The 118802-nt window shown below is 43.3% G+C and overlaps 3 protein-coding genes, 1 non-coding gene and 1 pseudogene across 4 annotated transcripts; 1 reads left to right on the top strand and 4 right to left on the bottom strand.

The window, feature by feature from the left end:
* Positions 1-8294: 8294 nt before the first annotated feature.
* Positions 8295-14160, bottom strand: LOC121551850 (protein mono-ADP-ribosyltransferase PARP12-like). The gene is made up of 11 exons (XM_041864548.1): positions 14089-14160; positions 12144-12279; positions 11835-11885; positions 11611-11737; positions 11028-11193; positions 10788-10908; positions 10468-10564; positions 10128-10212; positions 9825-9955; positions 9365-9516; positions 8295-9213 (listed from the first exon to the last, which is right to left on the bottom strand). Exons 1-11 carry the CDS (start codon positions 14158-14160, stop codon positions 8741-8743), a joined length of 1611 nt encoding a protein of 536 aa, XP_041720482.1. The 3' UTR covers positions 8295-8740.
* An 11511-nt stretch (positions 14161-25671) lies between these two features.
* Positions 25672-40412, top strand: LOC121551849 (medium-chain acyl-CoA ligase ACSF2, mitochondrial). Its single transcript, XM_041864547.2, has 16 exons — positions 25672-25849; positions 28832-29030; positions 29573-29701; positions 29799-29852; positions 32809-32927; positions 33614-33776; positions 34066-34161; positions 34685-34833; positions 36039-36130; positions 37777-37853; positions 37942-38049; positions 38244-38395; positions 38907-39048; positions 39603-39713; positions 39964-40032; positions 40139-40412. Exons 1-16 carry the CDS (start codon positions 25686-25688, stop codon positions 40187-40189), a joined length of 1875 nt encoding a protein of 624 aa, XP_041720481.2. The 5' UTR covers positions 25672-25685; the 3' UTR covers positions 40190-40412.
* Positions 40413-45357: 4945 nt separating this feature from the next.
* Positions 45358-45433, bottom strand: trnaa-agc. The gene has a single exon. It is a non-coding gene; the product is annotated as a tRNA-Ala (tRNA).
* A 332-nt stretch (positions 45434-45765) lies between these two features.
* On the bottom strand, positions 45766-101387 carry LOC121551848 (medium-chain acyl-CoA ligase ACSF2, mitochondrial-like; the record flags this gene model as incomplete). Its single annotated transcript, XM_045210711.1, has 9 exons — positions 45766-45816; positions 45918-45986; positions 46119-46229; positions 46648-46789; positions 53207-53329; positions 59737-59885; positions 60229-60324; positions 97857-98033; positions 101154-101387. Coding segments are annotated over 9 exons (1152 nt in total), but the record flags the coding sequence as incomplete, so codon positions are not given.
* Positions 101388-109294: 7907 nt separating this feature from the next.
* LOC121551037 overlaps positions 109295-118802 on the bottom strand; it is an 11562-nt pseudogene continuing 2054 nt past the window's right edge.

Here is a 118802-nt window from a genome sequence, read left to right as displayed (position 1 = left end):
AGCTGATGTCCTCTTCATTAATCAATAATGCAGTTAGGTCCGCTTCACCACATAGACTGCAATGTCCTAATGGCACCCTATTCACTATATAGTGCAGTACTTTTGACCAGGGACCATGGGGCTCTAGTCAAAAGTAGTGCACTACATAGGGAAAAGGGTGCCATTTGGGACCCAGACTGCAAAGTCCTTACTTCTTTATATAAGCCTTGGATGGATGGCCAGTGATGTTCAGGGAAAGACTTGCTTTCTGTATTTAATAATAATAATAATAATAATAATAATATGCCATTTAGCAGACGCTTTTATCCAAAGTGACTTACAGTCATGTGTGCATACATTTTTACGTATGGGTGGTCCCGGGGATCGAACCCACTACCCTGGCGTTACAAGCGCCATGCTCTACCAGCTGAGCTATATTTACATGTGGTTGGTACCATGTTATATTACATGCATCCCCTTCCCCTATTCTGATGCATAACTAGAATCAGACAACTGTTGCTTATAGAAACAAAGAAGTCAACCCTGAGCACAGCAGTGCGTCAGACAAAAGCGTTACTTATTCACATTGATATATAAACTGTACTGTGGTCGAGTCTTATCCAGCTAACATCCTGTCTACCATAACCTGCAGAACAGAATATCCAGCAACAGTAACCCAGCAGTCCAAGCATCTAACTGCCTTAGATGCTGACTCTGGGTCAGTTTTTCATTTACCCCACTAATGGTTAAGGTTAGGATTGGGGAGGGGAAGCTGAACTTAGATCTGTACCTAGGGGAAACCTCACCCTGGAGCTATCTAACAGTGGGTCACGCTCATCCCTTTTTCTAGACTAGATACTAGCCTGGTTAAACCAGACTGAATGCTGTGTTCACCATGAGGGGAGCGCTCAGTCTAGTTTTAACCAGGCTATAAATGCTCATTTTTTGACTGATTATATAAATTGCTATTGGTGCACTAATTGTGACCATTTTGTCACGTTGGCTCCTGACCTGTCAATGAAACGTTTGTAATAGTGTGTGAACCTCCTCATCTCAGAATGACATGCCTCTTCCTGGTTCTGTTGTTGATATTCACTGTTTTGATTTATTTTACATCCCCATTCTGTCTGTCTGTGTCTGCCTGTCTTCATCTGGGGTTAATAGTGCTCCCTCCTATCACAGCCTTAAATGAAAAGCCTTAAGGCCAGTTTCCCAGACACAGATTAAAGCTGCAATATGTAGCTTTTTGGGTGATTTGACCAAATTCACATAGAAATGTTATAGATCTGTTATTTCCATTGAAAGTCTAAGAAGGTTATTTTTCTATGCTTCCCGTTTTTATAGTTTTGTTTTTGGGTCTTTTACTACTGGTTTTGTTCACCAGCTTCAAACACCTGAAAATACAATAGTTTGGGTTATGGAAAATATATTTCACAGCGGTTTAGATGCTACAATGATTCTCTACACTATACTTGCTTGTTTTGTCATATAAACTGAAATTAGGCTAACTATTTTTTAATTTTAGCAACCAGGAAATGGCGGAGCGATTTCTGCATAGTGCATCTTAAGCCTAGTCCTGGACTAAAAAAACACTTTCAATGGAGATTCTCCATTGAGAATGATTTTGAATCCAGGAATAGGCCTAATCTGTGTCCGGGAAACTGGCCCTAAAACTATCCCACCTCTTCCAGATTCTAGAACTATCATTTGGAGCACTTGCTTACTCCCATTGTCTATGATGTCACCCACCTTTACCACATCATGAGCTCTATATAGACCTGTTGCTATGTCCCCATGTATACAGGTTTTGTAACTAAGCATTGTAACTTTGCCTAACAACACATTTGTACATAGCAACGTTTGGCATTATTAGTTGTATTTATTTCAGATTTCTTTATGGCATGTGTTTAAAATGAAGAACCTGAGTTGTACTATTGTACATCAGTCCAAGATCATATATCATGATGATGTTCAATCGGATGATGATGTTCAATCGGTTGTCCAATCTATTCGATTAAATAAAATCAAAATAAAGATATTGAAAAATAAGTATTGAAATATCAACTTTATTTGTGTTGCACATCTCATGATGCAGCTTAAGTCTTATGAAAAAGTTAAAACCTAAAGCTATTGGTGTAACGGGAATGTTTTTCTGACTTCTTGGTTAAGATACAGTAACATTGAGCAGTTCATTCATAGAGGACAGAAAGGCCCATATTATTGGATTTAGCCTCACTGTTATTGGCTACAGACACACTTGCTGTCTGACCCAGACCATTGGGCTGCTCTCTTTCCAGATGGACACACCCCCAACACACATACTGTACAGATCAGCTAAACACAGTGGGACAATTGTCAAAAAAATATATAAATTGAAATACTGTCGAATACTGTCGGCACAGTTATCAAATAAAACTTTATTGTCTCGCTCTCTCTCAGGTTGCTGTAGGCTCCTCTTGCTGTCATGTTGAAATTTGTACTCTGGTGAAATTATGTAAAACATTTTTACAAGCAGAGGAGCGACGCAGTTAAAAGATTGAGACATAACCGAAGAGGGGAAGCAAGAGGGATAACCGGGCCAAACATCTGTCTTCTCCAGCAGGTGGCGTTGTTACGTTTCTTTCTCTCACCAAGCGATGAGATTTTGTATGGAGGTAAATGAGACTGTCGAATTTGGTCAACATAAAATGGAATGGTTTATTTGCTACGTGAGATTTATTTGATCGATTTCAACCTCTAAATGCCCTGCTATGAAAGGCCATGTGACATTTACTCCTGATGTACTGACCTGTTGCAACCTCTACAACCACTGTGATTATTATTTGACCCTGCTGGTCATCTATGAACGTTTGAACATCTTGGAGAAAAATCTGGCCTTAATGGCCATGTACTGTTATAATCTCCACCCGGCACAGCCAGAAGGGGACTGGCCACCCCTCAGAGCCTGGTTCCTCTCTAGGTTTCTTCCTAGGTTCCTGCCTTTCTAGGGAGTTTTTCCTAGCCACCGTGCTTCTACATCTGCATTGCTTGCTGTTTGGGGTTTTAGGCTGGGTTTCTGTATAGCACTTTGTGACATCTGCTGATGTAAAAAGGGCTTTATAAATCAAATTAGATTTATTGATTGATCAACACCATTGAGAACCTGATGTCAAATATGCTGGGATACCACACAGTCAGCTTGCTTGAGCCATGGAGAACCTGAAGAGTATCTCTTCAGAAAATCTCTCCAGGCATGCTCACCTGCACCATAAGATGCCGCTTGTTTGGGAACTATTATTGTTAGCTTGCATTGCATTTGATGTGACACTGTACAGTTCCAATGTATTTGTGTATTGATGTTCCTCCTCCCTTCCTGTGCAGTGCCTGATATAGTGGCAGACACTCAGTTAATGATGGAGCAAGCCGAGCTGCTGGAGGGTCACCACATGGGCAGCAAGAACACACACAACATGATCCTCATTTCAAACTACTTTGGCAAGGTGCAGGGCCTGTAGGACGACCTAGCCAAGCAGCTGTGGATAGTGCTGCAGTGCGCCATCGGCAAGGCTGGACGCCACAGTGAGCATGCGATCGAGTGCACCCAGTCGGTGACACGCAAGTCTGGCAAGATGTGGCTGGTGACGCTGGTGCAGTGCTTCCACTCCCCTCAATTAATACTTGCAAAAGTAAGCCTGTACTGCCCTCTCTGTGACTCATGTAGCATCAGTGATGTCTGGGCACCCGTCCAATCATAGCTACCTTTCTATCATCATAGGTTGGAAAGTAAATATGGTCGCTGTCGTAAGTGCCAGCTCAGAAATATCTTGTTTGTTCTGCCTGCATTGGAACCCACTGATAAATGATAGATATTATCTCAGATTTTCTGTGATTGGGTGTGTTTCTGTATTGCTTCTGTCCGTCTCCTTCCCCCAACTTGCGCTGGAACCAGGGACACTCTGAACACATTCAGAACAATTACCCACTAAGCATCGTTATCTAATGCTCCACAAAAGTGCTGGCCCTTTCAGAGCTAGGGAAACAACTACTTCTAGGTTTCAGAGCGGCTGACATCACCTATTGAACGCATGTGTCTGAGCTTGAAACTGTTTGTGAGAGTATGGGTGTTTGTGTGTAAAATTTGGATTCAGGGATTGTTGTTTGTCTGTGTGCATTGCTGTATGTGTGAATGTCCACGGTACACTACAGCACATATGTGGTTCTCTCATGTGTGTATATATATACCACTGAGATCATGTGTTCCAGTGTGGAGGTGATGGGTCACCCAGAGCTATTATTATTATAGTTATTAAAGACATGTCTTTGGCGACCACTAAGTATTACTTTTTTTACCTCCCGCTTTGGGCTGGATGTGTCAATGGGTAGTTCATACATGCAGAATTACTGTCTTACCTCAATTATCCACGAAATCCCTAGTTTGAAAGCGACTGTTTTTCTGGAAGCTGTGCTGCACCATTTTCCCCCACGTGGGGCCAGCCCCCTAGCAATTGGAGATCTAGCCAATGAGCTTTAGCCCCTCACCATTTGAGTGACAGCTAGCAAGATGCACACACAGCGGAGCGAGGGTGAGAGCAATGATGTGGTGCACATATCTGCGCATACGTGAAGTAGTACTACATTTTCGGGGACCACTTTTGGCTTGTGGGTGCTACTTTCAGAATTACTGGGTAAAAAGTATACAAACGTACAGGAGAATCTACAGGAGAATCTCTTTAAAGACAAACCAGGTTGAGTTGTGCAGATAGACCAGTTTACACTTTCTCACCCTTCCGCACTCCAACATTACAGACTGGCTGTGTGAGGCTTTGCAGACGGATAAGGACGGGCAGAAAGATACGGAGCCAGAGGCTGATCAAGATGGGTACATCTAGACCACCGTCCCAGCCATAGTCTTATAGGTATCATAGCGATACAGTATCCTGTCGCATCAGGTTGAATTTCTTTAAAGCTGCAATATGTAACTTTTTGGGAGACCTGACCAAATTCACATAGAAATGTGAGTTATAGATGTGTCATTCCCGTTGAAAACAAGTCTAAGAACCGGTAGATCTGTTCTATGTGCGCTATTTCTATGCTTCCCGTTTTAAACTTTCGGTTTTGCGTCTTTTACTTTCGGTTTTGTACACAAGCTTCAAACAGCTGAAAATTCAACCTTTTTGGTTATGGAAAATACATTTCACAGCAGTTTACATTTACATTTTAGTCATTTAGCAGATGCTCTTATCCAGAGCGACTTACAGTTAGTGAGTGCATACATTATTTTTTATTTTTTTCATACTGGCCCACCGTGGGAAACGAACCCACAACCCTGGCGTTGCAAACGCCATGCTCTACCAACTGAGCTACATCCCTGCTGGCCATTCCCTCCCCTACCCTGGACGACGCTTGGCCAATTGTGCGCCGCCCCAATGGTGGTACAATGATTCTCTACACTATACTTGCTTGTTTTGTCACATAAACTGAAATTAGGCTAACTATTTAGAATTTTAGCAACCAGGAAATGGTGTAGATTTCAGCATAGTGTACCTTTAAACAACAAAATGCAAAACTAAAGGATGTTCACACGGCAGGCCTTAATGCTCAAATCAGTTTTGTTTTTCAAATCCGTTTTGGAATATTGACTGTCCAAACAGCATGTTACAAGTGACCAAATCGGATTTATCTGTGTTCAGACAGCAGTCATTAGTTGATGTGGCCAATCTAGTTGTCATAGTAACAACGGGTGTGTGTGTGTGTGTAGTGGTGTAGCCTGATTGGTGGTGGTGCGCATGCTTCCTATCACTCAGAAGTTATATCAGACTGAGCACTTCTCACCATTTATATTTACGGAGAGCAATTTCCGTTTTACAACAGGTAGTGTCCATTTATTTACAGTAATTGTGTGTTGATTAATTATTGCTTTCTTCCGTGGAAAAACAGAATATGTATAAAAATGGCACATATACCGAAAGCAAAATCAAGCAGAGATTTACGACTATTTAACCATGTTAATCATTACTGAAACATGCAAACTTCAAACATTTAACCAGTTAAAGATAATGAATACATGATAATGAACTACATAAAAATATTTTATTAAAACCAATTCATACAAAAGTAAAAAGTGGCAAACAAAGTGAGTGTGTGTATATGTGTGTTACAGCATCATGGACAGAGAAGTGTGAGTGGACACTGGGAATGTGTCACCTCTGACCCTGACCCAGTCCACTCAAATCAGGACTCCAGTATCACAAGGACTATCACTTTGTACTAGGTCTTATTATGCCATAGTTACCAGTAAACTTCTAAACTCCCAATGGAAACAATACATTAATATCATAACCACTGTTAGCTCCGGTATCAAAACGTAACGTCACTACTTTACGTCCCCCAGGGCATTGTGGAGCTGAATGACGCTCGTAGGTACCCTGTCTAACGGAGTGGATGGCAGCCTGGAGAGTGGGGCTAGACAATAATTGTAAATGGTTTAGACAGGGCTTTACTTTAATCAAATTGCAGTACAGATTCACAGAATGCAGCCAATGTAAAAGCTAAATAAATTATGTTCTACCTTCAGTCGTGCTTCTACTAAAATACAAGATCTAACTGGGTGATCAATAAATCATTGGATTTATGTCAGTTGCTAGGTCTTAGCAGGTGAATGATTCATTTTCTAATGATTATGCTAGCTAGCTATGGCTCCATCGACACATACAGTATTTTAAAACAGCATTGAGTGTCATTATTTGCCTGCAAAATTCCATGTCAGGACTATAAAGTAGTTGACAGCGACAGTTAACACAAATTGGACTTCCGTTATGAAAAGGTTGTCCACATAGTGCTAGATAGCTGTGTAGGCAACAATTTTAAATCAGCATGGAGGCAACCTTTCGCAGCAGGAGAATATATGGGACGTATTTAAGCAATAAGGCACGAGGGGTGTGGTATATGGCCAATATACCACGGCTAAGGGCTGTTCCGCACGACCCAATGCAGAGTGCCTGGATACAGCCCTTAGCCGTGGTATATTGGCCATATACCACAAACCCCAGAGGTGCCTTACTGCTATTATAAACTGGTTACCAACGTAATTGGAACAGTAAAAATAATTGTTTTGTCATACCAGTGGTATACAGTCTGATATGCCACGGCTTTCAGCCAATCAGCATTCAGGGCTTGAACCATCCAGTTTATAATATGGAATAAGATATAGAACTATTGATGGGGGCTTCCTTCAGTGGTACAGTATGATACCCACATAGTTGGTTGGTTGGATGGCACCCCCTAGTGACAAACCTTAGCAAGTTGTAATTTCTTCAATGAAGAATGAGGATGAAGTTCCCTGGGGTTGAGATCTTCATGGCAGGGGCGTCATTTCAGCTAAACCTAGGATATGGCAAAGTTGGGGGGTGGGGGTTGAAGCTCATTTAGTATGGCAAAGTTGGAGGTGTGTGTGTGTGTTGGGGGGGGGGGGTTGAAGCTCATTTACTGCATTTCTACACAATTCAAAAACTCTTAAATGCATTTTGGAGAACAACAAAAACAACCTAAATGTACTCCAGCCATTCTCACCTTGGCTGCAGTAGCTTCATTCACCTCAGTCGATAGGGGACTTAACATTCTACAAATATGTCATACAGCAATTAGCTACTACGCACTAGCTCAGCACAGTCGAGTGAAACAGCAGTAACTTAGCCATCTTCCAGATCTGCACTGTTTTGAGAGAAAGGTCCAGCACTCTAATACCGCTAAACTGCATTTGCCTTTTAATTGGGATAGGAATGATTTTAGTTGCCAATTTTAAATAGTTGGTTTTGGTCCAAAATGTTGGGCCCAGACCCAAACGAGGACAATCAGACCCTGATCCGAACGGACCTGGTCATTAAAAAAACTAACAGACCAGACCCGAATGGATACGAGGACAAGTTAGATTTTTGGACCCAGTAACTTGTTTTTACCAATGATGTATATAAACCCTAGATTGCAGATTATATGTATTGGCCAATGAGAGGCTTTGAAGCAACCGTCTGCCATATTGGTACTCCTCAGAAGGAGCAGTCCTCATAAATGGGTTGGTTGTTTAGCAACAAAACCAACCTGTGCGCAACTATGGGGCAAAACAGACAGGGTTAGCTTAGATTGTTGACATGTTAACTCTATTATGTCTCCAAATGTTTATTGAAAACATAAATACATTTGCACAATGAGCACTTGTTGTCTCTCAAATACATCGTTACAGTTGTGGGTTAGCTAGCTAGTGAATTTTAGCCATATTAGCATTGACATGAAATCAGTCAAAACAAGACATGGTATCAAGCACAAGATAAAACTAGCTGAAACGAGCCACCTACAATTCCCCACATGGCAGCTTCTTGTCATTGTTTCCAGCTATCTGACTGTTCAGAATCATAACAAAGCACGGCTTCCGGCCACATCAATGCGGGCACATTATTTATGTGATGTCTGCCAACCCATCATTACAATTGTTCATCACTTGGTTTAATTTCATTATTGGTGCATAACTTTACATTTACATTCTGGTGTGTACATAGATTGTAATTTACCATTATATAAAGTCAAGTCAATAGCACTACAAAAATGCTTGCATTGTAGAAAACGGATAATAGCACATCTAGTAATCATAGTAAGGTGCATGCCAAGATTAGCTATAATTTGTCAAACACATTTAACAGAGTGCTAAATCAATTTCTCAAATTCACAAAAGCCTAAGTTTTTGCCTCAGTTTAATATCAAAGGGTTCACAGTTCACAGCTCACAGTCAGCCTCAAGTAATGACACAGGAGTTCTCAGGTTTAGGTGCAGGTGTTGGTGCTGGTCTGTGTGTTGGTGCAGGTCTAGGCGCTGAGGCAGCCGCTGGGCTGTATGTTGGTGCTGGTCTAGGCGCTGGGGCAGCCGCTGGGCTGTATGCTGGTGCTGGTATAGGTGCAGGTGCAGGTGCAGCTGGACGGTAGTATGGCTGGTAGGCTTGCGACCATGCGTCATCCTCACCATAATGGATGAGGTACTCTGGGTACACCTGGTGCTTCTCAAACACCACAAAGATGGAGGGGTTGCTGACGTCATCCACACAGCTGTCGTAGAAGATGGTGTCCCCTCCGTCCTTCGAGGGGGGCCGGAGGTAGCTGGAGTGCCCTTTGGTGTAATCACCCGCCAACACACGACAGACAAACATGGACTTCGTATTTGATTGGCCAGTGTAGCTGTTGGAGTATTTGGCATCCCTGGCAAAGTAACTCCCTGAAATTGGACGTTAGGGTGATGAGATGAGGATAAAGGGGTAAGCAGTAATCATTAATCACAGGAAAATATATGATATAAATTATATATCATCTCGCTTTATGTCAATAATTTGAAAAAAATGTAATAGCACAAGCACGAGACAGCTCACCTTTCCCATAGGCTGTTCCGTTTAGTCCACAGATCCGCCAGTCAAAGTTGTTAAGGCAGATGGCATCGAGGTATTTGGAGTCTGTGCCATGGAAAAGCTGTTTCTCCGTCACATTCCTCCCTCTGTTGTTCTTCTTCATGAGATCCCTTTGCCTTGCAATCAAAATAATACCAATTAATCCCTTTGCCTTGCAATCAGAATAATACAAATAAATCCCTTTGCCTTGCAATCAGTGTATGTCCTCTAGAAGCACTGTAGACAGCATGCAGAATGTATTGGAAATCAATTCTTTGTATTTCTTTTTAACATGATATTTGTGACAGAAAGTTAGTTGAGAGAGAGAATGCTTGTAAAATGTGCAATTATTGTGCGAGCAGTCAGGAAGTGAGCATCTATTCTAGACCAATCAATAGCTCAGGTGATAGTCAGTTGAAAGTTTATGTAGTCTTAGGGAACGTACCACTGAAAGACTTCCCAGAGTGCTTTGTTCTGAATCCTCTCGATTTGGCGGATGCTGAAGCCTCTCATGGTGTTCTGAAAAAGCCCTTGAATCTCCTTAAACTCCACTGACGAGCACGGAAGGTCGACTCTCTGATAGGTACATGATGGGCGACAGAGGAATACAGTCATAATACACCCTTAGCCTACCATATAGGGACAGATTGGAGCAGTTATTTGCCCAGGAACAAAACAAACAGCCATCTCCATTGGTCTAAAATAGCAGGTTCCATGCATCTGGTATGTACTGTATATAATATAATACCTTGCATCCTGTTTCAGGAGTTTGTGCCTTGTCCCAGTGTCCTGGTAAAGCTCTGAAATTTGAGTGATTGCTCGGAGCCCTTTTGCTGAAATGTAGAAGAAGAATACATATTAAAGACAATGAGTTGTAATTGTACAGGTCCTACCAGACAATTGTTCCTAATGGCACATGCAAAGATTGGACATTTGGTAGTCTAGCAGTTTAAACATGATTTACATTCAGCGTTTCCTCTTCTATCGACTACTTTCAAGTTAAGAGAACACACAAGGAGCCTAGTGGTGAAGGAGAGTCATTTAAAGAGCAAATTGATCCATACAAAACGTTCACAACTTTATCTTACCTGGTTTTGATAGTTTGTGCATCAGCTGAAGAGACAAACACAGGCCGTCTTCTCACAACCTTCTTGGTGCTGTACTGCTTGTTTGTTTGAATCATGTCTGAAAAGGAGCAGAGCTGTCGTAACAACAGACAGTTCACTTCACATGCAGATGTCATTTTTTTACTGTAGTGACTCCATCCAGAACTATCTCAATTTGTCACTAGATATGCAGTAGTAGCTGTAAGAATCACTGCATATCATTTCGTAATATACTATGTTTGGTGTATATGGTTTTAATGCTGCAGTTGGTTTATCTTGGAAATCACGTCGTCTGTGCTCACCTGGGAAACTGAGTTCATAGGTCTGTGACCCCGCGGTGAACTCCGTCACAGCCTTGTTGTCTTCCTGGAACCTCTTCTCCAGGTCTTCACTGGTGATGGTGGCTGCCCTGTGTCCACCGCTCTGTAGGGCAAAACAGAAAACATGGGGGTTATGCATTATTTGCATAATTTTGATTTAAAGAGGGACTGAACTCTGTCCTATTCAACCATCACTATTCAACACTGCTCGTCGTCACTCACTGCTGATGCGTACTGGATCCAGTTTCCAAACTCGTCCTCCCAGAACCAGGCCCACTCTGTGGTGAGGATGAAGGTAGGCTGGAGCACAGAGGAGACGGTGGAGAGACGTCGGGCTTTGTTCAGACCGCAGGTCATCGTATCGAAACACACAGGCTGGACTCCCCGACTAGACAAGATAAAGGACAGCGAACCATCAGCAATCACAACAGGGGAAGCTGTATATCATACTAACTAGAAGCATATTTATGAAATAAGGCCCGAGGGGGTGTGGTATATTGCCAATATACCACGGCTAAGGGCTGTTCTTATGCACGACGCAACACAGAGTGCCTAGACACAGCCCTTAGCCGTGGTATATTGACAATACAAAACGTAATTAGAGCAGTAAAAATAACTGTTTTGTCATACCCGTGGTATACAGTCTGATATACCACGTCTTTCAGCCAATCAGCATTCAGGGCTCGAACCACCCAGTTTATAAATTGCATTAACTCATTGTACTAGCAACATTTGCCCACCATTGACCAAGTGCCCTACGTGTTACTGTCCATTCAAGTTCATTCTTCTTAAACATAGAGCACACCTGTATGTCTTTGCTGGGTCGCAATAGTCCTTCTCAATCACCTCGTTGTCTTGTAGAGCTGTCCAGTTTAGTCCCTCCCTCATCTCCCATTGGTAGGGCATGGTAGAGTGGGCTTTAAAGCACTTATCTGAAATATGAGTAAAGTTAGGTGTTGAAGTCTTATGTTTATTAAGCTATAAGCATTGATTATTCATAAAATTATGCCATGCAAAATGCTGTTTTACCACCGTGTATGCAACTCCCCTTGATGAAGTACATACATATTTCAGTTTTATCTGAAAAAGAGAACAGAACATTTCATTTATCATGCCAATAAAAACAATTATACATTTTGATAGCTTGTGACTGGGAACTTGTTCATCATTCATCGGATCTTAATACCAGTTAATAACCATGTAAATACACTAACTGAGCACATGAAATTATAGGTTATTTTAAACAAGAAATCCACAATCAAACTAGGTGTTGATTCTTGTCATCAATGATGGGCTATGACTGCATGACCACCATGCTAAGAGCAGTATTGCCATTACCTTGACCAGGTCTGTTGGACCTCTGGCTTGTGTTAAGGGCAGCGGTAGCAGCAGGAGTAGCAGCATCATGCTCAGTCTCTTCTTCACAAACCTGCTCAGTCTCCTCTTTCACATGCTCAGTCTCCTCTTCACAAACCTGGTGGGAGAGAATATTATTATAATATTAGGCCTACTATTTTGTATTATTATATCAATAGTTACATTAATGTCTGCAGAAACAAGAAAATGTCAAATTGTGCATGATGGGAAAACCAAATGTGATCTATGTTGTCGATATTCAGTCAGTGGATCCGCATTAAAATCTTAAATATCAAAGTATGTCAAAAAGCTCTCATTCATTATAGCTTGTAGCGGAAGTTATGCCCAAACACCCACGCTGCTCATTTCGCCATGTCCGACATATTTTCAAAAAATAATTACTAATATAAATAAATTAGCTACAGCAGGGAAATTGTATGCGTAATGTTCATAAACCATTCCCGAAAATTGTGAGAATAATTTGTCTTTGATAAAGGTTTATAATTGAAAAAACGAAAGTAGCCTGTGCGTGCTTGCTGTTTTGAGGCAACAAGAACTGGAAATAATATTTTCCAAAAATGGTCATAATTATTCAGAACGTTCAAATTGGATAGATTCAACATGAAAATGAAGCTTAAAATGTCTTCTTTCATTTGACTGATTCCATGACTAATACAATCCAAGATGTTGACATTCCGCGAACTTAAATGCATGGTGATGACTTTAGCTAGCCTGGTGGAACTTCCGAAGCACCACAACGCATTGCATGGGTCATTTCTCAGTGAATTAAATTGTTAAAATTCGGCTACACGACATGCATGTCAGCTCTCAAAACAACCATGCTATGAAACTTCAATAAACCATCTGAATAAATACACAACCTTATTACAGAGTTATTAGAACATGCGCCTATGAGCAACTTGCAACATTCTTACACAAAAACGCACACACATGTTGATTTGGATTAGAGAAATCAAATCGTATTATACAAGGCACACTTATTAGAGTGAGGGAAGTGTTGATAAAACAAGTTTACTGGAGAACTGAGACCAAGTAGAGACTTTGGACAGGGTGGATATGGTATAATAAAGGCAGTTTATTCAGAGGTAAAGATATCTGGAATCGCGTGCACGGACCCGTTCGTCAATCTCGTAGGGAGATATCTGAGAGAGCCCCGAAACATTGTGTGCAGACATTTTATACAGTAAATGATGTAGGTTGAATCTAGTAGTTCTGATCTTCTGATTGGTCCTGATGAGTTGGGCGAGGTCCCCTCCACTGTTGCATTGGCTCTGAGTCGGGTTCTCTGTCTTCAAATGTTCAGCCTAAGAGAAAGGGATTTTTGTGTGTGTGTGTGTGTGTGTGTTTAACAGTGATGATGTGTGTGTGTGTGTGTGTGTGTGTGTGTGTGTGTTATCAGTGATGATGTGTGTGTGTGTGTGTGTGTTTATCAGTGATGATGTGTGTGTGTGTGTGTGTGTGTGTGTGTGTGGGTGTGTGTGTGTGTGTGTCCTCAGAGCAAGAACTCGTGAGTTGGAAGAACTGAGAGACCTATGGCGTGGGTGTTGTCCTTAGCCACCTGCTGACAAGGCTGACAAGATAGGACTCTTTTGTCCATTGTATTGAATACAAAGGCCCAACACAAAATGGGTCATGCACAAGATTTTAGTCAGACCAAGCTATAACATTATATATTTACTACGACAGAAGTAAATGACTTCAAACAATATACCTGACCAATGCACACATGCCTTCAAGCAGCAATATACCTGATCAATGCACATGTAGGCTAAAAACGCTCACAAACCTCGTGCATCCATGCTGCAAACATTCGCCTCATTTGTGGCTGAATGTCCTTCTGGACACATTTAAAATACGAACATGGCGGTATAAACCTGTCTTCAAGGGTTAGCAGACTTTGCAATACTCTGTCGTCATAGAGAATGTTGGGGTCAATTTGGGCTCTCACGACTTTGTCCTCGAAGCAAAGAAGTTCCATGGTTCGGTTCTTTCCTTTGCAGAAAAAAATTATAACGTCAAAACAGTAGTGGGGACAGTGTAAAACTGCTGGAGAAGTAGGCTATTCGGGAGGAAGCATGGGTGAGACTGCAGGGTTTATTCCAGCGTAGTCCTGCCTCTCGATAGCCTCTGTTTCCTCTCAGCCCTGACCTTTAGGCTACTTTCTTCTTATTGAAGTCTGAATAAACGCAGGGTAGGCTATAGGCTATGACGCAAGCATATCTCATTCTGCACAACAATTGGCTAGGCTATAGTGATAGATTGTACAACAAGCTTTTGCTCTATCTCTTGCTGTGTTGCTAGAAGCAGGAACCGGATGAATGCCACCTCACTCGTTTAACTTGTCCCTCTCCCCACCCCAACTCCGGCCTCACACATGCGCTGATGCAGTGAAATCGAAAATATAGAAATGTCAGACATGAACCTAATCGATCACACTAGCATTGTGAGGTTTCTGTATCTCTTACATCTTTGTTTGTCATCTTTAACCAGGCTACTGCTTCTACTACGGCTAACGAATTTCAAATAACCGTGTTATTATAAGATTATAACTAGGCTATTCTTAATTGGCACTTAATTGGTTAATTATCAAGAGCTTGGAATCTAGCAAACTAAACCGCAAGCTTTTCTTTAGTTCAACTATCTTAGTTCAACTATCTCAATGTTTACAGAACAATCACCTATACTGTTGTTGAAAGAGGAACTACAAATCATTGAGCTGAAAAAGCAACATCTTGCTGGGATGATAACACAGATTTCCTCTTTCACAATCATTACCAAAAATAACTGAATGAAATATGGAGTTTCATTGAGAGAAACAAACTGCTGCAGCATCTGCTGAGTTGTTATGAGAACTGAATGCGCAGAAAGAGAGGGCGAATTGTCTCCATGGGAATGTCAAGGTTAGTCAGATTAGTTTTACTTCAAAGGGGACAGGCTGAAAGCATTCAGTTTGCATTCCACTTTCAGGTCAGACAGATATGCAATTAATATAGGCCTATGGGGGAACAAGTCGACGACCTCAGTTATAGTGTGCAGGGCAGGAGTCTCAGCTGGAGACCATATGGGACCATGGCTGCCATGCTCATACCAGGCAGCCATAATCCAAACCTTGGGGGAAATGGAGGTGTCAGACAGATAAACCTCCCTTTGCTCAATGCTGCTGTGTGTGCATGTGTCTAATGATAACACGTGTCAGCCACTATCACACACTCCAAGTCGCACAGAGGTAACAGAGACTGGGCCGAGCCCTGGGAAAAAGTGGGGGAGCGTGAAATCACCTTGATCCAAAGATTCCTGCTGCATACCAGCCCACTGAACCCATTAGAGCAGGGGCTCCGAGACATACAGGCCCCCAGATCAGAGCAGATCACAGGATGACACCAGGGTCAGAGAAAGAGAGGCACAGACACACACTCACACACACACACACACACACACACACACACACTTGGGGGAGAGAAAGATAGTGGGGAAAATAAAGATATTCACTAATCCCTGAAATTGGCCTGAAGGTCAACATCATTATATTATGAAAAATGTATGCACTCACTAACTGTAAGTCACTCTGTATAAGAGCGTCTGCTAAATGACTAAAATGTAAATGTATGAACGTTGTGTGATCGAGCGAGTAATGCAAGCGAGACCATCAGGTAAATAAATACCGCAATGACGTGCCAGTTAACTGCCAAACCTGATTATAGCGTGCCCACATAGCCAGGGCCCAGAGTTTTTCCTGACTGTTTGACCCATCAGGGAAAACTCAGGGCCCCACGATGGCACATGAAGAGGCACAAAGTCTATTTTGGTTTATTTGCAGCAGAGACGAGCATTCCAGGCTGGAATGCCTGTGTGTCAACAGTCAGTGGTGAGAACCTCTCTCAGAGCTGCAGAGTTGTACTGGGAGCCAATGCAGTGAGAATCTCTCTCAGAGCTGCAGAGTGGGACTGGGAGCCAATGCGGTGAAAACCTCTCTCAGAGCTGCAGAGTGGTACTGGGAGCCAATGCGGTGAAAACCTCTCTCAGAGCTGCAGAGTGGTACTGGGAGCCAATGCGGTGAGAACCAATCTCAGAGCTGCAGGGTGGTACTGGGAGATTTCATATGTTCCACTAATATCATGTCAGTGCTCTTATAATTGCAATGGACATGACAAGCACAGCTTCAAGGTTTGTGTGTGGTAATGGGGTTAACACACTCAGTAGAGTTATGTATGTGCAGGGTAGAAGGCATTTTACATAAGAGACTCCCATCACTCCTATGGTTCTTCTTCAGAGCAAAGTGAACCTATGAAGAAGCCAGTGAATGCGAGAGTCAAGGGGAAGGAAAAGCTGACCTGGCACAGAATAAAAATCATACAGAGCAAAAGGCATGTGGGTTGGCCCGACTGCAGCCCAAGTAATTCCTTTCAATTTGAGTCCTGTTGAAGTCTGAGGGAAGATAATAAAATATTTACATAGAAAACATAGGCAGACACACAGACGTAGTCTATGCAGACATGCATAAACAGTTAATTTTCCGTCAGACGAGCTAGAGAGAAAGCAATGGAAAAAACTATACATTCAGAACAGGAAAAAGAGGGGTGTTTCCCACATTGTACATTTAGAGATTCTCAGTGAAACTGAAAGCCCTTATTCAAAACCCAATGCCAACATTTGAGAAGACAATGTTGAGACAGTAAGCACTTCCGGGTCTAGTCATTGGTCTTGAACACAGACCTGAGTCAGTGCCTCTATCCCCTCTTCTCTCAGCCCTTCCTATATACAACTCTCCCTCTATCTCTCTCTCTGACGTCCATCAGCTTGTGTCTCTCACTCGTAACCAGCATCTCTGCGAGAACATTGGCCTACTCTGTTCCTTCCATACACTCAGGAGTGAGGGAGCAAGAGAAGGAGGGGAGGATTGGAGGGAGGGAAGGAAGGGGGGAGCGCCTAGCACAAAGGGGGAGCTTGGATTAAGTCACGAGCGGCTAGCGAAATAGGTTGGATTTTTACTGGGTGAGATCACATCCTCTCCTCTGAACAGAGAACAAAACTCATCCTCTGACGTCTGGAGGAGCGCACTCTGATGAGCCTGAGACGGTGTCTGTGTCTCTGTATGTCAACCTGTACGTACAGCGTGCAGTATGTGTACATGAGTGTGATGTGTGTGTAGGCTATGAGAGAGTGATGTAGTTCCTGTGAACGCATACTCGATAGAGGGAGTCTGCGTTATGTAACTAACCAGGCCGAGGCTGAGGGGGCCCCCCGTGCTGCTCTGTCTGTCAGCTCTACAGTCAGTTCACAGGAGGTTGGTGGCACCCTAATTGGGGAGGACGGGCTTGTGGTAATGACTGGAGCAGAATTAGTGGAACGGTATCAACTACATCAAACATATAGTTTCCATGTGTTTGATGCCATTCCATTTGCTCCATTCCAGCCATTATTATGAGCTGTCCTCCCCTCAGCAGCCTCCACTGAGTCAGTTCCCCTTCCTCTCCTCTCCTCACATCACAGACATCTCAAGGCGTTGAAGAAGGGAAGTGGTTTGAATGGGAGCCAATAGGCAGTGGGCAGCCTGTCACAAGTGGACCTGGTCTGTGCAGTCAAAGATCAGGGGAAGGAAGAACGCAAACAAAAAATATTCTGGTGAGGGAGCTCCTGTCAGCAGTGTTGGCTGGTGCTTTCTGAATGGGGAGGATGCTGTATTTGGTTGTGTTGGGCTGAGGGGGTGTGTCCTTGTGACCACCAGCTTCCTCTTTAAAGGCCGATTCATCAGAAACAGGATGTCCAACAGGAAGAAAGGCCCAGGGGGCAGATAGACCAACAGAGCAGCTGGCCATAAATACAGTATACTTGTCCCAAACAAAAGTTCTGTCCAGACTGATGATTGCAGTTGTTCTGTAGCCTGTTGAAAACATGGTGTGTTAATCAGTGGCGAGCCGTTTCCAGTAAAACATTTTTGGAGTCGTTTATTTTAAGGCGCTGGCCCCACTGGTCTGCAAATAACATTGCTTTCTTCGTCTCTGTGACTTCCCTCCGTCTTTGCAACATTTCCTCCCCAGCACACTTACATTTCCCTCCAGAGAGAAAGGAGGAAATGGGGCCCTAGCTCGCACGGCTGAAGAAAGTGCTTTGAAAACTGCTATAGCAAGGTGATCCGACTCCTTATAAATCGCTAGCAGGGAAGGGTAGACTCCTGAGTCTGGTCTGGAGGCTGCCCCGGCCCTGTTCCTTTCCTGTGTGTGATGCATGCTAACCATGGGCCTCTTATTCCTATACCAGGCACAAAGAGACCTCTGTGAGAGGATAGCCATCTCAACTCACGTCTTAATTCACCTTATTGGTCTCATTGCTTGATTAGATTGAGGGAGAACGCAGGATGAGAGAGCTCCCCTGTCGCCAGACTCAGCCATTCAACAGGACGATGGAAGTCATCCTGCAGCCCAAAGTGGGACTTGGATTTCATCCCGATAAAAGGGTTGTGCAAGGCAGACCAGGGTTCAATTAATTTGAATAATTTCAAATACTTTATCTGTGCTTGATTGAGCTTGCCTGGCTTACTGGACCAATAGAAAAGTCCCCGAAAGTGCAAACCCCGCCCACCTGGCACTCCAGCCAAGCTAAAGCAAACACTCAACGAATTTGAAAGATATCATATAGTATTTGAACACAGGTCTGGAGCAAGCACAGAGCGTTATCCTCAAACACAGCGATGGCTGGGGACACTGCTGGGCTTCGAGCAATTCAAGGGGAAAAAGCAATCCATGTCTGTGAGGTACAGTAAGTCTTTCTGACTGATTTCCCAACAGATTTCTCTCAAAGTGAAAAGCCATTCTAGGAATCTTGGCTGGGTCAAGTACAATCTTGCAGCACAGGCTTGGTCAGCCCACTCAGGGACCATAGGGTGGGGGTGGTAGGGCCTATCGCCCAGAGATGGCAGTGGCTACAACGGTCCCAACCGCTCACCACAAACCGGTCCAGCTGCACAGACCGCTGATTAACAAAGCAAACAAACAAACACTCTCACATTACGATGGTAATAAAACATTCCAACAAGATTGCATAATCTTATATTCCAAATAGCCTACAGAAGATCGAAGACAAGCACCAGGCATACCAGCCTTATCCCCTTATCTGCAGGAAATGCCATTGTATGAATTAGAGTGGTGAGGTTGGTGTGACCGGGAGTGACCATTCCCCCTGCTCTCCCCCATTGCCCCGGGACTCGGCCTGGCTTTGATCCTGTGATTTCTCTCCTGGCCTGGAGGACCAGGGAGGCAGAGGAGGCTGACCTGACCAGGGTGAGCCCAGTATTGCGGTGGTCTCCCTGGGATCAGAGCGTGGTACCATCAGGCTGGTATGTCAGTGCTCTGTACCCACCAGGGCGTTACTTCGGACCAAGCCAAGGAATTTCACATACTGCCAACTGCACACTGAAATCATCTCATCTCAAAACTTAATTGGAGAAATATGAGACTCAAACATGAATGGTATGTGTGTTGATTGCTCCATAATGTGGTGTTGTGATAAAGTCAGTCTATGTCTTTATTATTATTCTTCCCTGTTCCTCCTCCTCCAAATTACACTGAAAATATGTTTCATTGTTCTCCCATAATTCCCTGCCTGTCCCTTCAGAATTATGGTCACTGTTTTCTCATGTATTTTTTCCCATGACACATTACTTTGGGCACAGCCCTTTTTTAGCTGGGAGCCTAAATTCAGTTCGACAGGCTGGATCTTTATTTAGCAAGAAGGCAATAAGCACTTTCTTTCTCCACAGTGAAAACCAGTTGAAATACAAATCTTGAGATGAAGAACCTAATAGGACCAGAAACTGGTGTTGTCATATACAAGGCTAGAGGCACCCAATAAATGGGAGGTGTATCAGAGCAGGCTGATGATGATGATGGCATTACGAAGGGACCAATCAGAGAGCAGCATAGAGCTCGAGTTGATTATCGCTTTTATACCATGGCTATAATTTAACACATTTGCCGCTAGAAATATGTCAATTTTCAGGTAGAAATGTGTTCAACATCCACTGAAGTAGCTAGCAAGTTTACTAGATAGCTACAGTCGTTTCCTTGGTAACCAAACAAACAGACTTGCTAGTTTAGCTAACCAAACCATCAGTCCTAGCTTGCTATTATGAAAATCGAATTCAACAATGCCAATAATGTTTTCAATTCGACTTTTGCTTTCAAAAGCAGCACAAACATAAAACATGTAAGAATGAACTATAGCCATGGAATTCTACCATGCTGATACCTTGCTTTCTAGGAAAATAATGCACGCTGTAGAATGCCCTTCAAGCCAATCAGAAATGAGTATAAGACAACGTGTAAAATGTTAAATTGGTCCCTCATTATTACATCATCATAACTCTACTCTCTGATTAGTCCATCATAAGGACATTGTCATAACCCTGCTCTCTGATTGGTCCTTTCGTAATGACAATGTTCTTATGATAGACTAATAAGAGAGCAGGGTTATGATGTCATTATGAAGGGACCAATCAGAGAGAAGTGTTATGATGATATCATAATGTCATAATAAAGGCCAGGGCCAATCAGAGCCCAGGGTTATGACGATGTCATTATAAAGGGACCACTCAGAGAGTATCAGGTATATTATACACACAACATGTCACATACACAATTTTGAGAAGCAAGTGATATACAGTGCATGCGGAAAGTATTCAGACCCTTGACTTTCTCCACATTTTGTTACGTTACAGCCTCATACTAAAATTGATTAAATTGTTTTTTTCCCTCATCAATCTACACACAATACCCCATAATTACAAAGTTTGTAGAAATATTTGCTATTTTATTATAAATAAAAACTTAAATATCACATTTACATAAGAATTCAGACCCTTTACTCAGTACTTTGTTGATGCACCTTTGGCAGTGATTACAGCCTCAATTCTTCTTGGGTATGACGCTACAAGCTTGGCACACCTGTATTTGTGGAGTTTCTCCCATTCCTCTCTGCAGATCCTCTCAAGCTCTGTCAGGTTGGATGGGGAGCGTTGCTGCACAGCTATTTTAAGGTCTCTCCAGAGATGTTCGATCGGGTTCAAGTCCGGGCTCTGGCTGAGCCACTCAAGGACATTCAGAGACTTGTCCCAAAGCCACTCCTGCATTGTCTTGGCTGTGTGCTTAGGGTCGTTGTCCTATTGGAAGGTGAACCTACGCCCCAGTCTGAGGTCCTGAGCGCTCCGGAGCAGGTTTTCATCAAGGATCTCTCTGTACTTTGCTCCGTTCATCTTTGCCTCAATCCTGACTAGTCTCCCAGTCCCTGCCGCTGAAAAACATCCCCACAGCATGATGGTGCCACCACCATGCTTCACCATAGGGATGGTGCTAGGTTTCCTCCAGACGTGACACTTGGCAATCAGGCCAATGAGTTCAAGCTTGGTTTCATCAGACCAGAGAATCTTGTTTCTCATGGTCTGAGAGTCTTTAGGTGCCTTTTGGCAAACTCCAAGCGGGCTGTCGTGTGCCTTTTACTGAGGAGTGGCATCCGCCTGGCCACTCTACCATAAAGGCCTGATTGGTGGTGTGCTGTAGAGATGGTTGTCCTTCTGGAATGTTCTCCCATCTCAACAGAGGAACTCTAGAGCTCTGTCAGAGTGACCATCGGGTTCTTGGTCACCTCCCTGACCTAGGCCCTTCTCCCCCGATTGCTCAGTTTGGCCGGGCGGCCAGCTCTAGGAAGAGTCTTGGAGGCCACTGTGTTCTTGGGAACCTTCAATAATGCAGAATTGTTTTTGGTACCCTTCCCCAGATCTGTGCCTCGGAGCTCTACGGACAATTTCTTCGACCTCTGTGGGACCTTTTATAGAGAGGTGTGTGCCTTTCCAAATCATGTCTAATCAATTGAATTCACCACAGGTGGACTCAGCTCAAGTTGTAGAAACATCTCAAGGATGATCAATGGAAACAGGATGCACCTGATCTCAATTTCGAGTCTCATAGCAAAGGGTCTGAATACTTATGTAAATAAGGTATTTCTGTTTTTAATTTTTAATAAATTAGCAAACCTTTCTAAAAACCTGTTTTCGCTTTGTCATTATGGGGTATTGTGTGTAGATTGCTGAGGACATTTCTTTATTTAATCCATTTTAGAATAAGGCTGTAGCCTAACAAAATGTGGAAAAAGTCAAGGGGTCTGAATACTTTCCGAAGGCACTGTACAATCAGACTAAAACATTCCCACAAGGACTGTTCAGTTTGCTCCATTGGGCATTTTAATACCAGATACCCCTCTGAAGAGACATATCCCTCCCTCCTCCCTGAGGTCAAAGAAGAAGTCATCGATTCTTCCCACTGAAACTCTGGGAAGAAGAATAGAGGCCCAGAGTCTTTTTCCCCTTAAACGTTATTATTCCAACGTCAAGCCCCACACTGGCCGGTCCACTTATGTGAGAGGAGAGAGCGAGGTTCACAGTGCTGCCGAGGCTTCGCTGAGATGCTCCAGGCTGATCCTGGGCCATCATTTCCCAGGACCAAGGCCACATCCCTGGGGATCTCTCGTCCAGTTTTGGCCAGGGGCGGTGTGTTCAATAGGGCGATATGGGCGACGCACTGCCAAACGGGAAAAGGAAGGGATTTTTTTTCTAATCAATTATATCACGGCAACAGTAGTTATCAGTGTTGTAATCTAGACGTCTGATCTGCCACAGTGCCACTAAATGTCCAATCAGGCTAAAGTCGTGCTTCAAATGCCCCCCTTTTTGGGGCGATTTCAGTCAGGTTGAAAATCGCCCAGAAGTCTGTCATAGACTCCCATGTAAAATCTATTTTTTTCAAATATCAGAGCTTTCAATACAATCTCTATGGGTTTCTGAGGGCTTGCACTTACAGCGCTTTTCGTCATACGTAACATAACCATGAACGTAACTAAGAAAAGAGCGGGTAGCAGCGTCAATCAATTCACTATTACTGTCAAAATGGCTAGGCTTCAGTGCAACTCGATTGTGTCTTTGAAAGAAGTTCCTTTTTGTCGGCGAACAAATGAAGATAAATTGCAACGAAACAATTAGGACCTCCCAGACCAAATTTAATAATTCAACAGGTTTCTACTAAAGGGGGAAGTCCTACACCCGAGGATTTTCCAAAAATTGGTACGAACGAAAAACCTGGCTAGCAGGCTGCGATGTAGCTAATGCAGTCTTCTGCTACCCCCTGCTTACTCTTTCACCCTGAAGGCGCGCACGGCAGACAGCACCGCTTGGACAGCGACTGGTGTGTAACGGACATGCACCATCTTTCAGGAAAGATTAAGAAACATGAGCTGTCAAAGACCCACATGGATAGCTGTTTGAGATTGTCTGCTTTGGGGAGAGTGAACATTCCCACTCAACTGGATGAGGGATACAGGCTAGCTGTCCGCCGCCAGCAACGATGAGGTTAGTGTTGATAATCACAAGTTTACTGGAGAACTGAAACTGACAAGGCTGACAAGATAGGACCCTTTTGTCCATTGTTATTGGATAGGAACATAACTTATAACCAGCTCCTGACCTAAATAGATCTTAGCACAACATTTTACTCAACATATCATATTCCATATTCACTATAACAAATATATTTACTACGACATTAGCAAGAACCGCCACATCCTCAGCCGCCTAATCCAGTGTGTGAAGTTTTGCGGAGTGTTTGAGTTAACTGCGAGGCAAAGATGAAACTGAGGGCTCCACCAACCCTGGTAAGCCAACACTTTTGAGATCAGTCAATAAATGCTTCTGGTATTGACTTATATGCTGCCCCTGTCTTCATGTTGTTGCTGGACATATCTTTTTTAAAATGTGTGTAGGTCACCTAAATCATCAGAAAAATTGCCCCCCCTGAGAATTTTTTCAGGATCCGCCACTGCTCCATACAGAAGAATCGAGCTAGCTAACTTTAAAAAAAGCTTGTAAAATAACTTTGCATAATCGATTTCGGTAGATAGCATCAGACTACAACGTTAGAGTTGTAGCAAACTCTTAATAACAGTGATTTGGACAATAGCTTCCAAAAACGTATTACAAAGAAGAAAAAAGCTTGCTCCCTAGCCAGAAAATAAAGACATTTTAATTTACCCGCCGCCATGACAGCTGGGCTTCGTTGTTGGACATGCGCAATCAGGACATGCCCAAGTAGATTGCGCATGGCGTGTTTCGCAACAAGTTGTACCAGGAAAGCAAGTGAGCCGACACTCGCAAAACACTGTCAAGCCAACTGTTCTTCAGTTTCCTCCTGAATTGGGTTGCGCCAATACACAACACTTTACGATATCGACTGTTTTCTGGTAGGGAAATTTACTGGGCGTATGTTATACCTGAAAAGATCGGAGAAAATATTTCTGAAGTTAGTGCACATTCTTTTGTCATTTACTGTAAGGATATGTTCAGAAAAGTTACAATGGTTTATCATGCAGAGATTATAGGGTGCAGACCGGTATTATTCCAATATCTAGATTTCCAAGAGTGATTGATTTATTGAGGCCTATATTCAGGTCGGTCAGACGATCAATCCTTTGTTTCGGTTTTTTAATCCTTCGTGATGGGACATGATGATGTACCCTAACAGAGATTTGATGTAACATAATCTATTTGAGAGCGTTAATCGAATAATAATATAAACCAGTGCAAGTACTGTATATTAACTCTTAATGTTACAGTAAGATGTCGAGCCAACGGTCAGGCCTGCAGCCAGATGGCTAAAATAACAAACACTCAATTATGATTACCTGATGAGTATTCCCCAGTGACACCTTAATTTTGACTAGTGAAAAGTATTTGTTTGTTGTCTATTCTGCAGTCTAACAGAGTTTTCAAACCAGCATGGAAGTTCTGTGTAACGACCTAGCTATAGCCTACCCACTACCAAGCCAAAATAAGAAAAAGTGCGAGTAATCTCTCTTGTAATTACATGTTATTCTGAAGTAAATGTGTTACACTGAGTATGCGATTGAGCCGCAAAATGATGTTCGATAGATGTGAAGAACAGAACAACTTTAGAACAACTTTAGAAATCCGACTTCTTATTAATGTGCTTGCTGAAAGCACTTACGTTATCAAAAGTTATCCAACTTTAGAATATGCAGACAGACCTTCATGTTCCTGTTTGATACTATTCATACTTTTGTACTGCAACAATGTTAGCATAAAATCCAATGCACTTCAATTGCCATCGATTTATAATGGTAAGAAATCAAAAATTATTGATGGGTCATTTCACTAATAGTGCCTTTCCTTTGATATTTTACATAGAAATTGTGCACCAATATTGAATAAAAAAAACAACTGTTATTTAAAAAAAAAGTGCCTCTTTTAATAGAGACAACATGGAAAAATTCAACAAATCTGATTTATAATATGAATAAAGACTTTCTAAAGTGCCAAAAATCTGCATTTTTTACATGTCCCTTCTCATGTTTTTCTGACTTCTAGGAAGATTTTAAGCCAACATTTTTAACAAGGGTCTAAATTGATTCAGAACATAATAAATATTTTCAGAGCTGACTGAGACCATGTCAGCGGTGCGGATCAGCTCCTCGCTACTGAGGTCCAGGGCTCCTCACCTCGGACAGCTCAGTGTGTTCTCTAGAAGGGCTTTGTTACAACCTCTACAGGTGGTCTCCTCTCTACAGAAGACATGGACACCTGGGAACCCAACCAGGCTCTGGTGCTGTCGGTAGGTTTACTCTCTTGTCATTGTCATACATAAACAGACTAGTTCGATTATTTCTCTGTCCTACCTTTGCAAGTTTCTAAAGACTACCTCTGACCTTTGACATAGATTGTAGATTACATTTAGTCATTCAGACCTATGGAGCACACCACTAGTTGAGGTCAATTCCATTTCAATTTAGTCAATTATAGTTGCAATGATCGCTATGATCTGTCAACTGTAGAGTATGGTCTTGATGGCCTGTATGTGACTTGACTAGTATTCAGACTGAGGGTAATGTCTTTCAATGCCTGCTGAGCCCTGCTCAAGTCACTGCATACTATAGAAACAATGCTTGTGAGATTTCCTTTTCAGAAACATGTTTTTAAAATATGTTTTTACTTGGATTGTCCAACTCAGTTTCTGCTTTGTCTTGGCTGTAAGGAACGGGGCTCAGCGTGGTTGTTTTTCACATAACCATTATCTCTGGTTTCCCCTCTGAAAGACGTCCCGTGACCTGTGACCTGATAGGAGAATAGGGAGTGAGTGAGGGGAAACATATTTGTGCCGTTTCCCAACGGCTCCCAAGAGAACAGTGAAGAGGAGTCCACTATGAAACCACAGTCAGAGAACACTACAATAGGTTGGGTCTAAGATGAAGGGGGATTTCAATCAGAACCTTCCTGTGTTTCAAAAGAGACCGCTGTCATTGATAAAGAACACCGTCACAGTCAACTCTACTGTCTGTAAACCAAACCCATCCCTCTGTTTCTACTCCCTCTCTCTGTACCAATCCATCCCTCTGTTTCTACTCCCTCTCTCTGTACCAACCCATCCCTCTGTGTATCTCTCTCTGAAAAAAGTATTTGATCCCTTGCTGATTTTGTACGTTTGCCCACTGACAAAGAAATGATCAGTCTATAATTTTAATGGAATGTTTATTTGAACAGTGAGAGACAGAATAACAACAAAAAAATCCAGAAAAACGCATGTCAAAAATGTTATAAATTGATTTGCATTTTAATGAGGGAAATAAGTATTTGACCCCCTCTCAATCAGAAAGATTTATGGCTCCCAGGTGTCTTTTATACGGGTAACGAGCTAAGATTAGGAGCACACTCTTAAAGGGAGTGCTCTAATCTCATCTTGTTACCTGTATAAAAGACACCTGTCCACAGAAGCAATCAATCAATCAGATTCCAAACTCTCCACCATGGCCAAGACCAAAGAGCTCTCCAAGGATGTCAGGGACAAGATTGTACAAGGCTGGAATGGGCTACAAGACCATCGCCAAGCAGCTTGGTGAGAAGGTGACAACAGTTGGTGCGATTATTCGCAAATGGAAGAAACACAAAAGAACTGTCAATGTCCCTCGGCCTGGGGCTCCATGCAAGTTCTCACCTCGTGGAGTTGCAATGATCATGAGAACGGTGAGGAATCAGCCCAGAACTACAAGGGAGGATCTTGTCATTGATCTCAAGGCAGCTGGGACCATAGTCACCAAGAAAACAATTGGTAACACACTACGCCGTGAAGGACTGAAATCCTGCAGTGCCTGCAAGGTCCCCCTGCTCAAGAAAGCACATATACAGGCCCGTCTGAAGTTTGCCAATGAACATCTGAATGATTCAGAGGAGAACTGGGTGAAAGTGTTGTGGTCAGATGAGACCAAAATCGAGCTCTTTGGCATCAACTCAACTCGCCGTGTTTGGAGGAGGAGGAATGCTGCCTATGACCCCAAGAACACCATCCCCACCGTCAAACATGGAGGTGGAAACATTATGCTTTGGGGGTGTTTTTCTGCTAAGGGGACAGGACAACTTCACCGCATCAAAGGGATGATGGACGGGGCCATGTACTGTCAAATCTTGGGTGAGAACCTCCTTCCCTCAGCCAGGGCATTGAAAATGGGTCGTGGATGGGTATTCCAGCATGACAATGACCCAAAACACACAGCCAAGGCAACAAAGGAGTGGCTCAAGAAGAAGCACATTAAGGTCCTGGAGTGGCCTAGCCAGTCTCCAGACCTTAATCCCATAGAAAATCTGTGGAGGGAGCTGAAGGTTCGAGTTGCCAAATGTCAGCCTCGAAACCTTATTGACTTGGAGAAGATCTGCAAAGAGGAGTGGGACAAAATCCCTCCTGAGATGTGTGCAAACCTGGTGGCCAACTACAAGAAATGTCTGACCTCTGTAATTGCCAACAAGGGTTTTGCCACCAAGTACTAAGTCATGTTTTGCAGAGGGGTCAAATACTTATTTCCCTCATTAAAATGCAAATCAATTTATAACATTTTTGACATGCGTTTTTCTGGATTTTGTTGTTGTTATTCTGTCTCTCACTGTTCAAATAAACCTACCATTAAAATTATAGACTGATCATGTCTTTGTCAGTGGGCAAACGTACAAAATCAGCAGGGGATCAAATACTTATTTCCCTCACTGTACATATGTAAAATACTTGAGCTGATTCTAATTGATTTGGTGTTTGATTCTATGTCTCCCGAGTGGCGCAGTGGTCTAAGGCACTGCATCGCAGTGCTAGCTGTGCCACTAGAGATCCTGGTGTTGATTGTCGTAGCCGGCCGCAACCGGGAGACCAATGGGGCGGCACACAATTGGCCCAGTGTCGTCTAGGGTAGGGGAGGGAATGGCCGGTAGGGAGGTAGCTCAGTTGGTAGAGCATGGCGTTTGCAACGCCAGGGTTGTGGGTTTGATTCCCATGGGGTGCCAGTATAAAAAAATAAAATAATAATAATGTATGCACTAACTGTAAGTCGCTCTGGATAAGAGCGTCTGCTAAATGACGTAAATGTACTGTAGTTGCTCTGTATATTGTTTATCTCTGTCCCTCAACAGATTCCTCCATGTGGACAGTCCCCCCCTGGTCCCGGGGCAGAGCTTCAGCTACGTCCATGGGACCTCCTCAGTGACCCTGCTGGGCCTTTATAACGTCTTCATCATAATGTCTTATAAAGGCTTATAATAAGTCATATCTCTCCCTCAGCAGGTCGCTCCATGTGGACAGTCCCCCCCTGGTCCCGGGGCAGAGCTGCAGCTACGTCCATGGGGCGTCCTCAGTGTCCCTGCTGGGCCAGACGGTTGGTCAGAGTCTGCAGGCTGCAGCTGACCGCTGGCCCCACAGAGAGGCCCTGGTGTTCCTGCAGGATGGAGTCCGTAAGACCTTCTCCCAGTTTCAGGAGGACGTAGGTCTTTCATCCACCCTCTCTTCTAATCTGTTGCATCATATCTAGAGGCCATTACTGTTAGGCCATTACCTCTTGTTCCCACTCAAAGCACACACAGTAGGCCTATCTGTCAGTGCATTTGTTTGGTGTTTTACCAAGTAGTAAAACCTGACATTGTGGAATTACGTAGCAAGTATTATGTGTCAGTATATTTTTAGGAAACTATTGATTATCACTGGTGAAACGTCTAAGTCAGTATATTGTTGGGAAACTATTGATTACCACTGGTTAAACATCTAAGCAGATGTACAGTAACAGGGAGGAAACCGGGTGAATCTGTCCTGAGGCCTGCCAACTAGGTCATCCATGCTGCTGCAACACCCTGAGGCCTGCTAACTAGGTCATCCATGATGAAACAACGCAAACATAAACAGCTTTGTAACAATGTATTACATTACATTTATACACATACTCATAAACACAAACTACAGAATGCCTTTGCATATAGGGATATCATCCTATATATTACTACCTGGGTCATGGTCTCCCTCCTCCCCCAGGTTGACCAGGCCGCTGCAGGTCTCCTGGCCCTGGGTCTGAAGAGAGGGGACAGACTAGGAGTCTGGGGGCCCAACACATACCACTGGATCCTGTTTCAGTTCGCCACAGCCAAGGCTGGCATCATACTGGTGAAGATGATCTATTAAATTAGATTCTAAAATGAATATGTATTATCTGTTAGGATCTATTGTTCCTAATATTAAAGCATTGTTATTCTCTCTACAGGTGTCAATAAACCCAGCCTATCAGCTGAAGGAGCTGGAGTACACCCTGAGGAAGGTATGTTCAAATCAAATTGTATTTGTCACATACACGTGTTTAGCAGATGTTATTGCGGGTGTAGCGAAATGCTTGTGCTTCTAGCTCCGACAGTGCAGTAATATCTAACAAGTAATATCTAACAATTTCACAACATATACCCAATACACACAAAACTAGTAAGGAATGGAATTTAAGAAAATATACATAAATGGACAAGCAATGACCGAGCGGCATGGACTAAGATACAGTAGAATATTATAGAATAGAATGCAGTATATACATATGAGATGAGTAGTGCAAGATATCTAAACATTATTAAAGTGACTGTAAACATTATTAAAGTGACTAGTGTTCCATTTCTTAAAGTGGCCAGTGATTTCAATAGGCAGCAGCAGCCTCTAATGTGCTAGTGATGGCTATTTAACATTCTGATGGCCTTGAGATAGAAGCTGTTTTTCATTCTCTCGGTCCCAGCTTTGATGCACCTGTACTGACCTCGCCTTCTAGATGATAGTGGGGTGAACAGGCAGTGGCTCAGGTGGTTGATGTCCTTTATGATCTTTTTGGCCTTCCTGTGACATCGGGTGCTGTATGTGTCTTGGAGGGCGGGTAGTTTGCCCACGATAATGCGTTCGGCAGACCACACCACCCTCTGGAGAACCCTGCGGTTGTGGGCGGTGCAGTTGCCATACCAGGTGGTGATACAGCCCGACAGGATGCTCTCAACTGTGCATCTGTAAAAGTTTGTGAGGGTTTTAGGTGCCAAGCCAAATTTCTTCAGCCTCCTGAGGTTGAAGAGGCTCTGTTGTGCCTTCTTCACAACACTGTCTGCGTGGGTGGACCATTTCAGTTTGTCGGTGATGTGTACGCCAAGGAACTTTAAGGTTTCCACCTTCTCCACTGCGATCCCGTCGATGTGGATAGGGGGGTGCACCCTCTACTGTTTCCTGAAGTCCACGATCATCTCCTTTGTTTTGTTGACGTTGAGTGAGAGGTTATTTTCCTGGCACCACACTCCCAGAGCCCTCACCTCCTCCCTGTAGGCGGTCTCGTCATTGTTTGGGAATCAAGCCTACTACTGTTGTGTCGTCTGCAAACTTGATGATTGAGTTGGAGGCATGCTTGGCCACGCAGTCATGTGTGAACAGGGAGTACAGGAGGGGGCTGAACACGCACCCTTGTGGGGCCCCAGTGTTGAGGATCAGCGAAGTGGAGATGTTGTTTCCTACCTTCACCACCTGGGGGCGGCCCGTCAGGAAGTCCAGGACCCAGTTGCACAGGGCGGGGTTCAGACCCAGGGCCCCGAGCTTAATGATGAGCTTGGAGGGTACTATGGTGTTGAATGCTGAGCTATAGTCAATGAACAGCATTCTTACATGGGTATTCCTTTTGTCCAGATGGGATAGGGCAGTGTGCAGTGTGATGGCGATTGCATCGTCTGTGGATCTATTGGGGCGGTAAGCAAATTGAAGTGGGTCTGGGGTGACAGGTAAGGTAGAGGTGATATGATCCTTGACTAGTCTCTCAAAGCACTTCATTATGACAGAGGTGAGCGCTACAGGGCGAAAGTGATTTAGTTCAGTTACCTTTGCTTTCTTGGGTACAGGAACAATGGTGGCCATCTTGAAGCATGTGGGAACAGCAGACTGAGAAAGGGAGAGAGTGAATATGTCCATAAACACACCAGCCAGCTGGTCTGCGCATGCTATGAGGACGCAGCTATGGATGCCGTCTGGGCCGGCAGCCTTGCGGGGGTTAACATGCTTAAATGTCTTACTCACGTCGGCCACGGAGAAGGAGAGGCCACAGTCCTTGGTAGTGGGCCTCGTCAGTGGCACTGTGTTATCCTCAAAGCGGGCGAAGAAGGTGTTTAGCTTGTCTGGAAGCGAGACGTCGGTGTCGGCGACGTGGCTGGTTTTCTTTTTGTAGTCCGTGATTGTCTGTAGACCCTGCCACATACGTCTCGTGTCTGAGCCGTTGAATTGCGACTCCACTTTGTCTCTATACTGATGTTTTGCCAGTTTAATTGCCTTGCGGAGTGAGTAGCTACACTGTTTGTATTCTGCCATATTCCCAGTCACCTTGCCATGGTTGAATGCGGTGGTTCGCGCTTTCAGATTGGCGCGAATGCTTCAATCTATCCACAGTTTCTGGTTAGTGTAGGTTTTAATAGTCACAGTGGGCACAACATCACCTATACACTTCCTGATAAACTCAGTCACCGTTTCAGTGTATTCGTCTAAATTATTTTCGGAAGCTACCCAGAACATATCCCAGTCCGCGTGATCAGAACAATCTTGAAGTATGGATTCCGATTGGTCAGACCAGCGTTGAATAGTCTTTAGCACGGGTATTTCCTGTTTGAGTTCTGCCTATAGGAAGGGAGGAGCAAAATTGAGTTGTGGTCAGATTTGCCTGAAAGGAGGGCGGGGGAGGGCCTTATAACCATCCCGGAAGTTTGAATAGCAATGGTCAAGGATTTTGGCAGCACGAGTACAGCAGTCGATATGTTGATAGAACTTCGGCAGCCTAGTACTCAAATTTGCTTTGTTAAAATCCCCGGCTACAATAAATGCAGCCTCAGGATATGTGGTTTCCAGTTTGTTCTTATCCAGTACCGTGTTGTTTTACATTTTCAGATTTGAATTTCAATACACTTCCTGGATTGACCGAATGAATAACTGAACAGATCCCGACCCTGGTGCTGTCTGTGTCCTTCCCAGTTTAAGACCAAGAGGTTCTGTTCTGTCTGTCTCTGTAGGTGCAGTGTAAAGCCGTGGTGTGTCTCACCCAGTTTAAGACCCAGAGGTTCTGTTCTGTCTGTCTCTGTAGGTGCAGTGTAAAGCCGTGGTGTGTCCCACCCAGTTTAAGACCCAGAGGTTCTGTTCTGTCTGTCTCTGTAGGTGCAGTGTAAAGCCGTGGTGTGTCCCACCCAGTTTAAGACCCAGAGGTTCTGTTCTGTCTGTCTCTGTAGGTGCAGTGTAAAGCCGTGGTGTGTCCCACCCAGTTTAAGACCCAGAGGTTCTGTGACATGCTGAGACAGATCTGCCCAGAGATGGACACAGCAGAGTCAGGGGTCTTTAGGAGCTCCAGGTCTGTTAATATTGTACTATTGCACCATGAGTGAATCAACAGACCGGTATGTTAATGTTGTACTACTGCACCATGAGTGAATCAACAGACATATTGTATTACTGCACCATGAAGTAAACAAGTAACTAGCAGGATACTAATAATCATAGATACAGAACCCTGAACGTATATGTGGTCTGTGGCTAACATACTTATAGCCATAGTAGAGATCCTATTAAATTACTGGAAGGGGTATGTCATGAACCCTCAAAGTTCCAGAATGGTATGATAATGGCAGCCATTTTGGTCAGGGATAAATCCAAGCCAGTCTAATTGGAATGAATGGCAGTAGAGGCATAGGGGATGCACTTCCTGCTTTTACTGATGCAGGGACATAAAAATAAGTCATGTGATACTGTATATCACAAATGGTGTAATAGAATTATTGGCTCATGTAAAACACAGTAAAAGGGATACACTGGAATTATACTGAATTGACTCTGAATAAGAAATGTTACCACTGGTGGATGTCTATGTACCTGTAACTGTAAATGGAACCAACCTCATTGCCTGTGTATGGTGATGATGACAGACAGCAGACAGACAGGGACAGTAGAGGCCCTAATGAAGGTTGTTCCTGTAATATTACTGTAATGTAACTGTCATTGTGTTCCTGTAATGTTAGCCTAATGTGTTCCTCCTGCCAGGCTACCAGACCTGTGTATGGTGATAGTGTCAGACAGCAGACAGACAGGGACTGTACATGTAGAGGACGTGATGCAGGCTGGAAGCAGACAGCACCACCAGGAGCTGCAGGACCTGCAGACCAAACTGTCCTTCGACGATCCCATCAACATACAGTTCACGTCCGTAGGTATCCTGTTGAAAAGAAGAAGAATATTGTCAATTTATTTGCAGAGAATGGAAATGTGTCTTTTGTCTTTGAACCCAAAACTCAGAGAGACACACGCACACACACACCAAGAGGTTGGTTGCAGTGCAACGCCCCTGGAGCAGTAATACTGCAAACATTGTTTCAACCATCTACATAGACACAGACCACAGACTGGAATTACCCTAAATACCTACACACAGAAACCATCAACGGGTATTCATTGTTTCTTCCTGGTCTCACTGATGTCTGTATGTTTGTCCCTAGGGAACAACAGGAAGTCCTAAAGGTGCCACCCTTTCCCACCACAACATCGTCAACAACGCCTATTTTGTGGGTCTACGTCTGGGATATAACTGGAGGGTCAGTGGAGACATAATAATATTATTCTCTCTGGCTCTCTCTGTCTCTCTCTGTCTCTATCTTTCTCTCTCTGGCTCTCTCTGTCTCTATCTCTCTCTCTCTGGCTCTCTCTGTCTCTGTCTTTCTCTCTCTGTCTCTCTCTGTCTCTATCTTTCTCTCTCTGGCTCTCTCTGTCTCTATCTCTCTCTCTCTGGCTCTCTCTGTCTCTGTCTCTCTGTCTCTCTCTCTCTGGCTTCTCTCTCTCTCTCTCTCTCTGTCTCTCTCTCTCTCTCTCTCTGTGTGTGTCTCTCTCTCTCTCTCTCTCTGTCTTTATCTCTCTCTCTGTGTCTCTGTCTTTCTCTCTCTCTCTCTCTCTCTCTCTCTCTCTCTCTCTCTCTCTCTCTCTCTCTCTCTCTCTCTCTCTCTCTCTCTCTCTCTCTCTCTCTCTCTCTCTCTCTCTCTCTCTTTTTCTCTCTCTCTCTCTCACTCTCACTCTTTCTCTCTGTTCCTTGTTTAACTTCTGCTCTGTCTGCTCCCCCCCCAGCCTATAAGAGCATGTGTTCCTGTACCTCTGTACCACTGCATAGGCTCAGTGATAGGAGGGATGTGTATGGCACTGCATGGCATCACCCTGATCTTCCCCTCTGCTGGGTACGACAGCCGTGCCAACCTGGAGGCCATTCAGAATGAAAGGTAGGTCTTATACCCTGAGACCAGCCTAGAGGCTATTCAGAATGAAAAGTAGGTCTTATACCCTGAGACCAGCCTAGAGGCTATTTAGAATGAAAGGTAGGTCTTATACCCTGAGACCAGCCTAGAGGCTATTTAGAATGAAAGGTAGGTCTTATACCCTGAGACCAGCCTAGAGGCTATTTAGAATGAAAGGTAGGTCTTATACCCTGAGACCAGCCTAGAGGCTATTTAGAATGAAAGGTAGGTCTTATACCCTGAGACCAGCCTAGAAGCTATTAGAATGAAAGGTAGGTCTTATACCCTGAGACCAGCCTAGAGGCTATTTAGAATGAAAGGTAGGTCTTATACCCTGAGACCAGCCTAGAGGCTATTTAGAATGAAAGGTAGGTCTTATACCCTGAGACCAGCCTAGAGGCTATTTAGAATGAAAGGTAGGTCTTATACCCTGAGACCAGCCTAGAGGCTATTTAGAATGAAAGGTAGGTCTTATACCCTGAGACCAGCCTCGAGGCTATTTAGAATGAAAGGTAGGTCTTATACCCTGAGACCAGCCTTGAGGCTATTTAGAATGAAAGGTAGGTCTTATACCCTGAGACCAGCCTAGAGGCTATTTAGAATGAAAGGTAGGTCTTATACCCTAAGGCCCAACCCTTAGGTCAGTGGTTCCCAAACTGTGGGGGGCGCGAGTGGTCAGCAGCTTTCAACTTACTCCTGAAAGTTGTAATAATAGAATGCACAAGGTGACATTTCTAAATTGGGTAATGCATCATCAGTTATCCTCTTATCATGACAGTCATTCGTTTCCATCCAATTGGCCGTAGATTTTCATGCAAATATTCACAAATCTGCATAAAGAAATTATGCGTATTTTCCCACCAGTGGTGTGCCTCCCACTATCGGTAGAGTTGAAAATGCGATGGAAAGGCATTGAACTATAGATTTAGATTTGGAACATGACAAAGTAAATGTTGTGTGCACTATGTCATCACACACTGATGACATAGTCATCAATGCTGGAAGGGGGGCAAGAGTGAAACAGTTTATGAACCCCTTCCTTAGGTGACGTACACATCCTGGAGACTTACAATAGAGATACTTCATGTCAGTCTGTTGTAATAAGAAGAATTGAAATAGCTGCCACTGAGCACATTGAGAATGAACCTCTATAGTACACTAAATACCTCATTCTATGTTCTCTGTTTCAGGTGCAATTTCCTCTACGGCACTCCTACCATGTACATTGACATGCTTGGACAGCCTGACCTTCACAAGTACGACCTGTCATCAGTTGAATCTGGTGAGAGATTTGAAAGTTTATGTTTGTGTAGAATGTTGTTAGTTGGCTGGCTGGAAATGAACTTCATTGCTCTGGTAAAGTTAAAGCTTAAAGCAGTTGCTACATCCATTTTTGGACTTATAAATTAATGATATGAAGCCATTGATTCTTGAAGAATATAACTTATAAATGCCTCTTGAGCTTAGTTCAACTGTTGTACCCCATCAGAACCCAAATACAAGCTTGTTTTACTACAATGTTTGTAAACAATGTACATGTAAACACTGAAAAAGTTAGTGGCACCAGGGGAAAATGTTAGTCTGGAGGCCTGTTTTAACCATGTTTTGAGGCTATAATGTATAGCCTTTTGAGGGGCTCCAGACTAACATTTTCAGTTGGTGGCACCAGTCCATGATTTGGTTGCACCAACATTTTGTCACGCAATAGAACAATTTTATAATCATCTTATAAAGTCATTCAGTGCTTTACGGTGTTGGTATGATTAAAGAAACATATTTTTTTCATCAAACATGTCCAAGCAGAAATGCATGATTCAAGTAATTTTGATCTGCAACCTAAACCAGTGATTGTCATGAAATTTGGGATAACAAGACTCGTCCCCCTTGGGCGAGGCTTAACGAAGGGTCAATTCTTGGGCGAGGCTTAACGAAGGGTCAATTAGCTTATTGTTGATATATAGTTTTCTACTGTCAAAATAGGGCTCTGGAATGTTCCTATTTGTTTTGCTCAATAGAGATCCATTGTCCTACATGTTTGTGTGCACTAGCCAATAGGCTAATTCATTTGGGGCTAATTCACCACCTGACAAAATGAAAACTCAAAACACATTAGCTAGATCGCTAACTGTAAATATTGCTGATGGTTAGCCGCGTAATTGATTAATCGCAGTAAATTGAATGCCCTAAAACATTCCAGTGGTAGTCTACTAGGACTCAGCGCCAACGTGCACCTCGCGCGCTCTGCATCTCAAAGACATATCAGAAACGTTGTTTTTTTAAACAGTGCCTATCGCTCAATATTGAGAATTTAGAAATAGTTTTCATACCCCCAGAAAGCTGAGACCCTTCCCGTCTTCAACTAACAACAGCATGTTTTAAAAACTGTGTTTTTCCCGCAATTTTTCTCTCCCTCTAAATAGAGCGCACAGTTGGAAGGAGAGAGAGTGGCTGGCTCATCACAGCAGTTGTTCCTGGCAAAACAGGCACTGTCATTGGCGGGCATTTTCATGGCAGGAATCAATGCACTTTACTTTAGGTGTACTGCTTGACCAAATCATGGTTTTAGATGCCCCAAAGAATAAGACATTTTGAGTGAGCTGACCAGCTAGAATTTGCAGCTGGCACTGATGCAACCGTTTTAGTTTTTTTACTTGCACAGCCAAATCAAAGGGTTGCAAAAGCCCTGTTAAAACAATCATTTTGATATAATGGATTGTCATCCTTGCATCCAGAGCTCTTTCTATGAATTTGAGAGTGTTTACATGTCTCCGCCCCCATCCCTCAGCTTTTTACCAAAACAGTGGCGGGGTGTCCATTATGTTATTTTTCAACTGCAGATTGCCCCTTTAATAGTAGTATAAAGTATTAGTATAGTAGTAAAGAAATAGTATTTGTTCCCAGGAAGGATGATGGTGATTTCTGTTCCAGGGTTTACGGGTGGGTCTCTTTGTCCTCCTGAAGTCATGAGGAAGCTAAAAACTGATATGAATGTCAAGGATATGATAGTAAGTTCTTCCCATCTCTTTCTCTGTGTGTGTGTACAATATACTTTATAATCTGTATGGGGTAACACTGTTCCCTTGTTAACATCAGATAGGCTATGGGACCACAGAGAACAGCCCTGCGGCGTTCCTTGGTTTCCCGCGAGACAACGAGGAACTGAAGACAGAGACAGTAGGATGTATCCTGAACCACACTGAGGTATCAACCCTTTAACTGACACCAGACATGTACCTAATGTGTGTGTGTGAGAACAAGGGAGAGAGAGAGAGACAGAGAGAGAGAGAGTAATGTGTCTAATGTCAGGGACCTAATTTATCAACATATGAATAACGTTTATATTTATTATTATTTCAAACATAAATGAAACCCTACCTGTGTCTTCTCCTGGCCAGGCGAAGGTGGTGGATGTGTCCTCTGGAGAGCTGGTTCCTCTGGGGGAGACAGGAGAGCTGCTGATCAGAGCTTACTCTGTCATGCTGGAGTACTGGGACGACCCAGACAAGACCAGGGAGGCGATCACCAAGGACCGCTGGTACAGGACCGGGTAAGAGATGAGAGATTCAGGGACCTAGAGAGAGACCCAGACAGAGACACCTGACAGGGAACCCCAGACAGAGACCCAGACAGAGACACCTGACAGGGAACCCCAGACAGAGACCCAGACAGAGACACCTGACAGGGAACCCCAGACAGAGACCCAGACAGAGACACTTGACAGGGAACCCCCAGACAGAGAACTGACAGAGAGACAGACAGAGACACCTGACAGGGAACCCCAGACAGAGACCCAGACAGAGACACCTGACAGGGAACCCCAGACAGAGACCCAGACAGAGACACCTGACAGGGAACCCCAGACAGAGACCCAGACAGAGACACCTGACAGGGAACCCCAGACAGAGACCCAGACAGAGACACCTGACAGGGAACCCCAGACAGAGACCCCGGACAGAGACACCTGACAGGGAACCCCAGACAGAGACCCAGACCCCGGACAGAGATGGCCACAAGATAAAAAGTGAGACCGAACGTCAACTGTGAATGTCTCTCCACAGTGATATAGCCAGTCTGGACAGGTTTGGGTACTGCCGTATAGTGGGACGTATAAAGGACATGATCATACGTGGAGGAGAGAACATCTACCCTGCTGAGATAGAGCAGTTCCTTCACACCCATCCCAAAGTACAGGAGGCCCAGGTGAGAACCACACCCATCTCAAAGTACATGAGGCCCAGGACTCAGCACCACTAGAGGGCAGCAGAGAATAGGACAACACCACAGTAACACCATACAACCAAGTTACACAAATCTATCTAGGAAATGTTAGTACCAAACCCATATTGCCAGAACCTTTCATTTCCTGTCTTCATTTCTCAATACTCCTATCACCATATGATAGCCAACAGTAGGTATGATTGGAACAGTTTTCTGATTGTAGTATATCCAAATCCATACACAAAAAAACAAAACTGTATGCACGCATGACTGTAAGTCGCTTTGGATAAAAGCGTCTGCTAAATGGCATATGTGGTCCTCTGTAGCTCAGCTGGTAGAGCACGGCGCTTGTAACGCCAAGGTAGTGGGTTCGATCCCCGGGACCACCCATACACAAAAAAATAAATGTATGCACGCATGACTGTATGTCGCTTTGGATAAAAGCGTCTGCTAAATGGCACATTATTATTATTATTATTATTATATCCAAGTGTTTATTTTCTCTCCCTGTCCCGTCCACCTCTCTTTCTGCCCAGGTGATAGGTGTGAGAGATGAGAGGATGGGGGAACAGGTGTGTGCCTGTATCAGACTGAAGGAGGGGCAGGACTGTAGCAGAGAGGAGATCAGAGACTTCTGCAAGGGACAGGTGACATAGAAAGAAACAGATCACCTGGGGATTGAACACGGATCTCCTGCAAGCCAGAAGATGGTTATCCCACTGAGTTGAAGTTGTTTTAACTAGATGGTTATCCCACTGAGTTGAAGTTGTTTTAACTAGATGGTTATCCCACTGAGTTTAAGTCATTTTAACTAGTCTTTAGGTCAGTCCATCATTGCCAAGCATCGGCAATATGTCTTATGTGAACGAGAAGAGTAACTGTTTATACTTTTTCCAGATTTCTCACTTCAAGATCCCACACTATGTTGTGTTTGTGGACAGCTATCCACTGACTGCCTCTGGAAAGGTAGGATGGCTTTATGACAGCATAAAAAATCAGGTTATCCAGGTTATTGATATTAACACCAGCACAGACTACTGTGGTGATCACCTCTGTGCTTTTCCTTTCCTAGATCCAGAAGATCAAACTGAGGGAGGAGATGGAGAAGAAGATGGGCCTGTGATGGACAGAGGGACCTAGACAGACTGTGGCCTGTGATGGACAGAGGGACCTAGATAGACTGTGTTGGTGTCCAACTGGAGAGAGATTGGTTGCAAAGGGTCTGTGTCTGTTACAGCAATAGATTTTGTATTTCAATAAAACTAAGACCAAAAAATAACATCTAAGCTCTTTTATGTTACGGTTCATGAGTGATGTGCAACACAAATAAACTATTTCAGTACTTATTTTTCAATATCTTTATTTCATTTTATTTAATCGACCAGATTGGACAACCAATTGAACATCATCATGATATATGATCTTGGACTGATGTACAATAGTAAAAAAAAAAAATATTAATTTAAACACATGCCATAAAGAAATCTGAAATAAATAAAACTAAACGTTGCTATGTACAAATGTGTTGTTAGGCAAAGTTACAATGCTTAGTTACAAACCTGTATACATGGGGACATAGCAACAGGTCTATATAGAGCTCATGATGTGGTAAAGGTGGGTGACATCATAGACGATGGGAGTGAGAAAGATCTCCAAATGATAGTTCTAGAAGCTGGAAGAGGTGGGATAGTTTTAGGGCCAGTTTCCCGGACTCAGATTAAGCCTAGGTCAAGCAGTGAATGTCAGGATTCCGTGGCTTTCTCCGTCAGAACAACATCACAGATGGTTTATTATCCATGTCTTAGTTCAAAACAGAACGTTGAAAAATACAGGCAGTTTTTAAGATCCAGGCTAGCCTCTTTAACCTGATTCAGCTAAACATGGCTGAGACTGAAAAGTATAGTCATCAATTGATTATTTTGAATCATGTGTGTTGGGGAAGGGCTGGACTAAAAGCAATAAGCAGAAAACATTACACAAAGTGGTTCTATAGAAGAAACATAGTCGGCCATTTTACATAGGCCTTCATGAAAACATAGATTATATGAACTCAAACCTTAAAAACACAGTCTGCCATTTTACTTAGGCCTTCATGAAAACAGATTATATTTACATTTACATTTTAGTCATTTAGTAGACACTCTTATCCAGAGCGATTTACAGTTAGTGAGTGCATACATTTTTCATACTGGCCCCCCGTGGGAATTATATTGTCATCCTTAAGGAAGACACACAGTCTGCCATTTTACATAGAACTTAATGAAAACAGATTATATTAACTTAAACCTTAAGGAAGACACAGTCTGCCATTTTACATAGGCCTTAATGAAAACAGATTATATTAATTTAAACCTTAAGGAAGACACACAGTCTGCTATTTACATAGGCCTTAATGAAAACATAGATTGTATTAACTCAAACCTTAAAGACACAGTCTGCCATTTTACATAGAACTTAATGAAAACATAGATTATATTAACTCAAACCTTAAAGAAGACACACAGTCTGCCATTTTACATAGAACTTAATGAAAACATAGATTATATTAACTCAAACCTTAAAGAAGACACACAGTCTGCCATTTTACATAGAACTTAATGAAAACAAAGATTATATTAACTCAAACCTTAAAGAAGACACACAGTCTGCCATTTTACATAGAACTTAATGAAAACAGATTATATTAACTTAAACCTTAAGGAAGACACAGTCTGCCATTTTACATAGGCCTTAATGAAAACAGATTATATTAATTTAAACCTTAAGGAAGACACACAGTCTGCTATTTACATAGGCCTTAATGAAAACATAGATTGTATTAACTCAAACCTTAAAGACACAGTCTGCCATTTTACATAGAACTTAATGAAAACATAGATTATATTAACTCAAACCTTAAAGAAGACAGTCTGCCATTTTACATAGGCCTTAATGAAAACAGATTATTATTAACTTAAACCTTAAGGAAGACACACAGTCTGCCATTTTACATAGGCCTTAATGAAAACATAGATTATATTAACTCAAACCTTAAAGAAGACACACAGTCTGCCATTTTACATAGAACTTAATGAAAACATAGATTATATTAACTCAAACCTTAAAGAAGACACATAGTCGGCCATTTTACATAGGCCTTAATGAAAACATAGATTGTATTAACTCAAACCTTAAAGAAGACAGTCTGCCATTTTACATAGGCCTTAATGAAAACATAGATTATATGAACTCAAACCTTAAAGACACAGTCTGCCATTTTACTTAGGCCTTAATGAAAACCTAGATTATATTAAGTAATCCTTAAAGAAGAAACAGTCTGCCATTTTACATAGGCCTTATTGAAAACATAGATTATATTAAATCATCCTTAAAGTTCCTTTCCTGAGGATGGCTCACCCCTCACAGTTCTGGGGGATTTCAACCTCCCTACGTCTACATTTGACTCATTTCTCTCTGCCTCCTTCTTTCCACTCCTCTCCTCTTTTGACCTCACCCTCTCACCGTCCCCCCCTACTCACAAGGCAGGCAATACGCTTGACCTCATCTTTACTAGATGCTGTTCTTCTACTAATCTCACTGCAACTCCCCTCCAAGTCTCCGACCACTACTTTGTATCCTTTTCTCTCTCCCTCTCCTCCAACACTACTCACTCTGCCCCTACACAGATGGTAATGCGCCGTCGCAACCTTCACTCTCTCTCTCCCGCTACTCTCTCCTCTTCCATCCTATCATCTCTTCCCTCTGCTCAATCCTTCTCCCTCCAATCTCCTGATTCTGTCTCCTCAACCCTCCTCTCCTCCCTTTCTGCATCCTTTGACTCTCTATGTCCCCTATCCTCCCGGCCGGCTCGGTCCTCCCCTCCAGCTCCGTGGCTTGATGACTCATTGCGAGCTCACAGAACAGAGCTCCGGGCAGCTGAGCAGAAATGGAAGAAAACTAGACTCCCTGCAGACCTGGCATCTTTTCACTCCCTCCTCTCTACATTTTCTTCATCTGTTTCTGCTGCTAAGGCCACTTTCTACCACTCTAAATTCCAAGCATCCGCCTCTAACCCTAGGAAGCTCTTTGCCACATTCTCCTCCCTGCTGAATCCCCCCCCTCCCTCTCTGTGGATGACTTCGTCAACCATTTTGAAAAGAAGGTTGACGACATCCGATCCTCGTTTGTTAAGTCAAATGACACTGCTGGTCCTGCTCACACTGCCCTACCCTATGCTTTGACTTCTTTCTCCCCTCTCTCTCCAGATAAAATCTTGCGACTTGTGACGGCAGGCCGCCCAACAACCTGCCCGCTTGACCCTATCCCCTCCTCTCTTCTCCAGACCATCTCCGGTGACCTTCTCCCTTACCTCACCTCGCTGATCAACTCATCCTTGACCGCTGGCTATGTCCCTTCCGTCTTCAAGAGAGCGAGAGTTGCACCCCTTCTCAAAAAAACCAACACTCGATCCCTCTGATGTCAACAACTACAGACCAGTATCCCTTCTTTCTTTTCTCTCCAAAACTATTGAGCGTGCCGTCTTTAGCCAACTCTCTTGCTATCTCTCTCAGAATGACCTTCTTGATCCAAACCAGTCAGGTTTCAAGACTGGTCATTCAACTGAGACTGCTCTTCTCTGTGTCACAGAGGCTCTCCGCACTGCTAAAGCTAACTCTCTATCCTCTGCTCTTGTCCTTCTAGACCTGTCTGCTGCCTTTGATACTGTGAACCATCAGATCCTCCTCTCCACCCTCTCCGAACTGGGCATCTCCGGCGCGGCTCACTCTTGGATTGCGTTCTACCTGACCGGTCGCTCCTACCAAGTGACGTGGCGAGAAGCTGTCTCCGCACCACGTGCTCTCACCACTGGTGTCCCCCAGGGCTCAGTTCTAGGCCCTCTCCTATTCTCGCTATACACCAAGTCACTTGGCTCTGTCATATCCTCACATGGCCTCTCCTATCATTGCTACGCTGACGACACACAACTAATCTTCTCCTTTCCCCCTTCTGATAACCAGGTGGCGAATCGCATCTCTGCATGTCTGGCAGACATATCAGTATGGATGACGGATCACCACCTCAAGCTGAACCTCGGCAAGACGGAGCTGCTCTTCCTCCCGGGGGAAGGACTGCCCGTTCCATGATCTCGCCATCACGGTTGACAACTCCGTTGTGTCCTCCTCCCAGAGTGCGAAGAGCCTTGGCGTGACCCTGGACAACACCCTGTCGTTCTCCGCTAACATCAAAGCGGTGACCCGATCCTGTAGGTTCATGCTCTACAACATTCGGAGAGTACGACCCTGCCTTACACAGGAAGCGGCACAGGTCCTAATCCAGGCACTTGTCATCTCCCGTCTGGATTACTGCAACTCGCTGTTGGCTGGGCTCCCTGCCTGTGCCATTAAACCCCTACAACTCATCCAGAATGCCGCAGCCCGTCTGGTGTTCAACCTTCCCAAGTTCTCTCACGTCACCCCGCTCCTCCGCACACTCCACTGGCTTCCAGTTGAAGCTCGCATCTGCTACAAGTCCATGGTGCTTGCCTACGGAGCTGTGAGGGGAACGGCACCTCCGTACCTTCAGGCTCTGATCAGTCCCTACACCCAAACGAGGGCACTGCGTTCATCCACCTCTGGCCTGCTGGCTCCCCTACCTCTGCGGAAGCATAGTTCCCGCTCAGCCCAGTCAAAACTGTTTGCAGCTCTGGCACCCCAATGGTGGAACAAGCTCCCTCACGACGCCAGGACAGCGGAGTCACTCACCACCTTCCGGAGACATTTGAAACCCCACCTCTTTAAGGAATACCTGGGATAGGATAAAGTAATCCTTCTACCTCCACCCCCAAAAAAAAAAAAAAAAAAATGTAAAGTGGTTATCCCACTGGCTATAAGGTGAATGCACCTATTTGTAAGTCGCTCTGGATAAGAGCGTCTGCTAAATGACGTAAATGTAAATGTAAAGAAGACACATAGTCGGCCATTTTACATAGGCCTTAAGGAAAACATAGATTATATGAACTCAATCATGATTGGCTTGATTTAGTTAACAATGTTAGATGTGGACAGTTCAGGGATATTTCATTAAGAAAGGACCACACTGTATAAAGACAAGTTGTTATTAATGGATTACATACAGTACATTGGACATACAAGTAAGTACACCAACATGACCTTTCCATTCATAACATGTGTAGTGTAAATTGCCACAGTAGATTATCTGTGTTACATTTTAGTCATTTAGCAGACACTCTTATACAGAGTGACTTACAGTTAGTTAGTGAGTGCGTAATATATATATATTTTTATTTTATACTGGCCCCCCGTGGGAAACGAACCCACAACCCTGGCGTTGCTAGCACCATGCTCTACCAACTGAGCTACATGGGACCTTCCTTAACAAGGAAATACCTCATTTCAGTTGCACAAAATGATTGTCAAATAGTTAAATGTGTGCTTAGTCTGCTGAAATAGTAGGTTTAATTTATACAGAAGATAATACCTACCAGAGGACAAAATAGTTTAAAACAAATGTTGTCAGCAACCACGACTAAACGTTAACACCACATCAGCTTTAGGGAGCGGGAATACGGTGACCAATAGTGGTTGCAGTTCAGATTCACTGTGCGGGTGATCTTTAAGGCACATTGATGGTTTAACAAGAGATCACCTCGTGTTGACATGTTGGTTGCAATTAGCCCTGTCTGTCTAGTCCCTCTGTCCATCAAAGACCCAGCTTCTTCTCCATCTCCTCCCTCAGTTTGATCTCCTGGATCTAGGAAAGGGAAAGCAGAGAGGTGATCATGATACAGAACATTGGTCAACTGATGATCTGAATTAAGACAGAGAAAACACGCTGTCATAAAGCCATCCTACCTTTCCAGAGGCAGTCAGTGGATAGCTGTCCACAAACACCACATAGTGTGGGATCTTGAAGTGAGAAATCTGGAACAGTAGAAGCAGATGCATGTAGCTATAAACTCAATATAACATAGTATATAACAGTTGACATAGGAGAAGTTCTAAGCCTGACAATGATCGATTCACAGGTCATGTCACTTCCTGTCTCTGTGTCACCTGTCCCTTGCAGAAGTCTCTGATCTCCTCTCTGCTACAGTCCTGCCCCTCCTTCAGTCTGATACAGGCACACACCTGTTCCCCCATCCTCTCATCTCTCACACCTATCACCTGGGGAGAAAGAGAGGTGGACGGGACAGGGAGAGAAAATAAGCACTTGGATATAATAATAATAATAATAATAATAATAATAATAATAATAATAATATGCCATTTAGCAGACGCTTTTATCCAAAGCGACTTACAGTCATACGTGCATACAGTTTTTTTTTGTGTATGGATTTGGATATACTACAATCAGAAAACTGTTCCAATCATACCTACTGTTGGCTATCATATGGTGATAGGAGTATTGAGAAATGAAGACAGGAAATGAAAGGTTCTAGAACTAAGGGTTTGGTACTAACATTTCCTAGATAGATTTTCTCTGCTGCCCTCTAGTGGTGCTGAGTCCTGGGCCTCCTGTACATTGGGATGGGTGTGGTTCTCACCTGGGCCTCCTGTACTTTGGGATGGGTGTGGTTCTCACCTGGGCCTCCTGTACTTTGGAATGGGTGTGAAGGAACTGCTCTATCTCAGCAGGGTAGATGTTCTCTCCTCCACGTATGATCATGTCCTTTATACGTCCCACTATACGGCAGTACCCAAACCTGTCCAGACTGGCTATATCACTGTGGAGAGACATTCACAGTTGACGTTCGGTCTCACTTTTTATCTGTTGCTGTCTAGGTCTCTCTCTGTGTCTCTCTCTGTGTCTCTCTCTCTCTGTGTCTCTCTCTCTGTGTCTCTCTCTCTGTCTCTCTCTCTCTCTCTCTCTCTCTCTCTCTCTCTCTCTCTCTCTCTCTCTCTCTCTCTCTCTCTCTCTCTCTCTCTCTCTCTCTCTCTCTCTCTCTCTCTCTCAATTCAATAAAAGTGAAGTAAACAATAAATATTAACAGTAAACATTACACTCAGAAGTTGCAAAAATAATAAAGACATTTCAAATGTCATATTATGTATATATACAGTGTTTTAACAATGTGCAAATAGTTAAAGTACAAAAGGGAAAATAAATAAACATAAATGTGGGTTGTATTTACAATGGTGTTTGTTCTTCACTGGTTGCCCTTTTCTTGTGGCAACAGGTCACAAATATTGCTGCTGTGATGGCACACTGTGGTATTTCACCCAGTAGATAAGGGAGTTTATCAAAATTGGGTTTGTTTTCTTTGTGGATCTGTGTAATCTGAAGGAAATATGTGTCTCTAACATGGTCATACATTTGGCAGGAGGTTAGGAAGTGCAGCTCAGTTTCCACCTCATTTTGTGGTCAGTGTGCATATAGCCTGTATTCTCTTGAGAGCCAGGTCTGCCTATGGCAGCCTTTCTCCATAGCAAGGCTATGCTCACTGAGTCTGTACATAGTCAAAGCTTTCCTTAAGTTTGGGTCAGTCACAGTGGTCAGGTATTCTGCCTCTGTGTACTCCCTGTTTAGGGCCAAATAGCATTCAAGTTTGCTCTGTTTTTTTGTTAATTATTTCCAATGTGTCAAGTCATTCTCTTTTTGTTTTCTCATGATTTGGTTGGGTCTAATTGTGTTGTTATCCTGGGGCTCTGTGGGGTCTGTTTGTGTTTGTGAACAGAGCCCCAGGACCAGCTTGCTTAGGGGACTCTTCTCCAAGTTCATCTCTCTGTAGGTGATGGCTTTGTTATGGAAGGTTTGGAAATCGCTTCCTTTTAAGTGGTTATAGAATTTAACTGCTCTTTTTTTTTGGATTTGGGTAATTAGCGGGTATCTGCCTAATTCTGCTCTGCATGCATTTTTTGGTATTTTTCTTTGTACACAGAGGATATTTTTTGCAGAATTCTGCATGCAGAGTCTCAATTTGGTGTTTGTCCCATTTTGTGAATTCTTGGTTGGTGAGCGGACCCCAGACCTCACAACCATAAAGGGCAATGGGTTCTATAACTGATTCAAGTATTTTTTGCCAGATCCTAATTGGTATGTTGAATTTGATGTTCCTTGTGATGGTGTAGAAGGCCCTTCTTGCCTTGTCTCTCAGATCGTTCACAGCTTTGTGGAAGTTACCTGTGGCGCTTATGTTTAGGCCAAGGTAAGGATAGTTTTTTGTGTGCTCTAGGCCAACGGTGTCTAGATGGAATTTGTATTTGTGGTCCTGGCAACTGGACCTTTTTTGGAACACTATTATTTTTGTCTTACTGAGATTTACTGTCAGGGCCCAGGTCTGACAGAATCTGTGCAGAAGATCTACAGTTGAAGTCGGAAGTTTACATACACCTTAGCCAAACACATTTAAACTAAGTTTTTCACAATTCCTGACTTTTAATCCTAGTCAAAATTCCCTGTCTTAGGTCAGTTAGGATCACCACTTTATTTTAAGAATGTGAAATGTCAGAATAATAGTAGAGAGAATTATTTATTTCAGCTTTTATTTCTTTCACTACATTCCCAGTGGGTCAGAAGTTTACATACACTCAATTAGTATTTGGTAGCATTGCCTTTAAATTGTTTAACTTGGGTCAAACGTTTCGGGTAGCCTTCCACAAGCTTCCCACAATAAGTTGGGTGAATTTTGGCACATTCCTCCTGACAGAGCTGGTGTAACTGAGTCAGGTTTGTAGGCCTCCTTGCTCGCACACGCTTTTTCAGTTCTGCCCACACATTTTCTATAGGATTGAGGTCAGGGCTTTGTGATGGCCACTCCAATACCTTGACTGTGTTGTCCTTAAGCCATTTTGCCACAACTTTGGAAGTATGCTTGGGGTCATTGTCCATTTGGAAGACCCATTTGCGACCAAGCTTTAACTTCCTGACTGATGTCTTGAGATGTTGCTTCAATATATCCACATCATTTTCCTTCCTCATGATGCCATCTATTTTGTGAAGCGCACCAGTCCCTCCTGCAGCAAAGCACCCCCTCAGCATGATGCTGCCACCCCCGTGCTTCACGGTTGGGATGGTGTTCTTCGGCTTGCAAGCGTTCCCCTTTTTCCTCCAAACGTAACAATGATCATTATGGCCAAACAGTTCTATTTTTGTTTCATCAGACCAGAGGACATTTCTCCAAAAAGTCCAATCTTTGTCCCCATGTGCAGTTGCAAACCGTAGTCTGGCTTTTTTATGGCGGTTTTGGAGCAGTGGCTTCTTCCTTGCTGAGCAGCCTTTCAGGTTATGTCGATATGGGACTCGTTTTACTGTGGATATAGATACTTTTGTACCTGTTTCCTCCAGCATCTTCACAAGGTCCTTTGCTGTTGTTCTGGGATTGATTTTCACTTTTCGCACCAAAGTACGTTCACCTCTAGGAGACAGAACGCGTCTCCTTCCTGAGTGGTATGACGGCTGCGTGTTCCCATGGTGTTTATACTTGCGTACTATTGTTTGTACAGATGAACGTGGTACCTTCAGGCATTTGGAAATTGCTCCCAAGGATGAACCAGAATTGTTTACAATTTCTTTTCTGAGATATTGGCTGATTTCTTTTGATTTTCCCATGATGTCAAGCAAAGAGGCACTGAGTTTGAAGGTAGGCCTTGAAATACATACACCAACCCTCCTTGGTTGGTGACAGAAGCACCAGATCATCAGCAAGTAGGGTGAGGCCGGGTGCTGCAGACTGTTCTAGTGCCCTCGCCAATTCGTTTATATATATGTTGAAGAGAGTGCGGCTTAAACTGCATCCCTGTCTCACCCCACGGCCCTGTGGAAAGAAATGTGTTTTTTTTGCTAATTTTAACCGCACACTTGTTGTTTGTGTACATGGATTTTATGATGTCGTATGTTTTTCCCCTAACACCACTTTCCATCAATTTGTATAGCAGACCCTCATGCAAAATTGAGTCAAAAGCTTTTTTGAAATCAACAAAGCATGAGAAGACTTTGCCTTTGTTTTGTTTTGTTTGTTTGTCAATTAGGGTGTGCAGGGAGAATATGTGGTTTGTTGAACGGTAATTTGGTAAAAAGCCAATTTGACATTTGCTCAGCACATTGTTTTCACTGAGGAAATGAACTAGTCTGCTGTTAATGATAATGCAGAGGTTTTTCTCAAGGTTGCTGTTGATGCATACCCCACGGTAGTTATTGGGGTCAAATTTGTCTCCACTTTTGTGGATTGGGGTGATCAGTCCTTGGTTCCAAATATTGGGGAAGATGCCAGAGCTAAGGATGATGTTAAATAGTTTAAGTATAGCCAACTGGAATTTGTGGTCTGTATATTTGATAATTTAATTGATAATTAAATATAATTTAAATAATTTAACCATCAACACCACAGGCCTTTTTGGGTTGGAGGGTTTGTATTTTGTCCTGTAGTTCATTCAATGTAATTGGAGAATCCAGTGGGTTCTGGTAGTCTTTAATAGTTGATTCTAAGATTTGCATTTGATCATGTATATTTTTTTGCTGTTTGTTCTTTGTTATATGAGCAAAAAGATTGGAGAAGTGGTTTACCCAAACATCTCAGTTTTGAATGGATAGCTCTTCGTGTTTTTGTTTGTTTAGTGTTTTCCAATTTTCCCAGAAGTGGATAGAGTCTATGGATTCTTTATTTACATTGAGCTGATTTCATGCTGTTCCTTCTTTTTCCATAGTGTATTTCTGTATTATTTTAGTAATTCACCATAGTGAAGGCGTAGGCTCAGGTTTTCTGGGTCTCTATGTTTTTGGTTGGATCGGTTTCTCAATTTCTTCTTAGGTTTTTGCATTGTTCATCAAACCATTTGTCATTGTTGTTACTTTTCTTTGGTTTTCTGTTAGAGATTTCTAGATTTGATAGGGAAGCTGAGAGGTCAAATATACTGTTTAGGTTTTCTACTGGCAAGTTTACACCTTCACTATTACAGTGGAACGTTTTGTCCAGGAAGTTGTCTAAAAGGGATTGAATTTGTTGTTGCCTAATTGTTTTTTGGTAGGTTTCGACACTACTTTCCTTCCATCTATAGCATTTCTTAATATTATTCAGTTCATTTGGCTTTGATGCCTCATGATTGAGTATTGCTCTGTTCAAGTAGACTGTGATTTTGCTGTGGTCTGACAGGGGTGTCAGTGGGCTGACTGTGAACGCTCTGAGAGACTCTGGGTTGAGGTCAATGATAAAGTAGTCTACGGTACTACTGCCAAGAGATGAGCTATACAGTGGGGAGTATTTGATACACTGCCGATTTTGCAGGTTTTCCTACTTACAAAGCATGTAGAGGTCTGTAATTTTTATCAAAGGTACACTTCAACTGTGAAGTGAACAAAAATCCAGAAAATCACATTGTATGATTTTTAAGTAATTCATTTGCATTTTATTGCATGACATAAGTATTTGATATATCAGAAAAGCAGAACTTAATATTTCGTACAGAAACCTTTGTTTGCAATTACAGAGATCATACGTTTCCTGTAGGTCTTGACCAGGTTCGCACACACTGCAGCAGGGATTTTGGCCTACTCCTCCATACAGACCTTCTCCAGATCCTTCAGGTTTCGGGGCTGTCGCTGGGTAATACAGACTTTCAGCTCCCTCCAAAGATTTTCTATTGGGTTCAGGTCTGGAGACTGGCTAGGCCACTCCAGGACCTTGAGATGCTTCTTACGGAGCCACTCCTTAGTTGCCCTGGCTGTGTGTTTCGGGTCATTGTCATACTGGAAGACCCAGCCACGACCCATCTTCAATGCTCTTACTGAGGGAAGAAGGTTGTTGGCCAAGATCTCGCGATACATGGCCCCATCCATCCTCCCCTCAATACGGTGCAGTCGTCCTGTCCCCTTTGCAGAAAAGCATCCCCAAAGAATGATGTTTTCACCTCCATGCTTCACGGTTGAGATGGTGTTCTTGGGGTTGTACTCATCCTTCTCCTTCCTCCAAACACGGCGAGTGGAGTTTAGACCAAAAAGCTCTATTTTTGTCTCATCACCACATTACCTTCTCCCATTCCTCCTCTGGATCATCCAGATGGTCATTGGCAAACTTCAGACGGGCCTGGACATGCGCTGGCTTGAGCAGGGGGATCTTGCGTGTGCTGCAGGATTTTAATCCATGACGGCGCAGTGTGTTACTAATGGTTTTCTTTGAGACTGTGCTCCCAGCTCTCTTCAGGTCATTGACCAGGTCCTGCCGTGTAGTTCTGGGCTGATCCCTCACCTTCCTCATGATCATTGATGCCCCACGAGGTGAGATCTTGCATGGAGCCCCAGACCGAGGGTGATTGACCGTCATCTTGAACTTCTTCCATTTTCTAATAATTGCGCCAACAGTTGTTGCCTTCTCACCAAGCTGCTTGCCTATTGCTCCTGTAAGTCGCTCTGGATAAGAGCGTCTGCTAAATGACTAAAATGTAAATGTAAATGTATTGTCCTGTAGCCCATCCCAGCCTTGTGCAGGTCTACAATTTTATTCCTGATGTCCTTACACAGCTCTCTGGTCTTGGCCATTGTGGAGAGGTTGGAGTCTGTTTGATTGAGTGTGTGAACAGGTGTCTTTTATACAGGTAACGAGTTCAAACAGGTTCAGTTAATACAGGTAATGAGTGGAGAACATGAGGGCTTCTTAAAGAAAAACTAACAGGTCTGTGAGAGCCGGAATTCTTACTGGTTGGTAGGTGATCAAATACTTATGTCATGCAATAAAATGCAAATGAATTACTTAAAAATCATACAATGTGATTTTCTGATTAAACAGCATGATCATTACACAGGTGCATCTTGTGCTGGGGACAATAAAAGGCCACTCTAAAATGTGCAGTTTTGTCACACAACACAATGCCACAGAAGTCTCAAGTTTTGGGCTGAGGAGTATTTCTGTCTGTAATAAAGCCCTTTTGTGGAGAAAACTCATTCTGATTGGCTGGGCCTGGCTCCCCAGTGGGTGCGCCTGGCTCCCAAGTGGGGGGGGCCTATGCCCTCCCAGGCCCACCCATGGCTATGCCCTTCCCAGTCATGTGAAATCCATAGATTAGGGCCTAATGAATTTATTTCAATTGACTGATTTCCTTATATGAACTGTAAAATATTTGAAATTGTTGCATGTTGCGTTTACAGTTACAGCCCCTAATGGCTTAAACTCCAGTATACCAATTCACAACCAACAACATTTTAAACAAACATAAACATTGCTTCATCTTCAAATCTCTCACCAGTTTCAACTGATGACAGGTCGTACTTGTGAAGGTCAGGCTGTCCAAGCATGTCAATGTACATGGTAGGAGTGCTGTAGAGGAAATTGCACCTGAAACAGACATCGTTGTCATAATAAATACCATGGAGACAGAGTTCCTTTAGTGGTATCCCCATACCATGGAGACAGAGTTCCTTTAGTGGTATCTCCATATTTTTTATGCTGAGTTCCTTTAGTGGTATCACCATCCTATTGATGCTGAGTTCCTTTAGTGGTATCCCCATACTATTAATGCTGAGTTCCTTTAGTGGTATCACCATCCTATTGATGCTGAGTTCCTTTAGTGGTATCCCCATACTATTGATGCTGAGTTCCTTTAGTGGTATCCCCATACTATTGATGCTGAGTTCCTTTAGTGGTATCCCCATACTATTGATGCTGAGTTCCTTTAGTGGTATCCCCATACTATTGATAATGAGTTCCTTTAGTGGTATCCCCATACTATTAATGCTGAATTCCTTTAGTGGTATCACCATCCTATTGATGCTGAGTTCCTTTAGTGGTATCCCCACACTATTGATGCTGAGTTCCTTTAGTGGTATCCCCATACTATTGATGCTGTTCCTTTAGTGGTATCACCATCCTATTGATGCTGAGTTCCTTTAGTGGTATCCCCACACTATTGATGCTGAGTTCCTTTAGTGGTATCCCCATACTATTGATGCTGAGTTCCTTTAGTGGTACCCCCATACTATTGATGCTGAGTTCCTTTAGTGGTATCCACATCCTATTGATGCTGAGTTCCTTTAGTGGTATCCCCATACTATTGATGCTGAGTTCCTTTAGTGGTATCCGCATACTATTGATGCTGAGTTCCTTTAGTGGTATCCCCATACTATTGATGCTGTTCCTTTAGTGGTATCACCATCCTATTGATGCTGAGTTCCTTTAGTGGTATCCCCATACTATTGATGCTGAGTTCCTTTAGTGGTATCCCCATACTATTGATGCTGTTCCTTTAGTGGTATCACCATCCTATTGATGCTGAGTTCCTTTAGTGGTATCCCCACACTATTGATGCTGAGTTCCTTTAGTGGAATCCCCATACTATTGATGCTGAGTTCCTTTAGTGGTATCCACTTACTATTGATGCTGAGTTCCTTTCAATTATTTAAATATACACTAGATTACTAATAGGGGGCGCTGTGTTGAAGCCACCATGCCTCCATCTTGGAAATGTCTTTCACCATAGTGAAAACAAATATATTGGAAACTAAAGAAATGCATTGATTAATGTCTACATTGGTTTTTAGCCACATTTATTTTATTACAGGCACCTTAAAGGATAATAAAAAATGATATTATGTGAGCTAAACATTTTATTTTAACATATAAAAACATTTTCCTTGAAGTATACATCTTTTTTAATACTAATGTTACTGTCACCACTACAACAAAAATACATTTAATTTTGTCCTTGGAACATTTAGTTGAAATACTGTAGAATTCCATTAATTCCTATGGAGGACTGCTCCTACTGTGGAGTGCCAATATGGCCGACCGGTAGCTTCAATGCCTCTCAATGGCCAATACATAGCATCAGCAGTCCAGTGCATTTGGAAATTATTCAGACCCCTTCCCTTTTTCCACATTTTATCACGTTACAGCCTTATTCTAAAATTGATAAAATAAATAATTTTCCTCATCAATCTACACACAATACCCCGTAATGACAAAGTGAAAACAGGTTTTTAGAAATGTTTGCAAAAATAAAAAACAGAAATACCTTATTTACATAAATATTCAGACCCTTTGCTATGAGACTCGAAATTGAGCTCAGGTGCATCCTGTTTCCATTGATCATCCTTGAGATGTTTCTACAACTTGATTGGAGTCCACCTGTGGTAAATTCAATTGATTGGACATTATTTGGAAAGGCACACACCTGTCTGTATAAGGTCCCAGTTGACAGTGCATGTCAGAGCAAAATCCAAGCCATGAGGTCGAAGGAATTGTCCATAGAGCTCCGAGACAGGATTGTGTCGAGGCACAGATCTGGGGAAGGGTACCAAAACATGTCTGCAGCATTGAAGGTCCCCATTCTTAAATGGAAGAAGTTTGGAACCACCAAGACTCTTCCCAGAGCTGGCTGCCCGGCAAAACTGAGCAATCGGGGGAGAAGGGCCTTCGTCAAGGAGGTGACCAAGAACCCGATGGTCACTCTGACAGAGCTTCAGAGTTCCTCTGTGGAGATGGGAGAATCTTCCAGAAGGACAACCATCTCTGCAGCACTCCACCAATAAGACATTTATGGTAGAGTGGCCAGACAGAAGCCACTCCTCAGTAAAAGGCACATGACAGCCCACTTGGAGTTTGCCAAAAGGCACCTGAAGGACTCTCAGACCATGAGAAACAAGATTCTCTGGTCTGTTGAAACCAAGATTGTACTCATTGGCCTGAATGCCATGTGTCACATCTGGAGGAAACCTGGCACCATCCCTTCGTTGAAGCATGGGGGTGGCAGCATCATGCTGTGGGGATGTTTTTCAGCGGCAGGGACTGGGAGACTAGTCAGGATCGAGGGAAAGATGAACGGAGCAAAGTACAGAGAGATCCTTGATGAAAACCTGCTCCAGAGCGCTCAGGACCTCAGACTGCGGCAAAGGTTCACCATCCAACCGGACAACGACCCTAAGCACACAGCCAAGGCAACGCAGGAGTGGCTTTGGGACAAGTCTCTGAATGTGCCTGTCAAGGGGTGCTGAAGGTGGGTGTGGTGCATGAATCAAGCGCAGGACGCAGAAGCTCAGTCCAAAAGACTTTAGTGCAATATTCACGTAGAAAATAAGCACAATTAGCCCGAAGGCGAAATAACGGCGCACACAGGCGTCAAACAAACGGCGCACTAACATGTGCGAAAAACCTCTCCAAAACACTGGAGGGAAGTACGTAGCTCCAACACAAAACAGAAGAGCAATCACACACAAAGACAAACACACACAACGAGAACTAAATAGGACACTAACGAGGACTAACAAGACACAGGTGTACAACATCAAGACAAAACCAAACGAACATGAAACATAGATCGGTGGCAGCTAGTACTCCGGGGACGACGACCGCCGAAGCCTGCCCGAACCAGGAGGAGGAGCAGCCTCGGCCGAAACCGTGACAGTGCCAAGCTTGTCGCGTCATTCCCAAGAAGACTTGAGGCTGTAATCGCTGCCAAAGGTGCTTCAACAAAGTACTGAGTAAAGGGTCTGAATACTTATGTGAATGTGATATTTTTAATACATTTGCAAACATTTTTAAAAACCTATTTTTGCTTTGTCATTATGGGGTAATATGTGTAGATTGATGAGAAAAACTAACTATTTAATCGATTTTAGAATAAAGCTGTAACTTAACAAAATGTGGAAAAAGTCAAGGGGTCTGAATACCTTCCGAATGCACTGCACATCATTGGTTCCTTTAGTCGTATCTACATACTATTAATGCTGAGTTTCTTTAGTGGTATCTCCATACCATTAATGCTGAGATTCTTTAGTGCTATCTCCATACCATTTATGCTGAGTTTCTTTAGTGGTATCCCCATACTATTGATGCTGAGTTCCTTTAGTGGTATCCCCATACTATTGATGCTGAGTTCCTTTGGTATGAATCAAGATCAATGACTGTATATGAATGGACAAAGCCATCGATCACGTGACACCATTAATTCCTATTTGAAGACTCAATAACGCATCTGAAGCCAAATAAAGTTGGTTAAGATGGTGTCTCGTGGATACATAACATGCACAGTTTGAGCTACTCCAGGAGGTGACGTTGCTGGCCAGCTCAGTGCTGCCACCTCTCATTGAGTCTCTCAAGTTGAAGGCCGACCGGGGTACTACAGGCTGCCATTAGCAACTAAATCCTTATAACTTCTGTGTGCACGATTTTAAAATAATTGGTTCAAGGACATAAATCTGGTTTACAGTTTTTCTCAATTGCTAAAACACTAAACCCTATTGTCTGAACCAAATGCTCAGTTGCCTGAACCCACTGATTGAATCAATCACTCTTTTGGCAAAACCATAAGCACTTTTCACCTGTTTAGACACAACTTGCCAACACATTTTCATTGTGATGCACCCGTGCTGCATAATGGTGAGCACAGGTGACAAAAGTCAAACACAATTAGAGCACAGGTATCACCACTTGAACACAACAACTCAAAATTGATCACACTTGTGGCTAATGATGTGAGGGAACATATACAGTAAGCCAGTTCAGAGAGCACTGGTTTGTGAGGCCCTACAATGGATAGAAATCTGAGAGGAAGAGTTTGTGTGAGAGGAGGTCGAGGTGGTCGAAGTGGTCAGCGAAGACAAAGAACAGTAATATCTGATGAAATCAGAGCTACTGTGATTGACCATGTTCTTGTCCATGGTATGAACATGAGGGAGGCTGGACAAAGGGTACAACCAAACATCAGTAGATTCACTGTGTCCACCATAATCCGAAGATTTAGAGAAGAGAACAGGTAATTACCTTTTTTTGACATTATAGTACAGTATGTAAATGTTGACAGCAATTACTGTATGACATACTATATACTGTACCACACTATACTGTAAGTGAATATATGTTTCAGTACATCACTGTACCAATGTACTGTAGTATTGTAATGGAGGGTTGGTCTAACTGTTTGTAGGCCTAGTATTCCATGTATATTTTTTGTAACTCCATGTTCTCTTTTTGTAGAATTGAAAGACTGCCACATGGGGGTGGGAGGACAGGTATGTTCTCCCCACACCAAGAGACCTAATTGTTGATATGGTCCGTGAGAACAATGCCATTAAACTGAGCGAAATTCAGCAGAAGATCATTGAGGACCATTTACATTTTGAGGGTATCAACAGTGTCAGCCTCTCTACTGTTGATCGTGTCCTCAAGCGCAACAGACTGCGCATGAAACAGCTATACAGAGTGCCCTTTGATCGCAACTCAGACAGAGTCAAAGAGCAAAGATTCCAGTATGTACAGGTTGGCATATATCCAGACACATTCAATGTTGATTACTCTATAGTGATTTACTGTAGTGGCCTAAATCACTTTTTCCGTATCACTTACAAAACTATATCTATTTCTACAGAGGGTTTTTCAACTGGATGCAATGGAAAGACCCCATCAATACATCTACATGGATGAAGCTGGGTTTAATCTCACCAAAAGGAGAAGGAGAGGCCGTAATGTGATTGGCCATCGGGCCATTGTTGGTGTTCCTGGGCAGCGTGGTGGCAATGTACATTATGTGCTGCCATCAGCAATCATGGGGTTGTCCACCATCATGCCAACCTGGGGCCCCTACAACACTCACCAGCTCCTCATTTTCCTCAATCACATGCGAGATGCTTTGTTAGGGCAGCAGGATGAGCATCCCATCTATGTTGTTGTTTGGGACAATGTGAGTTTTCACAGAGCCCTCCAGGTTAGAGAGTGGTACAATATGAACCAAGGTTTTATCAATCTTTGCCTTCCACCGTACTCCCCTTTCCTAAACCCCATTGAGAATTCTTCTCCTCATGGCGGTGGAAGGTATATGAACGCCAACCTTACACCAGGGTAAATCTCCTGCAAGCCATGGGACTTGCCTGTGGTGACATAGGTGTGGAGGCATGCCAAGTCTGGATACGACTTGCCAGGGGTTTTTTCCCCCGTTGCCTGGCCAGACAAAATGTGGCCTGTGATGTGGATGAAGTCCTGTGGCCTGACCCAGTACGGAGACATGATGCTGTGGCTGAGTAATGCACTTATTTGTATATTTTGGTACTTTATTTTTACATGGGCTTACTGTACACAAGTGGCAAACGCATAAGATTTCTGTTTGTTTTTACAAGTGCTACATGTAAATGCACAAGATTTCTGTTTTGTCTTTTTGTACAAGTGCTAAATGCACCGTTTTTTTTTTTGCAACATGCATTTAGCCTACAGTGAACAATAAACATTTATTTCTCCAGCTTCATGTCCTGAGCATTGTGTTTTCTATTTTTCTACGTAGTGTTTAGTGACTGTTCAGTAGTGTTTTTTATTTTGATTGACTCGGGGCACGATTTGACAACATAGTTCAGTTTTGAGCACAGATTGAACTGTTTTGAGGTGAAAGTTTGGTTTTGCAAGAAGAGTCTGAGGTTTTGTGAATGTAGCTTGAAAATTGGGCTTTATGTTCACAGTTAAGAGAAAAGGAGAGCAGCTTTCAAGAAATGTGTCTTAGCAATCGAGAAAAACTGTAATAGAAACAATTATTGGTACCATGATTTCTATTTACACGAAGATTGACCACGAAGATTGACATTTTCCTATTCACTATAACAATGCCTGTAGTACCGCGGTCAGCCTTGAACTTCATGGCTTTAGTGAGAGGGGCAATTGTTCTCCCCTGGTCAAGAGTCATGGGGCCCCCTAGTGGACATTACTATATACCATACCTTTCATTCTGAATAGCCTCTAGGTTGGTCTCAGGGCATAATACCTACCTTTCATTCTGGATGGCCTCCAGGTTGGCACGGCTGTCGTACCCAGCAGAGGGGAAGACCAGGGTGATGCCATGCAGTGCCATACACATCCCTCCTATCACTGAGCCAAAGCAGTGGTACAGAGGTACAGGAACACACATTTTTATAGTCTGATTGGGATGCAGGTAATACGGAGGTTAACAGAGAGAGATGTCTGTGTGTGTGCGCGCAAATGAGCGAGAGAGAGAGAGAGACAGAGAGAGAGAGAGAGAGAGAGAGAGCGCGAGAGCGACTGACAGAGAGAGAGAGAGAGAGAGAGAGAGACGAGAGAGAGAGCGAGAGAGAGAGAGAAAGATGGTGAGAGAGAGAGAGGGAGAGAGAGACTGACAGAGAGAGAGAGAGAGAGAGAGAGAGAGAGAGAGAGAGAAAGATGGTGAGAGAGAGAAAGAGGGAGAGAGAGACTGACAGAGAGAGAGAGAGAGAGAGAGAGAGAGACTACATGGATCCACTGACCCTCCAGTTGAATCCCATCCGTAGACTTACGAAATAGGCATTGTTGACGATGTTATGGTGGGAGAGGGTGGCACCTTTAGGACTTCCTGTTGTTCCCTAAACAACAGTAGACATCAGAGAGAGAGGCTAATACTTTTGTTCCCTATGGACCAGTAGACATCAGATATACTAATACTGTTGTTCCCTACAGACCAGTAGACATCAGAGAGACAGACTAATACTGTTGTTCCCTACAGACCAGTAGATATCAGACAGACTAATACTGTTGTTCCCTACAGACCAGTAGATATCAGACAGACTACTACTGTTGTTCCCTACAGACCAGTAGACATCAGACAGACTAATACTGTTGTTCCCTACAGACCAGTAGATATCAGACAGGCTAATACTGTTATTCCCTACAGACCAGTAGACATCAGACAGACTAATACTGTTGTTCCCTACAGACCAGTAGACATCAGAGAGACAGACTAATACTGTTGTTCCCTACAGACCAGTAGACATCAGACAGACTAATACTGTTGTTCCCTACAGACCAGTAGATATCAGACAGACTAATACTGTTGTTCCCTACAGACCAGTAGATATCAGACAGACTAATACTGTTGTTCCCTACAGACCAGTAGATATCAGACAGACTAATACTGTTGTTCCCTACAGACCAGTAGATATAAGACAGACTAATACTGTTGTTCCCTGCAGACCAGTAGACATCAGAGAGACAGACTAATGCTGTTGTTCCCTACAAACCAGTAGACCTCAGACTGACTAATATTGTTGTTCCCTACAGACCAGTAGATATAAGAGACAGACTAATACTGTTGTTCCTACAGACCAGTAGATATCAGACTGACTAATATTGTTGTTCCCTACAGACCAGTAGATATAAGACAGACTAATACTGTTGTTCCCTACAGACCAGTAGACATCAGAGACAGACTAATACTGTTGTTCCCTACAGACCAGTAGATATCAGACAGACTAATACTGTTGTTCCCTACAGACCAGTAGATATCAGACAGACTAATACTGTTGTTCCCTACAGACCAGTAGATATCAGACAGACTAATACTGTTGTTCCCTACAGACCAGTAGACATCAGACAGACTAATACTGTTGTTTCCTACAGACCAGTAGATATCAGACAGACTAATACTGTTGTTCCCTACAGACCAGTAGACATCAGACAGACTAATACTGTTGTTCCCTACAGACCAGTAGACATCAGACAGACTAATACTGTTGTTCCCTACAGACCAGTAGATATCAGACAGACTAATACTGTTGTTCCCTACAGACCAGTAGATATCAGACAGACTAATACTGTTGTTCCCTACAGACCAGTAGATATCAGACAGACTAATACTGTTGTTCCCTACAGACCAGTAGATATCAGACAGACTAATACTGTTGTTCCCTACAGACCAGTAGATATCAGAGAGACAGACTAATACTGTTGTTCCCTACAGACCAGTAGACATCAGACAGACTAATACTGTTGTTCCCTACAGACCAGTAGATATCAGACAGACTAATACTGTTGTTCCCTACAGACCAGTAGATATCAGACAGACTAATACTGTTGTTCCCTACAGACCAGTAGATATCAGAGAGACAGACTAATACTGTTGTTCCCTACAGACCAGTAAACATCAGAGACACAGACTAATACTGTTGTTCCCTACAGACCAGTAGATATCAGAGAGACAGACTAATACTGTTGTTCCCTACAGACCAGTAGACACCAGACAGACTAATACTGTTGTTCCCTACAGACCAGTAAACATCAGAGACACAGACTAATACTGTTGTTCCCTACAGACCAGTAAACATCAGAGACACAGACTAATACTGTTGTTCCCTACAGACCAGTAGACATCAGACTGACTAATACTGTTGTTCCCTACAGACCAGTAAACATCAGACAGACTAATACTGTTGTTCCCTACAGACCAGTAGACATCAGACAGACTAATACTGTTGTTCCCTACAGACCAGTAGACATCAGACATACTAATACTGTTGTTCCCTACAGGCCAGTAGATATCAGACAGACTAATACTGTTGTTCCCTACAGACCAGTAGATATCAGACAGACTAATACTGTTGTTCCCTACAGACCAGTAGATATCAGACAGGCTAATACTGTTGTTCCCTACAGACCAGTAGACATCAGACAGACTAATACTGTTGTTCCCTACAGACCAGTAGATATCAGACAGGCTAATACTGTTGTTCCCTACAGACCAGTAGACATCAGACAGACTAATACTGTTGTTCCCTACAGATCAGTAGACATCAGAGACACAGACTAATACTGTTGTTCCCTACAGACCAGTAGACATCAGACAGACTAATACTGTTGTTTACTACAGACCAGTAGATATCAGACTGACTAATACTGTTGTTCCCTACAGACCAGTATATATCAGACAGACTAATACTGTTGTTCCCTACAGACCAGTAGACATCAGACAGACTAATACTGTTGTTCCCTACAGACCAGTAGATATAAGACAGACTAATACTGTTGTTCCCTGCAGACCAGTAGACATCAGAGAGACAGACTAATGCTGTTGTTCCCTACAAACCAGTAGACCTCAGACTGACTAATATTGTTGTTCCCTACAGACCAGTAGATATAAGACAGACTAATACTGTTGTTCCCTACAGACCAGTAGATATCAGACTGACTAATATTGTTGTTCCCTACAGACCAGTAGATATAAGACAGACTAATACTGTTGTTCCCTACAGACCAGTAGACATCAGAGAGACAGACTAATACTGTTGTTCCCTACAGACCAGTAGATATCAGACAGACTAATACTGTTGTTCCCTACAGACCAGTAGATATCAGACAGACTAATACTGTTGTTCCCTACAGACCAGTAGACACCAGACAGACTAATACTGTTGTTCCCTACAGACCAGTAGATATCAGACAGACTAATACTGTTGTTTACTACAGACCAGTAGATATCAGACAGACTAATACTGTTGTTCCCTACAGACCAGTAGACATCAGACAGACTAATACTGTTGTTCCCTACAGACCAGTAGACACCAGACAGACTAATACTGTTGTTCCCTACAGACCAGTAGATATCAGACAGACTAATACTGTTGTTCCCTACAGACCAGTAGACATCAGAGAGACAGACTTATACTGTTCTTCCCTACAGACCAGTAGACATCAGAGAGACTAATACTGTTGTTCCCTACAGACCAGTAGATATCAGACAGACTAATACTGTTGTTCCCTACAGACCAGTAGATATCAGACAGACTAATACTGTTGTTCCCTACAGACCAGTAGACATCAGAGAGACTAATACTGTTGTTCCCTACAGACCAATAGACATCAGACAGACTAATACTGGTGTTCCCTACAGACCAGTAGATATCAGACAGACTAATACTGTTGTTCCCTACAGACCAGTATATATCAGACAGACTAATACTGTTGTTCCCTACAGACCAGTAGACATCAGACAGACTAATACTGTTGTTCCCTACAGACCAGTAGACATCAGACGGACTAATACTGTTGTTCCCTACAGACCAGTAGATATCAGACAGACTAATACTGGTGTTCCCTACAGACCAGTAGACATCAGAGAGACTAATATTGTTGTTCCCTACAGACCAGTTGATATCAGACAGACTAATACTGGTGTTCCCTACAGACCAGTAGATATCAGACAGACTAATATTGTTGTTCCCTACAGACCAGTAGATATAAGACATACTAATACTGTTGTTCCCTACAGACCAGTAGATATCAAGACAGACTAATACTGTTGTTCCCTACAGACCAGTAGACACCAGAGAGACAGACTAATACTGTTGTTCCCTACAGACCAGTAGACATCAGAGAGACAGACTAATACTGTTGTTCCCTACAGACCAGTAGATATCAGACAGAATAATACTGTTGTTCCCTACAGACCAGTAGATATCGAGACACAGACTAATACTGTTGTTCCCTACAGACCAGTAGATATCGAGACACAGACTAATACTGTTGTTCCCTACAGACCAGTAGATATCAGACAGACTAATACTGTTGTTCCCTACAGACCAGTAGACATCAGAGAGACTAATTCTGTTGTTCCCACCAGACCAGTAGACATCAGACAGACTAGTACTGTTGTTCCCTACAGACCAGTAGACATCAGACAGACTAATACTGTTGTTCCCTACAGACCAGTAGATATCAGACAGACTAATACTGTTGTTCCCTACAGACCAGTAGACATCAGGAACAGACTAATACTGTTGTTCCCTACAGACCAGTAGATATCAGACAGACTAATACTGTTGTTCGCTACAGACCAGTAGACATCAGACAGACTAATACTGTTGTTCCCTACAGACCAGTAGACATCAGACAGACTAATACTGTTGTTCCCTACAGACCAGTAGATATCAGACAGACTAATACTGTTGTTCCCTACAGACCAGTAGACATCAGACAGACTAATACTGTTGATCCCTACAGACCAGTAGACATCAGAGCACAGACTAATACTGTTGTTCCCTACAGACCAGTAGACATCAGACAGACTAATACTGTTGTTCCCTACAGACCAGTATATATCAGATATACTAATACTGTTGTTCCCTACAAACCAATAGACATCAGACAGACTAATACTGTTGTTCCCTACAGACCAGTAGACATCAGACAGACTAATACTGTTGTTCCCTACAGACCAGTAGATATAAGACAGACTAATACTGTTGTTCCCTGCAGACCAGTAGACATCAGAGAGACAGACTAATGCTGTTGTTCCCTACAAACCAGTAGACCTCAGACTGACTAATATTGTTGTTCCCTACAGACCAGTAGATATAAGACAGACTAATACTGTTGTTCCCTACAGACCAGTAGATATCAGACTGACTAATATTGTTGTTCCCTACAGACCAGTAGATATAAGACAGACTAATACTTTTGTTCCCTACAGACCAGTAGACATCAGAGAGACAGACTAATACTGTTGTTCCCTACAGACCAGTAGATATCAGACAGACTAATACTGTTGTTCCCTACAGACCAGTAGATATCAGACAGACTAATACTGTTGTTCCCTACAGACCAGTAGACACCAGACAGACTAATACTGTTTTTCCCTACAGACCAGTAGATATCAGACAGACTAATACTGTTGTTTACTACAGACCAGTAGATATCAGACAGACTAATACTGTTGTTCCCTACAGACCAGTAGACATCAGACAGACTAATACTGTTGTTCCCTACAGACCAGTAGACACCAGACAGACTAATACTGTTGTTCCCTACAGACCAGTAGATATCAGACAGACTAATACTGTTGTTCCCTACAGACCAGTAGACACCAGAGAGACAGACTAATACTGTTCTTCCCTACAGACCAGTAGACATCAGAGAGACTAATACTGTTGTTCCCTACAGACCAGTAGATATCAGACAGACTAATACTGTTGTTCCCTACAGACCAGTAGATATCAGACATACTAATACTGTTGTTCCCTACAGACCAGTAGACATCAGAGAGACTAATACTGTTGTTCCCTACAGACCAATAGACATCAGACAGACTAATACTGGTGTTCCCTACAGACCAGTAGATATCAGACAGACTAATACTGTTGTTCCCTACAGACCAGTATATATCAGACAGACTAATACTGTTGTTCCCTACAGACCAGTAGACATCAGAAACAGACTAATACTGTTGTTCCCTACAGACCAGTAGACATCAGACTGACTAATACTGTTGTTCCCTACAGACCAGTAGATATCAGACAGACTAATACTGTTGTTCCCTACAGACCAGTAGATATCAGAAAGACTAATACTGTTGTTCCCTACAGACCAGTTGATATCGAGACAGACTAATACTGGTGTTCCCTACAGACCAGTAGACATCAGAGACACAGACTAATATTGTTGTTCCCTACAGACCAGTAGATATAGAGACAGACTAATACTGTTGTTCCCTACAGACCAGTAGACACCAGACAGACTAATACTGTTGTTCCCTACAGACCAGTAGACACCAGAGAGACAGACTAATACTGTTCTTCCCTACAGACCAGTAGACATCAGAGAGACAGACTAATACTGTTGTTCCCTACAGACCAGTAGATATCAGACAGACTAATACTGTTGTTCCCTACAGACCAGTAGACATCAGACAGACTAATACTGTTGTTCCCTACAGACCAGTAGATATCAGACAGACTAATACTGTTGTTCCCTACAGACCAGTAGACATCAGACAGACTAATACTGTTGTTCCCTACAGGCCAGTAGACATCAGAGAGACTAATTCTGTTGTTCCCACCAGCCAGTAGACATCAGACTGACTAGTACTGTTGTTCCCTACAGACCAGTAGACATCAGACTGACTAATACTGTTGTTCCCTACAGACCAGTAGATATCAGACAGATTAATACTGTTGTTTCCCTACAGACCAGTAGACATCAGAAACAGACTAATACTGTTGTTCCCTACAGACCAGTAGATATCAGACAGACTAATACTGTTGTTCCCTACAGACCAGTAGACATCAGACAGACTAATACTGTTGTTCCCTACAGACCAGTAGACATCAGCACAACTAATACTGTTGTTCCCTACAGACCAGTAGACATCAGACAGACTAATACTGTTGTTTACTACAGACCAGTAGACATCAGACATACTAATACTGTTGTATCCCTACAGACCAGTAGACATCAGACAGACTAATACTGTGGTTCCCTACAGACCAGTAGACATCAGACAGACTAATACTGTTGTTCCCTACAGACCAGTAGATATAAGACAGACTAATACTGTTGTTCCCTGCAGACCAGTAGACATCAGAGAGACAGACTAATGCTGTTGTTCCCTACAAACCAGTAGACCTCAGACTGACTAATATTGTTGTTCCCTACAGACCAGTAGATATAAGACAGACTAATACTGTTGTTCCCTACAGACCAGTAGATATCAGACTGACTAATATTGTTGTTCCCTACAGACCAGTAGATATAAGACAGACTAATACTTTTGTTCCCTACAGACCAGTAGACATCAGAGAGACAGACTAATACTGTTGTTCCCTACAGACCAGTAGATATCAGACAGACTAATACTGTTGTTCCCTACAGACCAGTAGATATCAGACAGACTAATACTGTTGTTCCCTACAGACCAGTAGACACCAGACAGACTAATACTGTTGTTCCCTACAGACCAGTAGATATCAGACAGACTAATACTGTTGTTTACTACAGACCAGTAGATATCAGACAGACTAATACTGTTGTTCCCTACAGACCAGTAGACATCAGACAGACTAATACTGTTGTTCCCTACAGACCAGTAGACACCAGACAGACTAATACTGTTGTTCCCTACAGACCAGTAGATATCAGACAGACTAATACTGTTGTTCCCTACAGACCAGTAGACACCAGAGAGACAGACTAATACTGTTCTTCCCTACAGACCAGTAGACATCAGAGAGACTAATACTGTTGTTCCCTACAGACCAGTAGATATCAGACAGACTAATACTGTTGTTCCCTACAGACCAGTAGATATCAGACATACTAATACTGTTGTTCCCTACAGACCAGTAGACATCAGAGAGACTAATACTGTTGTTCCCTACAGACCAATAGACATCAGACAGACTAATACTGGTGTTCCCTACAGACCAGTAGATATCAGACAGACTAATACTGTTGTTCCCTACAGACCAGTATATATCAGACAGACTAATACTGTTGTTCCCTACAGACCAGTAGACATCAGAGACACAGACTAATACTGTTGTTCCCTACAGACCAGTAGACATCAGACTGACTAATACTGTTGTTCCCTACAGACCAGTAGATATCAGACAGACTAATACTGGTGTTCCCTACAGACCAGTAGATATCAGACAGACTAATATTGTTGTTCCCTACAGACCAGTAGATATAAGACATACTAATACTGTTGTTCCCTACAGACCAGTAGACACCAGACAGACTAATACTGTTGTTCCCTACAGACCAGTAGACACCAGAGAGACAGACTAATACTGTTCTTCCCTACAGACCAGTAGACATCAGAGAGACAGACTAATACTGTTGTTCCCTACAGACCAGTAGATATCAGACAGAATAATACTGTTGTTCCCTACAGACCAGTAGATATCACACAGACTAATACTGTTGTTCCCTACAGACCAGTAGATATCAAACAGACTAATACTGTTGTTCCCTACAGACCAGTAGATATCAGACAGACTAATACTGTTGTTCCCTACAGACCAGTAGACATCAGAGAGACTAATTCTGTTGTTCCCACCAGCCAGTAGACATCAGACTGACTAGTACTGTTGTTCCCTACAGACCAGTAGACATCAGACTGACTAATACTGTTGTTCCCTACAGACCAGTAGATATCAGACAGATTAATACTGTTGTTCCCTACAGACCAGTAGACATCAGAGACACAGACTAATACTGTTGTTCCCTACAGACCAGTAGATATCAGACAGACTAATACTGTTGTTCGCTACAGACCAGTAGACATCAGACAGACTAATACTGTTGTTCCCTACAGACCAGTAGATATCAGACATACTAATACTGTTGTTCCCTACAGACCAGTAGATATCAGCCAGACTAATACTGTTGTTCCCTACAGACCAGTAGACATCAGACATACTAATATTGTTTATCCCTACAGACCAGTAGACATCAGACTGACTAATACTGTTGTTCCCTACAGACCAGTAGATATCAGACAGACTAATACTGTTGTTCCCTACAGACCAGTATATATCAGATATACTAATACTGTTGTTCCCTACAAACCAATAGACATCAGACAGACTAATACTGTTGTTCCCTACAGACCAGTAGACATCAGACTGACTAATACTGTTGTTCCCTACAGACCAGTAGATATCAGACAGACTAATACTGTTGTTCCCTACAGACCAGTAGACATCAGAGAGACAGACTAATGCTGTTGTTCCCTACAAACCAGTAGACCTCAGACTGACTAATATTGTTGTTCCCTACAGACCAGTAGATATAAGACAGACTAATACTGTTGTTCCCTACAGACCAGTAGACATCAGAGAGACAGACTAATACTGTTGTTCCCTACAGACCAGTAGACATCAGACTGACTAATACTGTTGTTCCCTACAGACCAGTAGACATCAGACAGACTAATACTGTTGTTCCCTACAGACCAGTAGATATCAGAGACACAGACTTATACTGTTGTTCCCTACAAACCAGTAGACATCAGAGAGACTAATACTGTTGTTCCCTACAGACCAGTAGATATCAGACAGACTAATACTGTTGTTCCCTACAGACCAGTAGATATCAGACAGACTAATACTGTTGTTCCCTACAGACCAGTAGATATCAGACAGACTAATACTGTTGTTCCCTACAGACCAGTAGACATCAGACAGACTAATACTGTTGTTCCCTACAGACCAGTAGACATCAGACAGACTAATACTGTTGTTCCCTACAGACCAGTAGATATCAGACAGACTAATACTGTTGTTCCCTACAGACCAGTAGATATCAGACAGACTAATACTGTTGTTCCCTACAGACCAGTAGACATCAGACAGACTAATACTGTTGTTCCCTACAGACCAGTAGATATCAGACAGACTAATACTGTTGTTCCCTACAGACCAGTAGATATCAGACAGACTAATACTGTTGTTCCCTACAGACCAGTAGATATCACACAGACTAATACTGTTGTTCCCTACAGACCAGTAGACATCAGACAGACTAATACTGTTGTTCCCTACAGACCAGTAGACATCAGAGAGACTAATTCTGTTGTTCCCTACAGACCAGTAGACATCAGACAGACTAGTACTGTTGTTCCCTACAGACCAGTAGATATCAGACAGACTAATACTGTTGTTCCCTACAGACCAGTAGATATCAGACAGATTAATACTGTTGTTCCCTACAGACCAGTAGACATCAGAGACACAGACTAATACTGTTGTTCCCTACAGACCAGTAGATATCAGACAGACTAATACTGTTGTTCGCTACAGACCAGTAGACATCAGACTGACTAATACTGTTGTTCCCTACAGACCAGTAGATATCAGACAGACTAATACTGTTGTTCCCTACAGACCAGTAGACATCAGAGAGACAGACTAATGCTGTTGTTCCCTACAAACCAGTAGACCTCAGACTGACTAATATTGTTGTTCCCTACAGACCAGTAGATATAAGACAGACTAATACTGTTGTTCCCTACAGACCAGTAGACATCAGAGAGACTAATATTGTTGTTCCCTACAGACCAGTAGATATCAGACAGACTAATACTGTTGTTCCCTACAGACCAGTAGATATCAGACAGACTAATACTGTTGTTCCCTACAGACCAGTAGATATCAGACAGACTAATACTGTTGTTCCCTACAGACCAGTAGACATCAGACAGACTAATACTGTTGTTCCCTACAGACCAGTAGATATCAGACAGACTAATACTGTTGTTCCCTACAGACCAGTAGATATCAGACAGACTAATACTGTTGTTCCCTACAGACCAGTAGATATCAGACAGACTAATACTGTTGTTCCCTACAGACCAGTAGACATCAGACAGACTAATACTGTTGTTCCCTACAGACCAGTAGATATCAGACATACTAATACTGTTGTTCCCTAAAGACCAGTAGATATCACACAGACTAATACTGTTGTTCCCTACAGACCAGTAGATATCACACAGACTAATACTGTTGTTCCCTACAGACCAGTAGATATCAGACAGACTAATACTGTTGTTCCCTACAGACCAGTAGACATCAGAGAGACTAATTCTGTTGTTCCCTACAGACCAGTAGACATCAGACTGACTAGTACTGTTGTTCCCTACAGACCAGTAGACATCAGACTGACTAATACTGTTGTTCCCTACAGACCAGTAGATATCAGACAGACTAATACTGTTGTTCCCTACAGACCAGTAGATATCAGACAGACTAATACTGTTGTTCCCTACAGACCAGTAGACATCAGACTGACTAATACTGTTGTTCCCTACAGACCAGTAGATATCAGACAGATTAATACTGTTGTTCCCTACAGACCAGTAGACATCAGAGACACAGACTAATACTGTTGTTCCCTACAGACCAGTAGATATCAGACAGACTAATACTGTTGTTCGCTACAGACCAGTAGACATCAGACTGACTAATACTGTTGTTCCCTACAGACCAGTAGATATCAGACAGACTAATACTGTTGTTCCCTACAGACCAGTAGACATCAGGAGACAGACTAATGCTGTTGTTCCCTACAAACCAGTAGACCTCAGACTGACTAATATTGTTGTTCCCTACAGACCAGTAGATATAAGACAGACTAATACTGTTGTTCCCTACAAACCAGTAGACATCAGAGAGACTAATACTGTTGTTCCCTACAGACCAGTAGATATCAGACAGACTAATACTGTTGTTCCCTACAGACCAGTAGATATCAGACAGACTAATACTGTTGTTCCCTACAGACCAGTAGACATCAGACAGACTAATACTGTTGTTCCCTACAGACCAGTAGATATCAGACAGACTAATACTGTTGTTCCCTACAGACCAGTATATATCAGACAGACTAATACTGTTGTTCCCTACAGACCAGTAGACATCAGACAGACTAATACTGTTGTTCCCTACAGACCAGTAGACATCAGACAGACTAATACTGTTGTTCCCTACAGACCAGTAGATATCAGACAGACTAATACTGTTGTTCCCTACAGACCAGTAGATATCACACAGACTAATACTGTTGTTCCCTACAGACCAGTAGATATCACACAGACTAATACTGTTGTTCCCTACAGACCAGTAGATATCAGACAGACTAATACTGTTGTTCCCTACAGACCAGTAGATATCAGACAGACTAATACTGTTGTTCCCTACAGACCAGTAGACATCAGACAGACTAATACTGTTGTTCCCTACAGACCAGTAGATATCAGACAGACTAATACTGTTGTTCCCTACAGACCAGTAGACATCAGACAGACTAATACTGTTGTTCCCTACAGACCAGTAGACATCAGACAGACTAATACTGTTGTTCCCTACAGACCAGTAGATATCAGACAGACTAATACTGTTGTTCCCTAAAGACCAGTAGATATCAGACAGACTAATACTGTTGTTCCCTACAGACCAGTAGATATCAGACAGACTAATACTGTTGTTCCCTACAGACCAGTAGATATCAGACAGACTAATACTGTTGTTCCCTACAGACCAGTAGACATCAGAGAGACTAATACTGTTGTTCCCTACAGACCAGTAGACATCAGACTGACTAGTACTGTTGTTCCCTACAGACCAGTAGACATCAGACTGACTAATACTGTTGTTCCCTACAGACCAGTAGATATCAGACAGACTAATACTGTTGTTCCCTACAGACCAGTAGATATCAGACAGACTAATACTGTTGTTCCCTACAGACCAGTAGACATCAGACTGACTAATACTGTTGTTCCCTACAGACCAGTAGACATCAGACAGACTAATACTGTTGTTCCCTACAGACCAGTAGACATCAGAGACACAGACTAATACTGTTGTTCCCTACAGACCAGTAGATATCAGACAGACTAATACTGTTGTTCGCTACAGACCAGTAGACATCAGACTGACTAATACTGTTGTTCCCTACAGACCAGTAGATATCAGACAGACTAATACTGTTGTTCCCTACAGACCAGTAGACATCAGAGAGACAGACTAATGCTGTTGTTCCCTACAGACCAGTAGACCTCAGACTGACTAATATTGTTGTTCCCTACAGACCAGTAGATATAAGACAGACTAATACTGTTGTTCCCTACAAACCAGTAGACATCAGAGAGACTAATACTGTTGTTCCCTACAGACCAGTAGATATCAGACAGACTAATACTGTTGTTCCCTACAGACCAGTAGATATCAGACAGACTAATACTGTTGTTCCCTACAGACCAGTAGACATCAGACAGACTAATACTGTTGTTCCCTACAGACCAGTAGATATCAGACAGACTAATACTGTTGTTCCCTACAGACCAGTAGATATCAGACAGACTAATACTGTTGTTCCCTACAGACCAGTAGACATCAGACAGACTAATACTGTTGTTCCCTACAGACCAGTAGACATCAGACAGACTAATACTGTTGTTCCCTACAGACCAGTAGATATCAGACAGACTAATACTGTTGTTCCCTACAGACCAGTAGATATCAGACAGACTAATACTGTTGTTCCCTACAGACCAGTAGATATCACACAGACTAATACTGTTGTTCCCTACAGACCAGTAGATATCAGACAGACTAATACTGTTGTTCCCTACAGACCAGTAGACATCAGAGAGACTAATTCTGTTGTTCCCTACAGACCAGTAGACATCAGACAGACTAGTACTGTTGTTCCCTACAGACCAGTAGACATCAGACAGACTAATACTGTTGTTCCCTACAGACCAGTAGATATCAGACAGATTAATACTGTTGTTCCCTACAGACCAGTAGACATCAGAGACACAGACTAATACTGTTGTTCCCTACAGACCAGTAGATATCAGACAGACTAATACTGTTGTTCGCTACAGACCAGTAGACATCAGACAGACTAATACTGTTGTTCCCTACAGACCAGTAGATATCAGACAGACTAATACTGTTGTTCCCTACAGACCAGTAGATATCAGACAGACTAATACTGTTGTTCCCTACAGACCAGTAGACATCAGACAGACTAATATTGTTGATCCCTACAGACCAGTAGACATCAGACTGACTAATACTGTTGTTCCCTACAGACCAGTAGATATCAGACAGACTAATACTGTTGTTCCCTACAGACAAGTATATATCAGACATACTAATACTGTTGTTCCCTACAAACCAGTAGACATCAGACAGACTAATACTGTTGTTCCCTACAGACCAGTAGACATCAGACTGACTAATACTGTTGTTCCCCTACAGACCAGTAGATATCAGACAGACTAATACTGTTGTTCCCTACAGACCAGTAGACATCAGAGAGACAGACTAATGCTGTTGTTCCCTACAAACCAGTAGACCTCAGACTGACTAATATTGTTGTTCCCTACAGACCAGTAGATATAAGACAGACTAATACTGTTGTTCCCTACAGACCAGTAGACATCAGACAGACTAATACTGTTCTTCCCTACAGACCAGTAGATATCAGAGAGACTAATACTGTTGTTCCCTACAGACCAGTAGACATCAGACAGACTAATACTGTTGTTCCCTACAGACCAGTAGATATCAGACAGACTAATACTGTTGTTCCCTACAGACCAGTAGATATCAGACAGACTAATACTGTTGTTCCCTACAGACCAGTAGACATCAGACAGACTAATACTGTTGTTCCCTACAGACCAGTAGATATCAGACAGACTAATACTGTTGTTCCCTACAGACCAGTAGATATCAGACAGACTAATACTGTTGTTCCCTACAGACCAGTAGACATCAGACAGACTAATACTGTTGTTCCCTACAGACCAGTAGATATCAGACATACTAATACTGTTGTTCCCTACAGACCAGTAGATATCAGCCAGACTAATACTGTTGTTCCCTACAGACTAATACTGTTGTTCCCTACAGACCAGTAGATATCACACAGACTAATACTGTTGTTCCCTACAGACCAGTAGACATCAGAGAGAGAGACTAATACTGTTGTTCCCTACAGACCAGTAGATATCAGACAGACTAATACTGTTGTTCCCTACAGACTAATACGGTCCCGACAGACTAATACTGTTGTTCCCTACAGACCAGTAGATATCACACAGACTAATACTGTTGTTCCCTACAGACCAGTAGACATCAGAGAGACAGACTAATACTGTTGTTCCCTACAGACCAGTAGACATCAGACAGACTAATACTGTTGTTCCCTACAGACCAGTAGACATCAGACAGACTAATACTGTTGTTCCCTACAGACCAGTAGACATCAGATAGACTAATACTGTTGTTCCCTACAGACCAGTAGACATCAGAGACACAGACTAATACTGTTGTTTACTACAGACCAGTAGATATCAGACAGACTAATACTGTTGTTCCCTACAGACCAGTAGATATCAGAGAGACAGACTAATACTGTTGTTCCCTACAGACCAGTAGATATCAGACATACTAATACTGTTGTTCCCTACAGACCAGTAGATATCAGAGAGACAGACTAATACTGTTGTTCCCTACAGACCAGTAGATATCAGACAGACTAATACTGTTGTTCCCTACAGACCAGTAGATATCGAGAGACAGACTAATACTGTTGTTCCCTACAGACCAGTAGATATCAGACAGACTAATACTGTTGTTCCCTACAGACCAGTAGACATCAGACAGACTAATACTGTTGTTCCCTACAGACCAGTAGATATCAGACAGACTAATACTGTTGTTCCCTACAGACCAGTAGACATCAGACAGACTAATACTGTTGTTCCCTACAGACCAGTAGACATCAGACAGACTAATACTGTTGTTCCCTACAGACCAGTAGATATCAGAGACAGACTAATATTGTTGTTCCCTACAGACCAGTAGATATCAGACATACTAATACTGTTGTTCCCTACAGACCAGTAGATATCAGAGAGACAGACTAATACTGTTGTTCCCTACAGACCAGTAGATATCAGACAGACTAATACTGTTGTTCCCTACAGACCAGTAGATATCAGACAGACTAATACTGTTGTTCCCTACAGACCAGTAGACATCAGAGAGACAGACTAATGCTGTTGTTCCCTACAAACCAGTAGACCTCAGACTGACTAATATTGTTGTTCCCTACAGACCAGTAGATATAAGACAGACTAATACTGTTGTTCCCTACAAACCAGTAGACACCAGACAGACTAATACTGTTCTTCCCTACAGACCAGTAGACATCAGAGAGACTAATACTGTTGTTCCCTACAGACCAGTAGATATCAGACAGACTAATACTGTTGTTCCCTACAGACCAGTAGATATCAGACAGACTAATACTGTTGTTCCCTACAGACCAGTAGATATCAGACAGACTAATACTGTTGTTCCCTACAGACCAGTAGACATCAGACAGACTAATACTGTTGTTCCCTACAGACCAGTAGATATCAGACAGACTAATACTGTTGTTCCCTACAGACCAGTAGATATCAGACAGACTAATACTGTTGTTCCCTACAGACCAGTAGACATCAGACAGACTAATACTGTTGTTCCCTACAGACCAGTAGATATCAGACAGACTAATACTGTTGTTCCCTACAGACCAGTAGATATCAGCCAGACTAATACTGTTGTTCCCTACAGACTAATACTGTTGTTCCCTACAGACCAGTAGATATCAGACATACTAATACTGTTGTTCCCTACAGACCAGTAGATATCAGAGAGACAGACTAATACTGTTGTTCCTTACAGACCAGTAGATATCAGACAGACTAATACTGTTGTTCCCTACAGACCAGTAGACATCAGACAGACTAATACTGTTGTTCCCTACAGACCAGTAGATATCAGACAGACTAATACTGTTGTTCCCTACAGACCAGTATATATCAGACAGACTAATACTGTTGTTCCCTACAGACCAGTAGACATCAGACAGACTAATACTGTTGTTCCCTACAGACCAGTAGATATCAGACAGACTAATACTGTTGTTCCCTACAGACCAGTATATATCAGACAGACTAATACTGTTGTTCCCTACAGACCAGTAGACATCAGACAGACTAATACTGTTGTTCCCTACAGACCAGTAGACATCAGACAGACTAATACTGTTGTTCCCTACAGACCAGTAGATATCAGACAGACTAATACTGTTGTTCCCTACAGACCAGTAGATATCACACAGACTAATACTGTTGTTCCCTACAGACCAGTAGATATCACACAGACTAATACTGTTGTTCCCTACAGACCAGTAGATATCAGACAGACTAATACTGTTGTTCCCTACAGACCAGTAGACATCAGAGAGACTAATACTGTTGTTCCCTACAGACCAGTAGACATCAGACTGACTAGTACTGTTGTTCCCTACAGACCAGTAGACATCAGACTGACTAATACTGTTGTTCCCCTACAGACCAGTAGATATCAGACAGACTAATACTGTTGTTCCCTACAGACCAGTAGACATCAGAGACACAGACTAATACTGTTGTTCCCTACAGACCAGTAGATATCAGACAGACTAATACTGTTGTTCGCTACAGACCAGTAGACATCAGACAGACTAATACTGTTGTTCCCTACAGACCAGTAGATATCAGACAGACTAATACTGTTGTTCCCTACAGACCAGTAGATATCAGACAGACTAATACTGTTGTTCCCTACAGACCAGTAGACATCAGACATACTAATATTGTTTATCCCTACAGACCAGTAGACATCAGACTGACTAATACTGTTGTTCCCTACAGACCAGTAGACATCAGACAGACTAATACTGTTGTTCCCTACAGACCAGTATATATCAGATATACTAATACTGTTGTTCCCTACAAACCAATAGACATCAGACAGACTAATACTGTTGTTCCCTACAGACCAGTAGACATCAGACAGACTAATACTGTTGTTCCCTACAGACCAGTAGATATCAGACAGACTAATACTGTTGTTCCCTACAGACCAGTAGACATCAGAGAGACAGACTAATGCTGTTGTTCCCTACAAACCAGTAGACCTCAGACTGACTAATATTGTTGTTCCCTACAGACCAGTAGATATAAGACAGACTAATACTGTTGTTCCCCTACAGACCAGTAGACACCAGACAGACTAATACTGTTCTTCCCTACAGACCAGTAGACATCAGAGAGACTAATACTGTTGTTCCCTACAGACCAGTAGATATCAGACAGACTAATACTGTTGTTCCCTACAGACCAGTAGATATCAGACAGACTAATACTGTTGTTCCCTACAGACCAGTAGATATCAGACAGACTAATACTGTTGTTCCCTACAGACCAGTAGACATCAGACAGACTAATACTGTTGTTCCCTACAGACCAGTAGATATCAGACAGACTAATACTGTTGTTCCCTACAGACCAGTATATATCAGACAGACTAATACTGTTGTTCCCTACAGACCAGTAGACATCAGACAGACTAATACTGTTGTTCCCTACAGACCAGTAGATATCAGACAGACTAATACTGTTGTTCCCTACAGACCAGTAGATATCAGCCAGACAATACTGTGTTCCACAGACTAATACTGTTGTTCCCTACAGACCAGTAGATATCACACAGACTAATACTGTTGTTCCCTACAGACCAGTAGACATCAGAGAGACTAATACTGTTGTTCCCTACAGACCAGTAGATATCAGACAGACTAATACTGTTGTTCCCTACAGACGTAATACGTCCGACAGACTAATACTGTTGTTCCCTACAGACCAGTAGATATCACACAGACTAATACTGTTGTTCCCTACAGACCAGTAGACATCAGAGAGAGAGACTAATACTGTTGTTCCCTACAGACCAGTAGACATCAGACAGACTAATACTGTTGTTCCCTACAGACCAGTAGACATCAGACAGACTAATACTGTTGTTCCCTACAGACCAGTAGACATCAGACAGACTAATACTGTTGTTCCCTACAGACCAGTAGACATCAGAGACACAGACTAATACTGTTGTTTACTACAGACCAGTAGATATCAGACAGACTAATACTGTTGTTCCCTACAGACCAGTAGATATCAGAGAGACAGACTAATACTGTTGTTCCCTACAGACCAGTAGATATCAGACATACTAATACTGTTTTTCCCTACAGACCAGTAGATATCAGAGAGACAGACTAATACTGTTGTTCCCTACAGACCAGTAGATATCAGACAGACTAATACTGTTGTTCCCTACAGACCAGTAGATATCAGAGAGACAGACTAATACTGTTGTTCCCTACAGACCAGTAGATATCAGACATACTAATACTGTTGTTCCCTACAGACCAGTAGACATCAGACAGACTAATACTGTTGTTCCCTACAGACCAGTAGATATCAGACAGACTAATACTGTTGTTCCCTACAGACCAGTAGACATCAGACAGACTAATACTGTTGTTCCTACAGACCAGTAGATATCAGACAGACTAATACTGTTGTTCCCTACAGACCAGTAGATATCAGAGAGACAGACTAATATTGTTGTTCCCTACAGACCAGTAGATATCAGACATACTAATACTGTTGTTCCCTACAGACCAGTAGATATCAGAGAGACAGACTAATACTGTTGTTCCTTACAGACCAGTAGATATCAGACAGACTAATACTGTTGTTCCCTACAGACCAGTAGATATCAGAGAGACAGACTAATACTGTTGTTCCCTACAGACCAGTAGATATCAGACATACTAATACTGTTGTTCCCTACAGACCAGTAGACATCAGACAGACTAATACTGTTGTTCCCTAAAGACCAGTAGACATCAGAGACACAGACTAATACTGTTGTTCCCTACAGACCAGTAGATATCAGACAGACTAATACTGTTGTTCCCTACAGACCAGTAGACATCAGACAGACTAATACTGTTGTTCCCTACAGACCAGTAGATATCAGACAGACTAATACTGTTGTTCCCTACAGACCAGTAGATATCAGACAGACTAATACTGTTGTTCCCTACAGACCAGTAGACATCAGAGAGACAGACTAATGCTGTTGTTCCCTACAAACCAGTAGACCTCAGACTGACTAATATTGTTGTTCCCTACAGACCAGTAGATATAAGACAGACTAATACTGTTGTTCCCTACAAACCAGTAGACATCAGAGAGACTAATACTGTTGTTCCCTACAGACCAGTAGATATCAGACAGACTAATACTGTTGTTCCCTACAGACCAGTAGATATCAGACAGACTAATACTGTTGTTCCCTACAGACCAGTAGACATCAGACAGACTAATACTGTTGTTCCCTACAGACCAGTAGATATCAGACAGACTAATACTGTTGTTCCCTACAGACCAGTATATATCAGACAGACTAATACTGTTGTTCCCTACAGACCAGTAGACATCAGACAGACTAATACTGTTGTTCCCTACAGACCAGTAGACATCAGACAGACTAATACTGTTGTTCCCTACAGACCAGTAGATATCAGACAGACTAATACTGTTGTTCCCTACAGACCAGTAGATATCACACAGACTAATACTGTTGTTCCCTACAGACCAGTAGATATCACACAGACTAATACTGTTGTTCCCTACAGACCAGTAGATATCAGACAGACTAATACTGTTGTTCCCTACAGACCAGTAGACATCAGAGAACAGACTAATACTGTTGTTCCCTACAGACCAGTAGACATCAGACTGACTAGTACTGTTGTTCCCTACAGACCAGTAGACATCAGACTGACTAATACTGTTGTTCCCTACAGACCAGTAGATATCAGAACAGATTAATACTGTTGTTCCCCTTACAGACCAGTAGACATCAGAGACACAGACTAATACTGTTGTTCCCTACAGACCAGTAGATATCAGACAGACTAATACTGTTGTTCGCTACAGACCAGTAGACATCAGACAGACTAATACTGTTGTTCCCTACAGACCAGTAGATATCAGACATACTAATACTGTTGTTCCCTACAGACCAGTAGATATCAGCCAGACTAATACTGTTGTTCCCTACAGACCAGTAGACATTAGACATACTAATATTGTTTATCCCTACAGACCAGTAGACATCAGACTGACTAATACTGTTGTTCCCTACAGACCAGTAGATATCAGACAGACTAATACTGTTGTTCCCTACAGACCAGTATATATCAGATAGACTAATACTGTTGTTCCCTACAAACCAATAGACATCAGACAGACTAATACTGTTGTTCCCTACAGACCAGTAGACATCAGACTGACTAATACTGTTGTTCCCTACAGACCAGTAGATATCAGACAGACTAATACTGTTGTTCCCTACAGACCAGTAGACATCAGAGAGACAGACTAATGCTGTTGTTCCCTACAAACCAGTAGACCTCAGACTGACTAATATTGTTGTTCCCTACAGACCAGTAGATATAAGACAGACTAATACTGTTGTTCCCTACAAACCAGTAGACCTCAGACTGACTAATATTGTTCTTCCCTACAGACCAGTAGACATCAGAGAGACTAATACTGTTGTTCCCTACAGACCAGTAGATATCAGACAGACTAATACTGTTGTTCCCTACAGACCAGTAGATATCAGACAGACTAATACTGTTGTTCCCTACAGACCAGTAGATATCAGACAGACTAATACTGTTGTTCCCTACAGACCAGTAGACATCAGACAGACTAATACTGTTGTTCCCTACAGACCAGTAGATATCAGACAGACTAATACTGTTGTTCCCTACAGACCAGTATATATCAGACAGACTAATACTGTTGTTCCCTACAGACCAGTAGACATCAGACAGACTAATACTGTTGTTCCTACAGACCAGTAGATATCAGACATACTAATACTGTTGTTCCCTACAGACCAGTAGATATCAGCCAGACTAATACTGTTGTTCCCTACAGACTAATACTGTTGTTCCCACAGACCAGTAGATATCACACAGACTAATACTGTTGTTCCCTACAGACCAGTAGACATCAGAGAGAGAGACTAATACTGTTGTTCCCTACAGACCAGTAGATATCAGACAGACTAATACTGTTGTTCCCTACAGACTAATACTGTTGTTCCCTACAGACTAATACTGTTGTTCCCTACAGACCAGTAGATATCACACAGACTAATACTGTTGTTCCCTACAGACCAGTAGACATCAGAGAGATAGACTAATACTGTTGTTCCCTACAGACCAGTAGACATCAGACAGACTAATACTGTTGTTCCCTACAGACCAGTAGACATCAGACAGACTAATACTGTTGTTCCCTACAGACCAGTATACATCAGATAGACTAATACTGTTGTTCCCTACAGACCAGTAGACATCAGAGACACAGACTAATACTGTTGTTTACTACAGACCAGTAGATATCAGACAGACTAATACTGTTGTTCCCTACAGACCAGTAGATATCAGAGACAGACTAATACTGTTGTTCCCTACAGACCAGTAGATATCAGACAGACTAATACTGTTGTTCCCTACAGACCAGTAGATATCAGAGAGACAGACTAATACTGTTGTTCCCTACAGACCAGTAGATATCAGACATACTAATACTGTTGTTCCCTACAGACCAGTAGATATCAGAGAGACAGACTAATACTGTTGTTCCTACAGACCAGTAGATATCAGACATACTAATACTGTTGTTCCCTACAGACCAGTAGACATCAGACAGACTAATACTGTTGTTCCCTACAGACCAGTAGATATCAGACAGACTAATACTGTTGTTCCCTACAGACCAGTAGACATCAGACAGACTAATACTGTTGTTCCCTACAGACCAGTAGATATCAGACAGACTAATACTGTTGTTCCCTACAGACCAGTAGATATCAGAGAGACAGACTAATATTGTTGTTCCCTACAGACCAGTAGATATCAGACATACTAATACTGTTGTTCCCTACAGACCAGTAGATATCAGAGAGACAGACTAATACTGTTGTTCCCTTACAGACCAGTAGATATCAGACAGACTAATACTGTTGTTCCCTACAGACCAGTAGATATCAGACAGACTAATACTGTTGTTCCCTACAGACCAGTAGACATCAGAGAGACAGACTAATGCTGTTGTTCCCTACAAACCAGTAGACCTCAGACTGACTAATATTGTTGTTCCCTACAGACCAGTAGATATAAGACAGACTAATACTGTTGTTCCCTACAGACCAGTAGACACCAGACAGACTAATACTGTTGTTCCCTACAGACCAGTAGACATCAGAGAGACTAATACTGTTGTTCCCTACAGACCAGTAGATATCAGACAGACTAATACTGTTGTTCCCTACAGACCAGTAGATATCAGACAGACTAATACTGTTGTTCCCTACAGACCAGTAGATATCAGACAGACTAATACTGTTGTTCCCTACAGACCAGTAGACATCAGACAGACTAATACTGTTGTTCCCTACAGACCAGTAGATATCAGACAGACTAATACTGTTGTTCCCTACAGACCAGTATATATCAGACAGACTAATACTGTTGTTCCCTACAGACCAGTAGACATCAGACAGACTAATACTGTTGTTCCCTACAGACCAGTAGATATCAGACATACTAATACTGTTGTTCCCTACAGACCAGTAGATATCAGAGACTAATACTGTTGTTCCCTACAGACTAATACTGTTGTTCCCTACAGACCAGTAGATATCAGACAGACTAATACTGTTGTTCCCTACAGACCAGTAGATATCAGAGAGACAGACTAATACTGTTGTTCCTTACAGACCAGTAGATATCAGACAGACTAATACTGTTGTTCCCTACAGACCAGTAGACATCAGACAGACTAATACTGTTGTTCCCTACAGACCAGTAGATATCAGACAGACTAATACTGTTGTTCCCTACAGACCAGTAGATATCAGACAGACTAATACTGTTGTTCCCTACAGACCAGTAGACATCAGACAGACTAATACTGTTGTTCCCTACAGACCAGTAGATATCAGACAGACTAATACTGTTGTTCCCTACAGACCAGTATATATCAGACAGACTAATACTGTTGTTCCCTACAGACCAGTAGACATCAGACAGACTAATACTGTTGTTCCCTACAGACCAGTAGACATCAGACAGACTAATACTGTTGTTCCCTACAGACCAGTAGATATCAGACAGACTAATACTGTTGTTCCCTACAGACCAGTAGATATCACACAGACTAATACTGTTGTTCCCTACAGACCAGTAGATATCACACAGACTAATACTGTTGTTCCCTACAGACCAGTAGATATCAGACAGACTAATACTGTTGTTCCCACAGACCAGTAGACATCAGAGAGACTAATTCTGTTGTTCCCTACAGACCAGTAGACATCAGACTGACTAGTACTGTTGTTCCCTACAGACCAGTAGACATCAGACTGACTAATACTGTTGTTCCCTACAGACCAGTAGATATCAGACAGACTAATACTGTTGTTCCCTACAGACCAGTAGACATCAGAGACACAGACTAATACTGTTGTTCTCTACAGACCAGTAGATATCAGACAGACTAATACTGTTGTTCGCTACAGACCAGTAGACATCAGACAGACTAATACTGTTGTTCCCTACAGACCAGTAGATATCAGACATACTAATACTGTTGTTCCCTACAGACCAGTAGACATCAGACAGACTAATACTGTTGTTCCCTACAGACCAGTAGACATCAGACATACTAATATTGTTTATCCCTACAGACCAGTAGACATCAGACAGACTAATACTGTTGTTCCCTACAGACCAGTAGATATCAGACAGACTAATACTGTTGTTCCCTACAGACCAGTAGATATCAGATATACTAATACTGTTGTTCCCTACAAACCAATAGACATCAGACAGACTAATACTGTTGTTCCCTACAGACCAGTAGACATCAGACTGACTAATACTGGTGTTCCCTACAGACCAGTAGATATCAGACAGACTAATACTGTTGTTCCCTACAGACCAGTAGACATCAGAGAGACAGACTAATGCTGTTGTTCCCTACAAACCAGTAGACCTCAGACAGACTAATACTGTTGTTCCCTACAGACCAGTAGATATCAGACAGACTAATACTGTTGTTCCCTACAGACCAGTATATATCAGACAGACTAATACTGTTGTTCCCTACAGACCAGTAGACATCAGACAGACTAATACTGTTGTTCCCTACAGACCAGTAGATATCAGACAACTAATACTGTTGTTCCCTACAGACCAGTAGATATCAGCCAGACTAATACTGTTGTTCCCTACAGACTAATACTGTTGTTCCCTACAGACCAGTAGATATCAGACAGACTAATACTGTTGTTCCCTACAGACCAGTAGATATCAGAGAGACAGACTAATACTGTTGTTCCTTACAGACCAGTAGATATCAGACAGACTAATACTGTTGTTCCCTACAGACCAGTAGACATCAGACAGACTAATACTGTTGTTCCCTACAGACCAGTAGATATCAGACAGACTAATACTGTTGTTCCCTACAGACCAGTAGATATCAGACAGACTAATACTGTTGTTCCCTACAGACCAGTAGACATCAGACAGACTAATACTGTTGTTCCCTACAGACCAGTAGATATCAGACAGACTAATACTGTTGTTCCCTACAGACCAGTATATATCAGACAGACTAATACTGTTGTTCCCTACAGACCAGTAGACATCAGACAGACTAATACTGTTGTTCCCTACAGACCAGTAGACATCAGACAGACTAATACTGTTGTTCCCTACAGACCAGTAGATATCAGACATACTAATACTGTTGTTCCCTACAGACCAGTAGATATCACACAGACTAATACTGTTGTTCCCTACAGACCAGTAGATATCACACAGACTAATACTGTTGTTCCCTACAGACCAGTAGATATCAGACAGACTAATACTGTTGTTCCCTACAGACCAGTAGACATCAGAGAGACTAATTCTGTTGTTCCCTACAGACCAGTAGACATCAGACTGACTAGTACTGTTGTTCCCTACAGACCAGTAGACATCAGACTGACTAATACTGTTGTTCCCTACAGACCAGTAGATATCAGACAGATTAATACTGTTGTTCCCTACAGACCAGTAGACATCAGAGACACAGACTAATACTGTTGTTCCCTACAGACCAGTAGATATCAGACAGACTAATACTGTTGTTCGCTACAGACCAGTAGACATCAGACAGACTAATACTGTTGTTCCCTACAGACCAGTAGATATCAGACATACTAATACTGTTGTTCCCTACAGACCAGTAGATATCAGCCAGACTAATACTGTTGTTCCTACAGACCAGTAGACATCAGACATACTAATATTGTTTATCCCTACAGACCAGTAGACATCAGACTGACTAATACTGTTGTTCCCTACAGACCAGTAGATATCAGACAGACTAATACTGTTGTTCCCTACAGACCAGTATATATCAGATATACTAATACTGTTGTTCCCTACAAACCAATAGACATCAGACAGACTAATACTGTTGTTCCCTACAGACCAGTAGACATCAGACTGACTAATACTGTTGTTCCCTACAGACCAGTAGATATCAGACAGACTAATACTGTTGTTCCCTACAGACCAGTAGACATCAGAGAGACAGACTAATGCTGTTGTTCCCTACAAACCAGTAGACCTCAGACTGACTAATATTGTTGTTCCCTACAGACCAGTAGATATAAGACAGACTAATACTGTTGTTCCCTACAAACCAGTAGACACCAGACAGACTAATACTGTTCTTCCCTACAGACCAGTAGACATCAGAGAGACTAATACTGTTGTTCCCTACAGACCAGTAGATATCAGACAGACTAATACTGTTGTTCCCTACAGACCAGTAGATATCAGACAGACTAATACTGTTGTTCCCTACAGACCAGTAGATATCAGACAGACTAATACTGTTGTTCCCTACAGACCAGTAGACATCAGACAGACTAATACTGTTGTTCCCTACAGACCAGTAGATATCAGACAGACTAATACTGTTGTTCCCTACAGACCAGTATATATCAGACAGACTAATACTGTTGTTCCCTACAGACCAGTAGACATCAGACAGACTAATACTGTTGTTCCCTACAGACCAGTAGATATCAGACATACTAATACTGTTGTTCCCTACAGACCAGTAGATATCAGCCAGACTAATACTGTTGTTCCCTACAGACTAATACTGTTGTTCCCTACAGACCAGTAGATATCACACAGACTAATACTGTTGTTCCCTACAGACCAGTAGACATCAGAGAGAGAGACTAATACTGTTGTTCCCTACAGACCAGTAGATATCAGACAGACTAATACTGTTGTTCCCTACAGACTAATACTGTTGTTCCCTACAGACTAATACTGTTGTTCCCTACAGACCAGTAGATATCACACAGACTAATACTGTTGTTCCCTACAGACCAGTAGACATCAGAGAGAGAGACTAATACTGTTGTTCCCTACAGACCAGTAGACATCAGACAGACTAATACTGTTGTTCCCTACAGACCAGTAGACATCAGACAGACTAATACTGTTGTTCCCTACAGACCAGTAGACATCAGATAGACTAATACTGTTGTTCCCTACAGACCAGTAGACATCAGAGACACAGACTAATACTGTTGTTTACTACAGACCAGTAGATATCAGACAGACTAATACTGTTGTTCCCTACAGACCAGTATATATCAGAGAGACAGACTAATACTGTTGTTCCCTACAGACCAGTAGATATCAGACATACTAATACTGTTGTTCCCTACAGACCAGTAGATATCAGAGAGACAGACTAATACTGTTGTTCCCTACAGACCAGTAGATATCAGACATACTAATACTGTTGTTCCCTACAGACCAGTAGATATCAGAGAGACAGACTAATACTGTTGTTCCCTACAGACCAGTAGACATCAGACAGACTAATACTGTTGTTCCCTACAGACCAGTAGATATCAGACAGACTAATACTGTTGTTCCCTACAGACCAGTAGACATCAGACAGACTAATACTGTTGTTCCCTACAGACCAGTAGATATCAGACAGACTAATACTGTTGTTCCCTACAGACCAGTAGATATCAGAGAGACAGACTAATATTGTTGTTCCCTACAGACCAGTAGATATCAGACATACTAATACTGTTGTTCCCTACAGACCAGTAGATATCAGAGAGACAGACTAATACTGTTGTTCCTTACAGACCAGTAGATATCAGACATACTAATACTGTTGTTCCCTACAGACCAGTAGATATCAGAGAGACAGACTAATACTGTTGTTCCCTACAGACCAGTAGATATCAGACATACTAATACTGTTGTTCCCTGCAGACCAGTAGACATCAGACAGACTAATACTGTTGTTCCCTACAGACCAGTAGACATCAGAGACACAGACTAATACTGTTGTTCCCTACAGACCAGTAGATATCAGACAGACTAATACTGTTGTTCCCTACAGACCAGTAGACATCAGACAGACTAATACTGTTGTTCCCTACAGACCAGTAGATATCAGACAGACTAATACTGTTGTTCCCTACAGACCAGTAGACATCAGACAGACTAATACTGTTGTTCCCTACAGACCAGTAGACATCAGACAGACTAATACTGTTGTTCCCTACAGACCAGTAGATATCAGAGACACAGACTAATACTGTTGTTCCCTACAGACCAGTAGACATCAGATATACTAATACTGTTGTTCCCTACAGACCAGTAGACATCAGAGACACAGACTAATACTGTTGTTCCCTACAGACCAGTAGACATCAGAGACACAGACTAATACTGTTGTTCCCTACAGACCAGTAGACATCAGCCTGACTAATACTGTTGTTCCCTACAGACCAGTAGATATCAGACAGACTAATACTGTTGTTCCCTACAGACCAGTAGACATCAGAGAGACTAATACTGTTGTTCCCTACAGACCAGTAGACATCAGACAGACTAATACTGTTGTTCCCTACAGACCAGTAGACATCAGATATACTAATACTGTTGTTCCCTACAGACCAGTAGACATCAGAGACACAGACTAATACTGTTGTTCCCTACAGACCAGTAGACATCAGAGACACAGACTAATACTGTTGTTCCCTACAGACCAGTAGACATCAGCCTGACTAATACTGTTGTTCCCTACAGACCAGTAGATATCAGACAGACTAATACTGTTGTTCCCTACAGACCAGTAGACATCAGAGAGACTAATAATGTTGTTCCCTACAGACCAGTAGACATCAGACAGACTAATACTGTTGTTCCCTACAGACCAGTAGACATCAGAGAGACTGACTAATACTGTTGTTCCCTACAGACCAGTAGATATCAGAGACACAGACTAATACTGTTGTTCCCTACAGACCAGTAGACATCAGATATACTAATACTGTTGTTCCCTACAGACCAGTAGACATCAGAGACACAGACTAATACTGTTGTTCCCTACAGACCAGTAGACATCAGACAGACTAATACTGTTGTTCCCTACAGACCAGTAGATATCAGACAGACTAATACTGTTGTTCCCTACAGACCAGTACACATCAGAGAGACAGACTACTACTGTTGTTCCCTACAGACCAGTAGACATCAGCCTGACTAATACTGTTGTTCCCTACAGACCAGTAGATATCAGACAGACTAATACTGTTGTTCCCTACAGACCAGTAGACATCAGCCTGACTAATACTGTTGTTCCCTACAGACCAGTAGATATCAGACAGACTAATACTGTTGTTCCCTACAGACCAGTAGACATCAGAGAGACTAATACTGTTGTTCCCTACAGACCAGTAGACATCAGACAGACTAATACTGTTGTTCCCTACAGACCAGTAGACATCAGAGAGACTGACTAATAATGTTGTTCCCCTACAGACCAGTAGACATCAGAGAGACTGACTAATAATGTTGTTCCCTACAGACCAGTAGACATCAGATAGACTAATACTGTTGTTCCCTACAGACCAGTAGACATCAGAGACACAGACTAATACTGTTGTTTACTACAGACCAGTAGATATCAGACTGACTAATACTGTTGTTCCCACAGACCAGTAGACATCAGAGAGACAGACTAATACTGTTGTTCCCTACAGACCAGTAGATATCAGACAGACTAATACTGTTGTTCCCTACAGACCAGTAGATATCAGACAGACTAATACTGTTGTTCCCTACAGACCAGTAGACATCAGACTGACTAATACTGTTGTTCCCTACAGACCAGTAGACATCAGACAGACTAATACTGTTGTTCCCTACAGACCAGTAGATATCAGACAGACTAATACTGTTGTTCCCTACAGACCAGTAGACATCAGACATACTAATACTGTTGTTCCCTACAGGCCAGTAGACATCAGACAGACTAATACTGTTGTTCCCCTACAGACCAGTAGACATCAGAGAGACTAATACTGTTGTTCCCTACAGACCAATAGACATCAGAGAGACTAATACTGTTGTTCCCTACAGACCAGTAGATATCAGACATACTAATACTGTTGTTCCCTACATACCAGTAGATATCAGAGAGACAGACTAATACTGTTGTTCCCTACAGACCAGTAGATATCAGACATACTAATACTGTTGTTCCCTACAGACCAGTAGATATCAGAGAGACAGACTAATACTGTTGTTCCCTACAGACCAGTAGATATCAGACATACTAATACTGTTGTTCCCTACAGACCAGTAGACATCAGACAGACTAATACTGTTGTTCCCTACAGACCAGTAGACATCAGACAGACTAATACTGTTGTTCCCTACAGACCAGTATATATCAGACAGACTAATACTGTTGTTCCCTACAGACCAGTAGACATCAGACAGACTAATACTGTTGTTCCCTACAGACCAGTAGACATCAGACAGACTAATACTGTTGTTCCCTACAGACCAGTAGACATCAGAGAGACTAATACTGTTGTTCCCTACAGACCAGTAGACATCAGACAGACTAATACTGTTGTTCCCTACAGACCAGTAGACATCAGACAGACTAATACTGTTGTTCCCTACAGACCAGTAGATATCAGAGAGACTAATACTGTTGTTCCCTACAGACCAGTAGATATCAGACAGACTAATACTGTTGTTCCCCTACAGACCAGTAGACATCAGAGACACAGACTAATACTGTTGTTCCCTACAGACCAGTAGACATCAGCCTGACTAATACTGTTGTTCCCTACAGACCAGTAGATATCAGACAGACTAATACTGTTGTTCCCTACAGACCAGTAGACATCAGAGAGACTAATACTGTTGTTCCCTACAGACCAGTAGATATCAGAGAGACAGACTAATACTGTTGTTCCCTACATACCAGTAGATATCAGACATACTAATACTGTTGTTCCCTACAGACCAGTAGACATCAGACAGACTAATACTGTTGTTCCCTACAGACCAGTAGACATCAGACAGACTAATACTGTTGTTCCCTACAGACCAGTAGACATCAGAGACACAGACTAATACTGTTGTTCCCTACAGACCAGTAGACATCAGAGACACAGACTAATACTGTTGTTCCCTACAGACCAGTAGACATCAGACAGACTAATACTGTTGTTCCCTACAGACCAGTAGATATCAGACAGACTAATACTGTTGTTCCCTACAGACCAGTAGACATCAGACAGACTAATACTGTTGTTCCCTACAGACCAGTAGACATCAGACAGACTAATACTGTTGTTCCCTACAGACCAGTAGACATCAGAGAGACTGACTAATAATGTTGTTCCCTACAGACCAGTAGACATCAGACAGACTAATACTGTTGTTCCCTACAGACCAGTAGACATCAGAGAGACTAATACTGTTGTTCCCTACAGACCAGAAGACATCAGACAGACTAATACTGTTGTTCCCTACAGACCAGTAGACATCAGACAGACTAATACTGTTGTTCCCTACAGACCAGTAGACATCAGAGAGACTAATACTGTTGGTCCCTACAGACCAGTAGACATCAGAGAGACTAATACTGTTGTTCCCTACAGACCAGTAGACATCAGAGAGACTAATACTGTTGTTCCCTACAGACCAGTAGATATCAGACAGACTAATACTGTTGTTCCCTACAGACCAGTAGATATCAGACAGACTAATACTGTTGTTCCCTACAGACCAGTAGATATCAGACAGACTAATACTGTTGTTCCCTACAGACCAGTAGATATCATACAGGCTAATATTGTTGTTCCCTACAGACCAGTAGACATCAGAGAGACAGACTAATACTGTTGTTCCCTACAGACCAGTAAACACCAGACAGACTAATACTGTTGTTCCCTACAGACCAGTAGACATCAGACAGACTAATACTGTTGTTCCCTACAGACCAGTAGACATCAGACAGACTAATACTGTTGTTCGCTACAGACCAGTAGACATCAGACAGACTAATACTGTTGTTCCCTACAGACCAGTAGATATCAGACAGACTAATACTGTTGTTCCCTACAGACCAGTAGATATCAGAGAGACAGACTAATATTGTTGTTCCCTACAGACCAGTAGATATCAGACATACTAATACTGTTGTTCCCTACAGACCAGTAGATATCAGAGAGACAGACTAATACTGTTGTTCCTTACAGACCAGTAGATATCAGACATACTAATACTGTTGTTCCCTACAGACCAGTAGATATCAGAGAGACAGACTAATACTGTTGTTCCCTACAGACCAGTAGATATCAGACATACTAATACTGTTGTTCCCTGCAGACCAGTAGACATCAGACAGACTAATACTGTTGTTCCCTACAGACCAGTAGACATCAGAGACACAGACTAATACTGTTGTTCCCTACAGACCAGTAGATATCAGACAGACTAATACTGTTGTTCCCTACAGACCAGTAGACATCAGACAGACTAATACTGTTGTTCCCTACAGACCAGTAGATATCAGACAGACTAATACTGTTGTTCCCTACAGACCAGTAGACATCAGACAGACTAATACTGTTGTTCCCTACAGACCAGTAGACATCAGACAGACTAATACTGTTGTTCCCTACAGACCAGTAGATATCAGAGACACAGACTAATACTGTTGTTCCCTACAGACCAGTAGACATCAGATATACTAATACTGTTGTTCCCTACAGACCAGTAGACATCAGAGACACAGACTAATACTGTTGTTCCCTACAGACCAGTAGACATCAGAGACACAGACTAATACTGTTGTTCCCTACAGACCAGTAGACATCAGCCTGACTAATACTGTTGTTCCCTACAGACCAGTAGATATCAGACAGACTAATACTGTTGTTCCCTACAGACCAGTAGACATCAGAGAGACTAATACTGTTGTTCCCTACAGACCAGTAGACATCAGACAGACTAATACTGTTGTTCCCTACAGACCAGTAGACATCAGATATACTAATACTGTTGTTCCCTACAGACCAGTAGACATCAGAGACACAGACTAATACTGTTGTTCCCTACAGACCAGTAGACATCAGAGACACAGACTAATACTGTTGTTCCCTACAGACCAGTAGACATCAGCCTGACTAATACTGTTGTTCCCTACAGACCAGTAGATATCAGACAGACTAATACTGTTGTTCCCTACAGACCAGTAGACATCAGAGAGACTAATAATGTTGTTCCCTACAGACCAGTAGACATCAGACAGACTAATACTGTTGTTCCCTACAGACCAGTAGACATCAGAGAGACTGACTAATACTGTTGTTCCCTACAGACCAGTAGATATCAGAGTAACAGACTAATACTGTTGTTCCCTACAGACCAGTAGACATCAGATATACTAATACTGTTGTTCCCTACAGACCAGTAGACATCAGAGACACAGACTAATACTGTTGTTCCCTACAGACCAGTAGACATCAGACAGACTAATACTGTTGTTCCCTACAGACCAGTAGATATCAGACAGACTAATACTGTTGTTCCCTACAGACCAGTACACATCAGAGAGACAGACTACTACTGTTGTTCCCTACAGACCAGTAGACATCAGCCTGACTAATACTGTTGTTCCCTACAGACCAGTAGATATCAGACAGACTAATACTGTTGTTCCCTACAGACCAGTAGACATCAGCCTGACTAATACTGTTGTTCCCTACAGACCAGTAGATATCAGACAGACTAATACTGTTGTTCCCTACAGACCAGTAGACATCAGAGAGACTAATACTGTTGTTCCCTACAGACCAGTAGACATCAGACAGACTAATACTGTTGTTCCCTACAGACCAGTAGACATCAGAGAGACTGACTAATAATGTTGTTCCCTACAGACCAGTAGACATCAGAGAGACTGACTAATAATGTTGTTCCCTACAGACCAGTAGACATCAGATAGACTAATACTGTTGTTCCCTACAGACCAGTAGACATCAGAGACACAGACTAATACTGTTGTTTACTACAGACCAGTAGATATCAGACTGACTAATACTGTTGTTCCCTACAGACCAGTAGACATCAGAGAGACAGACTAATACTGTTGTTCCCTACAGACCAGTAGATATCAGACAGACTAATACTGTTGTTCCCTACAGACCAGTAGATATCAGACAGACTAATACTGTTGTTCCCTACAGACCAGTAGACATCAGAGAGACAGACTAATACTGTTGTTCCCTACAGACCAGTAGACATCAGACAGACTAATACTGTTGTTCCCTACAGACCAGTAGATATCAGACAGACTAATACTGTTGTTCCCTACAGACCAGTAGACATCAGACATACTAATACTGTTGTTCCCTACAGGCCAGTAGACATCAGACAGACTAATACTGTTGTTCCCTACAGACCAGTAGACATCAGAGAGACTAATACTGTTGTTCCCTACAGACCAATAGACATCAGAGAGACTAATACTGTTGTTCCCTACAGACCAGTAGATATCAGACATACTAATACTGTTGTTCCCTACATACCAGTAGATATCAGAGAGACAGACTAATACTGTTGTTCCCTACAGACCAGTAGATATCAGACATACTAATACTGTTGTTCCCTACAGACCAGTAGATATCAGAGAGACAGACTAATACTGTTGTTCCCTACAGACCAGTAGATATCAGACATACTAATACTGTTGTTCCCTACAGACCAGTAGACATCAGACAGACTAATACTGTTGTTCCCTACAGACCAGTAGACATCAGACAGACTAATACTGTTGTTCCCTACAGACCAGTATATATCAGACAGACTAATACTGTTGTTCCCCTACAGACCAGTAGACATCAGACAGACTAATACTGTTGTTCCCTACAGACCAGTAGACATCAGACAGACTAATACTGTTGTTCCCTACAGACCAGTAGACATCAGAGAGACTAATACTGTTGTTCCCTACAGACCAGTAGACATCAGACAGACTAATACTGTTGTTCCCTACAGACCAGTAGACATCAGACAGACTAATACTGTTGTTCCCTACAGACCAGTAGATATCAGAGAGACTAATACTGTTGTTCCCTACAGACCAGTAGATATCAGACAGACTAATACTGTTGTTCCCTACAGACCAGTAGACATCAGAGACACAGACTAATACTGTTGTTCCCTACAGACCAGTAGACATCAGCCTGACTAATACTGTTGTTCCCTACAGACCAGTAGATATCAGACAGACTAATACTGTTGTTCCCTACAGACCAGTAGACATCAGAGAGACTAATACTGTTGTTCCCTACAGACCAGTAGATATCAGAGAGACAGACTAATACTGTTGTTCCCTACATACCAGTAGATATCAGACATACTAATACTGTTGTTCCCTACAGACCAGTAGACATCAGACAGACTAATACTGTTGTTCCCTACAGACCAGTAGACATCAGACAGACTAATACTGTTGTTCCCTACAGACCAGTAGACATCAGAGACACAGACTAATACTGTTGTTCCCTACAGACCAGTAGACATCAGAGACACAGACTAATACTGTTGTTCCCTACAGACCAGTAGACATCAGACAGACTAATACTGTTGTTCCCTACAGACCAGTAGATATCAGACAGACTAATACTGTTGTTCCCTACAGACCAGTAGACATCAGACAGACTAATACTGTTGTTCCCTACAGACCAGTAGACATCAGACAGACTAATACTGTTGTTCCCTACAGACCAGTAGACATCAGAGAGACTGACTAATAATGTTGTTCCCCTACAGACCAGTAGACATCAGACAGACTAATACTGTTGTTCCCTACAGACCAGTAGACATCAGAGAGACTAATACTGTTGTTCCCTACAGACCAGAAGACATCAGACAGACTAATACTGTTGTTCCCTACAGACCAGTAGACATCAGACAGACTAATACTGTTGTTCCCTACAGACCAGTAGACATCAGAGAGACTAATACTGTTGGTCCCTACAGACCAGTAGACATCAGAGAGACTAATACTGTTGTTCCCTACAGACCAGTAGACATCAGAGAGACTAATACTGTTGTTCCCTACAGACCAGTAGATATCAGACAGACTAATACTGTTGTTCCCTACAGACCAGTAGATATCAGACAGACTAATACTGTTGTTCCCTACAGACCAGTAGATATCAGACAGACTAATACTGTTGTTCCCTACAGACCAGTAGATATCATACAGGCTAATATTGTTGTTCCCTACAGACCAGTAGACATCAGACAGACTAATACTGTTGTTCCCTACAGACCAGTAGACATCAGACAGACTAATACTGTTGTTCCCTACAGACCAGTAGACATCAGACAGACTAATACTGTTGTTCCTACAGACCAGTAGACATCAGACAGACTAATACTGTTGTTCCCCTACAGACCAGTAGACATCAGACAGACTAATACTGTTGTTCCCTACAGACCAGTAGACATCAGACAGACTAATACTGTTGTTCCCTACAGACCAGTAGACATCAAGAGACAGACTAATACTGTTGTTCCCTACAGACCAGTAGATATCAGAGACAGACTAATACTGTTGTTCCCTACAGACCAGTAGATATCAGAGAGACAGACTAATACTGTTGTTCCCTACAGACCAGTAGACATCAGAGACACAGACTAATACTGTTGTTCCCTACAGACCAGTAGACATCAGACAGACTAATACTGTTGTTCCCTACAGACCAGTAGACATCAGAGACACAGACTAATACTATTGTTCCCTACAGACCAGTAGATATCAGACAGACTAATACTGTTGTTCCCTACAGACCAGTAGACATCAGACAGACTAATACTGTTGTTCCCTACAGACCAGTAGATATCAGACAGACTAATACTGTTGTTCCCTACAGACCAGTAGACATCAGACAGACTAATACTGTTGTTCCCTACAGACCAGTAGATATCAGACAGACTAATACTGTTGTTCCCTACAGACCAGTAGATATCAGACAGACTAATACTGTTGTTCCCTACAGACCAGTAGACATCAGACAGTCTAATACTCAGACATAAACAATGATTACCTGTTGATGGTTTTTGTGTGTAGGTTAGGGTAATGACATATTGTGTTGATAGTCATGTATTGATATGATGTGTGCACTGTGTAGTACAGTATTACTGCTCCAGGGGCGCTGCACTGCAGCTTATCCTGTTCTTCCATTCCCTCAGGGTGTGTGGAGGTGTGTAAGGGCTGGTTTCCCAGACACAGAGTAAGCCTAGTCCTAGACTAACAATCATGTTCAATGGAGATCACTATGGAAAGTGCTTCCTAGTCCAAGACTAGTCTTAATCTGTGTCCAGGAAACAAGGCCCAAAGTATTCTTCTACTTTTCAACAGGATACCTACGGACGTGAACTGTATGTTGATGGGATCGTCGAAGGACAGTTTGGTCTGCAGGTCCTGCAGCTCCTGGTGGTGCTGTCTGCTTCCAGCCTGCATCACGTCCTCTACATGTACAGTCCCTGTCTGTCTGCTGTCTGACACTATCACCATACACAGGTCTGGTAGCCTGGCAGGAGGAACACATTAGGCTAACATTACAGGAACACAATGACAGTTACATTACAGTAACATTACAGGAACAACCTTCATTAGGGCCTCTACTGTCCCTGTCTGTCTGCTGTCTGTCATCATCACCATACACAGGCAATGAGGTTGGTTCCATTTACAGTTACAGGTACATAGACATCCACCAGTGGTAACATCCACCGGTGCCTGATCCAGCTCCGGTTAGCTGCTCCACTCCGGAGCCAGAGCAATCCGCTCCACCGGTGCCTAGTCCAGCTCCGGTCAGCGGCTCCAGTCCGGAGCCTGTGTAGTTCGATCCACCGTCGTCGGGTCCAGCTCCAGTCAGCGGTTCCAGTCCAGACCCAGACGTCAGCCCCTCTCCAGGTTCGGGGTCTCCCACACCAGGGTCCAGACAGGGCTTGGTAATTCGTGGGAGGGGGGAGAGGGGAAGCAGCGCGCCGAGGTCCAGACCAAACCAGGGGCGCAACAGGGAGGTGGAGAGAAAGTGGTGGTCACGCCCGGAGCCGGATCCGCCTCCGAGGCGGAATGCCCACCCGGCCCCTACCCTGTTATGTTTATGTGGCGCGGTCAGAGTCCGCACCTTTGGGGGGGGGGTACTGTCACGCCCTGACTCAACGGACGTTTATTTGTTGAGTCAGGGTGTGTATATTCCGTGTTGTGTTGTTTCTATGGTGTAGTATCTGGTATGTCTATTTCTATGTTGGCCGGGGTGGTTCCCAATCAGAGGCAGCTGTCGCTCGTTGTCTCTGATTGGGGACCATACTTAGGCAGCCTTTTGGCACCTGTTAGTTGTGGGATCTTGTTCCGTATAGGTTTGTTGTGTGTACCTTAAGACTTCACGTATCGTTTGTTTGTTGTTTTGTCGTGTTTGCACAGTTATAATAAACATGTACGCTTATCACGCTGCGCCTTGGTTCGACCAATCTTTAAACAATCGTGACAACGACAACACTTTGACTGGAATTACTGTAGGTTTCAAAGTCCAGCGAGACACAAAACATAATGCCTGTTGTTATGTTATCCCTGCTAAACCTCTACAGTCCTGTTATGTTACCCCTCCTAAACCTCTACAGTCCTGTTATGTTACCCCTCCTAAACCTCTACAGTCCTGTTATGTTACCCCTCCTAAACCTCTACAGTCCTGTTATGTTACCCCTCCTAAACCTCTACAGTCCTGTTATGTTACCCCTCCTAAACCTCTACAGTCCTGTTATGTTACCCCTCCTAAACCTCTACAGTCCTGTTATGTTACCCCTCCTAAACCTCTACAGTCCTGTTATGTTACCCCTCCTAAACCTCTACAGTCCTGTTATGTTACCCCTCCTAAACCTCTACAGTCCCACACTTCACTATGTACACTGCTCAAAAAAATTAAGGGAACACTTAAACAACACAATGTAACTCCAAGTCAATCACACTTCTGTGAAATCAAACTGTCCACTTAGGAAGCAACACTGATTGACAATACATTTCACATGCTGTTGTGCAAATGGAATAGACAACAGGTGGAAATTATAGGCAATTAGCAAGACACTCCCAATAAAGGACTGGTTTTGCAGGTGGTGACCACAGACCACTTCTCAGTTCCTATGCTTCCTGGCTGATGTTTTTGTCACTTTTGAATGCTGGCGGTGCTTTCGCTCTAGTGGTAGCATGAGACAGAGTCTACAACCCACACAAGTGGCTCAGGTAGTGCAGCTCATCCAGGATGGCACATCAATGCGAGCTGTGGCAAGAAGGTTTGCTGTGTCTGTCAGCGTAGTGTCCAGAGCATGGAGGCGCTACCAGGAGACAGGCCAGTACATCAGGAGATGTGGAGGAGGCCGTAGGAGGGCAACAACCCAGCAGCAGGACTGCTACCTCTGCCTTTGTGCAAGGAGGAGCAGGAGGAGCACTGCCAGAGCCCTGCAAAATGACCTCCAGCAGGCCACAAATGTGCATGTGTCTGCTCAAACGGTCAGAAACAGACTCCATGAGGGTGGTATGAGGGCCCGACGTCCACAGGTGGGGGTTGTGCTTACAGCCCAACACCGTGCAGGACGTTGGCATTTGCCAGAGAACACCAAGATTGGCAAATTCGCCACTGGCGCCCTGTGCTCTTCACAGATGAAAGCAGGTTCACACTGAGCACGTGACAGACGTGACAGAGTCTGGAGACGCCGTGGAGAACGTTCTGCTGCCTGCAACATCCTCCAGCATGACCGGTTTGGTGGTGGGTCAGTCATGGTGTGGGGTGGCATTTCTTTGGGGGGCTGCACAGCCCTCCATGTGCTCGCCAGAGGTAGCCTGACTGCCATTAGGTACCGAGATGAGATCCTCAGACCATATGCTGGTGTGGTTGGCCCTGGGTTCCTCCTAATGCAAGACAATGCTAGACCTCATGTGGCTGGAGTGTGTCAGCAGTTCCTGCAAGAGGAAGGCATTGATGCTATGGACTGGCCCGCCCGTTCCCCAGACCTGAATCCAATTGAGCACATCTGGGACATCATGTCTCGCTCCATCCACCAACGCCACGTTGCACCACAGACTGTCCAGGAGTTGGCGGATGCTTTAGTCCAGGTCTGGGAGGAGATCCCTCAGGAGACCATCCGCCACCTCATTAGGAGCATGCCCAGGAATTGTAGGGAGGACATACAGGCACGTGGAGGCCACATACACTACTGAGCCTAATTTTGACTTGTTTTAAGGACATTACATCAAAGTTGGATCAGCCTGTAGTAAGGTTTTCCACTTTAATTTTGAGGGTGACTCCAAATCCAGACCTCCATGGGTTGATAAATTTGATTTCCATTGATCATTTTTGTGTGATTTTGTTGTCAGCACATTCAACTATGTAAAGAAAAAAGTATTTAATAAGATTATTTCATTCATTCAGATCTAGGATGTGTTATTTTAGTGTTCCCTTAATTTTTTTGAGCAGTGTAGTTAAAAAGACCATTAGAAATGCACTGACAGATCATACATGTATGTTCCTTGGGTGAGAAGGGTGTAAGGAGGGAATGGACTCATGGCATCCAAATGTGATGTAACAGATTAGATGTGAATATATAGGATGGGTGTTCCCTAGTGTCACCCACACTGTGGAAAGAGACTAGCTGTTCGCTGGAGACTCACATCCTCCTGAAACTGGGCGAAGGTTTTGTGGACCCCATCCTGCAGGAACACCAGGGCCTCTCTGTGGGGCCAGCGGTCAGCTGCCGCCTGCAGACTCTGACCAACCGTCTGGCCCAGCAGGGACACTGAGGACGCCCCATGGACGTAGCTGCAGCTCTGCCCCGGGACCAGGGGGGGACTGTCCACATGGAGCGACCTGCTGAGGGAGAGATATGACTTATTATAAGCCTTTATAAGACATTATGATGAAGACGTTATAAAGGCCCAGCAGGGTCACTGAGGAGGTCCCGTGGACGTAGCTACAGCTCACATACGTGTACTGCTTATAAATGTGATATGCCTGGGTTATAAATGTGTTATGAATGTGGAAAGGATTTCATTCCTGTCCTGTAGCTCAGTTCAGTAGCTTTGATGTGTCTGGGTGGTTTAATACATAATCCACAGCATAATTATTAACTTAACCATTCTAAAAGAGATATTCAAAGTCTGATTTGTTATTGTTACCCATCTACCAATCACTGCCCTTCTTTATGAGGCTTTCGAAAAGCTCCCTGGTCTTTGTAGTTGAATCTGTGCTTGAAATTCAATACTTGGCTGAGGGACCTTACATATGTTGTATGTATGGAGGACAGAGGAAGGGTTAGTCATTTAAAAATCATGTCAACACCTATTATTTCACACAGAGTGAGTTCATGTAACTTATGTTATTTGTTTACGAAAGTTTACTCCTGAACTAATTTAGGCTTGCCTGAACAAAGGGGCTGAACACTTATGCAATTACTATATTTTAGTCATCTAATTTTTTGTCATCTTTAAAAAAATAAAAATAAAATGTTCCACTATGACATTACAGAGTATTCTGAGTACAGTGGGGAAAAAAGTATTTAGTCAGCCACCAATTGTGCAAGTTCTCCCACTTAAAAAAGATGAGAGAGGCCTGTAATTTTCATCATAGGTACACGTCAACTATGACAGACAAAATGAGAAAAAAAATCCAGAAAATCACATTGTAGGATTTTTAATGAATTTATTTGCAAATTATGGTGGAAAATAAGTATTTGGTCAATAACAAAAGTTTCTCAATACTTTGTTATATACCATTTGTTGGCAATGACACAGGTCAAACATTTTCTGTAAGTCTTCACAAGGTTTTCACACACGGTTGCTGGTATTTTGGCCCATTCCTCCATGCAGATCTCCTTTAGAGCAGTGATGTTTTGGGGCTGTCGCTGGGCAACACGGACTTTCAACTCCCTCCAAAGATTTTCTATGGGGTTGAGATCTGGAGACTGGCTAGGCCACTCCAGGACCTTGAAATGCTTCTTACGAAGCCACTCCTTCGTTGCCCGGGCGGTGTGTTTGGGATCATTGTCATGCTGAAAGACCCAGCCACGTTTCATCTTCAATGCCCTTGCTGATGGAAGGAGGTTTTCACTCAAAATCTCACGATACATGGCCCCATTCATTCTTTCCTTTACACGGATCAGTCGTCCTGGTCCCTTTGCAGAAAAACAGCCCCAAAGCATGATGTTTTCACCCCCATGCTTCACAGTAGGTATGGTGTTCTTTGGATGCAACTCAGCATTCTTTGTCCTCCAAACACAACGAGTTGAGTTTTTACCAAAAAAGTTCTATTTTGGTTTCATCTGACCATATGACATTCTTCCAATCCTCTTCTGGATGCACTCTAGCAAACTTCAGACGGGCCTGGTCATGTACTGGCTTAAGCAGGGGGACACGTCTAGCACTGCAGGATTTGAGTCCCTGGCGGCGTAGTGTGTTACTGATGGTAGGCTTTGTTACTTTGGTCCCAGCTCTCTGCAGGTCATTCACTAGGTCCCCCGTGTGGTTCTGGGATTTTTGCTCACCGTTCTTGTGATCATTTTGACCCCACGGGGTGAGATCTTGCGTGGAGCCCCAGATCGAGGGAGATTATCAGTGGTCTTGTATGTCTTCCATTTCCTAATAATTGCTCCCACAGTTGATTTCTTCAAACCAAGCTGCTTACCTATTGCAGATTCAGTCTTCCCAGCCTGGTGCAGGTCTACAATTTTGTTTCTGGTGTCCTTTGACAGCTCTTTGGTCTTGGCCATAGTGGAGTTTGGAGTGTGACTGATTGAGGTTGTGGACAGGTGTCTTTTATACTGATAACAAGTTCAAACAGGTGCCATTAATACAGGTAACGAGTGGAGGACAGAGGAGCCTCTTAAAGAAGAAGATACAGGTCTGTGAGAGCCAGAAATCTTGCTTGTTTGTAGGTGACCAAATACTTATTTTCCACCATAATTTGCAAATAAATTCATTAAAAATCCTACAATGTGATTTTCTGGATTTTTTTTTCTCAATTTGTCTGTCATAGTTGACGTGTACCTATGATGAAAATTACAGGCCTCTCTCATATTTTTAAGTGGGAGAACTTGCACAATTGGTGGCTGACTAAATACTTTTTTTCCCCACTGTATATTGTTGACAAAAGATTACAATTAAATCAATTTTAATCCCACTTTGTAACACAATAAAGTGTGAAGAAATCCAAGGGGTGTGAATACTTTAGCAAGGCAGTGTATACAGAGGGAGACACACAGGGGAAACCGACAGGGATGGGTTGGTGAACAGTATCCATGACATGTCAATATAATACTGGAGTTAGTCAAACGACAGAAAGGAACCCCCTGCATCCCTGATCCTAACCCGACCTCCTGTGGAACCCCCTGCATCCCTGATCCTAACCCGACCTCCTGTGGAACCCCCTGCATCCCTGATCCTAACCCGACCTCCTGTGGAACCCCCTGCATCCCTGATCCTAACCCGACCTCCTGTGGAACCCCCTGCATCCCTGATCCTAACCCGACCTCCTGTGGAACCCCCTGCATCCCTGATCCTAACCCGACCTCCTGTGCAGTTCTGTGGGCTGTGGTTTTTCGACCTCTCTCGGCTGTTCTGTTGGGAGACTACATGAACAGCAGACCACTGTTAGAAGAAATATGCCCCACCTCACTCACTCAATATTATTCCCATCAGGTCACAGGACATGTGAAGTCTTTCAGAGGGGAAACTGGACTTAATGGATATGTGAAAAAAACATGTTCAGTGCCAAGACAACCACGCTGAACCCCGTTCCTTACAGCCAAGACAAAGCAGAAGCTGTGCTGGACAATCCAAGTAAAAACGTATTTTATTATTTAAAAACATGTTTCTGAAAAGGAAATCTCACAAGGAAGCATTGACATACCCTCAGTCTAAATAGGTCCAGTTACATACAGGTCATTAAGCTTGTACTCTACAGTTGGTAAAGAAAAAAGATGAAACATGTGGTTAATAAAGAGAAGAAACTACAAGCACCAGAGAAATAATCCAACTAGTCTAACTGTCAGTGGATAATCTTTGCACCCAACACCAAATTAGCTAGGCTGTGATAAGAGAGTAGTGTGTATGACAATGACAAGGGAGAGTAAACCTACCTACCACACCAGAGCCTGGTTGGGTTCCCAGGTGTCCATGTCTTCTGTAGAGAGGAGACCACCTGTAGAGGTTGTAACAAAGCCCTTCTAGAGAACACACTGAGCTGTCCGAGGAGGTGAGGAGCCCTGGTCTGAGGTCCCAGAAGGACAGAGCAGGAGAGAGGAGGCGACTGGAGGGACCTTTGACCAAAGGCTTCAGGAGAGAGAATCACAACGTGTGTAGTGAAAACTCTTATCTAAACTGGTCTGATTGGGTATTTACAGGTCACAGGTAATGACATGGGTCGTAGGCTATATAGCGCACAGTCATGTACAGTGGGGGGAAAAAAGTATTTAGTCAGCCACCAATTGTGCAAGTTCTCCCACTTAAAAAGATGAGAGAGGCCTGTAATTTTCATCATAGGTACACGTCAACTATGACAGACAAATTGAGGAAAAAAAATCCAGAAAATCACATTGTAGGATTTTTTATGAATTTATTTGCAAATTATGGTGGAAAATAAGTATTTGGTCAATAACAAAAGTTTCTCAATACTTTGTTATATACCCTTTGTTGGCAATGACACAGGTCAAACGTTTTGTGTAAGTCTTCACAAGGTTTTCACACACTGTTGCTGGTATTTTGGCCCATTCCTCCATGCAGATCTCCTCTAGAGCAATGATGTTTTGGGGCTATCGCTGGGCAACACGGACTTTCAACTCCCTCCAAAGATTTTCTATGGGGTTGAGATCTGGAGACTGGCTAGGCTACTCCAGGACCTTGAAATGCTTCTTACGAAGCCACTCCTTCGTTGCCCGGGCGGTGTGTTTGGGATCATTGTCATGCTGAAAGACCCAGCCACGTTTCATCTTCAATGCCCTTGCTGATGGAAGGAGGTTTTCACTCAAAATCTCACGATACATGGCCCCATTCATTCTTTCCTTTACACGGATCAGTCGTCCTGGTCCCTTTGCAGAAAAACAGCCCCAAAGCATGATGTTTCCACCCCCATGCTTCACAGTAGGTATGGTGTTCTTTGGATGCAACTCAGCATTCTTTGTCCTCCAAACACGACGAGTTGAGTTTTTACCAAAAAGTTCTATTTTGGTTTCATCTGACCATATGACATTCTCCCAATCCTCTTCTGGATCATCCAAATGCACTCTAGCAAACTTCAGACGGGCCTGGACATGTACTGGCTTAAGCAGGGGGACACGTCTGGCACTGCAGGATTTGAGTCCCTGGCGGCGTAGTGTGTTACTGATGGTAGGCTTTGTTACTTTGGTCCCACCGCGTGGTTCTGGGATTTTTGCTCACCGTTCTTGTGATCATTTTGACCCCACGGGGTGAGATCTTGCCAGATCGAGGGAGATTATCAGTGGTCTTGTATGTCTTCCATTTCCTAATAATTGCTCCCACAGTTGATTTCTTCAAACCAAGCTGCTTACCTATTGCAGATTCAGTCTTCCCAGCCTGGTGCAGGTCTACAATTTTGTTTCTGGTGTCCTTTGACATCTCTTTGGTCTTGGCCATAGTGGAGTTTGGAGTGTGACTGTTTGAGGTTGTGGACAGGTGTCTTTTATACTGATAACAAGTTCAAACAGGTGCCATTAATACAGGTAACGAGTGGAGGACAGAGGAGCCTCTTAAAGAAGAAGTTACAGGTCTGTGAGAGCCAGAAATCTTGCTTGTTTGTAGGTGACCAAATAATTTTCCACCATAATTTGCAAATAAATTCATAAAAAATCCTACAATGTGATTTTCTGGATTTTTTTTCTCAATTTGTCTGTCATAGTTGACATGTACCTATGTTGAAAATGACAGGCCTCTCTCATCTTTTTAAGTGGGAGAACTTGCACAATTGGTGGCTGACTAAATACTTTTTTTCCCCACTGTAAAGGCAACGGTTTTAGCTTGGTATGTCAGGGTGGGTTGTTTGGTGAAAAAAGAGGGTGGTCAGCACACAAAATGTTCATTTTGCGATTTAAAATATCTATTTTTTTTATATGATATTTTTCTCATTTTTTCTGGCTTGTATTGTGGGGTGTTTGGAAATGTAGGTTGGGCCATGTTGGAGGAAGCAAGCTGTGAAAAACCGAAAATAATAAGTTCATTTACTTTTAACCCTCAAGCTTCCAAAGTGCTTCACATACACTAACATTGACAGAAGGAAGAGAACGGGCCTCCATGGTAGACTGTCACCAGACTGAACAGGGCCTCCATGGTAGACTGTCACCAAAGACTAAACAGGGCCTCCATGGTAGACTGTCACCAAAGACTGAACAGGGCCTCCATGGTAGACTGTCACCAAAGACTGAACAGGGCCTCCATGGTAGACTGTCACCAAAGACTAAACAGGGCCTCCATGGTAGACTGTCACCAAAGACTGAAGAAGATAATTGACAACATGATTGATTGGTCAGGGCTTTCACTGGTTGGCCCAGGTTGGGGGAAGGAAACTGTGAAAAATGAAGTTGGATTAGTCCATTTACTTTCAACCCTCAAGCTACCAACATACTTCCCCATCCATCATAGGAGCCTGTCACTGAAAGGCCAAAGACGATAATTGATCAGATAATTGATCAAGTAATTGGTCAGATAATTGATAAGATAATTGATTAGGTAATTTATCAGATAATTTATCAACTAATTGATCAGATATTTGACTGATCAGGGCTTTTACTGGACACAGTCTTCAGTATTATGTGTTTACCAGAATATTGTTTGGGGGGAAAAACTGGTCAGGTTAAAAAAGACTCAGATAAGACATGATAAGAATCTGAGTTGTGACTGACTGGACACGCTAATGGAGGCACGTCTTATATGTGGCACAGTCTGGACAATATCTTTAATAGTACACCAAATTTGACAAATAGGCATTATAGGCAATTTTTCATGAAGAATATTAAAACAATGTCACATCACACATTCCACAAGGTGGCGATAAAGTTGAGTGTAAAGGTGAGTGGAAGGAAAAGAGAAAGTAGCAGGAAGTGAATGACATCAGAGCTGTTGCATTAAAATTGAAGGCCTATTCGATCCGGTCTGTCCTCAAATTCAGATTATTATTATACAGTGATAATAAAACATCAAACAAATTTGACACATGAACACAAATCAACTTACTTTCATAGAAAAGGTTTAATATTCTGTAAACATTCAATATTAAATCTTCAGAATTAAGTTGAATAAAATACAAAATATATGTATATCCTTGACATTGTTTCATCTTCAGTTATATCAAGGCATCTGAGAAGTCACAGAGGATATTCAAAAAGGTGCAGGAATACATTCATAGCCATACTCAGTGTTGTCATGGTGACAGTGTACAACCAACCATAATCTCCTCCTACAGTGAAACAGTTAAAGCACTAAAAAGTTAGGTTGGCCATTTTATTGGCAGTACAACGCCGCTCTAGCACGGGGTGTCAAACTCATTTTGCCCCGCTGGCCGCATTCAGTCTTCACCAAGGTCCGGAGGGCCGCCCTTAAAATTGGTATATATTTTCTTGCCGTCAAAAGGTGCAAAATGTCCTCTATCCATCGGTTTTTGACATTTCTATGCTCCCTGACTGTCTAGCTTTCATTTTGATGACTGTTAGCACGCTGGACAGAGTGAAGAGACTAAATGTAGGTCCATTATAATTTCTAAATAGTTATGATTTGGTTTTAATCATTTAAATGTTGATTGAGTTCGTTGTTAGGCCAACATTTTTAAAAATATTTATTTGCGTCTACCAGTGGGCCGTACGTTAGACAGAGATACTGTAGCGTCTACCAGTGGGCCGTATGTTAGACAGAGATACTGTAGCGTCTACCAGTGGGCCGTACGTTAGACAGAGATACTGTAGCGTCTACCAGTGGGCCGTATGTTAGACAGAGATACTGTAGCGTCTACCAGTGGGCTGTATGTTAGACAGAGATAATGTAGCGTCTACCAGTGGGCCGTTTGTTAGACAGAGATACTGTAGCGTCTACCAGTGGGCCGTACGTTAGACAGAGATACTGTAGCGTCTACCAGTGGGCCGTACGTTAGACAGAGATACTGTAGCGTCTACCAGTGGGCCGTACGTTAGACAGAGATACTGTAGCGTCTACCAGTGGGCCGTACGTTAGACAGAGATACTGTAGCGTCTACCAGTGGGCCGTACGTTAGACAGAGATACTGTAGCGTCTACCAGTGGGCCGTACGTTAGACAGAGATACTGTAGCGTCTACCAGTGGGCCGTATGTTAGACAGAGATACTGTAGCGTCTACCAGTGGGCCGTATGTTAGACAGAGATACTGTAGCGTCTACCAGTGGGCCGTATGTTAGACAGAGATACTGTAGCGTCTACCAGTGGGCCGTATGTTAGACAGAGATACTATAGCGTCTACCAGTGGGCCGTATGTTAGACAGGGGAGAGAGGGGAGGGAGAGGAAGGAGGGAGAGAGGGGAGGGAGAGGAGGGAGGGAGAGAGGGGAGGGAGAGGAGGGAGGGAGAGGGAGGGAGGGGAGAGAGAGGGGAGGGAGAGAGAGGGGATGGAGAGTGGGGAGGGAGAGCGAGGGGAGGGGAGGGGAGGGAGGGAGAGAGCGAGGTGAGGGAGAGAGAGAGGGGATGGAGAGTGGGGAGGGAGAGAGGGGAGTGAGGGAGAGAGGGGAGAGAGCGAGAGGGGTTGGAGAGTGGGGAGGGAGAGAGAGGGGAGGGAGAGTGGGGAGAGAGAGAGAGGCGGGGGAGGGAGAGAGGGGAGGGAGAGCTAGCATGTGACAGAGTGTGACTTCCAAATCCAGACTAAATCTGTGTGCAAACTCTGTTGTGTTGTGCATGCCTGGATACGTATGTACGTACATAGGCATCACATTGATGATAACAGTAGTGCGTGTGTAACCTCCCAGTTCTTCCCTATGAAGACAGCAGACAGCAGGCACCACAGAGATCCTATCATTCATTGATTCATCATAGTGAGCAGTTCCTGTGATTTGTTGCGGCTCCTACAGACCAAGGCTCGTAGGGAAGGCTACCTCCTTACTTCATTCTGATTCTAGACGTAATTCTATGGCAGGCAGGTACACAGTTTGTCTCACTGGGTTACACGTGCGTATTAGTACGTCACACGTTGGTGACATAAACAGTGTCTGCTGCTTTCCCTCCCTGTGTAGAACGAACATGGCGGTACTGGCAGTCAGGGGCTAGGGTGATAGCAGCAGGAGGACCTGATTTCTTCTTCTCTTCTCTGTCCTTCTGTCTGTCCAGATAGTAGAAGGCTCCGATGAGGAAGAGGCCAGAGGAGGAGACGGTCACACTGCAGGCGTAGAACACATAAGAGTACTGGCCTGTGTTGTCCACCAACATGCCTGGAAGAGAGGCACATGAAGACACGCACAGCGTTAGGAAAGACTTGGGTAACACTTTATTCGAAGGGTACCTACGTTACGATGTCATAACACGTTCATAACCCACACAAAACAGTTCATAAGCAGTACATAAGCATTTCCTAGAAGGCTTGTATCAACAACCACATGTGATGCTATAACAGCCAGAGAACAGCTATATTTAAGCGTGGCAGTGTGTGTCCTCACAGCACGTTCATCTGAACTGGATCCTAGTTCAGCACAGCTCTGCCACAGGGCTAGTAGGCTACCACCAGGCGTTGACATTTGAGTTGCCATGGCGCTGGAAACCAGAGACCATGGGTACACTAGGCCACTCCCTCCTCCAGTCAGTCTGCCCCGCCCTCTGCCCTGAACACACATGCCAACACACACGCAAGTACATTCTTGCATGCATACATACTCTCTCTCTCTCTCTCCTGCCTAGGGTTATGTCTTTGGGCAGTGACTCCTGGAACAGGACAGAGCCATTCCCTGTCGACCCAGATATTGCTACCCGCCTGACACAAGCACGCGCACACACACAGACACAAACACACACACAGTGGAAAACAGAGCACATGACCCAGTCACATCCCCAGCTATGACATGGGAATCCAGCGGACGGAACATTCCATTTCCCCGTGTGACAAAACTCATACCCTCCTCAGTCCTCACATAACATAACACGTTTATACTGGCCATAACTTGACAAGAACCTTAACATCTATGTCTATATGAGTCACTGTGTCCAACACCACCACCTGTTGTTATGCTGGCCACCTACTGACCAACAATGATACAATTAGACTGTAAATAACTTGACATGCGGTAGGGGAAGTCATTGATTCTGTACAACAGACAAAGAATACACACATAGGATTTGAACATTAGATGCCATAGACTAGAAGACCATACTGTACCAAACATATTGTATGGGGAAATTCTCACACTGACATACAGTGAAAAGGACAAAGATACGTGCACACACACACTCACCACTGGTGTACCACACACCCCCACAGCCCCCGCAGTGTGGCATAGCCCGCGGAACCCCGCTCTGGGGGCCCCAAACCCCCCAAAAATACAAATTGGGATTGCCCCCCTCCCCACTCCCCAGATAGCATATGAACATGTCATAAAAGCCATGGCAAAAATGTTTTGAATTAAAGGAAATTCGCTGTAAAACTGCAAATGTTTATCTTTGGCTCATTGCAAAATGTGTAGAAGTACACCACTGACACGCACAATACACAGTACCTGCGAGCGGCGGTCCAATCAGCAGTGTTCCACTCTCTAACATACTGATGAGACCCAGGGCAGAGGAGAACCGGCTCATCTCCACCGTTTCCATCAGTACCGTGAAGAGCAGAGAGCCAATCACAGACATGGACAGACCAAAGATCACCACGTACGTCAGGAGCACGGGGAAGGTGGCAGCCGCACCACAGATACTGTTACTCAGCCCGTTGACCAGGAGGGCTACTGCAAACACATACACAAAACAGCCACTGCCCCTGAGAGGAGGAGGAGGAGGAGGAGGAGGAAGAGGAGGAAGAGGAAGAGGAGGAGGAGGAGGAAGAGGAAGAGGAAGAGGAAGAGGAGGAGGAAGAGGAGGAGGAGGAAGAAGAGGAGGAGGAGGAGGAAGAGGAGGAGGAAGAGGAAGAGGAGACCAATTTATTATCCTTATTTTTTTTTAGATCACCTAATTTTTATTAAATGTTTTCTTGCTTGGGATTCGAACCAGCAACCCTCTGGTCCGGTTGCTGACCCACGCCTAACCTCTAACATCCAGGCTACAGTACCTGAAGCGCGGCAGGCCGAAGAAGACAGCCGCCACGGGTCTCACAGCAATGTTGACCAGGCCCAGTGTGGCCATCAGCAGCGCGGCTCGGTCCGGTTCCATACCATGGGCTGTAGCATAGGGCACCAGGTAGACCAGGGGAACTACAAACCCCAACATCATCCACGTCACCCCCAGGGCATAGGCACGGTAACGAGGGTTACTGACCAACAGGTCAAAGGCCATGTGTCTCCGTAGGAACACCACAAGGTCACTGAGTGCTGTCCTAAGTCTTGCCTTAAGCCCCTCCTTCTCCTGTTGGAGAGGACCTTTGATTGGTTGCTTGCTGAGCCCCTGGGCGGCCTTGTTAATGAGTGTCCTCGGGGCCCCTCTGTGTTTGTCCCCCAGGGGCCTCATGACGGCCCCACACACGCAGCAGTTCAACAGCAGCCCTCCCAGGACCAGGAAGCTGCCTCTCCAGCCAAACTGGCCCAGCAGGAAGTTGGCCAGCAGGGGTAAGGTGCTGAGGCCCAGGGCCGTGCCAGTGGACGACAGGGCATTGGCGAACGCCCGCCGCCTCAAAAAGTAGTGCCCCATCATGGTCACAGAGGGCTGGAAGGACAGGCAGAACCCCAACCCTGTATGTGGAGGAGAGAGGAGGACAGAGGTACTGATGAGGATGATTCATAATGCCTCATAGAAAGATAAGTCTTATATTAGGGGGTTTATAGTGTGTGTGTGTGTGTGTGTGTGTGTGTGTGAGTGTCTTTAACTATACTTGTGGGGACCAGAAGTCCAGTAGGGGGACCAGAAGTCCCCACAAGAATAGTAAACGGACAAAAATGTGACCAACTGGGGACATTTTGTTAGTCCCCACAAGGCCAAATGCTATTTCTAGGGGGTTTAGGGTTAAGGTTAGAATTAGTGTTAGGGTTAGAATTAGGTTTGGGGTTAGGAGCTAGGAGGTTAGGTTAGGGAAGGTTAGGTTAGGTTAGGGAAAATAGGATTTTGAATGGGACTGAATTGTGTGTCCCCACAAGGTAAGTTGTACAAGACCGTGTGTGTGTGTTTTCCCTCTGACCTGCGATGATGCTGGTGATGTAGAGTTCTGTGATGGTTCTGGCCAGCGCGCTGACCACCATGCCTAGTCCACTCAGAACCCCTCCCACCATCACCGTTACCCGGCAACCAAAGCGTTCCACGAGCACGCTGCATAGTGGACCTGGAGAGAGGAGAACAATGTTCAATCATAATACAACAACACACAGACAGGGGCCGCACACACACACTCACACACACACACACACTCACACACACACACACACACACACACACACACACACACACACACACACACACACACACACACACACACACTCACACTCACACACACACACACTCACTCACACTCACACACACACTCACACACACTCACACACTCACACACACACACACACACACACACACACACACACTCACACTCACACTCACACTCACACTCACACACACACTCACACACTCACTCACACTCACACACACACACTCACACACACACACTCACACACACACACTCACACACACTCACTCACACTCACACTCACACACACAAACACACACACACACACTCACACACACACACACACTCACACTCACACACACACTCACACACACACTCACACAAACACTCACACACACACACTCACACTCACACACACACACACACACACACACTCACACTCACACACACACACACACACACACACTCACCAAAAACATACAATGTACTGATTAGCATATCAGATCACCCTAATTAGCATCATCAATGCATTATCACTGAACATGGAACAATAGTCTGCAAAAAGAGGACAGGAAGCTGTTCCTTTCCACTAAAACACAGCTGCTGAAACCCACTCTGTAAAGTCGTTCAGCAGACACTTCCTCCCAATGCTGGGAACGTCTGGTGGACCAAAGCATTAAAATAAAAATCAGTTCACTCCCCCGTCGGCCAGACTTGTTAGTTGGTGTTCTAGGCTTATGTATAAACGCTAAGCGCAATTAGCCTGGGAAAAGGTCACGAGGTTACCCACACTGTGACGGGTGGCTATGTCTGCAGGCTCTTACAATAATGTGCTCAGATACAAATTATCTGACTGATCATCTTCCAGCTCTTAAATCCAACTATCCAAGACAGGCCAAAGCTTACAGGAGAACCTATCAGGCTAATTGATTGAAATGAACATGAAATTCAGAGTACTGAGAACTCTTGGTACTGTCTTTGATGTGGGAATAATGAGTCCATTCTTTGAGCTGTCTCATCTGTGTTCTGTGTCATGATAATGTCTGCTCCAGTCATGTGGTCTAGTCAGATCTCTGTCATGATAATGTCTGCTTAAGTCATATGGTGTAGTCAGATCTCTGTAACGGTAATGTCCTCCATCCCTACCTCCATCCACCCTCCATCTCTCCATCTCTTCCTCCATCTCTTCATCTGTCCCTACAACCATCCCTCCATCACCCTGTCCCTCCCTCCTTCCCACTGTCCCTCCCTCCCTCCCTCCCTCCCTCCCTCCCCCCCTGTCCCTCCCTCCATCTCTCCCTCTGTCTCCTCCAGATTCATCTGGTTAAAACCAACCCTGTCCACTGTAAAATCCTTGCAGCTTTGAATATCCCAATATCTCGCACCAGTCTGACACACAGGCACTGCAGTCATTAACCCAATATGATACATGATGCTTGTTCCCATCAGTTGATAACTAAAAGCACTGCTAGAACACATACTTACATTTGAGTCATTTAGCAGACTCTCTTATCCAGAGCAACTTACAGTAGTGAGTGCATACGTTTTCTACTTGTCTCCCGTGGGAATCAAACCCACAACGCTGGCGTTGCAAGCACCATGCTCTACCAACTGAGCCACACATGTTTGACCTTTGACATCTAGAAATGAAGAACACTGACGTCACGCAACAATACTTACATGAATTCATAATTTACAGTGATGACACTGTAAATGGAGGTCTAATATCGATGGATCAACTGGAGGTCTAATACTGATGGATCAACTGGAGATCTAATATAGATGGATCAACTGGAGATATATTACCGATGGATCAACTGGAGATCTAATACCGATGGATCAACTGGAGATATAATGCCGATGGATCAACTGGAGATCTAATACCGATGGATCAACTGGAGATCTAATATCGATGGATCAACTGGAGATCTAATATCGATGGATCAACTGGAGATCTAATATCGATGGATCAACTGGAGATCTAATATCGATGGATCAATTGGAGATCTAATATCGATGGATCAACTGGAGATCTAATATCGATGGTCTACGGTCCAGAAGGAGTAAAAGGCTTACTGTAAATAAGGAAGGACGCTGTGGTTCACACTATCATACCACTATCATACCACTTCAGTGAATCACCAGTTAATGTTCCTCTTGGCTTTAGTTCTCCTCAGTAGAAAGAGAAAGAGAGAGGGAGGGAGGGAGGGTGATATAAAGAGGAGGAATTGGAGAGAGGGAGGGAGGGAGGGTGATATAAAGAGGAGGAATGGGAGAGAGGGAGGGTCAGGGTGATATAAAGAGGAGGAATGGGAGAGAGGGAGGGAGGGGTGATATAAAGAGGAGGAATGGGAGAGAGGGAGGGAGGGTGATATAAAGAGGAGGAATGGGAGAGAGGGAGGGAGGGTGATATAAAGAGGAGGAATGGGAGAGAGAGAGGGAGGGTCAGGGTGATATAAAGAGGAGGAATGGGAGAGAGGGAGGGTCAGGGTGATATAAAGAGGAGGAATGGGAGAGAGGGAGGGTCAGGGTGATATAAAGAGGAGGAATGGGAGAGAGGGAGGGTCAGGGTGATATAAAGAGGAGGAATGGGAGAGAGGGAGGGTCAGGGTGATATAAAGAGGAGGAATGGGAGAGAGGGAGGGTCAGGGTGATATAAAGAGGAGGAATGGGAGAGAGGGAGGGAGGGAGGGTGATATAAAGAGGAGGAATGGGAGAGAGGGAGGGTCAGGGTGATATAAAGAGGAGGAATGGGAGAGAGGGAGGGTCAGGGGTGATATAAAGAGGAGGAATGGGAGAGAGGGAGGGTCAGGGTGATATAAAGAGGAGGAATGGGAGAGAGGGAGGGAGGGTGATATAAAGAGGAGGAATGGGAGAGAGGGAGGGAGGGAGGGTGATATAAAGAGGAGGAATGGGAGAGAGGGAGGGTCAGGGTGATATAAAGAGGAGGAATGGGAGAGAGGGAGGGTGATATAAAGAGGAGGAATGGGAGAGAGGGATGGAGGGTGATATAAAGGGGAGGAATGGGAGAGAGGGAGGGTCAGGGTGATATAAAGAGGAGGAATGGGAGAGAGGGAGGGAGGGAAGGTGATATAAAGAGGAGGAATGGGAGAGAGGGAGGGTCAGGGTGATATAAAGAGGAGGAATGGGAGAGAGGGAGGGAGGGTGATATAAAGAGGAGGAATGGGAGAGAGGGAGGGTCAGGGTGATATAAAGAGGAGGAATGGGAGAGAGGGAGGGTCAGGGTGATATAAAGAGGAGGAATGGGAGAGAGGGAGGGTCAGGGTGATATAAAGAGGAGGAATGGGAGAGAGGGAGGGTCAGGGTGAAAGATGGATAAATAAACACTGGGCCACCAGAACAATGGACTACTGGTCCTGTCTGTCCCGTCTGGCCCTGAGCTACCACCCTGTAATAACAAACAGAGGCTGAGTCACACACACGCAAACACACACATACCGAGCTGCGTCTGAACCTGGGCCGTTCTCTCTCTCACACACACACACACACCTGCAGGGGGTATGCACCACACACACACACACACACACACACACACACACAGGGCCTGAACAGAGACAGCATCCGCAGTGTTACCAGAACTCTTCACCTAACCTCTCACCCTTACTGTAAACACACAGCCTGCAAGGAAACACCCTTACTCCCTCAGTGTGTCCAGGGTGTGTGTGTGTGTGTGTGTGTGTGTTTGTGTGTGTATGCGTGTTTGTGTCCAGTGTGTGTGTGTGTGTGTGTGTGTGGTACATCTGAACCTGGGCCGTTCTCACAGTCGCTGGGTCACGGAAAGAGACAAACACAGCGTTACCAGAACTCTTCACCCTAACCCCTCACCTTTACTGTAAACCTACCGAGAGACAGCAACCTGTAGAGTTACCAGAACTCTTCACCCTAACCCCTCCCCTTTACTGTAAACCTACAGAGAGACAGCAACCTGTAGAGTTACCAGAACTCTTCACCCTAACCCCTCCCCTTTACTGTAAACCTACAGAGAGACAGCAACCTGTAGAGTTACCAGAACTCTACACCCTAACCCCTCCCCTTTACTGTAAACCTACAGAGAGACAGCAACCTGTAGAGTTACCAGAACTCTTCACCCTAACCCCTCACATTTTCTGTAAACCTACAGAGAGACAGCAACCTGTAGATACCAGAACTCTACACCCTAACCCCTCACCTTTACTGTAAACCTACAGAGAGACAGCAACCTGTAGAGTTACCAGAACTCTACACCTTAACCCCTCCCCTTTACTGTAAACCTACAGAGAGACAGCAACCTGTAGATACCAGAACTCTACACCCTAACCCCTCACCTTTACTGTAAACCTACAGAGAGACAGCAACCTGTAGAGTTACCAGAACTCTACACCCTAACCCCTCACCTTTACTGTAAACCTACAGAGAGACAGCAACCTGTAGAGTTACCAGAACTCTACACCCTAACCCCTCACCTTTACTGTAAACCTACAGAGAGACAGCAACCTGTAGAGTTACCAGAACTCTACACCCTAACCCCTCACCTTTACTGTAAACCTACAGAGAGACAGCAACCTGTAGCGTTACCAGAACTCTTCACCCTAACCCCTCACATTTACTGTAAACCTACAGAGAGACAGCAACCTGTAGAGTTACCAGAACTCTACACCCTAACCCCTCCCCTTTACTGTAAACCTACAGAGAGACAGCAACCTGTAGAGTTACCAGAACTCTTCACCCTAACCCCTCACATTTTCTGTAAACCTACAGAGAGACAGCAACCTGTAGATACCAGAACTCTACACCCTAACCCCTCACCTTTACTGTAAACCTACAGAGAGACAGCAACCTGTAGAGTTACCAGAACTCTACACCTTAACCCCCTCCCCCTTTACTGTAAACCTACAGAGAGACAGCAACCTGTAGATACCAGAACTCTACACCCTAACCCCTCACCTTTACTGTAAACCTACAGAGAGACAGCAACCTGTAGAGTTACCAGAACTCTACACCCTAACCCCCTCACCTTTACTGTAAACCTACAGAGAGACAGCAACCTGTAGATACCAGAACTCTACACCCTAACCCCTCACCTTTACTGTAAACCTACAGAGAGACAGCAACCTGTAGAGTTACCAGAACTCTACACCCTAACCCCTCACCTTTACTGTAAACCTACAGAGAGACAGCAACCTGTAGCGTTACCAGAACTCTTCACCCCTAACCCCTCACATTTACTGTAAACCTACAGAGAGACAGCAACCTGTAGAGTTACCAGAACTCTACACCCTAACCCCTCCCCTTTACTGTAAACCTACAGAGAGACAGCAACCTGTAGAGTTACCAGAACTCTACACCCTAACCCCTCACCTTTACTGTAAACCTACAGAGAGACAGCAACCTGTAGAGTTACCAGAACTCTTCACCCTAACCCCTCACCTTTACTGTAAACCTACAGAGAGACAGCAACCTGTGGAGTTACCAGAACTCTTCACCCTAACCCCTCACATTTACTGTAAACCTACAGAGAGACAGCAACCTGTAGAGTTACCAGAACTATTCACCCTAACCCCTCACCTTTACTGTAAACCTACCGAGAGACAGCAACCTGTAGAGTTACCAGAACTCTTCACCCTAACCCCTCACCTTTACTGTAAACCTACAGAGAGACAGCAACCTGTAGAGTTACCAGAACTCTACACCCTAACCCCTCACCTTTACTGTAAACCTACCGAGAGACAGCAACCTGTAGAGTTACCAGAACTCTTCACCCTAACCCCTCACCTTTAC

This window comes from Coregonus clupeaformis, chromosome 35 (assembly GCF_020615455.1).
Source record: "Coregonus clupeaformis isolate EN_2021a chromosome 35, ASM2061545v1, whole genome shotgun sequence".
Taxonomy (NCBI): Eukaryota; Metazoa; Chordata; class Actinopteri; order Salmoniformes; family Salmonidae; genus Coregonus; species Coregonus clupeaformis.
Note: the sequence above shows the minus strand (reverse complement) of the source record. Positions and strands in the feature narration are given on the sequence as shown.

Bases quoted from the DNA above. Each gene is read 5' to 3' on its own strand.
- LOC121551850 (XM_041864548.1), bottom strand. From the start codon at position 14,160: ATGGAACTTCTTTGCTTCGAGGACAAAGTCGTGAGAGCCCAAATTGAC. The intron at 12,280-14,088 runs GTATTGCAAAGT...CTCTCCCACCAG, and splicing joins ACATTCTCTATGACGACAGA to GTTTGTGAAGAGGAGACTGA. The intron at 10,909-11,027 runs GTGAGTGACGAC...TTTGCCCTACAG, and splicing joins GGATCCAGTACGCATCAGCA to AGCGGTGGACACAGGGCAGC.
- LOC121551849 (XM_041864547.2), top strand. From the start codon at position 25,686: ATGTCAGCGGTGCGGATCAGCTCCTCGCTACTGAGGTCCAGGGCTCCT. The intron at 34,834-36,038 runs GTAGGTCTTATA...TCTCTGTTTCAG, and splicing joins GAGGCCATTCAGAATGAAAG to GTGCAATTTCCTCTACGGCA. The intron at 40,033-40,138 runs GTAGGATGGCTT...TTCCTTTCCTAG, and splicing joins CACTGACTGCCTCTGGAAAG to ATCCAGAAGATCAAACTGAG.